Source organism: Bufo gargarizans, chromosome 10, assembly GCF_014858855.1.
Source record: "Bufo gargarizans isolate SCDJY-AF-19 chromosome 10, ASM1485885v1, whole genome shotgun sequence".
Classification (NCBI taxonomy): domain Eukaryota; kingdom Metazoa; phylum Chordata; class Amphibia; order Anura; family Bufonidae; genus Bufo; species Bufo gargarizans.
Genome location: NC_058089.1, coordinates 7,413,232 through 7,514,249, shown reverse-complemented (window position 1 = coordinate 7,514,249; position 101,018 = coordinate 7,413,232). Strand labels below are relative to the sequence as shown.

At 43.3% G+C, this 101,018-nt stretch overlaps 1 protein-coding gene across 1 annotated transcript; it reads right to left on the bottom strand.

Moving 5' to 3' along the window:
• Nucleotides 1-3,860: 3,860 nt before the first annotated feature.
• On the bottom strand, nucleotides 3,861-67,044 carry ALX4 (ALX homeobox 4). Its single transcript, XM_044270460.1, has 4 exons — nucleotides 66,419-67,044; nucleotides 24,570-24,856; nucleotides 15,892-16,020; nucleotides 3,861-6,748 (listed from the first exon to the last, which is right to left on the bottom strand). The coding sequence occupies exons 1-4, from the start codon at nucleotides 66,804-66,806 to the stop codon at nucleotides 6,425-6,427; spliced, it is 1,128 nt and encodes a 375-aa protein (XP_044126395.1). The 5' UTR covers nucleotides 66,807-67,044; the 3' UTR covers nucleotides 3,861-6,424.
• Nucleotides 67,045-101,018: the final 33,974 nt, after the last annotated feature.

Genomic DNA, 101,018 nt, shown 5'->3' with positions numbered 1-101,018 from the left:
GGTGTAGCAGAGCCGGGTTTGTCAATTGGCACACGTGATCGCATCAAAATGTTACTCGACATTTCACATAGGCCTGTTAAGTAAAACTCCTTTCTATTTTCTCTGCATGTCTGAGTGGTGTGACAAATTCTGCTCTGCAACATTGTCCTCTCCTGACATTGTGTTTGCCATACATTTTTTATTTTTTTAACCACTGTGGATGACAACCAATACAGCTTCTGAACGGGATGTCACCCAGCTTTTCCGGATTCCTGACTGGCAGAACTTCCAGAATACAATGGGTGATTGTATAACTAGGTAAACTGGCTGAGACAACTGCCTGACTACTTCTGTGGGAGCTGTAATGGAGGCCATGACTGGTTGTCACCCAGCTTTCCCCGTTCAACAGAGCTGAGGAGTCACATGACTCTTCCTTGAAGCCCCATCTTCTTAGAACCAGATCAAATTTTGTCCTAAGCCTAGGTCCCACTTCTTGCACCCTGATTGTACCCTCTAAGGTGCAAACAAGTCACCTAAGAGGGCATCTCCAGGCCTTTGGTTTTGTCTGGAAACTCTTTATGATGGCCATAACTTGTTGGACCTTTCCAGAACATGAGTATCATTTAGCTTCCCATTTCATCGGGACCATAGAAGATTGGGGCCTGATTGGGTTAGGCCACTTACTTCTTCTTCATTTTTCTGGGGGACCACAACTCTAGCAAACAATGGAAGGAGAACAGGGTGAGGAGGAGTAAAAGTAGAGTAGTTTTTCTTGAATAGTGGGATGAAAACTGAACCCACATTTTGAAAATAATTTCAAACCTCATTCAGGATCTATTTGCATAAGTCATGTTAATTTGAGGTCAACTTTGTGGGACAATCTTGGAGAATTCAGATGGTTGGGAGGCTTGCTGTTAGTAAAGGAGCTCACATTTTGTTATGGCGTCTGAGATGTAAAGGGACACTCAAGGCAAAGCTGATACATTGTATTATTACTAACGCAGGGCCTAAGAGGGCGGAGCATGGCTCAAGGATTCAAAGAGCTTCCTGTGTTATGCTCCGCCCCCGAGGAGCCACACTAGGCACTGCTCTTTATCAGTGTCGTATGGTGTTCCCTTAACAAGAGGAACTGGTCAAAGGCTCATGCTATTCATGATGGGATATTGTAGAGAAGGGTCTGGGGCCGATCAGGATTGGGCCACCTTTATATTATACAGATAAACCTTGTATGTATGCCACAGTACAGGGGTCCCTGAGCTGTGACTCTTGTCAAAGGCTGTCAGAGCATGCTGAGAGTTGTAGTTTGGAGACCTCTGTTTCAGGAAAGGACACGCTGAGAATTGTTTTAGGAACCGCCATTTTTAATGGGTCATTGGCATAATACATAGAGATGGCCACGGAGCCTATATACAACTCACTTTTATTAATATCTTAATGTTACACTGTCTTCATCCCAGTCTTGTTAGGCAAAAGCAAAATAGTTACACAAGCAAAAACTTTATACCGAGGAACAGCAACGACACAGAGGGGTCGCCCCCCCTCTCTCTCTCTCTCTCGCTCGCTTAGCCGCCTGGCCGCATTCACCCCTTGCTTCCCAATCAAGCAGATTTGGGCTTTGCAGTGAGGACCCGCTCTTCAGAATCAGTAGTATTTAAAGGGGCTGGAGCTCTGACATTCTGCAAAAGTGTTCATCGACAACTGTAGTTGTCAGACCCGCTGCTTTGCTTTCTGTACAGGACATCAGTCATCAGCATTTTCCTGTAGGCGTCCATAAGTACAATAGATTGAAGGATACAGAGTGGCTACAAATGTTGCAAATTTTTAAACATTGTGTCTAGAAATAGAAATCTAGCCATTTGACCCCCCCCCTTCCTCCTTCATGGCCCTTTAAACTCCATTCACTTCAATCTGTCTATGGAAAAAGCTAGATGACAACCAATACAGCCACTAATTTTAGATCCCACTCAGCTTTTTTGGGCCCCTGCACAGCACATCTGGAAAAGCTGGATAACAACCTCTGAAGACCATCCCCCAGCTTTTCCAGGGGTAGAAATGTGGACAACTGCAATTGCAGTTCTATGGGGGGTGCCGGCCGGGTGTATTGCGGATTCGCAATACACTACGGACGTGTGAATGGACCCTTATATTAACATTTACTGTAGGAGGAAAGTGATACGCTCCCTTTAAATGGCCCTCCAAAAAATTATCTCCAACCCTACCCTGGCTCCATACAGGACCGGGATCTGACCGCTGCTTATAGAAAGGCCGCTTGTTTTTGCCGTGTGTGACTTGTTTACTGGATAAAGTGCGCGGCTTTGTATTATTCCAATGAAACAAGCAGATCTTTCCTGGAAAAACTAAAAAGCTTGTCTGTGCAAGCGCCCAGCGCCATAAATCCCCGGATCCCGCGTAAACCATCTATTTCTGATCTGCTCCGTTTTTGAGAGGGTAAGTAGGAATGTCTCAAAAACCTCAGCTGACCCAGGAGAGGACGAGTGTCACCACGCTGCGCGGGGAGGAGATTTACAAGCCGAGTTCTGTCTTTTTGCACTGAAACAAGGAGAGCAGAAATGGTTTGTCTGGAGGATTTCCAAAATAGCTGGAAACACAAGAGAACCTTTAACGCCGAAGCCGTTGTGAACACTTAATCCACTGGAAATAGGGGAACCTCCGGCGCTAAATCTGCGGGGTCATCATGTAGACACATAGTGTTAGGCTACCAGCGGTTTTGCTGGATCCGGCAGGGTTCAGCAAAAACGCTTCCGTTACTGATAATACAACCGCCTGCATCCGTTATTAACGGATCCGGTTGTATTATCTTTAAAATAGCCAAAACGGATCCGTCATGAACTCCATTGAAAGTCAATGGAGGACGGAGCCGTTTCTATTGTCTTAGATTGCGTCAGAGAAAATGGATCCGTTCCCGTTAACTTGCATTGTGGGTCATGATGGATCCGTCTTGCTCCGCATCCCAGGATGGCTCTCCGGTATGAGGACAGAACGGAATGCATTTTGGAGCTTTCCGTTCTGTTCACTTACTTTTTGTCCCCATTGACAATGAATGGGGACAAAAGGGAAGTGTTTTTTTTTTTTCCGGTATTGAGACCCTATGACGGATCTCAATACCCGAAAATATTAACCCTAGTGTGAAAGCAGTCTTAAGGGGACATAATTAAACTGCTGCCCCTAAAAAAAACGATTGGGGTTGGTGAGGTGGGCCAATATATATGGTGGTGTCAGAGTTGAAGCTGAGATATGATGATGGTGGGAAGGTTTTTATCTACGCACAGTAGACGTTCTGTCCACTAATCGGATGCCTCTTGATGCAGTGAACAATGGGTTGCACTGCAGTTTTTGTGCAGTATATGGGATATTTTTGATCCTATATGTGGGCCTCCTCTTGTCCCCTACACCCAGTGCACTTTCTTGGCCACCAGTGACAGGATCATCAAGTCAAAGGTGGCACCACATTAGTAAATTGGGCATGCTGAGAGTTGCAGTTCCATGACTGCCGGTGTGCAACGGGTTAGAGACCTCTTTGTTATAGATTATCATTTTTATTACCACACAATTTTTTTTTTTATGATCATCTCCAAATATTCAATATATGCACCGTACTGGAACACTCAATATATCCATTACACATCCAGAAAATACGAGTAAGCTTATGTTCCTTTAATAATGAATCAAATTTTATTGAACATGATTAGATTATGGCAATAAAGTGCTCATCTGAATGACGTACCAAAGTGCTGCTGTGCGTGTGGCAAGCTTCCTCAACGCGCGTTTCGCGGTTTGTCATCACTCTTCCTGATGAAGCCGAACCGCGAAACGCGCATTGAGGAAGCTTGCCACACGCACAGCAGCACTTTGGTACGTCATTCAGATGAGCACTTTATTTAGTTCTCTTCTGGGAATGTTTTCAATTGCTATATAGCGTAGGGTGAAGGTGACTATTGCACCAGTTTATAGGTGGTCTTTACTCTTTATGTGGTTGTGTTCATGCAGTATTCATCGATCCTGAGGCGTACCTTCATGTGAGATAGCTAATGGGGCATTTCGTTATGGCATTAATCATATATTTTGGATATTTAATCATGATGCATTGATATGTGGCATATTACTTTGATTCCCTGTAGTTATTAGTGTATATTAATCATGTTCAATAAAATTGGATTTATTTTTAAAGGAACCTAGTTTACTCAAATTTTCTGGTTGTGTAAAAAAAATAAATATGTATGGCTATATTAGTATTTACAAATAAATAGGCAAATGTTACAGGAACTGGATACATATAAGATGCGCACCCCTCTGGTTACATTGTATCCGCCCGGCATGTGTAATTCATATGTTCCAGTTCTAAATGGCCGATTTGGCAGCCCTATTAGTACATCTATTGAGAGGCGCAGCGGGGAGCCCCTCAGAGAAAAGGATTCAGCGACGCTACAAAGCAACCATGACAAATTAATTTAATATTCTCATGTGTGTGCAATAATTACAATATGTTGGATCGTTTTTGGTGGGACAGGACCCTCCTGTGACCCTCCGGCCTGTGCTGCTTCAGACATTCATGGGAATTCAAGTGACTATTATAACTTTAAGCACCTTATGCCTTTCAAATTGTGACTAATCCTGGCTCCAGGGGTCGTCTGACTTCAACAAACTGCATTTATCGTATAGAGAAAGTGAATACCAGGCACTTACTAATGTATTGTGATTGTCCATATTGCCTCCTTTCCCGACTTGCTTCATTTGTCCATCACATTATACACTTCTCGTTTCCAGAGGTTGTGGCCACTGCTGCAGCGCAGATACGAGGAGACGGGACGAGAGCTGCTGCGCATGCGAGCCTATGCCCGCTCCAACAGAGCCCAGCCACCTGGTGCTTCTTCCTATCGCGTGCAAGCACAACCACCACTGCTGGTTGGAACCATGGAAACGAACGAGCCGTCTATAATGTGATGGAAAAATGAATCCGGCCAGCAAAGGAGGCAATATTGAGAATCACAATACATTAGTAAGTGCCTCGTATTAACATTCTCTACATGATAAATGACATTTGCGGAAGTGAGACAATCGCTTTAACTTGGGAATCTTCTATGGTTCACTACCACCAACAGCATAGGTAGTATAGAGGCAGCTCATTGATAAGGGGGCCCCATGCCCATTGGACACTGTAGAGGAGAGATGTGGAGAGGAGCGCTGGACCCTCCATAGTTTACCATGGAATAATACGGGGTGTGGTAGTTGCAACCAATGGCACGTTAGCAAAGATGAAGCTACTATGGCGCCCATAAATTAAGAGGCCCCAGTATAGGGTGGGGTGGCCTTCCTATACACTTCTCATGGACGGTGTACCTTTTATTCAGGGCCCCCTCTTTAGAGAAAGGTTTCTAGAGGGAAACTGGCCCAAGGGTCGTAAAAGAACAAGGGCGGAGGGCTGCCAGTCGCGCCATGGTTCACCATATGTGCTAGTTGCGACAGGTAGCATAGGGACACATCCTGTAGCTAGCATAGGACCCATGCATTAAGGGGCCCCAGTAGGTTATCCCATTCCCCATGGGCAGTGTAGGGGACACTGCTAACAAGGGCAAGTGGAACTGGACCAAGACTTTGAATGAAGAGGAATTTTTAGCCCCTCTTTGTTTTTTAGGCCCCTCCACGGTAAAAAATAAAAATAAAAAAGTTTAGCAAAGCCTAATCGAATCCCTCGACTCTGGCCCTCTTCCATGTCTGTAGCAGCTGCTATGCATCCTGTAGTTATAGTGGCCCCAAACTCTTCAGGATGACCCCCTCCCCATGGACAATGGCCAACCTACATAGGATATAGAAGAGCGCTGGGCCCTCCTTTGTGATCTGCATTAGGAAGGGGGTCCTCTTTTGCATTTGGCTGGGAGAGCCCTGCCCCCCATGTACACACCTAACCCACTCATGGCTAAGAAATACAACGAAAAAAAAGGAGCTAAAAGTAAAAATAAACTCAGCAAAGCAATCTGATATCCAATTGTTCTAACCCGAAATCACCATAAGCTTCTGTGTAAATTGGCAGCTAAACCTTTTTCATTAGGTTCCTCAGGACATTATAAAACCTTAAGGCACCAGGCAGCTCTGCCTGAACATCATAGCGGCCCAGGCAGAGTCCAAGCACCCCCCCCACACACACACACACACACACACACACACGCGCCCTGGCAGAAGGCTCCACCATAGAAGGGGACGGGCGCAGTCTTGACAGGTATCGGAAGCCGCGATGCTTTGCTGGGTCAATCCCCCATGAAGGTAAAATATCCCTGAATTGTAGAGCTCCCGGCATTTCCTCTGAAGTCGGCGCCTCGTAGATGGTGAGCGTTTAGTCCATGGGAAGGTAATTTGCAGGCATCCCCATTATAGAGCGTGGGTCTGCGCCACAGGGCGGCTGGAGCGTCAGTATGTTTTGGCTGCGCTGTCATGTGGCCCACGACATTGCCGCGCTGTGTTCTTTGGCTTTCATCCTGAGTGCTGCGATGCTGGAACTCTTACGGTCGGGTTCAACGTTCAAGTCGTAACCATTTATTCCGGGTCCCATGCCCGCGCTGCTGAAGAGCCCGCTCGTGTGCGCTTGACCCACGTGAGAGCCGGGGCCCGGAACGCTGAGGAACTCTGACACTCCCCCGGCGGAGTGTGGATGGGTGTGGGGGGACATGCAGGAGGAGATGGTGTCGCATGGCACCACGCAGGCCGGTACCGGAGAACCACCATTGTTATTCCCAATCCAAGACGGGTTCTGGATCTGCAGGAGAACAAGAGATGGAGCAGTGGTTAGTGCAGCACGGCAATGGACTGAGCCATGATTTATCACAGTGATACCAATGGGACCCCACAGAGGGCAGATTTACCATTCAGCAGAGTGGGAAAGCTGGGTACTGCCTGGAGTATCACACAGCAGGGATTATTAAAGGTGTTTTTTTTTTTTTGTTAAAGGGGTTGAAACCGGACAACCCCCTTTAAACCTCATTCACACATCAGTGTTTTTAGCACGGATGCACGCTCTATTTTGTCCGTGTTCACGGATCCATCACTATCCATTATAGTCTATGGGTCCGTGAAAACCATGGATGCCATCTGTGTTGCATTCGTGTTTCACGGATCATTAGGAAGAGATGCTTTCAAATTTTTTTTTTTAGCTGTGCAGGGTCCGTGAAACACGGTTGCCACACGAACAGCGAAAAACGGACACACAGACCCAACACGGATCCTTTACTGACCACTTTGTCACGGATTCGAGCACTGACGTGTGAATGAGGCTTCAGTCGTTGCACAGTGAGAAGCTCTGCAACTTTCTAATAGACTTTATCATTTGTGTATCAATTACTCAGAATTCTCATTTTCTCTGCTTGCTGTCAGTGAAGGAGAACATGCTTATTCACCTGCAGGGTCCGAAATCCTCCTGTGCTAGTCTAATACTTCTCACAGCTGAGGGTTTGCTACAATTACATCTGGTCTAGACAATCCTTTCTGGACTCCAGACTGATACATTTTCCGTGCACTGATACATTGTAACAACCTAATCTTACTTTTCACAGGCAAAGGCTACTTTCACGCTTGGGTTGTTGTTTTTACCGTATTGAGATCCGGCAGAGGATCTCAATACCAGAAAAAAAGTTTCCGTTTTGTCCTCATGCATTTTGAATGAAAACCGACCTGTTCAGGATGTCTTGCGTTCCGACATTTTTCTGACCGGACACAAAACCGCTGCAAGCTGTGGTTTTGTGTCCGGTCATAGAAACATGGGAAAAACATGGATCCGACTCTGAAAACAATGTAAGTCAATGGTGACGGATCCGTTTTCTTACGAGCCTAAAAAAAATGGATCAGTTTTTTTTCTGTTTTGATTTCACACAACTGCATCGTAACGGAATGGATGCATTTTTACGTGCAAAATCCGTTTAATTCTAGTATTGAGATCTCCAAACCGGAATTAACAACGCAAGTGTGAAAGTAGCCTAAACAATCCGCTATCAGGTAAGCTCTAATATCTCTCCTGACCTGATGGTTTGTTACAATGTATCAGTTTGGAGGTTCAGTTGACAGATGATTATATAATTCTATCAAACCCTGTGGGAAGTATTAGACCAGCACAGGGTTTCAGCCTCCCGGTGTAAATGGGAATGTTCTCCTTGACTGACAGCAAACAGAGATATTAAAAATCATGAGAAATTGATATGCAAAGTCCTATTAGGAAGTTGCACAACTTCTCATTATACAATCATTGAAACGGGTTTTCTTCTCTCATACATTGATGGCATTTTTGCGCTCAGCTATTTTTTGATACTCCCAAAACGGTGACCGGAGGGTGACCGGAGGGTGGCAGCGCCCGCACGGCTGTCCATGGCTGTTCACTTCGGGTCCCCGTTCTGGAGATAGCAGCAGGTCCTCGCCATCAATGTACGGGATGAGACAACCCTTTAATAATCCTACTACCCAGATTGTCCCTAAAAGTAAATCAGTTTTCACTGCATCGTGAATCCCCCAAAATCCTACAAACCTCCGGAGTGAGTGGAGGAAACATCCCATGTAAATTTATGAGCGACTATAATTCAGAGTTCATGGTGCAGCGTCTACTGTATTTGATTGAATCCAAATTCGTCTTTATCTCCGCTTTCAGAGCTGCCACAAAATATCTAAAAGCCAATAGACTTTTATTTCGGCTCTTTTTGATGGTAGAATGCATTAAGAATTGTAACTGGAGACCCCGCTTCCCTCCAAAAACCGCTCAATTAAAATAAAGCCCCATATGACCTGAAGGCACCCCTGCTACACCGCGCCTGCACTTAACGGTTAATGCCTGTGTGACAAACTCACATGAAGGAGACTGCAGTGTCAATCTGAGATATGGTAATATATAATGCTATAATGCGCTGCTATAATGTGCTGCTATAATGTGCTGCTATAATGCACTGCTATAATGTGCTGCTATAATGCGCTGCTATAATGCGCTGCTATAATGCGCTGCTATAATACGCTTCTATAATGTGCTGCTATAATACGCTTCTATAATGTGCTGCTATAATGCGCTTCTATAATGTGCTGCTATAATGCGCTTCTATAATGTGCTGCTATAATGCGCTGCTATAATGCGCTGCTATAATGCGCTGCTATAATGTGCTGCTATAATACGCTTCTATAATGCGCTGCTATAATGCGCTGCTATAATACGCTTCTATAATGTGCTGCTATAATACGCTTCTATAATGTGCTGCTATAATACGCTTCTATAATGTGCTGCTATAATGCGCTTCTATAATGTGCTGCTATAATGCGCTGCTATAATGCGCTGCTATAATGTGCTGCTATAATACGCTTCTATAATGCGCTGCTATAATGCGCTGCTATAATGCACTGCTATAATGCACTGCTATAATGCACTGCTATAATGCGCTGCTATAATTTACTGCTATAATGCGCTTCTATAATGTGCTGCTATAATGCGCTGCTATAATGCGCTGCTATAATGTGCTGCTATAATACGCTTCTATAATGCGCTGCTATAATGCGCTGCTATAATGCACTGCTATAATGCGCTGCTATAATTTACTGCTATAATGTGCTGCTATAATGTGGTGAAGCAGCTGAATCGAATTTTTGTAAATTTCGCTCATCTCTAATCATCACCATCACTGAAACCATGTAACATATCATCATCACATCACTGAAACCATGTAACATATCATCATCACATCACTGATACATGTAACATATCATCGTCCCATCACAGATACATGTAACATATCATCGTCCCATCACTGATACGTGTAACATATCATCATCACATCACTGATACATATAACATATCACCATCACATCACTGATACATGTAACATATCACCATCACATCACTGATACATGTAACATATCATCGTCCCATCACTGATATGTGTAACATATCATCATCACATCACTGATACATGTAACATTTCATCGTCCCATCACAGATACATGTAACATATCATCGTCCCATCACTGATACGTGTAACATATCACCATCACATCACTGATACATGTAACATATCATCATCACATCACTGATACATGTAACATATCATCATCACATCACAGATACATGTAACATATCATCCCATCACTGATACATGTAACATATCATCGTCCCATCACTGATACATGTAACATATCATCATCCCATCACTGATACATGTAACATATCATCATCCCATCACAGATACATGTAACATATCATCCCATCACTGATACATGTAACATATCATCGTCCCATCACAGATACATGTAACATATCATCATCCCATCACTGATACATGTAACATATCATCATCCCATCACAGATACATGTAACATATCATCATCACATCACGGATACATGTAACATATCATCATCACATCACTGATACATGTAACATATCATCGTCCCATCACAGATACATGTAACATATCATCATCACATCACTGATACATGTAACATATCATCATCCCATCACTGATACATGTAACATATCATCGTCCCATCACTGATACATGTAACATATTATCGTCCCATCACAGATACATGTAACATATCATCATCACATCACTGATACATGTAACATATTATCGTCCCATCACAGATACATGTAACATATCATCGTCACATCACTGATACCATGTAGCATATCATCACCATTATGCGTCTGAGTAGTAATGCTCTGATTTACTGATACTCAGTACCCCAGGGCTGATACCCCCACCCTCAAAGCATTAAGGTTATTGCTATGATGATGATGGGGGTTATTGTTATAATGACATGGGCAGGCACCAGGTCGTCTTAGCACGGATGCCCCCTATGTCCACCGAAGCAATGGTTCATATTTCCGACCCCCCCATATCATCCCCAAGGAGTAAGGGCAGAGGAGTAATCTGGGAAGGAATGCAGAAGAAAAGCCTCCAGATGTGGCCGGGAGAGCCCAGATTCCAGCAGTCTCCCTGCAGTTCTCCTGCTCATCAAACGTTTGACCTCTGCCTGGTGCAGCTCATTCCTCCCTCTCCCTCATCTTCTCTGCTCAGTGATGAAATGCAAAATGACTGGGGAGTCAGAAGTGTCAGGGGGGCTGCCATCCCACCTCATCAGTCTCTGCAGACCCCCTGTCTGCCTGCTGCATGGTGCAAGGGTCTGCTGAAGGCACATTGCTCCAATGCAGAAGGCTGCAGGCCCAAGCAAAGCCAGTTATATCACAGATAATACCTGCAGTCCTATGTATAATCACAGCATATTGTCATATGAAAGAGCTGTGTCAAATGACAAACTTAGCTCTGCTACATCTGTTTAAATGATTTTATACACCGATCAGCCAACATTTAAAACCAGATATTGTGTAGGTCTCCCGGATGTCACCAAAACAGCACAGACCATTGAGGCCTGGACCCCACAAGACCTCTCAGGTGTCCTGGGCTGACTCCTGTGAATTGCTCGGTGCGGCCTCCATGGATCTCATCGGTGACAATTAGTATTGGGCAAGCATGCGCGGCAGAATATCGCGTGTGCTCGAGTCAGTGTATTTAAATCTAATTTAGCCTCTATTTCTGAAAAAGTTTATGGCGGGATTCGGACTAACAACCTTCTACATTACAGCCAAATGTTAGCCACTAAACCATAGAGCCACATGGTCAGTTACTTTAAAAAAAAAAAAAGTAGTAAACTAGTAGTAAGTATTCCTATACAGCAGAAGTCTCATATATTTGTATTTTTTTAATTTTTTTAAGTAGCTGGTCATGCGGCTCTATGGTGTAGTGGTTAACATTTGGGGCTGTAATGTAGAAGGTTGTGAGAGTTTGAATCCTTTCAGAAAGAGAGGCTAACTAAATAAATGTATATATTTTTTTATTTTTTTTGTAATTGTAAAAAATGTGTAAATACTAAAAAAATATATATATAAAATCATACTGGCTGATATATATGAATGCAAAATATGTGGGAATCTACTACTGATGTTTTAGCCATAATATATTTACATACAGACGTGGACAAAATTGTTGGTACCCTTTGGTCAATGAAAGAAAAAGTCACAATGGTCACAGAAATAACTTTAATCTGACAAAAGTAATAATAAATTAAAATTCTATAAATGTTAACCAATGAAAGTCAGACATTGTTTTTCAACCATGCTTCAACAGAATTATGTAAAAAAATAAACTCATGAAACAGGCATGGACAAAAATGATGGTACCCCTAGAAAACACAGAACATAATGTGACCAAAGGGACATGTTAATTCAAGGTGTGTCCACTAATTAGCATCACAGGTGTCTACAACCTTGTAATCAGCCATTGGGCCTATATATATGGCTCCAGGTAATCACTGTGTTGTTTGGTGATATGGTGTGTACCACACTCGACATGGACCAGAGGAAGCAAAGGAAAGAGCTGTCTCAAGAGATCAGAAAGAAAATTATAGACAAGCATGTTAAAGGTAAAGGCTATAAGACCATCTCCAAGCAACTAGATGTTCCTGTGAGTACAGTTGCACATATTATTCATAAGTTTAAGATCCATGGGACTGTAGCCAACCTCCCTGGACGTGGCCGCAGGAGGAAAATTGATGACAAATCTAAGAGACGGATAATCCGAATGGTAACAAAAGAGCCTAGAAAGACTTCTAAAGAGATTCAAGGTGAACTTCATGCTCAAGGAACATCAGTGTCAGATCGCACCATCCGTCGTTGTTTGAGCCAAAGTGGACTACATGGGAGACGACCAAGGAGGACACCATTGTTGAAAACGAATCATAAAAAAGCAAGACTGGAATATGCCAAACTACATGTTGACAAGCCACAAAGCTTCTGGGAGAATGTCCTGTGGACAGATGAGACAAAAATCGAAGTTTTTGCCAAGGCACATCAGCTGTATGTTCACAGACGAAAAAATGAAGCATATCAAGAAAAGAACACTGTCCCTACTGTGAAACATGGAGGAGGCTCTGTTATGTTCTGGGGCTGCTTTGCTGCGTCTGGCACAGGGTGTCTTGAATCTGTGCAGGGTACAATGAAATCTCAAGACTATCAAGGAATTCTAGAGAGAAATGTACTAGCCAGTGTCAGAAAGCTTGGTCTCAGTCGCAGGTCATGGGTCTTGCAACAGGACAATGACCCAAAACACACCGCTAAAAACACCCAAGAATGGCTAAGAGGAAAAAATTGGACTATTCTAAAGTGGCCTTCTATGAGCCCTGACCTCAATCCTATTGAGCATCTTTGGAAGGAGCTGAAACATGCAGTCTGGAAAAGGCACCCTTCAAACCGGACACAACTGGAGCAGTTTGCTCATGAGGAGTGGGCCAAAATACCTGCTGAGAGGTGCAGATGTCTCATTGACAGTTACAGGAAGCGTTTGATTGCAGTGATTGCCTCAAAAGGTTGCGCAACAAAATATTAAGTTAGGGGTACCATCATTTTTGTCCATGCCTGTTTCATGAGTTTATTTTTTTACATAATTCTGTTGAAGCATGGTTGAAAAACAATGTCTGACTTTCATTGGTTAACATTTATAGAATTTTAATTTATTATTACTTTTGTCAGATTAAAGTTATTTCTGTGACCATTGTGACTTTTTCTTTCATTGACCAAAGGGTACCAACAATTTTGTCCACGTCTGTATATTATAATATATTATATATTCTAAATATATAATAATATACAGTATAAAAATATATTATGGCTAAAAACGTATATATATTTAAATTATATTTAGCCTCTATTTCTGACGGGATTTGAACTCACAACTTTCTACATTACACCCAAGAATGTTAACCACTACACTTTAGAGCTGCATGGCCAGTTACAATTTTTTTTTTAAATATGAGACTTTTGCTGTATATGAGTACTTACTACTAGGAGTTTTCCTATACAGCAGAAATTTCATATTTTTTTTTTATATTTATTTATTAAGTAACTGGCCATGCAGCTCTGTAGTGTAGTGCAGGCATTCTCAAACTGCAGCCCTCCAGCTGTTGCAAAACTACAACTCCCAGCATGCCCGAATAGCCTACAGGTATCAGCCTACAGCAGGACATTGTGAGAGTTGTAGTTTTACAACAGCTGGAGGGCTGCAGTTTGAGGATGCCTGGTGTAGTGGTTAAGATTCTTGGCTTTAATGTAGAAGGTTGTGAATTCAAATCCCGCCAGAATCTTTTCAGAAATAAAGGCTAAATTAGATTTAAATACACTGGGGTGTCCCCAAGCACTGACCCTATATATGGAGTCAGAGCAGGGACTCCTAAGCCGAACTAGAGTCCTGACACCCTCCCCTCTTCAGAGCAGGGGTGGGAGTTGTAGACAGGTCACCATCTAGACCTCTTTGGCATGTTCCTTATTCCTGGACAGTTTTTGCAGTGTGGTCTGGGCATTATTCTACTGAAAGTGGGCACTGCCATTAGGGGGCACCAGTGCCATGAAGGGGTAGGTACTTGTCTGTACAGTGGTACCTGTGTCATCCACATGATGCAAGGACCCAACATTTCCAGCGGAACATTAGCCAGAGCATCACACTGCCTCCACCGACTTGTCTTCTACCCATAATGCACCTGGTGCCATCTCTTCCCCAGGTAGGTGATGCACCCGGCTGTCCACATGATGTAACCTGATTCCTCAGTCCAGACCGCCTTCTTCCACTGCTATATGGTCCAATTCTGATTTTCATGTGTCCACTGTATGCAGTTTCAGAGGTGGACATGGGTCAGCATGGGCACTCTGACCAGTCTGCAGGTACAGTACACACTGCTCCATACACAGCCCGCTGCAATGTCCTGTGTGTCCTGACAACTTTCTATTGTCACCAGCAGGAAGGTTGTCTTTCAATGGGTTTAGACCGGATGGGCTAGCCTTCAGTCCCCATACACATCTGTGAGCCTTGAGCATCCATGGCCCTGTCCTTGGTTCACCAGTTTCTCCTTCCTTGGAGCACTTCTGGTAGGTTCTATCCACTGCATACCGTGGACACCCCACCAGGCCGGACGTTTTGGAGATGTTCTCTCCCAGTCATCAGACATCACAATTGAGCCCTTGTCCCAGTCGCTAAGATCTTCACGCCTGCTCATGTTTCCTGCTTATAGTTCGCCAGCTTCGAGGACCCACCGATCACTCGCTATTGATTACATCAACCCTCAGGCGCCATGTTCACTTCACCTCTAGGTGGTTTTAATCTTATAGCTGATTGGTGTATATATCTGCCAATAAACAACACAGACTTCATGCTGTACTTGGCTCAGTGGGTAAGTGTGCTGGCGTTAAGCTGTTAGTGCAAGAGGCCTAGTGAGAAGAGGATCCCTTGAGTTATAAACCTTGTGCTGTCTGTGTGACTGGCTCAGTCAGCAGGCGATAATTTCATGCTGTGTCTTTACTTGGTGGCTCAGTGAGTAACTAATGCATACAGTATATGTTGGTATACAGTCCTGCATTCACTGCATACTGTATTTGCAGTGGCTCACTGGGCAGGTTTTGCATGTGGACTTCTTTCCATGCCCTATGCCTGGTTCAGTGCTCAGACGTTGGTTTTATGTTGTATGGATGTATATATGTTCATTTCAGGTGTCACCTTCCTGCTGACTGTGTAAATGGCTCTTTGGGCACATTTACCTTTCATGCTTTATGTTGACTTGGCTTAGTGAGCATTTTGCGTGAGGTATTGAATTTTTGCCATGTGCCTGGCTCATTGAGTAAGCGTTGATTGCGTATTTTCTGTGTGCATGTGCATAGCTTTTGATTTCAAAATGTCTTAACATGTCTCTGTGTGGCTCAGTGGGCAATATCCGATGTATAGATCTGGCTTAGTGGATTTCTAGGCATTCTTTATCTGGATGTAGGTTGGATTTTCTGCCCTATTGGTGGTGTTCTTGTGACACCTGGATCAGTGGGAAAGTTTCATGTTGCTTACCTGGGCATAGTTTTCGGCTCTTGTCAGTAGTGGCAGCTCATAGGCTGAGGAGAAGTGAGTTCGCACTTGCTGCATTTGTCCGAACCTCTCTCTTTTCCTCCACTTCGCCCTCCGGTTCTGGAACCAAACCTAGAACATGAGAAAAGGTCAGTGAGCTGCACATAATCTACTGTTAGAATCAGAACCGCTTCATGGTCCGGAATCTTCTGTGTCACATTGGGTTACCGTGGCTGCTGAATAAAGCATGGTGGCTCAGTGGTTAAGGAGCGCTCCTTGGCTTGTGTGGGTCTCCTCCAGCCTAAACCTACAGGCCTCCAGTGTATGAGATTAGAGTGTGAGCTTCTGGAGCCAGGGGCTGAGGGGAGGGTTTACAATCTATGTGCAGCGCTGCACTATATGTTGGTGCTTTACTATTCAAGGGTCCAGTCATATATATATATAAGGCTCTATTTTATGTCCGCAACATCTTCAAGATGTCTGCATACTTGAAAACCGATACAGACCTAAAACTTCTCCAAGCTGAGGGTTTGTTACAGTCGTATCCAGTCTAGACAATCCTCCCTCCTGTCCGGTGTTACAATGTATCAGTGCGGGTAAAACGTATTCATCCTGTGCCTGGATGCAAATCCTCAGCTGTGAAAAGTGAAGTCTGGGTGACTATAAACAGGAGTGATCCCATTCACAGCGCTGCTTACTGCATTTGATCTGTTACAATGTATCAGTGTGAATAATCCATCAGCAGCACTGACTTCTCTCCTGTCCTAATAGTTCGTTACAATGTATCAGTGCAGGTGAAAGTGTATCAGTCTGTTTAACTCACAGAGGATTGTCTAAGGCTACTTTCACACTCGCGTTTTGTGCGGATCCATCTTGTATCTGCACAGGCGGATCCGCACGAATAACGCAAACGCTTGTATCCGTTCAGAAAACGGATCCGTCCCCCATCGACTTTCAATGTAAGTCAAGACGGATCCGTTTTCAATTGCACCATATTGTGTCAGTGAAAAACGGATCCGTCCCCATTGACTTACATTGTAAGTATAGACGGATCCGTTTGACTCTGCATAGTCACCAAAACGCTGCAAGCTGCTAAAAAACGTAACGGAGACCGAACGCAGCCAAACTGATGCATTCTGAACGGATCCTTATCCATTCAGAATGCATTGGGGCTGAACTGATCCATTTTGGGCCGCTTGTGAGAGCCCTGAAACAGATCCGACAGGCGGACCCAGAAACGGCAGTGTGAAAGTAGCCTAAACTGGATACAAATTTAACAGTCCCTTGGCTGTAACAAGCATTAGTTCTTGGGATCTCTGGATGGATTGTTTCCATTCAGTGGCAGCAAGGAGAGATCTTAAAAAAAAACAAAAACGCAAAGCGTATTAGAAAGTTGCATTAAGCTATATTCACGTGATGTTTCCTCCAGAATGGCGCAGATACCGGTGGGCGAAGCTAAGATTTTGCATATCGCAGCAGAGCATAAAGTAAAGTTTGACCCCCCCAGCGAAGACTTTTTCTTGTTTCCCGTTTGATGTCTGTCCACCCCTTATGTGGAGGGGGAGGGGGTGCATGTACTTGCCATCTAACGCGCAGTCAGCATTTTTTGGGTGATGGATGTTACAATGTTCTGAGGCCGGTGATAAATGTATCTCACATATGGTAGAGCGATAACACAGCTCTGCTACACGCTGCGGGTGTCCGGCCTCTGCTTATCTCACTGGAATAAAAAAAAAAAACTAAACATTTTTTTTTAACATTGCTGGGACACGAGTGACAACCTATACGGCCGCCATTACTGCTGTCTGATGACAAATCCACTGGAACATGGAACATTCTACGCACTGAAAATGCTCGGACTTCAGAGCCATTGAATTAAACAGAGAAGCAGTTTTAAAAAACCCACGTCAAAACCGCACTAAAAAACGGTGTGAAAATTCCGAAGTGAATTCCGCTCCTGTTTTTTATTCTGCACAGAAAGTTGTCTGTGTGAACATAGCCTCAGCGTAGAGAAGCCCGGAAAAGCTGAAGATCACTTGTCACCCGTCCTTCCGGGTAAGACCTACAGAGGGGAGACTGATCCGAGGGTGGTGCCACGTGCTGCGCATTATATTTAGGGCTCGTTCCCACGACCGTGTAAAGCCCGTGTCCGTGCTGTAGACCGCAAATTGCGGTCCGCAATGTGCGGGCACCGTCTGTGGGGCAGCTGCATGGGGATCGCAGACCCATTCACTTGAATGGGTCCGCGATCCGTCCGTTCCGCAAAAAGATAGAACTTGCTCTATCTTTTTGCGGGGCGGAGGCACGGAACGGCACCCCGGGAAGCATTCCGTAGTGTTCCGTTCCGCACCTCCGGATTTGCGGACCCATTGAAGTGAATGGGTCCACATCCGTAATGCGGAATGCACACGGAACGGTGCCCATGTATTACGGATCCGCAATACGGCAACGGGCAGCACAGGTTAATGTGAACGAGCCCTTATGTGTCTTGATGTTATGTTAAAGAAGTTGAGTAAAAAAAAATTTTTACGTATCCATATCCACAGGAAGGAGGTTAAGTATCTGATCAGTGGTGGTCTGAACACAGCCCCCCCCACTGATTATGAGAACAGAAGTCCCATTAATAGGTGGAGCCATCGCGATGTGGGTGTGGCCATGGGCGCAAATAATGACTGAAATCGCAGGCAGCTCGGAGCCGCCAAAGATTTCAGACTGGTGCACGGACTGCCAGAAGAGGCAGCGCAGGCCCTAACAACACCGCTGCAGCCGGCGCTGGTCTCGATTTGTGGTGAAGAAACACCACAAATCGAGCATGCTGCCATGTAAAAAACAGGAGCGAAAATCGCCAGGAAGCTAAAAATACCACTGCAAAAACAAACCAAAAACCCCTGTGTTTTATTTGTTTGTTTATTTTTATTTTAGATTTAATACTTTCCTATTGGTCAACATGTAACATCTTTGTAACAATTTTTTCCAAAAAAACTAAACCTAAATGTGATAAGAAAAGCAAAAACTGCCCCAGATTTATCCCACTGGCTCACGCTGCGTTATGATTTTGGCGCCTCTTGTAGATGTGATATTCTGAGTGACATAATGGCGAATGCAATCCATTCATCGGGACACTTCCAGAACTCTCCAGCGAGGCGTAAGAAGTATCTAAAACAATAAATTTGGCGCAAGGATATTTTTGGGGCAATTTGAGTCAGAATTCTGATGCTACAAGAAGAGGTTTTCGTGCATCCATTTCTCCTACCTTTTTCGTGTCCTATAAGCCTCCTGCACACGAACGTGTGCCGCCCGTTGCCGTATTGCGACTCGGGCGCCGTTCCGTGGGCATTCCGCATCACGTATGCGGACCCATTCACTTCAATGGGTCCGCAATTCCGGAGATGCAGAATGGTGCGGAACGGAAGCACGGAACCCGAACCACTACGGAGTGCTTTCGTGGGGTTTCGTCCCTACTTCCGTTCCGCAAAAAGATAGAACGTGTCCTATCTTTTTGCGGAACGGGCGGATCGCGGACCCATTAAAGTGAATGGGTCCGCGATCCTCTGCGGCTTCCCCACGGTCGATGTTTGTGCATTGCGGCCCGCAGCACGGCCATGGGGCGCACGCGTTCGTGTGCAGGAGGCCATAGAGAAGCCTCGGGGGGAAAATGCCTCCAAAAAGTCGTACCCTTCCAACACAAATCCCAGACCTTTACAATCCCCTTCTGACATTGGCTTCCAAAACTGCATCAAAATAGCACATACAAGTTCACGGCAGACATTGCACAAGCGAGGTGACCCTGATGCATAAGTATTGATGCCCCCTCCTCATCCATTCCCGGAGTCTATTCATCACCTATGGCAGACACTGGGATTCCAGCGCAGAATCACGTTCCTATGTCCCAGCACATGAGGTTGGTCCGGGGGCTTGTGGAGACCGCTTGGAACATCATGGGGAGAGTCATCAATCAGAGGTGAGGTATAGGGGCGGCTAATGGTGTCAGGTACCAGGAGGGTCCTCCCGGCCTCTGCTTCCCATTTGACATGGTGGATGAATAGTGATTACCAGGGGCCAGCGGTGTCAGATTGGTGACAGGCGTCACACTCGGCAGCTGAAGGAGTCTGTGGGGAATATGTGGGTTCAGGGTCCCTGAAATTAATCCTCCAGACCAAGGAGGGGGCCGAAGATGTCTTGTCCTTCAGTGTACTGCCCCTTTAAGCCAATATTTGTAATTCCTAGATCAAGTGGCCTTTTATGGGTTAATAGGATCTATCGGCAACACAATTCTCTCTCCTGTCCTAATAGTTTGCTACAATGTATCAGTCGGGAGTCCGGGCTGTTTAGCTCACAGAGGATTGTCCAGATGGGATACAATTGTACCAAAGCCTCAGCTGTGAGCAGCATTAGCTCAGGATGGAAAGGAGCAGGTATACATTTACAGAAAGCAAGTGGGGATACAGCAGCTAAAGGGATTGTGCCATGAAAAATATTCTACATTTTTCAAACCAACACCTGGATCTGAATACTTTTGTAATTGCATGTATTAAACATTTTTGCATAGCCAGTGAGTTATTAACTAAAATGTATCTGTATAGCGCCACCTGCTGTTTGTTCCTTCCTTTATTGCTTGTCCACCTCACTGAGCTGGTCGAACGCGCTCAGTTGAAATCTTCAACCGTCACCAGCCATATGTTCTGTTAGAAGCTGTGGCAGTTAGGCCCCTTTCACACGGGCGAGTTTTCCGCGCGGATGCGATGCGCGAGGTGAACGCATTGCACCCGCACTGAATCCGGACCCATTCACTTCTATGGGGCTGTTCACATGAGCGGTGATTTTCACGCATCACTTGTGCGTTGTGTGAAAATCGCAGCATGCTCCTCTTTGTGTGTTTTTCACGCAACGCAGGCCCCATAGAAGTGAATGGGGTTGCGTGAAAATCGCAAGCATCCGCAAGCAAGTGCGGATGCGGTGCGATTTTCACGCACGGTTGCTAGGAGACGATCGGGATGGAGACCCGATCATTATTATTTTCCCTTATAACATGGTTATAAGGGAAAATAATAGCATTCTGAATACACAATGCATAGTACAATAGCGATGGAGGGGTTAAAATAAATAAATATTTAACTCACCTTAGTCCACTTGATCGCGCAGCCGGCATCTCGTCTGTCTCCTTTGCTGAACAGGACCTGTGATGACGTCACTCTGGTAATCACATGATCTTTTACCATGGTGATGGATCATGTGATGACCGGAGTGACGTCACCACAGGTCCTGTTCAGCAAAGGAGACAGACGAGATGCCGGCTGCGCGATCAAGTGGACTAAGGTGAGTTAAATATTTATTTATTTTAACCCCTCCAGTGCTATTTTACTATGCATTGTGTATTCAGAATGCTATTATTTTCCCTTATAACCATGTTATAAGGGAAAATAATGCAATCTACAGAACATGCGCGATTTTTCTCACGCGAGTGCAAAACGCATTACAATGTTTTGCACTCACGCGGAAAAATCGTGGGTGTTCCCGTAATGCACCCGCACATTTTCCCGCAACGCCTGTCTGAAAGAGGCCTTACAGGGGAAGAACTGCAGCAGAAAGGACACGCCCCTTGAGCTGCAACAGAAAGGACGCACCCCTGGGCTGCAGCAGAAAGGACACCCCCCCCCCCCCGAGTTGCAGCAGAAAGGACATGCCCCCTTGAGCTGCCAGCCTGAAATAACACTAGCAGAGCAATTAAACAAATGAAAGGGGAGATCTCTGGATCCATGTGAGGTACAGGGCTGGTTCTAGCTTTGGTAGAAAGAGATGGTCATGTCCTGTATGATGTCTGATTTTCAGTTTTCACACCAATTATGGTGTAACCCTTTGGGTAGAACTCGAAAATCCCTCTAATTTCTTAACCACCTGGGGATTTTTTTTTTCACCCCACATTTCAATAGCCAAATCTTTTTTTTTTTTTTTTTTCATCTGACGCAGCGGTATGGGGTCTTGTTCTTTGTGGGACAGGTGGTATTTTTTTATGGTTCTATTTTAGGTAACATATAATGCACTGAAAATCTTGTATTATTTTTTTATTCTGGCAGAATGGAAAAGAATGCAATTTCGCAATGCTTTTTTTTTGGGGGGGGGGGGGGGGGGTTGTGCTTCGCCATAGAAATGACACGTTCTATTCATCCTGCGGCTCAGTACAATTACGGTGATACCAAATTTATATTGTTCTTATATATTTTTCTATTTTACGCGAGGAAATTCCATCTTTAAAAAAATAGATTTTCATGCCTCCTTATTCTGAGAGCAATAACTTTTTTATCTTTCTGTGGACGGAGATGTTCTGCAATCAGTTTTTTAAATGTTTTTTATTCCAGTTTACGATGAGTAAAAAAAAACTGCAATCCTGGCTTTGTTGTTTGTTTTCGGTGTTTTTTTTTTGTTTTTTTAACTTTTTCTACGAATTTCACTGTGCCGATTAAATATGATAACTTCATGGCTCGGGTTGTTACAGATACAGAACTTTATTTTACTCAATAAATAAAGAAAAACATTTTGGTGGATTTTTTATTTTATTTTTAGTAACATTTTTAAATATTTTATTTAACTTTTTTTTAAATATATTTTTAGTCCCATGCGATTGCTCCTTCACTCCTTGATTTAGTTATTTTGACGTTGGGATCTATCACCAAGCAGGATTCTGGGAAAGCTGGGTGACAACCCCTGTGGGAGCAGTCAGCCATGTTGGCTCGTATACATCATGTGACATGATGACATCATTAGTCAGGGGGCGCTGCTCCAGGTATGGGGTGTTGGAGGGGGTCTCTCTCTCCATTAGACTTGCATCTGTAACTTTGCCCTGAGTGAAGGAAAGCCTTGCTATGACTCTACGTCGCCCCCTCTTCCTATCAGGATAACAAGTGCAGTGCAGGGCATCTGATGGGATGACCCCATATTCTTAAGTATTAGAATTAAGCTGGATTTACGATGCCTTCCCTTAAAGGAGACTTTTATTGCAGTCAATGAGATCTCATCATTGTAGAATCATGGCCCCCGGGGGTCATCTTATAAATAGGCCAGGGGGATCCTCAGTGGGTCAGACATGGGTGAACATGAGGCAGGTTTTATACTGGGATATTTATCTGATGTCCTCTATTTCGAGGGGAATCTCAGAGCACACTGTCAGCATTGTATCCTGGGAAAACAGCTTGGGATGAGGGGGTCAGATGACTTGTGCTTGTTTTCATTACATCTTTAATTTCCTGTAGCCTGTCGCTTTCCCTAACACCACCCCCCATGGATTGTGGGGGGGGGGGAGGATAAGAGGGGGGGGGGGGTAGACATCACCAGGCAGAGAATACGAGAGGTAGAAATATGAATTACATGAGGAAAACCAGTCTAAGCTTCATGGTGGGATTATAGCTGTGGAACTACAAGTCACAGCACGACCTAGACATTGCTTCTTAGACAACTGATAGGACAGAACTGTGAGAGAGACATCTACAATAGCAGGTACTGCTGCAGAACCTCTTTTTATAGGGATGACTATATTCAGAATAGACTAGAATATTACTGGGATGGAACCTGCACGGATACATTGTAACAAGATATATCTGCGCTGTCGATTTATTTAGTTCACAGACAACTGTTCAGATGCAAAGGTAACGAACCCTCAACTGTGAGATGTGTTAAAGGGGAAGTCTCATGAAGACAATCCTACGTCCTGATGGAGTGTGTGAGCCTTAGGGCTCATGTACATGAACGTTGTTTGGTTCCGCATCCGTTGCTCAGTTTTTTAGTTTTTTTTGCGCGGGGCCGCAAAAAAAATGAAATAAAAATACAACATGTCCTATTCTTGTCCGTTTTTATTCTATTATGGGCGACCCGTTCTGTTCCGCAAATTGCGGACTGCAAAACACGGCTCGGTCGAGTGCATGAGCCCTTAAAGGGGGCCCCCACTTACGCCTCTGACTATGATCCAGATTGTTCTCAGCAAGGTCAGCTGATCAGTCTGCACAAGCTTTCAGCCTTTGGATGTTTCTATTCAGTGACAGAAACCAAAGATCTTGAAAATGGTTGAGAAGATGAATCACAAATGATATTAGAAAGTTGCAGTATATCAGCCCGATCTCAGCTTTAGAGCCGCCCCAACTACAATGTGTGTAAGGTCCGAAGCGATTTCAGCAGGTCTAGGACCGGATAGAAGGGGGCAAAAGAGGACATTTCTCCATGGCCTCCACCGTCTAGAGGCGTCCGCTACTCCTCTGCTAAGCCCCATCTTACAGGCGTTCCAAGTTTTAAAATTTTTTAAAATAACCTCTTCCTGCCATATAGCCAGACAATATGTCTTTATAGGCCCTATAATATAGGGTTTCAGCTCTATTTTTCTGATACAGAGCTCCAAATCCCCTGCTTAGATACGGAGTTGCATGATAACATTCTACCTTTCTGCAGCCACCACAAGGGGGAGCTCACTGCGTAGTTTTACTCCCATGGTAGTGAATGGAGGCTAGAATAGAGATAGGCGCTTGTCCCAGAGGTGGGATCCATATGCCATCAGAGTCTGAGATGGGCCCGCCCCGTTAAATAGATCTGATGCAGTGAGCTCCCCCTAGTGGTGACTGCAGAGCAGATCTATATGAAATAATATTAGACCATGGCGCGCACACTGGCACAGGGTCTATGCTGTGCAATCACTGTACCTGCACTCTGGCTTCAGTTAAGTCAGTCCTCATGGCCAGCTGTTCCCGGGCGTAAACATCTGGATAGTGCGTCTTCTGGAAGACTTTCTCCAGCTCCTCCAGCTGGTAACTTGTAAACGTGGTCCTGTTCCTCCTCTTCTTTCCTTTGTTGCTCTCCGATTCGCCTTTATCCATAGGAAGGTCATTGCTTCCTCGGTCCTGGGAGCCCTTTCCTGAACCTTCCTTATTCAGATATCCACCGTCCATTCCTGGGGGTTCACTATTTGGCGTTAGAGAAGTCTCTTTTCCTACAAAGAGAAAATAAAATAAAAATGCTGTTTTCTATATCAATGCCAAATAGCGTAAAACACAGATCTGCTAATTCTTATTGGAAACAGTCAGAAAGCTTGTTACCAGTCACAATGCAATGCAATGGGGCCGGTGCAAAGATGACGCTTCTGTAAATGCACCAGAGGAAAAAGAAATCCCTATGCAGACACTAAACACCCAAGGACATAAACAGCGATTTCAGCTCTGAAGCCAGCATGGTTGTGAATGCAGTAACTCTCATATGCACTGTAAAGGAAGACATTTTAACAATTTACTGACCTGGTTCAATAGATCTGGGATTGGTGGACTAAGTCTGTCCACAGAGGTGTATCAGATTGTGGGTTTGCTACTCCTGGGGACCTGCTGGTGAAAGCAACCCCCACTCAGCTGCAATGGATGTAATGGAACCGTTATTGAAATCAATGGGAATCAGAAGTGACGCCAACAGTCATCAAGAGCAGCGCTCCTGTGTAACGTGCACTATTACAGTCCCAGAACTGCTTTCCTACAGGGTTAACCCTGTTCTTTACTAAATCTTATATTATGGTTTATGAGATTATTAGTAAACATTTTGTTCCCACTTTGGCCACTGAGTGTCTGTTTATGTGGTCGAGAGGTTTATCTCATGGTTTCTCATGTATTATCCAGGACACGTCCCCAGATACTGAATCTGCAATTATGTAACAGGAGGAATCCGAGAATAAATAATATTACAGCATCAGTCTATTATAATCTGTAATCAGAACACCGACCCCTGGACATGATCAAAACACACTGCTATTATATTATTATCTGTACATAGAAGACTACAACCCCCAACATGATCTTCCCACTGGACACGATCAAAACACACTGCTATTATATTATTATCTGTACATAGAAGACTACAACCCCCAACATGATCTTCCCACTGGACACGATCAAAACACACTGCTATTATATTATCTGTACATAGAACACTACAACCCCCAACATGATCTGCCCACTGGACATGATCAAAATACAATCCTAATATTATCTATACATAGAAGACTACAACCCCCAACATGAACTGCCCATTGGACATGACCAAAATACAATCCTCATACTCTCTCAGTAGAACACTACAATCCCCGACATGACCATAATATAATCCAATTATAGACTACTACAACTCTCAACATGACCCGACCACTGGACATGACCATAATATAATCCTAATATAATCTACACATAGACCACTACGACCCCCAACATGACCTGACCACTGGACATGACCATAATACTGTTCTGTTATACTCTGTACATAGAACACTACAACCCCCAACATGATCAGCTCCCTCAATATAACCCTAATAGACTGATATTATACTCTATACATAGAACACTACAATCCCCCAACATGATCAGCCCCCTCAATATAAGGCCTTTTTCACTCGAACGTGTGCGCTCCGTGGCCGTATTGCAGACCGCATTTGCGGATCCGAAATACACAGGCACCGTTCCGTCTGCATTCCGCATGACGGATGCGGACCCATTCACTTCAATGGTTCCGAAAATCCGGAGATGCAGAACGGAACCCTACGGAAGCACTACGGAGTGCTTCCGTGGGGTTTCGTCCCGTACTTCCGTTCCGCAAAAAGATAGTTGATGTCCTACCTTTTTGTGGAACCGCCGCGGATCCATTAAAATGAATGGGTCCGCGATCTGCTGCTGCTGCCCCATGGCGGGTGTTCGTGCATGGCGGCCCGCGTGTGCAAGAGGCCTAACCCTAACCCTGGGTTCACACCCGAGCGTTTTACAGCGCGTTCCTACGCGCTGTAAAACGCTCAACAAGGAGAAACCAATGATTCCCTATGGGAATGGTTCTCACCTGGGCGTTTTACAGCGCGTACGATCGCGCTGTAAAACGCCCGACGCTCAAACAAGTTCTTGAGCTTTTTTGGGCGTTTGTCGCGCGTTCCCGCACATAGATATTCGGGAACGCGCGACAATGTGTGCACGCCTGTCTCTGTATGCGCGATTGTAAACGCCCGTACAATCGCGCATACAGAGCGCTCGTTTCAGAACGCTCAGGTCTGAACCCCCTGTAATAGACTGATATTATACTCTATACATTGAACACTACAACTCCCAACATGACCACAATACAATCTTATTATACTATATACTACAACTCCCACACTTCTTCCTAGATTTAATGGGGAAATACTTCTTAAATAGAGATGAGCGAACTTCTGTTTTAAGTTCGGCGTCTAAAGTTCGGGGGCGGGTTAGCGGAGAATCCCGATCTGGAACCGGATATGGATTCCGACTTCCGTTGTGGTCCGTGGTAGCGGAATCAATAATGGCCGATTATTGATTCCGCTACCACGGACCACAACGGAAGTCGGAATCCATATCCGGTTCCAGATCGGGATTCTCCGCTAACCCGCCCCCGAACTTTAGACGCCGAACTTAAAACAGAAGTTCGCTCATCTCTATTCTTAAAGGGAAAGTCCATAAGCCGTTCTGTAGCAGTTGCTCGCGTTTCCGGTGATGTCCGCACGGAGGGAGGAGGCAGATTATTCGTTTCCTTACACACTTTTGTTTTATCTATAGAATTATGAATCTTCCGAGACCCCAGATCTGTGATGAGTGAGATTCCTGGGGTTTTGGCGCTTCCTTCGGGGACACTTGAAGGACTCTTCGCTCCCGGTCCTGTCAGATATCAGGATCCACTCAACCTTTTGCTGGATGAGCCGGGGGCCAGAGTTCATAGGAATCAGATGCTCCCTCAGCTCCAGGATTTAGAAGGGAGATTTCACAACTCAACTTTATGTGACCCCTGAAAGTCATCTTATCTTCCTACACCCACAGCCGCACATTAGATTGTCAGCTCATATGGTGGTACTGATTCATTACAGCCACATGGATCACCACGTAGTCAGATGTATGGCCGCCCAGAGCCTGGAAGGATTTGTCTAATCCCCTAGTGCTGGGGGACCTGCCTTCACTTATCTCTCCCAGTTTATGATGTTTCTGCTGATGGCAAAGTCCTGGTTCAATTTTAGGCTCCATCCAAAGGGAGCAGCTCGAGGGGTCCGGGTCTCTGGGGGGGTCCTAATGTCACCTCTGCTGCATAAGAAGACACCACCATTATAAATGGTACATTGTAGCCTGCGGCTGTTACAGATTTTCCATTTGGACCCAGGAGCTTCATCTCATGCTTATTTACACCCTACTCCAGTCACATCCAGAGCTGCATTCAAAAATTCACTGGTTGTGTAACGGGTCTCACCACATTCTACATTCTTGTAAGAAGAAACACCTTAAACTGCAACATTTAGCAAATTGTATCAAATTGCTTCCTTACTGCAACAATGTTTCCCAAATAAAAACCTCCTACCGTTTTGTGTGCGCAGCTCTTACGCAGATCCATGTGTCTGATCCGGGCCCTCCTGTTGCTTTCTGCTGCCTGTAGGTTAGAGGCGGAGGGGATCTGGGGCCTGAAAGGATCGGATGTGTTCACGCGCGGCTGGAGAGAGATCACTCAGCTTCATTTCCGTTTACTAGAGCTAGCCTCAGGGCTCATGCACACGAACGTATTTTCTTTCCGTGTCCGTTCCGTTTTTTTAGTTTTTTTGCTGACCGTATGCAAAACCATTAATTTCAATGGGTCCACAAATGTGCATTCCGTTTTCATATGTCCGTATTTCCGCTGTGCAAAAAAATAGAACACGTCCTATTATTGTCCGCATTACAGACAAGGATAAGACTGTTCTATCAGGAGCCAGCTGTTCTGTTCCACAAAATATAGAATGCACACGGACGTCATCTGTATTTTTTGAGGATCCGTTTTTTTTCGGTCTGCAAAATACATACGTCGTGTGCATGAGCCCTTATGTTGGCTAAGAATACGGCTCGGATATGGTCAAGTTGCAGCCGTGCTGCGGTCAAGAACCACACGGCCAATTAGCCGCAGCTGACTTACATTTAACTAATGAAGACCGCAGTGTATAGTCCAGGCCTGGCCAACCTGCGGATCTCCAGCTGTTGTAAAACTACAACTTCCACCATGCCCTGCTGTAGGCTGATAGCTGTAGTTAGTCTGGGCATGCTAGGAGTTGTAGTTTTGCAACCCCTGGAGAGCCTCAGGTTGGCCATCCCTGGTATAGTCCTTCTTGATTGTTAATGGTCGCGAGGTCCTCCGCAGCAGGATATGTTGGCTAATCTCTCAATCTTAACATCAGTTTGAGGGTTTAGTAAGACCGCAGAGCGCACCTGTCTTTGCTATTATTATATTGTTATAATGGTCGCAAGATACCTTCAAGGCAGCTGCAGCTGATTGGCCACGTGGTTCTTGACTGCAGCACGGCCGCAACCTGACCGCAGCACGGCCGCTCTGTGTGTCCGTTCCCTAATGCTCTGTGCCTGTTGTCACCTCCCTCGTATAATGTACCAGACCATTTATTGCCTAATTATAACTGCCATACCGCTATACAGACCACCATAGATCTCACAAATATTATACTGTACAGCATGGATGTCAAACTCATGGCCCTCCAGCTGTTGCAAAACTACAACTCCCATCATTCCCTGATAGCTGCAGTATGCCCAGGCATGATGGGAGTTGTAGTTTTGCAACAGCTGGAGGGCCACGAGTTTGACATCCATGCTGTACAGTCACTATGTAGCAGCGCCACACACTGCTCAAATAATACTGACATACAGTAGCAGCTCCAGACATAACAACTCTATACAATGTCCATACAATGCTGCGGACATTCATGTTGGACACAAGCCTTGGGTGCCCCCTTCTGTGTGGGGGGAGAAATTCATCAGTAGCTCCACTTATCTCCCCCTGAACCTTGAAGTCACCAGGGGGCAGCGGTTTGGCCCTGACATCAGGAGCATCCACAGACCATGCAATCAATGACCGGGGAGGGGGCTTCCAATAAATGTGTTGCCCAGGAAGCTTCCAACGTCCAGAGGACCCCTTTAAGTTGCATTGTTTCGGATGTATGTGGGGGCTTATTTGCTCCGCTTCGTTGTTACACTGTTAGACACTGGCACATCCAGGGTTAATCTCCGCTTAGTCTCATTAGTGCCCCAGATGTGGGTGAAAATATGGACCTTTCTTTTTGAGATTTATACCTTCTAGATAGTGAAATCTGCCCATTGCACAGCGTGTGTCGGGGTCACATATGGAATGATAACTGGGAGCTTTTATTCCTCCAGGTGAAGATCCCCTTTAAGGACCCGCGGAGCAGCTGTAAATAAGGAGGCATTAAACCTCAAAGGCCTGAGTGACAGTGCTGAGCTGAAGCAGGGGCTCCGGCCTGTGATAACCTGCTAACTAGGCCATAACTCTGCTCCCTGGCCGATAGCAGAGAGACAGACAGGCGGCAGAGGTAGTGGCCCCTCTAATAAAACAGCCCAGTGCAGAAGGCATCTCCTGGCTGATAAGACCCATGTGCTGACAGATCCTCACCTCCTGACTGCAGCTCAGTATAAAGGTGCAGGACCTCAAGGGGCCCAATCTGGGTCTCTGGCTTGCATCATGGGAGCCGTGGGTCTCACCCACATGTGGAGCGCTTGTAATCAGAGGCCTAACCTGAAGCTCCTGGGCCCCAACCTACCATGTGCCATTTATAACACTGGTGTCTTCTGATGAGGCAGCGGGGACCACTGCACTGCTTACACTATGGAGGCGATATCCTGCAGGATGTGCCTGGAAATAGATGTGCTGCAGTCTCTGCAGACTGTTTCAAGCCTCTGGCAACCTGGACGAGGACTAGTTCTGACCTCAGTGGTTGTCAGGAGACCCTTGGAGCAGAGCTGAGCGCTGTCTGCATAAGGGACTTTCACGCTCGCGTTGTTAGAATCCGGCAGCGGATCCTCCGGTGGACCCAGGATCTGATACTATAGTGGGCCCCAAAGGTCTAGAGACAATAACTTACCACGAGGGTCTATGGGGGTCATTCATCCATCAGAAATATGCCTAAATCAGCTGTATTTCTGGCGCAGATAATATTACATGATGGGGGTTGTAGTGCTGTGTGCTTCTCTGATATAATGTCACACGTGAGAGGCTTAGATAACCAGGCTCGCATAAGGTATCAAACATGATGGGCTTGGATACACAGCTCAGCAAACAGTATCGCACAAGATAGGTTTAGGGCCCCAAAATCTATAACAGGGCCCCACTTGCTGGTGACCCCCTCAGTCCCCACCAGGACCGGTGTGCCCCTTCCCACTTTCCATATAGCTATGTCATATGGGTGAGTATCACACAAGACAGACTAAAGGCTCTTTCACACGAGCGGATGCCGTGCGGGTAATCTGCTGCGTAAAAGAGAGCCAAGCCCCGCTCCGGACAGCAGAGACACGGAGCAGTAACATGACTGATGACGCTCCGCGCCTCTCTGTGACCTTTTTACTACAAAATCACGGTGACAACTTTATCTCGCTGTGATTTTGTAGTAAAAAGGTCACAGAGAGGAACGGAGCATCAATCATGTTAATGCTCCGTGCCTCTGCAGTCTGCATCGGGTCTTGGCTCTCTTTCACGGAGCGGATGCCACGCACGGCATCCGCTCGTGTGAAACAGCCCTTAGGGTACGAATCTCTGTGTCTTCCTTTATTTTTGGAGGACCACCAGACATAAAGGAAGGTAAAAAAAAGTCTAAGACCGGTTTGCCATGCAAATGATAGGAATAAAACGGACGCGGATGACAATCTTGTGTGCCTCCGCGTTTTTTAGCGGTCCCATTGACTTGAATGGGTCCGCGGACTGTTTTCCGCGGACAAGAATAGGACAGGTTATATTTTTTTGACAGACTGGAACCACGGATCACGGACGCGGATGGCAAACGGTGCACTATCCGCATTTTCAACAGGTCCATAGAAATGAATGGGTCCGCACCTGAAACGCTAAAATCGGCGGAACGGACGCGGAAGCAAACAACGGTCGTGTGCATGAGGCCTTAGGCTACATGCACACGAACGTTGTTTTTTTCCGTGTACATTCCGGTTTTTTTTTTGCGGATAGGATGCGGACCTATTAATTTCAATGGGTCCGCAAAAAAAGCAGACAGCACACCGTGTATGTCCGTTCCATAGCCCCGCAAAAAAAATAGAACATGTCCTATTCTTGTCCGTTTTAGGCATTGTTACAATGGAACCAGAAAAAAAAACGGATGGCCTATAGATAGCATCCGTTATTTTTTGTGGACCGCAAAACACATACGGCCGTGTGCATGTAGCCTTACATCACAGTATCACATAGGTTCAGCTCAGCAGTCAGTATCACGCATGATTAGCTTTGATACACCTCTCAGCAGACAGTATCAAATATGTTAGACTTAGATACACATCTCTACAGAGTATCACCCCATCATAGGCTTAGATACAGCTGCTCAGCATGCTGTATCACACATGCCAGGCTTAGAGATACATGATACGCTTACATACAGCGGCTTAGCAGGCAGAATCACACATACTGGGCTTAGATACAGAGCTAGGCAAACAGTATCACACATGCCAGGATTAGAGACACACCTCAGTAGACTGTATCACACATGCTAGGATTAGATACACACCTCAGTAGACTGTATCACACATGCTAGGATTAGATACACACCTCAGTAGACTGTATCACACATGCTAGGATTAGAGACACACCTCAGTAGACTGTATCACACATGCTAGGATTAGAGACACACCTCAGTAGACTGTATCACACATGCCAGGATTAGAGACACACCTCAGTAGACTGTATCACACATGCTAGGATTAGAGACACACCTCAGTAGACTGTATCACACATGCTAGGATTAGAGACACACCTCAGTAGACTGTATCACACATGCCAGGATTAGAGACACACCTCAGTAGACTGTATCACACATGCTAGGATTAGAGACACACCTCAGTAGACTGTATCACACATGCCAGGATTAGAGACACACCTCAGTAGACTGTATCACACATGCTAGGCTTAGAGACACACCTCAGTAGACTGTATCACACATGCTAGGCTTAGAGACACACCTCAGTAGACTGTATCACACATGCTAGGCTTAGAGACACACCTCAGTAGACTGTATCACACATGCTAGGCTTAGAGACACACCTCAGTAGACTGTATCACACATGCCAGGCTTAGATACACACCTCAGTAGACTGTATCACACATGCTAGGCTTAGATACATGATACGCTTACATACAGCGGCTTAGCAGGCAGAATCACACATACTGGGCTTAGATACAGAGCTAGGCAAACAGTATCACACATGCCAGGATTAGAGACACACCTCAGTAGACTGTATCACACATGCTAGGATTAGATACACACCTCAGTAGACTGTATCACACATGCTAGGATTAGATACACACCTCAGTAGACTGTATCACACATGCTAGGATTAGAGACACACCTCAGTAGACTGTATCACACATGCCAGGATTAGAGACACACCTCAGTAGACTGTATCACACATGCTAGGATTAGAGACACACCTCAGTAGACTGTATCACACATGCCAGGATTAGAGACACACCTCAGTAGACTGTATCACACATGCTAGGCTTAGAGACACACCTCAGTAGACTGTATCACACATGCTAGGCTTAGAGACACACCTCAGTAGACTGTATCACACATGCTAGGCTTAGAGACACACCTCAGTAGACTGTATCACACATGCTAGGCTTAGAGACACACCTCAGTAGACTGTATCACACATGCCAGGCTTAGATACACACCTCAGTAGACTGTATCACACATGCTAGGATTAGAGACACACCTCAGTAGACAGTATCACACATGCTAGGATTAGAGACACACCTCAGTAGACAGTATCACACATGCTAGGATTAGAGACACACCTCAGTAGACAGTATCACACATGCCAGGCTTAGATACATGATGACCACGATGCAGCCACGACATCACATTCACCTTGCTGTCAGGAATGGCGGTATTAACAAGGTATAAAGTGGCTGATTTGTCAGATTAGTTTTATTATCGCAGCCGTTTCCCGGTGGAGGAGGTGATGATGGGACTACTGTGCGGACAACGTGTGGGCTGCAGAAATCCAGCTTCGTGTGTATTAGAAGTGACAGCAAAATCCCTTTTATCTCCGGCAAAATAAAAATTCATGATATTTTCTTTGGCAGCGTCGGGCGGTTTGGGGTAACGCAGCAGTCGGGGTTTATAAAGCCGCACTTCAGTGCATTTCAGTTTTATCAGCGCTCTCCTTGCTTGGCTTCTAGGTGTCAAAGTGCCTCTGTGTGTGCCAGCTGCCGTGCCACCCGCCCCAGACCTTGGTTTCCTGTTTGATTTCAGCCCCAAGAGCGAAAAGCACTTAATGCATCCATCCAGACGCAGCCTGAAAGCACGGACTCATGGGAGAAATATGCTGCACGAGGAAATTGGTGCTTACTAGTTATGAGTGTACTATAAGTCCCAGCATGCAGATCATAGTCTAACCACCACACCATACATGTCAGCTATAAAGCAGCCCCTGTAACTGCTATGGGCTCTAAGGGGCCCTTCCTCCTGGGCAGAATGAACTTGCATAGAGCTTCCCTTCCCTATTACAGCAATGAAATAAAAGGGAAAGTGACTCAGACCCTTGACTCTGCAGATCGGTATGTTCCCGGTGATCGGACACCCACCGAACACTGTCTATCCATGCTAATGTTAAAGGGGCAGCTCAGGATTAGAAAAACACGGCTGATACTGTCTTCCAAAAACAGCGCCACACCTGTCCACAGGCTGTGTATGATATTGCAGCTCATCCCCATTCTCTTCCATGGAGCTGAACTGCAAGACCAGATGCAACCCCTGCACAGGTCTAGAAGAAAGCTGCTATGTTCTTCTAGTCCTGCACAACCCCTTTAAGAATTAAATAAAAAAATAAAAAAATTGCATTGGCCCCTTATTGTTTGCACTGCTGAGTAGCTCACTGTAGTTTAAAGGGGTATTCCAGGATTTTACTATTGATGTCCTATCCGCACTGATTAGCTGCCTCTGAGTAGCTCTGGTGCCGGTGTTCCTTGAAATTTCCCTACCCCTGTTGTGTCGCAGCCGCACCGGACATGAAGTTCCCAGCTTTGGAAGGAGCTGTGCCGCGCTGCGCAGACCCACAACGACAGGGTAGCAAAATTACACACCAGAGTTGGGGAGAAGGGGCCACTTAATGCGCTTGTGCCTTACCTCTCAGGTGGACACCGTCCGACACTGCGCATGCGCCGGGAGCCTCAGCAGCGAATAGAGCAGGCATCCTCAAACTGCGGCCCTCCAGCTGTTGAAAAACTACAACTCCCAGCATGCCTGAACAGCCTACAGGTATCAGCCAACAGCAGGGCATTGTGGGAGTTGTAGTTTTACAACAGCTGGAGGGCCGCAGTTTAAGGATGCCTGGGTTAGAGGGTAGGGAAAAATTACGGGCCAGTGCGCAAGCACGGCTAACTACTCCCATCGGGATGCACCGCGTGTGCGCACAAGCGGACAGGGGGATCTCTTAAACCCAACATCCATCCGATCACCGCCCCTGCACAGTGTGGGGGTAGGGAGATCTGATAGCCATTTCCTCTCTTAAATCTCCCTACCACTTACTGCGCACGCGTGGTGTCTGATCATCTGGAGCCAGCTGAGAGGTAAGGCGCAAGCGCATTAGGTGGCCCCTTCTCCCCAACTCTGTTGTGGAATTTTCCTACCACGTCGTTGTGCGCCTGCGCAGCGCGACACACCTCCTTCCAAAGCTGGGAATGTCATGTCCGGTGCGGCCGCGTCACAACAGGAAGTGACGAGGGTAGAGAAATTTCTAATTTCACGGAACACCGGAAGTAACTTCTGTCCATCCACTACATAATGGCAGCTCCAGCACTGAGGCTTCTGCAGAACAACGGATCGGGGGGGTGCGCCGGACCGCCACTGATCAGATATTGATTGCCTATGCATTTCCTTCCCCAAAATTACTGCATAAAAACAGCGCCTCCTACCTGAGCAGCTCCAGAGAGAAGGAACACTGCAGATCTGGAACACAATGTAACAACTTTATGTTTATTTATTACTTTTGTAACACTAATTGCAATCTTGTAGCAAGTCACTTTCCAGAATCTGCAGAATCCCCCCTCACACAGAACCCAGTCCCCCATCTACAGCCCTTCATCCCTCAGACAGGCCCATAATCACACCTAGTATTATTCTAGCTTTGCAGAGGTCCTGACTTCTTGCTGATGGGAGGATAGGTCGCTTATTTTTCTTTACTGACTGTTAATAAATTTACTGACAGTTGGCACCCTGCAGCAGCACAGTGACATGTGTTAGTTTTTGTGGAAGTGAGTGACGCTCCGAGCTCCTGGAAGCATCCTTTGTTTTAACATGAATTCCTAGAGATGTTCCAGACCTATCTCTTCTCTGGACATATGGACTCCTGGAAGCGCTCCGTCTGCAGCTCAGAGCGTCTCTGTGGAACGGGCAGCGCCTTAAAATTATACATCAGCACCTGAATTTTACTCTGGAATTACAGGAAACTAGGAAAGTGTCAGCATCTACAATTCCAGGAAAGTAACTATAAGAAGTGAATAGAAGTCACACCCGGGCACTGGGGCCTCCAGTGTTATAAATGGCACTTGGTAGGTGGAGGTCTGCTTAAAGGTTTTGCACTGGGGCCTAACTTTGTATATGTGCAATTCTGAACCTGATGGAAAGGCCTGGAATGTCCATAAACATTACTGTGTGGAGATGACTAAAAAGAGGTCCTCCTCTAATGACCACTTTACATCTCCTGTCCAAATAATAAATTCATTCAATGTATTTACTGCATACATTACTTATCCTATACTGATCCTGAGTTACATCCTGTATTATACTCCAGAGCTGCACTCACTATTCTGCTGGTGGAGTCACTGTGTACATACATTACGTATCCTGTACTGATCCTGAGTTACATCCTGTATTATACTCCAGAGCTGCACTCACTATTCTGCTGGTGAAGTCACTGTGTACATACATTACTTATCCTGTACTGATCCTGAGTTACATCCTGTATTATACTCCAGAGCTGCACTCACTATTCTGCTGGTGGAGTCACTGTGTGCATACATTACTTATCCTGTACTGATCCTGAGTTACATCCTGTATTATACTCCAGAGCTGCACTCACTATTCTGCTGGTGCAGTCACTGTGTACATACATTACTTATCCTGTACTGATCCTGAGTTACATCCTGTATTATACTGCAGAGCTGCACTCACTATTCTGCTGGTGCAGTCACTGTGTACATATATTACTTATCCTGTACTGACCCTGAGTTACATCCTGTATTATACTCCAGAGCTGCACTCACTATTCTGCTGGTGCAGTCACTGTGTACATACATTACATTACTTATCCTGTACTGATCCTGAGTTATATCCTGTATTATACCCCAGAGCTGCACTCACTATTCTGCTGGTGCAGTCACTGTGTACATTACATTACTTATCCTGTACTGATCCTGAGTTGCATCCTGTATTATACTCCAGAGCTGCACTCACTATTCTGCTGGTGCAGTCACTGTGTGCATACATTACTTATCCTGTACTGATCCTGAGTTACATCCTGTATTATACTCCAGAGCTGTACTCACTATTCTGCTGGTGCAGTCACTGTGTACATACATTACGTATCCTGTACTGATCCTGAGTTACATCCTGTATTATACTCCAGAGCTGCACTCACTATTCTGCTGGTGCAGTCACTGTGTACATACATTACGTATCCTGTACTGATCCTGAGTTATATCCTGTATTATACTCCAGAGCTGCACTCACTATTCTGCTGGTGCAGTCACCGTGTACATACATTACTTATCCTGTACTGATCCTGAGTTGCATCCTGTATTATACTCCAGAGCTGCACTCACTATTCTGCTGGTGCAGTCACTGTGTACATTACATTACTTATCCTGTACTGATCCTGAGTTACATCCTGTATTATACTCCAGAGCTGCACTCACTATTCTGCTGGTGGAGTCACTGTGAACATACATTACTTATCCTGTACTGATCCTGAGTTATATCCTGTATTATACTCCAGAGCTGCACTCACTATTCTGCTGGTGCAGTCACTGTGTACATTACATTACTTATCCTGTACTGATCCTGAGTTGCATCCTGTATTATACTCCAGAGCTGCACTCACTATTCTGCTGGTGCAGTCACTGTGTACATTACATTACTTATCCTGTACTGATCCTGAGTTACATCCTGTATAATACTCCAGAGCTGCACTCACTATTCTGCTGGTGGAGTCACTGTGTGCATACATTACTTATCCTGTACTGATCCTGAGTTACATCCTGTATTATACTCCAGAGCTGTACTCACTATTCTGCTGGTGCAGTCACTGTGTACATACATTACTTATCCTGTACTGATCCTGAGTTACAGCCTGTATTATACTCCAGAGCTGCACTCACTATTCTGCTGGTGCAGTCACTGTGTACATACATTACTTACTCTGATACGGAACCTGTTTATACTCCAGAGCTCCATTCAGGATTATGCTGGTCAGATACACGCCCCTCAATTGAGCTCTTACAATGCAGGATGCAGTTACTGTTGTCACTGATCCTAATGATCAACTGTTTAAGTTTCCTGCAGCGCCACCACTGGAGAAATAAAGTATTATACAGTTTTATTATTGAAATCAGTGGGATGTCCCTGTAATAAGTTAGCATGCTGGGTCTTCTACACTGAAAGACTCTCTTAGTAGCTGCTTGCAAGTCTGACAAGTAGATGAGGGTCTAAAATGAGGGACCCCCAGTGGTTGAGGGGTTTTGCTACTTCAGCAAATGGTATTTATTATGTACAGAAAGTTAATACAAGGCACTTACTAATGTATTGTGATTCTCCATATTGCTTCCTTTGCTTGCTGGATTCATTTTTCCATCACATTATACACGGCTCATTTCCATGGTTTTGACCACCCTGCAATCCATCAGTGGTGTTTGTGCTTGCGCACGATAGACAAAAGCACCAGCCTATGTGCGCTCCCACGATCCCGGCCACCAGAGAAGCCAGCACCCTTTCCTATAGTGTGCAAGCACGGCCACTGCTGATGGATTGGAGGGAGGTCATAACCGTGGAAACAATCAGTGTACAATGTGATGGAAAAATGAATCCAGCCAGCTAAGGAAGCAATATGGAGAATCACAATACATTAGTAAGGGCCTGGTATAAACCCTTTTCTACATAATAAATGCCACTTGCTGAAGTGACACAACCCCTTTAACTCTAAATTCGACGACCAGATGACCCCTTTTAAAGTGGCTTTAACTTTAATAGGCTTTCTCTGTCTCTGTTTCATTCCTTCTCCTTTTAACTAACCCATAAAACAGTGGGAATGCTGGGAAAGTAGATACTTCGAGGTTCCTTCGCCAGTATCAACGTTTCCCCCAGTGTCTTATATTTGCCAATTTAGATATGACTCTAAGGCTGGGGTCAGTGCACCTTTAAATGGCCCCATACAAAACACATAGTGACACATTAACTATAGGAGTGCCAGGGAATTTCTGGCAAACAAGAGGTTAAACCAAAGCGTATCAGTCACGTGCCCCTCCGTGCAGATGTTGTACATGGCCGGGACCCAGGAATAATAGACATGATTCCTCGTATCAGGGCAAACATAAGTAGCTTTGAATGGTATTGAAGCATTTTATGGTCAGTAAACATTTATGGGAGAGCACACCACCATCCGGAGAGCATTCCGATGATTTAAAGACATATGGCGGTTTTTATTTAAAGGGGCCTCCTGTTCACTGTGTGCCTCTGCAGAAGTAAATCTGGTCGAAATTTAAAACAAGGCTCTACCTTTGACTGAAATTGGCTTCATTGCAATTTGGTTCTACCTGGAAACCATCAGCAAGTAGGTCATAGGGATTCAGAGATTTGGGGAATACAATATCTTCTTGTGGAGAGCGAGTGTTGCTTCCCTCATTAGGATCTGCATTTGGCACAAAACACATGAGATATTGTAAATTGTGCCAAAATTTGGCACACGTTGACACAATTTGTGCATATAGCTGTAGAGAATTCCAAAGCACCTAGCTCTCCAGGGGGCGTGGCTTAGCAGAACTTGGGCGTGGCCTAAGATGCAACATTTTGCAACAAAATTACTCCAGCATAAAATTTTGCCCCGATATAAGCCAGCCGATAGATGCATTAAAGGGAACCTGTCACCGGGATTTTGTGTATAGAGCGGAGGACATAGGTTTCTAGATCACCGCTAGCACATCCGCAATATCCAGTCCCCATAGCTCTGTGTGCTTTTATTGTGTAAAAAAAAACGATTTGATACATATGCAAATTAACCTGAGATGAGTCCTGTACATGACTCATCTCAGGGACAGGACTAATCTCAGATTAATTTGCATATGTATCAAATCGGATTTTTTTACACAATAAAAGCACACAGAGCTATGGGGACTGGGTATTGCGGATGTGCTAGCAGCCATCTAGCAACCCATGTCCTCAGCTCTATACACAAAATCCCAGTGACAGGTTCCCTTTAAGTCAGTCCATCCACAGCAGGGCACCATTAGGCACACACTAGGAATCATATATCTCTCAATGGCTGCTTGCTGACAGTTTCCATGTACAATATAATGATTTTTTAAATATCAAATACATTTTAAAAAAAGATGTTAAATAAAAAAAAATGGCGATGATATACAGTATTGTAAACTCTCTTTTGATCATAGTTGAGTGCTGTAACATGATGCTGATCGCCCGCCATGCTTTGCTCCCCCATGCTTTACACTGCAGCTTCACTTTTTCAGATTTGCCTAGGTTTATAAGTACAAGCTCAGAGAGAAGTCAGTACATGCAGAGTGTATTACCATTACATCAAGCACAGAATGATTATAAACTGCCGGTGATTAGGTGAAGATTACCGTGTCTGTGGCCAGGTGAGAATGTAGAGCGGAGGGGGCGCTGCGTGACTATTAGACCGCCGGGAGCGGTTCATACACCGCAGCTCTGATGTAATGAGGGTCGTCTCCTCGCTCTTCCAGCTCATGTCACAGATATTGGAGGTGACGCCTAATCAGGCCGAAGTAGGGATAAAACAAACTGTTTGTGTTACAGTCTGACATATGGAGACCACAGCGTATCGCCAGGAGGACGGGGAGGAAATTCTTCTCTGCACCAAAGATATATCCCTCTAACAAACGGAAAGAAATCAACAACCTAAACAACTCTATCATTATTTATTGTACTTATATAGCGCTACTATATTCCCATGCGCCTTACAGACATTAGCATCAAGCTGTCCCCAATGGGCTCACAAGGTCCCTATCAGTAGGACTTCGGAGTGTGGGGGCAAAGCAGAGGAAACCTAGGACCCTGCAAAGCCACTGTGCTGCTTTATCTATCTCATATCTATCTATCTATCTATCTATCTATCTATCTATAGCATTATCTATCATCTATCTATTTACTATCTATCTATATAATTATCTATCTATCTATATCTATCTATCTGTTACATATCTATCTATTTACTATCTATCTATCATCTATCTATCTGTTACATATCTATCTATCTATCTATCTATCTGTTACATATCTATCTATCTATCTATCTATCTATCTATCTATCTATCCATCTATCTGTTACATATCTATCTATCTATCTATCTATCTATCTATCTATCTGTTACATATCTATCTATTTACTATCTATCTATCTCATATCTATCTATCCATTATCTATCTATATATCTATATCTATCTATCTATCTATTTACTATCTATCTATCTATCTATATCCATCTATTATCTATCTCATATCTATCTATATATCTATATCTATCTATCTATCTATCTATCTATCTATTTACTATCTATCTATCTATATATCTCATATCTATCTATCTATCTATATAATTATCTATCTATCTATCTATCTATATAATTATCTATCTATCTATCTATCTATCTATCTATCTATCTATCTATCTATTTACTATCTATCTATATCATTATCTATCTATCTATCTATCTATCTATCTACTATCTATTTTCTATCTAGCCAGAACACCGGGTCCTTTTGTTACTGAGGGGCCAATTGAAATGTTTGCTATGGAGTTCCCCTCTAATATCTTCCCCAGTGATGGCGTGAAACATTCGGGGTGTACGGCACGTACTGCTTGTATTATATAGTGTCGGACTGGCCTATCAGAACACCAGAGGATCCGCCGGTGGACCCAAGCTAGGACGTCATAATGAACCCCGGCTAAAACAGGGCCCAAAGGGTCACCTTCATCTGCCTGGATATGTGCAGGAGGGGCAGCTGCACAGAGACCCAAAGGAGGAGAAAGAAAAAGTGCCGTAGGATCAGACTACGCAGGGTTTCTTTGTAGTCTGTAACCATGGAGACACATCAGTCTGCAGAGCGGCTGCATACACAGTATTAGAGGTTTACTATGTTCATACTATGTGCACCCAGTGCAATCAAAATTGGGTCCATGAGAAATGTTCAATGACTAGGAAGTCAGGGGGATATCATTACTGTGTGGGGGGGTAACCGAGGGGGCAGTACTACAGCTCGTCCGTTCTAGCCATGTGGAGCTGTGCCTACGCCATCCACAGCAGGTGCCAATTGTAATATACAGTAGAGCCGACAATTTATTGCAGAGGCCGGGATCAGAGAGAAGGCCGGTCCTAGTCGTTTAACCCATTAGGCGCTGCAGTCAATACCAACCGTGGCATCTAGTAGTGGGGGACCCGTTCAACAGTCTACTATGAGGCCTGGATTTATGCCTCAGCTTCATTGACGGACAGTACACCCAGCCACCCCACAGCCTGAACAGAGAACATAGACTGCATGTAACAGAGAAAGGACACAGTCTATGTCTCTATCCGCCTATCCTGGAGCCTAGTCCGGGGCACGGAGTGCATGCAAGGACCTCGCTTATTTGTGACTGTAATCAGACCTCCATTGTCTTCCGGCTCCTTATTGACAAAATATGTGAACCACACAAATGGATTGTGACCGTGTGTGATACCCCCGAGCATCACCCGGAGCGCCCCCCCCCCAGCCAGCACTGCTTCATATATATATATCTCCTTGGTTTGAAGTGTTGGAGGGAGTTCAGGCTGACAGATACAGAGAGGACTGGAAACCACATGTTAAAAGGTTCCGATTTCTGCTCCCCCCCAGCGCCCCCACCCGATCCCTCGCCAGATGTGACAGGGAAAAGTTTTTCCTTTAAAGTCAATCACACATGGAAAGCAAATGGAAGGCAAATAAGAGTCCATGACTCCAGAGCTGAACTCTCAGAGATTCAATAAAATAGTACAAACAGTCTAGGAAAAAGCTTAAGCGCTCATTTGTGCCTCTTTGTACAGCTGATCGGCGGGGGGTCCCGGGAGTCAGACCTCCACCGTTCTGATATTAGGCCATCAATATGTAAATCCCGGAAAACCCCTTAGGGTCCATTCACACGTCCGTTGTTTGTTTCCTGATCTGTTCAGTTTTTTGCTGAACAGATCTGGACCAGATCTGGACCCATTCATTTTCAATGGGTCCTGAAAAAAAAACGGACAGCACAATGTCAGATTTTTTTTCAGGACCCATTGAAAATTAATGGGTCCAGATCTGTTCAGCAAAAAACGGAACAGATCAGGAAAGAAACAACGGACGTGTGAATGGACCCTTAAGTGCGCCATTTGTCGAATTCTTAAGGTGTGGGTCGGCATCACCTGGGGATAATTCAACAGCAGAAATTGCCCCTCCCCCACCTTTTAGAGGAGAGCTGCAGGGGCGATCAGCTGATTGCTGGAGGTCTGACTGCGAGGAGGACACATTTCCTACAGCGGCCACTGCAGGTGAAATGCGGTATTACATGGCGGACCTCCATTCAATGAAACCCAGTACTGACCTAATACTTCTCACATCTGAAGGTTTCTTATCAGGACAGAGATTGTGTTCTAACAAACTATTAACTCTGTACAAGTTTTCAGCCTTGGAATGTAAACGGCAAGGTTCAAATTTACTGACAGCAAGCAGAGTGCTTGAAAATGGTGATAATTGAGGGACAAAGTTGCAAAGTTAGAAAGTTGCAGAATGTTTCAATAAACAGCGATGACGCGCATATTTCTCATACGGGTGATGAACATTTATCACCTATCCACAGGATAAATAACTGATCACTCGGGGCCCCACAGATCAGGGGTCCCGGGTCCCTGATTACAGTGAGGAGCGGAGCGGGGGCCAAGCATATGTACTGCGCAGCGTTCTATTCCGCGTCCGTAGGACTGATGGAGACAACTGTGTACGGTGTTGGTGTAGTGAGGAAAAATGGAGGCTTGGGACCCCTGTTCTAGTGACCTGCGGGGCCCCCAGCGATCAGATATCCATCCTGCGGATGTGGGAGAACTCCTTTAAAAATAATCATCAGTGTAAGATCTTCCCTCCCAGTGGATACGGCGTATCTCTCCCGCCTGCAGATCTGATGTAGCAGTGTTTAGTCTGTGGATCCGGCACTGCTGTCTGTTTGTCATTATAGAGAAAGCAACAACTGCCAAAATGCTGACTAGCGCCTCATAACACCTGTCTGTGACGTCGTACCCTTAAAGGGAATGTATCACTTATATAACCCTTAGATTGTGAGCGCCATTGGGGACAGCGTGATGCTGATGTCTGTAAAGCGCCGCGGAATATAGTAGCGCTACATAAGTGCATAAAATAAATAAATATACATATTTACAAACACACACTTTTTTTCTAATCAGATACTGACACACAGTCTGCCACTTTAATCTGTAGATTGGATATGTGCATTGACTTCTATGGGGCAGTGTTGTGGGCATGCTCTGTGACCCGTGCAGAGGTTATTGTGCAGGGAGGGGGAGGAGGTGAGCTGTGACATCACCTCTTGTGAATGGAGGCTCCTGGGTTATCTATATACAGTGTAACGGGCAGTGGGTGTGGACCGACTGTGCCAACTAACCAGTCTGACTTTGGGCTAAACCTAAGGGCATTGTCCTGGCGGTTCCCTGGTATTCGGCCTTTAACCCCTGCACAGGGATCAGGACCGCAGCAGGGAACCAACCAGGCAGCTACAGCAAAACATGGATCCCGGCCAACGGCATGCCACCATTTAGTTTTAAACTTCTGTAGAAATGTCCTATCCTTGTCCGCAAAATGGACAAGACAAGGACATGTTAATATTTTAATTTTTTGCGTGGCGGAATGGGCACGTGGATCCATAGCCCCATTGAAATGAATGGGTCTAGATCTGATCCACAAAAATGCGGATCGTATGCGAACAGAAACTATGGACGTGTGCATGAGCCCTAAGGCTAGGTCTACACGACGGCAATGTCGCGCGGAAATTTTTTAATGATAGTCTACGGTGTCGCACTGCGACATGCTGCGACTGCGACATTTGCAAAAAAATTCATTTGAAATGGATTTTTCTGCGACTGTTGCATCGCAGTCGCAGCATGTCGCATGTCGCAGTGCGACGCCATAGACTATCATAAAAATTGTTCCGCGACATTACATTGGTGCTACAAAATGTCGTGCAACAAATGTTGCAGTGCAGTTGTGCCCCATGTATCGCGCGACTTATTGTCGTTGTGTAGACCTAGCCTTAAAGGGGAGGCTGATCAGCACCTTACTCAGCAGCTGTCCAAGGAGCAAGAAAGGGTTAACCCTATCAGTGCTGTAAGGCAGTTCACTGGACACTAGCCCCAATTCACACAGGGTCAGTGGAGCGACGCCTGCTCGGGAAAGCAGGACACGTGCCACCAGTGTAACATGTAGGTGTCATCTGTGACCCAGATTACAGCTCCTGCAAGCATAATGTGGCATTTGGTTATTTGTGGACACGTTTGACATGCACGGGGTGGGGGCAGCCATTTTGTCCATGAAATTGATGACATCACTGCGACATCAGCTACAAGTTATAAACCTCCTGTAGGCTGAGGCTGTAAATACAGGAATACTTCAGCGTCACGTTGTATCCATGTGTCAAATATCACAGAACATTAGGAGGAAATCGTAAAAACGTTTGCAGAACATTCCCTCGCTGTTGTATGGATCCGACCTGCAGTCTCACAAAGTAGCGCCTGGGCACCATGGTTTTATCAGTTTTGTCTCATTATTTCAAAACCCCTGGGTGGTGAAAGGGTTAATTGTACATTGCTTGGTGGGCATAAGGTAGTGAAGGGGTTAACATGACATTCCCTGGTGGTCTAGGACATTGAAAGGGCCAATGATGCAATTACACGTATCGCTCTTTAGTACTGAAAGGTCCACCGACAGCACCGACGCCTGCACTCCTGTGTCTACGCTCGATACTCCCGTGCAGCTCCATGTCCTAGTTATGTAAACTGGCAGTGTTTTTGAGCACCCTATGGCAATGTTATTGGGATACCCTATAGCACAGCAATTTGGGCGACTTATGCCAATGTTATTTGTGCACCCTATGGCGACATTATTTGTGCACCCTATGGCGACATTATTTGTGCACCCTATGGCGACATTATTTGTGCACCCTATGGCGACATTATTTGTTCACCCTATGGCAATATGATTTGGGCACCCTATGGCGACATTATTTGTGCACCCTATGGCGACATTATTTGTGCACCCTATGGCGACATTATTTGTTCACCCTATGGCAATATGATTTGGGCACCCTATGGCGACATTATTTGTGCACCCTATGGCGACATTATTTGTTCACCCTATGGCAATATGATTTGGGCACCCTATGGCGACATTATTTGTGCACCCTATGGCGACATTATTTGTGCACCCTATGGCGACATTATTTGTTCACCCTATGGCAATATGATTTGGGCACCCTATGGCGACATTATTTGTGCACCCTATGGCAACATTATTTGTGCACCCTATGGCGACATTATTTGTTCACCCAATGACAATCTTTGGCACAATAAATAGTGCAGCTCGAAGGGGGCCATCAATAGAATGTACCGCAGAATGTTCCAGCCAATTTAAGGCATTTTCTTCATACAGGCTTATGCACACTTCAGTATGTATTTTGCGGTCCACAAAACACGGATCTGCAAAAAATAAGGATGACGTCCGTGTGCATTCCGTATTTTGTGGCTCCTAATAGAACAGTCCTATCCTTGTCTGTAATTTGGACAATAATAGGACATGTCCTTTTTTTTCTCAGAATGGACATGCGGAAACGGAATGCACACGGAGTAAGGCCTATTGCACACGACCGTATGGCTTTTTCAGTGTTTTGCGGTCCGTTTTTCATGGATCCGCTGTTCCGTTTTTTGTTTCCGTTGTGTTTCCGTTTCTGTTCCGTTTTTCCGTTCCGTTTTTCCGTATGGCATATACAGTATACAGTAATTACATAGATAAAATTGGGCTGGGCATAACATTTTCAATAGATGGTTCAGGAAAAAACGGAACGGAAACGGAAGACATACGGATGCATTTCCGTATGTGTTCCGTTTTTTTTGCGGATCCATTGACTTGAATGGAGCCACGGACTGTGATTTGCGGGCAATAATAGGACATGTTCTATGTTAAAACGGAACGGAAAAACGGAAACGGAATGCATACGGAGTACATTCCCTTTTTTTTTTGCGGAACCATTGAAATGAATGGTTCCGTATACGGACCATATAAGGAATGCAAAAAACGGCCAGTAAACGGGAAAAAAAAAACGGCCGTGTGCAATAGGCCTAACTTCCCTTTTTTTGTGGACCCATTGAAATGAATGGTGCCGCATACGGTCCGCAAAAAAAACCAGAACGGACACGGAAATAAAATACGTTTGTGTGCATGAGCCCTAAAGAAGAGTCCATGGACATTAGCCACATAGCAGTGCCTGTTCAGTAATGTCATAGTACAGACACCATAGTAGGACCTCTTACCAATGAGCCATCCACATGTCAATACCAAGACATAAGTGCATGCCACAATATAGTGTCCGTACTGTAATGCCAGTCATATAGGTGCCCATAGATACTGCCAGGAGTGATGTGTATTACTGGCCTGGTCTAACTGCCATCATATCAACCTGTTGGTGACAAACATCGCCATTGCATCGACTGTGTCTGTATTCCTTTTAAAGGTATTCTCACCTTCCCTTTAATAGGACAACTGCAAAACCAGACACATCCCAGACCTCCCAAGTGTCCCTCTTTTGAAGGGACAGTCCCTACTTTTGACCCAAGTCCCTCTGTCCCTCTTTGCACCTTAAGTGTCCCTCTTCATCATCTAAGGCAGGCATGTCCAAACTGCGCCCTCCAGCTGTTGCAAAACTACAACTCCCAGCATGCCCTAATAGCTGTAAGTTATCCAGGCATGCTGGGAGTTGTAGTTTTGCAACAGCTGGAGGGCCGCACTTTGGACATGCCTGATCTAAGGTAAAGATTTGCATTATTACATTTATAATATTGATCCACAGTTTCTGAGAAAAAGCATGATCAAAGAGTAATATGCCGTCAGGGCATACTGGGAGTCGTAGTTTTGCAACAGCTGGAGATTCACTGGTTGGACATCACCAGTGGTTGAGGTTGGAGGACGGGCGTCACCACACATTGTAGGTCTAATCACTGTGTATAAACTGAATGGGAGTAAGAGGGTCCTAACACCCGGACAATGATCAGATGCTTCCTTCATAGCCTGAGTAGGACTGAAAAACTGCTCCAGGTAAAATAACACTTTATATATCAATGGATGAAGAGGAAAAATAGAGACTTTTGCAGCGCTGCTGAGAGAAGGCGACTCCAGGGTGTGAAGTATGAAGAGATGTTTATTGGTGCTAAAAGCAAAGCATTTCAGATTCGTTAATATGATCTACCTAAAAAAGTTGAACCACTTTCTATATACTTTACATTTCTTCTACTGGACCTTTATTATACCCTGTATTATACTCCAGAGCTGCACTCACTATTCTGCTGGTGCAGTCACTGTGTACATTACATTACTTATCCTGTACTGATCCTGAGTTACATCCTGTATTATACTCCAGAGCTGCACTCACTATTCTGCTGGTGCAGTCACTGTGTACATACATTACTTATCCTGTACTGATCCTGAGTTACATCCTGTATTATACTCCAGAGCTGCACTCGCTATTCTGCTGGTGCAGTCACTGTGTACATTACATTACTTATCCTGTACTGATCCTGAGTTACATCCTGTATTATACTCCAGAGCTGCACTCGCTATTCTGCTGGTGCAGTCACTGTGTACATTACATTACTTATCCTGTACTGATCCTGAGTTACATCCTGTATTATACTCCAGAGCTGCACTCACTATTCTGCTGGTGCAGTCACTGTATACATACATTACTTATCCTGTACTGATCCTGAGTTACATCCTGTATTCTACTCCAGAGCTGCACTCACTATTCTGCTGGTGCAGTCACTGTGTACATACATTACTTATCCTGTACTGATCCTGAGTTACATCCTGTATTATACTCCAGAGCTGCACTCGCTATTCTGCTGGTGCAGTCACTGTGTACATTACATTACTTATCCTGTACTGATCCTGAGTTACATCCTGTATTATACTCCAGAGCTGCACTCGCTATTCTGCTTGTGCAGTCACTGTGTACATTACATTACTTATCCTGTACTGATCCTGAGTTACATCCTGTATTATACTCCAGAGCTGCACTCACTATTCTGCTGGTGCAGTCACTGTATACATACATTACTTATCCTGTACTGATCCTGAGTTACATCCTGTATTCTACTCCAGAGCTGCACTCACTATTCTGCTGGTGCAGTCACTGTGTACATACATTACTTATCCTGTACTGATCCTGAGTTACATCCTGTATTATACTCCAGAGCTGCACTCACTATTCTGCTGGTGCAGTCACTGTGTACATACAGTACTTATCCTTTACTGATCCTCAGAGACATCCTGTATTATACTCCAGAGCTGCACTCACTATTCTGCTGGTGCAGTCACTGTGTACATACATTATGTATCCTGTACTGATCCTGAGTTACATCCTGTATTATACTCCAGAGCTGCACTCACTATTCTGCTGGTGCAGTCACTGTGTACATACAGTACTTATCCTTTACTGATCCTCAGAGACATCCTGTATTATACTAATGAACTGGCCCTTTAAGATATAATATGGCCATACCCTGTTCCTGAGGACGGAGTAGCAGTAAATCAGTTTGTTGTCTATTTATGTCCTAATCAAAGCAAAAATGCTCATGTGTTTTTGCCAAATGTGTGTACAAGGAGCTCTATGGAAAACACAAGTAAAACACTGAGGTCTTTTAATCCATAAAAAGAAATCCAGCGGAGAGACTCCGCGCCCCGGGAAACTTTCCTCCTGTCCCCTCCACAACAGGAGCATTTTATACGTAAAAGTGGTTTTATAGAAATATAGATGAAGTACGGAATTTTTTAAAATATGCTTTGTGTTTCAGTTCCTTACCAATTTTCAAGACCTCTGCTTGCTGTCAGTGAATTGGAGCATACAGCGGCTAGTGGTTTCCTACAGTTGTATCTAGATAATCATCTGACTATAGCAGCAGGTAGTTTGCTGCAATGTATCAGTGTAGATAACATGTCTCAGCCTGGAGGTGTTCAGCCCACAGATGATTGTCCAGGCTGAGTAATACATTTTCAGCTTCTGTTTGTAAACAACAAAGCTTCAGTTTACTGGCAGCAAGCAGAGATATTGAAAATGCAGATGAATCTAAATGCAAAGTATTTTAGAAAATTGCAGAATTTACATTTACAATCACAATCCGGCCCCGGAGACTGGCTCTTTGGATAACAGGAAATCAATATAAGTCTTCTGATTAATTCTACCAAGTGACGTTATGCCCCCTGTTGGCTCCAAATGTACATTTCCACTGTATATAGTGTCCATGGGGAAGTCATTACTATAGAAATGTCTTTATGTGCCTCAGGAGAATAGCCCCTCACCTTCTCACAAACCTCGGTATGGCTGTAAGGCAACTGGCTGTTGCATGAGCCCTCCCCGACTGCTCTGTCTGCAATAACTGAGAACCTTGCCCTTTAATTAAGCTCCACCCACAGGGGAGGTTCTAATAGAGCCTCCTCCACTGCTCAGCCTGTAATAGGAGACCAAGAAGCCCCTCCCCTTTACCAAGCCCCACCCACAGGGAAAATCTGCCTTCTGCAGAGCATGCAGAAACTTTATTCATTCATCTCTAGGTGGAGTATCCCTTTAATTTCAAATGGATCATGTTATGTAAGTTGTCAGGAAACTTTGCCATTTAGGAGTCTGGTAAAGCGGAGTTCAAACCCTGTGGAGCTGTAAGGATAGCCATATGGGCGGTCACCCAGCTTTCCCAGGACCAGATATGCTGTACCTCAGTGGCAATAGACCAGGGCTGGCCAACCTGCGGCTCTCCAGCTGTTGTAAAACTACAACTCCCACCATGCCCTGCTGTAGGCTGATAGCTGTAGGTAGACTGGGCATGCTGGGAGTTGTAGTTTGGCAACAGCTGGAGAGCCAAAGGTTGGCCATCCCTGCAATAGACTAAGGGCCCATGTGCACAAACGTATTTTCTTTCCTTGTCTGTTCTGTTTCTTTTTGGCGGACCATATGCAAAACCATTCATTTCAACGGGTCCGCAAAAAAAAAGGTTACTTTGTATCCACTCCGTTTTTGTATGTCCGTATTTCCCGCAAACAATTAGAACATGTCCTATTTTTGTCCGCATTACAGACAAGGAGAGGACTGTTCTATTAGGGGCCGGATGTTCTGTGCCGGTCGTGTGCATGAGCCCTAAATGTAAAGCAGGAAGATTTTAACAGATGCGCAACCTATGGGGGATTCATGAATCATGATGTTACTTGTTACAGAATCCGGCACCATCCATGCCAGATTAAAGGAATTTTATGGTACAGACTGATTCATTTAACCCCATGTTTTCTGAAACCATTCAGGCGGTATTGTGCATGTTCTGCCCCATTTGTGGTACTGACGGGTTTTCCATCTGTATAAATACGTGACCGGTATTGGCAGATATTATGTTGTAAACCGAGCATACTGGCTGCGGAGTGGAGTCTGTGCGAGCGAGCGAGCGCCCCGCAGGGAGGATTTCCTGTGTAAAGAGGTTCAGCTCAGACAGATCTGGAACTGTGGACCATGAAGAGAGAATGACGGCTGCAGGGGCAATAATGCAAGAAAAAGCAGCCTGTGCCTCCAGAGCAGCGCTCATAGGACACCGCAGGGTCAGCTGGGAGTTGTAGTATCACAACAGCTGAAATGAAATCCCAATGGTGTGGGATGAGGAAAAACTGGAAGGATAGACAGACAGACAGATATATCAGAGAGAGATAGGAGAGAGAAAGGAAAGAAAAGAAGGACATAAATAGGTACATTTAAGATAGATAGATAGATACGAGATAGATGATATTAGATAGATAGATAGATAATAGATAGATAGATAGATAGATAGATAGATAGATAGATATGAGATAGATGATATTAGATAGATAGATAGATAGATAGATAGGAGATAGATGATATTAGATAGATAGACAGATAGATAATAGATAGATAGATATGAGATAGAGAATAGATAGATAGATAGATAGATATGAGATAGATAATAGATAGATATGAGATAGATAGATAGATAAATGATATTAAAGAGATAGATAGACTGATATGATATAGAGAGATAATAGATAGATACAAAAAAGAAAATCCACGGCGCTTCCAAAAAATAATAAATGTGCTTATTACACCAGGTGCGACTTTTCAGTCCTTTCAATGGAACCTTTTTCAAGCAACCATTGAGAGGACAGAAACGTCGCACCCGGTGTAATAAACACATTTATTATTTTTTGGAAGTGCCGTGGATTTTCTTTTTTGGATCTGATTTGGATGTTGGATCGCTTCCTCGGCCGCTGTTTGTCTGCAGTGCTGCCCAACACCTTATTTATTGCCTAGATAGATAAATAATGCAATAAAACCTCTGTATGCCCCCCCCCCCTCCAATGACTTGGGCACAGAGATTTCTATGGGTGCCATCTTGCTTGCTCTGCACGGCTCAGACCTTGGCTCTATTCACATCATGTAAGAAGCGTCAAAGAGAAGGGTCCCATAGTAAAAAAATAAAGTCTACCCAGGTATTTTTCAGGATGTCTCTGCATGGAGTAGCGTCGTCCATACACTGTTCCATACAGTAAAAGATGGAGAAAGACATTTACTCTGGTTAATTCAGTTCATTTCTATCTGTATTATTATCATACTTTTTACTCTTCATTTTTGTTACTATTATTATTTTTATGATTGCTTCAATATCATTACTATTTGTATTTTATTGTTTTCGTTACGATGTTATTAATAAAATGATTTTATCATTACTCTATTATTTGTATCATTGCCCCTATTCATGTATTTTGTAATTATCAACAACATTGTTATTTTTAATCACATTCATTTATTTGTATTGTTATTTTGAACATTATTTTATCATTTGTAATTTTAATCTTATCATTCATTTATTTTACGATCATCTTGCCGTTATTACTAAGATTCTTTTATGTGCATTTTGAATTATTTGTATTATTTTATTTCATTATTCATTTTAGTTTCTCATTATTTATTTATTACTTTTTTTCTGCTCAAGATTTTTTACTGATCTATTGTAATTAATGACTGATTATTGTTTTTAATTATTTTTTCCTGGCTGGTAGGATGTGGAATATGGATAATACTTCAACTTACTGTCATATTATACATATGTTTTTCTTCCTATACAAACAGCAATTTCCTGTTATTCAAATTTAAGAAAATGTTATTTTCTATTTTCTTTCTTAACAGGAAAGAACAGCCGGATCCATTATTTTGTTTTTTATAAAGGTCCTAAAAACACGAGGCCGTCCCCGGGATCAGGAAGACCAAGGAATTAGAGAAACTCTATATCCAAACCCGATCACCCCCCTAATAAAAACAAGTTTGCGGGTAACCAGATTTCATCAGGCTTCATGCCAAACCAGAAGGGGTAAGAGAAGTGACAGCAGACGCCGGTGGAGGTAACGGGATATACGTATCGACCTTCCCCGTACGCACACGACACCTCTCTGAAAACAAGCCCAACTCTATGGAGGTCACAACACTGCGGCGGCTCGCTACAAGGGATTTACATTCTAACAGTTAAACTTTTTTCTACCTCTTCAGGCAACTTTTTGAAATAATTTCCAGGCTGACAAGCAGGTGCATAGAAAGCCGCAATGTGCGGGTTTATGGGCAATGGACGGGACGACCAATACACGTGTCGAGGCCAGTGACAGAAGAAACACCAAAAACCGAAAGATAGCGTCATATAATTCACTACGAAGAACGATAAATAACAAAATGATGGCATCTTAAAGGGGTCTTCTGACGGTTTTATACTGATCAGTATTTGATTAGTGGGGGTCCGACACCCGGCCGATCAGCTGACTCTCACAGCTTACCCTAGGACAGGGACGTCACATTTATCGATCGCAACTCAGTCTCCCTGAAGTGAATTTGGCTGAGCTGCGATACGGAGCACAGACGCTGTATAAGGCCTCCTGCACACGACCGTATGGTTTTTTCAGTGTTTTGCGGTCCGTTTTTCACGGATCCGTTGTTCAGTATTTTGCTTCCGTTGTCTTTTCGTTTCCGTTCCGTTTTTTATTGGGCATAACATTTTCAAAAAATGGTTCTGCAAAAACGGAAAGGATACGGAAGACATACGGAGTAAATTTTTTGTTTGCGGACCCATTGACTTGAATGGAGTCACAGAACGTAATTTGCGGACAATAATAGGACATGTTCTATCTTTCAACGGAACGGAAAAACAGAAATACGGAAACGGAATACATACGGAGTACATTCAGGTTTTTTTTTGCGGACCCATTGAAATGAATGGTTCTGTATACGGACCGCATGCGGAACACAGAAAACGTTTGTGTGAGCGAGCCCTAACGCACAGCGCTGAGCTTGGTAGGTTGTGAGGAGGTCACAGCGCCCATCACACAGCTGATCAGCAGGGGTCCTGGGTGTCAGACCCCCACCGATCAGATACTGATGACCAGAGGATAGGTCACCAAAAACAGTCAGAAAACCTCTTTAAAGGGGTATTCCCATCTTTTACAATGGGGGCATATCGCTAGGATTGTCTGATAGGTGCGGGTCCCGCACCTACAAGGAGAACGGAGCCGGGGAGAGTTGTGGCTAGAGGACCCCGGGTTTCCTGGGGTCCATCCACCACCAGGCGCAGCTCCTCCCATTGAAGTGAATGGGAGCGCACCGAACATGCGCAGCCACCGCTCCTATTCATTTCTATGGGGCCGACGGAAATAGCTTGTGGGTGCGGGTCCCAGCGGTGGGACCTGCACCTATCAGACAATGGGGGCCTATCCTAGCGATAGGCCCCTATTGTCTAAGATGGGATAACCCCTTTAATATTACGCCTCCATCTGATGCGCCAATGACCACATTATTTTGAAAATATATCTCTCTATATTAAATCATATCTTTATATTCTTTATTTCTTATCTATCTCTCTATCTATCTAAAATGTATCTACCTCTATATAGCCATCAGTATCACCTATGGAAGATTCAAGTCCTTGAGATGGATAGTTGCCCTTTGCAGCAGCTCTCTATTTTGGCTGATAGATTGGGGTCTGCGCAGCGCCCTCCTCCTATATTAGATCCATATGACCTTGCAGGAAATATGAAAGGGGTTGTCTAAATCAGATAAGCCATTTAAGGCCCAGGGGCTGAGGCCGGTTGCCAGATCTTGTGAAGGTGGAGAGACTATTCCTCAGTGTATTCAGTGCTCCGTCAGTATTATTTAATACAATATTTAAAGGGGTTGGCCAGGACTAAAAGGGATCTCCTGTCTTTCCAGGAACAGTGCTATGGTTCTCCTTAGGGCTTGTTCACATGACCGTATGAAGCCTGTGCCCATGCTGTGGACCGCAAATTGTGGTCCGCAATGCACGGGCACCGACCGTGGCCCAGCCGCATGGGGATCGCAGACCCATTAACTTGAATGTGTCCGTCCTTTCTGGATAACGATAGAGCATGTTTTATCTTATTGCGGTGCGGAGGCACGGAACGGAACCTCATCCGTGATACGGAATGCGCACGGAACAGTGCCCGTGTATTGCGGATCCGCAAATGTGGGCCGCAATACAGCAACGGGCAGCACACGTTCATGTGAATGAGCCCTCAGGCTGTGTCTGTCTGGTATTACAGGTAGGCCCATATCGGACACAGCCCATGTGCAGCTTCTGTAGCAGCTGTGTTGTGTATTTTGGTTTTGCAGCATTGAAGGTGAGTATTATGAAGTTCTGCAGCAGCTAAGGTGTATAGTTTGATGGTATGTGTATTATCATGTGAAGCAGCTGAGGTGTGTATTTTTTTTTTATGTTCTGCAGCAGCTGAGGCATGTACAGTGATCTTCTGCAAAAGCTGCAGTGTATATCATAATGTTCTGCAGCAGCTGAGGTGTGTATTATAATGTCCTGCAGCAGCTGAGGTGTGTATTATGAGGTTCTGCAGCAGCTGAGGTGTGTATTATGATGTTCTGCAGCAGCTGAGGTGTGTATTATAATGTTCTGCAGCAGCTGAGGTGTGTATTATGATGTTCTGCAGCAGCTGAGGTGTGTATTATAATGTTCTGCAGCAGCTGAGGTGTGTATCATAATGTTCTGCAGCCACTTTGGAGCCAATTACTAGCCTCCAGGTTTTAGACTTCATTTGTTATATGGGGGTTGGACCCAAGTAACCCCAGTCCATCACTGGACACAGTGTAGTAGCATGTGATATGTAGGATATGTTACAATGTAATGATATAGGATCCAAAAATAATACCATATAATAATATATTTGACACAATGTAATAGGATGCATATATTATATATGGTGCAATATAACGATATGCAATACATATATGATACAGTGGAATGACATATGATATGTAGAATCTGATACAATGCAATGAGATATTATTCATATGTGATATAATATATGTGATACATTGTAACATGATGCAATATAATGGTATATTATATATCTACTTTTAACAGGTGGAACCCAGTTTTAGGAAACACTTTTTAAAACATATCGATTGGATATTTTTTATTTTCTTCACCAAAGAGCCACACACTTTCTGCTTCCCCTCTGCTGTCTGTCCCTGTGCCTTTCCTTGTTCTTTCTCTCTCCGGCTTCCCTGGAACTTTTATTTTCATTTTTCAATCTTTTTTTTTACTGTTTTATTATTTTAAATTTTACTGAAATGTTGACTTTGAAAACTGTGTCTCTGTTTTCTGTTGCCTTGATTGTTTTTGATATTTAAATCGTTTCCCCTACTGAGCACCTCAGGGGGGCAGAAATCATCTTATGCACTTTGACATTAAGGCTCACAATATGCTCGGCTCGTATGGTGCATGAAGGGTCCTAATGTCATCTTTATGTTTACCTTGTGTGCGCGCATATGGAATACATATCTCCTGCTCGGAGTCACATTCAGTGCGCTTTGGCCAGTGAATGAGCACAGGTGGTTTGCAATGCAAAAAGTGAGATTAATGTTTATGATCTTCAAATCCTTCTGTTTGATGCAATTACAATTACAGTGATGGAGTAAAGACCCCACATGATCCACACTGGAAAGGCGCACTTACTGACTACAGTAGTTACCTATCATTGATAATAAGCAGGAAATATAGATGGTCTGAGAAAGAGATCAAGTGTAACTGTAGTCCTGAAAAATGAGTGCAAGCTCTTCTGCCAGGAATTGTACATTATTGCTAAATTATAATTTTTAGGGTGGGTTCACATCATGTTTTATGCCATCCGCTTGGCATATACCTTAGAAAAAAAAAGGATACAAAAACGCAGCACACCACGTTCTTGTATCCGGCACATTTTAGTAAAAAAAACAACAACTTGGATTTATTTTCACAATGGAACTCTATGGTGAACGGATGCCACTGTTTGGCATCAGTCTGAGGCATCCGTTTAATGTATCTGGTTTTTTTATACGTTAAACAGATGGGAAAAACGTTATAGGAATCCAGCCTTAATGACGTAAAATGTTTATATTTTAGCTAAATTACAGTAACTTATTATAATGCTTTAAATGTGTATTTATTTTATTTTATACTATATTTCACAGCTGTGGATGGCGGTACTTTATTAATAATAGTTATATTAGTAATAGATAGTTAGATAAATAGATAGATATGAGATAGATAGATACTGTAGATAGATAGATAGATAGATAGATAGAGAGGTAGCAGGTACAGACTAAGCACCCACAGCCTGCTCATCGAATCTGGGCTCCACTGACAGAACTATAAGCCCAGGAAGAGCAGACTCTGTCAGCAGTGAGACTGTGGAGGATGAGGCCCCAAATACTTAGCAGTGAGGGACACTCACTTCAGGAGACTGTCTGATCTCTTCCCAGACCTCACCTCCATCAAGGAGGAAGACAGACTCTCAATACTGCAGGGGAAGAGAGAGAGAGAGAGAGAGACTCTCCATACTGCTGGGGAAGGAGAGACTCTCCATACTGCTGGGGTTAGAGAGACTCTCCATACTCCTGGGGGAAAAGAGACTCTTCATACTCCTGGGGGAAGAGAGACTCTTTATACTACTAGGGGAAGAGAGACTCTCCATACTGCTGGGGGAAGAGAGACACCGTGGCCATAGCAGCACAATATATTACTGCCTGCCACAGACAGAGAAGAGCCTGATATTCCATGGACTCCTATACGCCCACCATCGATGTGTCCCTGTCCCCATCCTCCATCCCCACCCATTTATCTCCTACTTGCTTTGGCAAAGCTAATATGTATTTAGCCCTGTCAATGAAGCTTTTTTGAAGTTGATGATAGAGATAGATAGATAGATAGATAGATATGTAGATAGATAGCTGGCCAGGTGTGCATTTATCAGTTGTGTCCAGCCAGTCGCTTTTTGTTGGACCTGGACACAACTCATGTATCTGCACCTTAGTACATGGTTTGGCATTCGTAGCCTGAAAGCAATGGACAGAAATGCTGCAGAAGTTCTATCCAGCACTAGAAGAAATGCATTGTGAAAACTGACGACTTAGATGACATGAACGATGTCATAACAAACTATGGGATTAGAACTGGCATTTCTGTACTACAACAGATGGAAACTGAAATGGATGGCAACAGATAGATATGAGAGAGATAGAATTGGATAGAATTAAATACAGATAGATAGATAGATAGACAATCATGAGATAGATGATAGATGCAGGGATGCAGTATGGACATATTCATACATTATTATCCTATTGAATATCTTTGAAAGCCGAGATAATTTTCCTCTTGCTGCCGAACAGAAATGCCGTCTATACGAAACTTAATACTCAATAGCAACATGAGCATCTTTACCACCTTTTGGTTTTGAGATATTTCTCATCATCTCATTCTCATATTTCTCTTTTCTGTTCATAGTTTTAATTTAAAAATAATTTACAAAACATAAACCAAAAACTAAGCTTTTGACCTTGCACATTATGAATTGAAAAATGTATAAAGAAATGTATACTTCATGTGATAGACGCGTTCCCCAGAATGAATGAAGAGAATAAGATGTAAGTGGGGTTACATAAAATAGTGGCTTCCAAACTGTGGCTCTCCAGATGTTGCAAAACTACAACTCTCAACATGACCCCACGGCCACAAGCTCTTATAGCTTCTTAGCGGATGGAAAGCCACACATTGGAGACCACTAGGATACATTTTAACATCACCTCAACCAAAGCAAACCCAAAAATGTCAAAAAGCAATTTGTCAGCATCAGTTCTGTTCAGTTCCAGCAGAAAGGTTCTACGATAACTTTATGATAGGAATAAAGCAAAAGATAAATCAGTTTGCAGTGTTTATTAATTCAATCTAAATCCACTTTTTTACAGGATTTTTTTTACAGCATTCAGGAGTTGTCTTTTCCCCCAAATATTAATGATTTGTTTTATAGTTAAAAAGGGGGTATTGACAACATATACAATTTATTTCTATATGACTGAATCTGGTGCCAAACTGCCATCAAAAACACCAGTGTGTATAGGATTCTTACTACTTTTTTGGGTCCTGTAAATATAACCAGGTCCAAAAAAAACTAATTAAAAAACCTTGATATTTTCAAAGTTCATGTAAATGGCCCCTTAGGGAATAATCACACAGTATTTTTGGTGTGGGCTCCACACAAAAAAAAAGTGGTAAAACCCCATGCAGATCTAAAAGGGAAAATCTATATAGTGCTTCTATTTTTCCATTTGCAGTTTTAAAAACCTCACGGAATCCACATCCATAGTTCCTATTTAAACAAACCCTTAGGGCTCATGCGCATGAACGTATTTTCTTTCCGTGTCCGTACCGGTTTTATTGCAGACCGTATACGGAACCATTCATTTCAATAAGTCCTTTAAAAAAATGGAAGTTACTCCGTGTGCATTCCGTTTCGGTATGTCCGTATTTCTGTTCCGCAGAAATATAGAACATGTCCTATTATTGTCCACATTATAGACAAGGATAGGACTGTTCTTTTAGGGGCCAGCTGTTCCGTTCCGCAAAATACGGAATGCACATGAACGTCGTCCATATTTTTTGCAGATCCATTTTTTGCAGACTGCAAAATCCATACAGTCGTGTGCACGAGGCCAATGACTGAGTGTGAATTGGTACGTGTCAGTTTGCATCAGTTTTTGGACCTAGTTGTATGAGGCTGGAATTACACAGTTCTGCTGCCTTTTTAATGAATTTTTGGTGCAGTGTTTTAGCATAAGCCAAGAGTGGATTAGAAAAGAAAGCACAAAAAAAGAGCTTGACATTTTTCATTTTTTCTGATATTTGCTGAAAAAAGGACCAAAAACTGCATGTGCGAATACTGCCTCAAATATCCAGCACAGATCTGTCTACACTGGTAAATAACAGTATGAACAAAGTATTTCCTAAATATCTGGATCATGTTAAATATATATAACATACAATTCAAATAAATGACCCCTGACTGAGCCAATATAAGCAGATATATGGTTTAGCCATAAAAACAGTATACAAAACAACATAACGTAAAGACAGAGAGTAGAGCAAAGCAAACCTAATGCATCAGGCTTTCTGCTGTCTTGGTGCTGGACATAATTATAACAATATTTCATGTGATACGGCAGCAGTGAAGGTAATTTATGATCCTTGACATGAGTTTGGTCTATAAACTATTAGATGCAATCCATTGAAATCCCTTGAATTTTTCATCCTTGAATTTTTATATCTATCTTATAATTTAGTAATTTATTTATTTATTTATTTTTACCTGTTTACATTCAGCTTATTTTCTATTAATTAAAATATTTTATCATTTCAAAAACTATTTAAAAAAAAATGATTTTAGGGCATGGCCACAGAGGCATTTTTTGGCAGTATGTCTTTCAGTTACTACAAACTGACACATTTTGGCAGCTGTTGTTACCAAAAGATCTATCAGTTGTGCCTGGCCAATGGTTTTATGCTAGAGCCGGACACAACTGATATATGTGAACACGTCTGTACACTGATAGCGTCGGACAGAAGAACTGGGCATGCAGCGATTTTCTGTCTAGTGCTATTTGACATCTGGCATCACAACTATAAGTGCACGATCCTATAGAAAACTATGGGGTCAGTTCTGGCTCAGTTTCCCTCAGGCATTTTTTGCTTCACGCCGGAGGGGAACTGTGCCGGATAGCCGGACATATGGGGGGGGGGACACCTAAGACTGATTTGTCATTCATGGTCTCAAAGATGCGTTGTGGAAGTGCCTTTGCTTTAATTATTATTATTTATTATTAAAGCGCCATTCATTCCCTGGCGCTGTACATATGATAAGGGGTCACATACATAATACAGACAATTGCGCTGAGCATAAACGAGACGAGCTACAGACTGGTACAGAGAGAGGGCCCTGCCCGTGAGGCTTACAATCTACATGATTATGGGGAGATTTAAGTTCCTATCTGCCGCACATAAGATCCAAGCTCAATAGTAAATTGTTATTGTTCGTAATAAATGAGATCTAGAAAAAGAAGCCAAAAATTTAAACATTTCCTGAACTATGGGCCAGTACCGACCAGGTAAAGAGAGAAAAGTGGAAGTTTGGTGGGTGTCTGAAGTCAACATATACTGATCTAGTACAGATGTAGCAGAGCTAAACTTGACTCTGATAACACAGGACGCGGTGTTATCTCGTGACAAAAGCTATTGAAATCTATTGAAAAGTCCGCTATCTTTTTCTTGCCATTCTTTACTTAACGCGTTAACCATCAAGTTCAGCTCGGCTGCATCTGTAGATCTGTCTCTGATAAATCCACCCCTAGGTAAGGGCTCGTGCACACGGCCGTATGTATTTTGCAGTCCGCAAAAAACGGATCTGCAAAAAATATGGATGACGTCCGTGTGCATTCCGTATTTTGCGGAACGGAACAGCTGGCCCCTAATAGAACAGTCCTATCCTTGTCCGTAATGCAGACAATAATAGTACATGTTATACTTTTTTTGCAGAACGGAAATACGGAAACAGAATGCACACGGAGTAACTATTTGCGGACCCATTAAAATAAATGGTTCCGCATACGGTCCGCAAAAAAAAAACAGGAATGGACACAGAAAGAAAATACGTTTGTGTGCACGAGCCCTAAATCTGATTTGAAGCAATTTTATAAATAATTTTTTTAAATTTGGATACTTTAGCAGATTCTATTTCTGAGATTCCAAAAAATGCTTCTTTTTGCATCAATTTTTCAAGGACTTTAATGGGAAAATGGATTCTCAGCATATTTTAACATCAGACTGAAATACAATAATGATGATGTGTGCTGATGTCCTATTCATCACTTGTCCTATCAGTTTAGTCATAAAACCAAAAAGAAAATTCTCTCCCCCCCTTCCCCACAGACACCATCGGGGGCTATGCACTGAATGTTAGTATAGAATCATCAGTATCATGAGCCTGTTTCCCCTCCACAACAGAAGCGTGAATATGAAAATGGATAGTATGAAAGAGAATGTTCTAAACTTATCTGATTTATTATATCAATGGCCCCAAATTGTAATAGTAAAGTGACACATTAATGTCCCTGCTTTTCACAGTGGTGCACATTGGTAAGGCTGTGTTCACACTTCAGTTATGTGATCAGTTATTTCCATCAGTTATTGTGAGCCAAAACCAAGTGTGGGTGAAAAACACAGAACAGGTGCAGATCAAATAATTATACCTGATCTCTGTGGAGGCTTCACTACTGGTTTTGGCTCACAATAACTGATCGAAATAACTGAAGTGTGAACGCAGCCTAATCAGTCCCATCAAAAAGGATGGTGTGCCAATTTTTGTAAAAGAAATTAAAAATACAAATGAAATAGGTAGGGGTTATGATATTGATGTTCATGAATATGAATTCAATTTATGCCTAATAAAAGGTGTAAAAACTCACATAGTAAAGAAGGGTCAAGCAGAGATATTTTACCTCTTATGGTCATGGCTAATGATGATTCATTTTGTTTGAATGGAGAACTTGGTATTTGAATATTTTTGATCAAGATATTGTTTAGATAACTTTTTATAGAATGGATAGAATTTTATATGTTAATAAGAGGTGTTATTATTGTAGGCATATTTTTTCTAATTCTTTGCATTTAAGTTTCTCTCCAGTTGTCTAACAAGGATAGTATTGTAATAATATATATATATATAAAAAATGCATTACAAATCAAATAATTCCACCAGGAATAATAATAATTATTATACTAATAATAATGACAAATGTTAAAAAGTGCTACCATAAAAAAAATAATGCATGTCAACAAGATCATCACCATAATGGCCACCAATCAGAAATACATACCTTTATTACTACAATTTTTTTTGTTCTTTGTAAATTTTCTAATCTTAGGGTGACTTCGCACACTGTGGATTTTGTTAAAGAATTTTCTGCAACTAAAAATCGATTCCATTAATTTGAATAGGGGGGGGCAAGGTCATGGATTTCTGCAAGCCTCATTCAGGTGACTAAAACTGATTTTCAGTTACGGAAAATTCTACAACAAAATCCGCAGCGTGTGAAGGCGCCCTTCTACTCTTTCATTTACAGAAAATATCTCACAATACTTTGTTTTGAGCTGCCAATATCTTTATTTATTTTTAATTTTTTTATAAAAAATTTTGAAAACTTTCTTGGTCCATCATTCTTATTTAGGTTCAAAGTCTATCAGTAGCAGAAAAAAATAGTAAAGTAAAATATAAACGATATATAATATAATTGATACAAAAAATGCTAAAAAATAAATAAATGCAAAGATAAATAATATATAATATAATAATATATAATACAATATGAATACAAAAAATTATACATTAAAATGCTAATAAAAAATACTAAAATAATACCTAAACATTATAAATATTGAAAAATTGTTCAATAATAAAACATCACTTTCATGTGTGTTACATGTGTGCTGCATGTTGATGTGTGTTACATGTGTGCTGCATGTTGATGTGTGTTACATGTGTGCTGCATGTTGATGTGTGTTACATGTGTGCTGCATTTCCACCCCATTCTGCAGCAGACTTTCCCCAATGAACCTGTCAATGTCTTCTAGGACTTCTTTGTAATCTATAAGACGCTTTCTGCAAGGACTGGAGCACATTTAGCTCTGTAAAAACTGTCTGATCCAAATCCAGAGGGAAATATATATATATTTTTTAGTCAAATGGGAAGCAGTTTTCTTGCCCCAATAAATAATCTGAGGGAAGGTCAGATTTGAGGCTGGAGCCCTCTTTTTTTTTTTTTTGGGATGATATGAGTTTGTTTTATGGGTTTATAGTCGCAGAGGGCAGGGGAGGCACTAAACACATAGGAATAAACTGAACAGTATTGTGTCCATATCAATCAGTACTGCTGCCGTTTCGTTACAATGTGATTGTCTGCAGCTCCTTTCAGACCTGCGGTGGATCCTCAGGGTCTTCAGTCGATTTCACCTCTGGCCCCCTCTGAGATACTCTGCGCTATAGTACAAACCCGGCGCACTGTGGAAATTGTATTTGCATGGGTTTTGTATTGTCGCAAACAATTGGCGCTAAAAGTCAACCAAAGTATTCACTATTATACCTCTTATTCGGGTCCTCATTTGTATCTTAAATAGGCAAGTGAGAAATTAATCGAGTCAAGTTATTTATGTTCTATTTTTTTTTGTCTTGCGCCATTTTTGCACTGCACAGAGCACACTGCGCCCAAATCACCAATGCCACCAAGTCCACAAATTCAGCCATTGCTCTGTAAATGACAATGCTGCATATAAGATTATGGCTACTAAATGATTGAGGACAGGGGCAGAGGGGTCTCTGTACCCCCCAGGCCAACAGAAATGCACCCCCAGAGAATAATACTGGATCTGATGGGAATTTAAGACATAAAACTTTACATTTGTCTTATCTGCAGCCTGAGGCTCTGTAGCAGTAACTACAACACTCAGCAGGCGAGGACAGGCTGAGAGTTGTACTTTTGCAACAGCTGAGCAGCCGCAGGGCGATGACCACTCGTCCAGAAGACCCCCTGCACAATGTACAATATCTCCTTGTCTGTTTTTTACCTTGTTGACGGATTATGTTGACGGATAATCACCTGAATATTGGATGTATGGATGGTTTTCCCCAGTATATTCATACAGGTCTGTGGCCCAAAAACTCGTCCTCCAGTTTACCAGGGGAACGGATGACATTTGCAACATTGTTGCAAATTAACTACACAGGGTCTAATGCCCCCCAGTCCTGTTCCTGCCAGACCTCTGCAGCCGGTGACCTCCTCCACACACGACAGGGGTCTTTCTGCTCCTTGAATTACATTTAATCCTCATTAATTTTAAGGGACTCTGTAAATGCGTCTAATCCAGGATAAAAGGTCCGTAAAAAGAAAGCTGCTGTAAAGTTAGTACCCGGGGTAACTGGAGAAAATTACAAGGGGATTAAACTGATATAATTAGAGTGAATAAATAATATCTAGAAATAAGCCTCAGGTGTGACGTCACCACTGGTGATTATAACCCTATTATAAGGAGGGCATCACATTAATCTGTATAGATTGATACAAACCACCCACCTCCCCGAATACAGATTTCAATTTGAACTCTCGTCTTCCATAATAGTCCTTTTCTGTTACTCGTGGTTGGGGCAGAATTTATGGGCTTCAGAGCTGAATTCAAGCTAAAATGACACGTTCATTGAAAAGTGTATTCTAGATGCTCAATACAACTCAGAAAAAAACCTCTGGATACAGAAATCTCCCTGAAATAGCCACATTGTTACAGTAATGAATAATGTTGTTCTTTTTGTTTTTATTTTATTTATTTATTTACATTTTATAACCATGGCTACATTCTATCTCTATCTTCGATCTATATCCAGTTCTATTTATCTATCTATCTATCTATCTATCTATCTATCTAATTTCTATGTATCTGTCTGCGATCTATCCATATGTAATGAGATATCTACCAGCAGTGTCGATCTCTTACCGTAGCAAGGAATGAGGGGGTCTCCAGGACTGTCTTGCAGCTTCAGGCTGTCTGCAGGAGACTTGCAGGAGCTGTTCTGCATGTAGATGTGAGGCTGCTGTTGGGGCTGACTGTGGTGAGACTGGTACTTGGTGAAGGAGCCCTGCTGCTGCTGCTGCTGCTGCTGCTCGCTGGTGCTGCCATCCATAGACTGGCAGTCCTGTTGGAAGGAGCCCCGGGACTTGTCTCCAAAGCCTTGTCCTTTGCTGGCCAGGAAAGCAGGACTAAACTTATCACTGGGCTGGAATGCCCTAAAAGGAGAACTCTGCGGCTCCCTGCCTGTGGTCGGGCTGTAGTAACAATCCATGGCAGTGGCTTCACAATAAGACAAACATGGATCAGCATTCATTCCTAAAATAAAAGGCCCGATGTGTCCTTAATTTTTGGAGGGGCACCAGCTCACTGGGATTTTCTTCTCTAACTCCCTCCCCCTCTACCTCTCCTCTGGTCTCTGGTTTCTTCTCTCACAAGTTCTTCTGCTTGGAGTAAATCTCCTTCCTTCGCCTCGGTCTTACTCTCTCCCCCCTCCCTCTCTGTCTTGTCTTCTTCTCCTCTGTCTCCTTCTCACTCTCTCTGCTCTTTCTCTTCCCCTCTCTCTGTCTTGTCTTCTTCTCCTCTTCCCCTCTTTCTGTCTTCTCCTCTGCTCTTCCTCTTCCCCTCTCTGTGTCTTGTCTTCTCCTCTGCTCTTCCTCTTCCCCTCTCTCTGTCTTGTCTTCTCCTCTGCTCTTCCTCTTCCCCTCTCTCTGTGTCTTGTCTTCTCCTCTGCTCTTCCTCTTCCCCTCTCTCGGTCTTGTCTTCTCCTCTTCCTCTTCCCCCTCTTTCTCTGAGATCTCTTGAGATTTGCACTTGGTACCTTTCTCCTTCTCTAGATACAAGATGCTCCTGCTGTCTCTTCCCAGTCCCAGTCCAGTTAATAAGAGGGTGGTGATACAGGGGGAGGTGGGGGTATATGGACCATTAAACTTTCTCCATAAAAAAGCCTTTTAGATAAAACCAGGGGGGAGGACACATGACATTAATGTAATTAGGAGGTGAATGTGGAGCTGTGTGAGCGGTACAAGGGCTGGGGTCTGGATACACTTCATTTGCTATGGTTTCCCTCTGTCTAGAAGGAGCTTTGTATATCTGGCTGGACGAAGAGGTTAATATATCTCTAAATTAAACCCCCCCCCCCCCTATCATTTTACAAAATAATAAAAATGTTACAAAACTGTAAGGATGGATTCACAACTATTTTATCTAAGAAAGGGGCTTATGTAACCCCATCCCCACTGCTATATACATTAGTAGAGGTCCCTGGCTGTGTGTAGTGTATACTGTATGTGTGTTTATGATATAAGTGTATACTGTATATGTGTGTATGATATAAGTGTATACTGTATATGTGTGGATTGTGTATCCAGGACTCATAAGCCACGTGTTATACATTATTATATTATAGTCATATCTCTATTATGTATATTGGATCAGTACAGTTATCTGTGCGAAAAACACATTTTTATTTATATTAGCCAAGTGGAATCCTATCCAGGGGATTAAATGAGCAACAACTGGTTACTATATATTGTATCCTTCTCTGCGGATCAGTCCATAGCTAAATATGAGCTAGATAGATAAATAGATAAAATCGAATTAGATATGATAGATAGAATATAGATAGATATTATATATATATATATATATATATATATATATTATGATTTATAATTTTATTTATTTTTAAAAGATAACAAAGTATTTTAGTACATATTAGGTTATTATAAAAATGTGTATTTTTATGCCCCAAAATCTGCAGTAGTAAATTGTATTCAGTCACTTGCCCCCAGTACCCCCAGCACTGACCAGCACCCCAGCACCACTGACCAGCACCCCCAGCACCGACCAATATCCCCAGCACCACTGACCAGCACCCCAGCACCACTGACCAGCACTAACAAGCTCCCCCAGCACTGACCAGCACCCAGCAGCACTGACCAGCACCCAGCAGCACTGACCAGAACTAACAAGCTCCCCCAGCACTGACCAGCACCACTGACAAGCACTGACCAGCACCCCAGCACCACTGACCAGCACCCCAGCACCACTGACCACCATCCCCAGCACTGACCAGCACCCCAGCACCACTGACAAGCTCTCCCAGCACTGACCAGTACCCCCAGCAGCACTGACCAGCACCCCCAGCACCACTGACCAGGTGATGTCATTGTCATTGTGGATTCGTTTGTTCAGATTATCTATAGATTGTTCCATGTTCGCTGTCAGTCTTGAGATCTCGCTGAGACTTGTAGTTCTGCAGGAGCTCCAGCGCCCCCTAGCTGCTATAAGTCAAAAGTGTTCACTTCCAAGGTTCTAAAAAGTAGCACCATGATTAACCCTTCCTTCCCCTTCGGCATTTAAATCTCTGAGATTTACTAATAGTCAGCACCCCCTCCCTAATTTCCGATCACTTTATTAGGTGTCCACTTCAAACAAGCCATCCTCGGATGTTTTACTAGCCGACAGGAGCTTCATGCAGTGAATTGTCCTCTCCCCAAGAGCTGGCACTTAATTTATGGGGATATCCCAGAGATTTGGCCAGGAGCTCAGCCAAAGAACGCTTTCACCAGGCACCATGTCTTCTCCTCTGTGCTGGCCGCTTAATTCAATCCTCATTTCTCCCAAGGTTCTCATAAAAACCGCATCAGATGGGATTTCCTTGTTCCCAGGCTGCTGTCAGAGGGAGAGGAGGCGGCAGCACCCTCCTGTGGGGTGTCACCTACCTTCTACCAGCACCCACCCTCCTGTGGGGTATCACCTACCTTCTACCAGCACCCACCCTCCTCTGGGGTATCACTTACCAGCACCCTCCTCTGGGGTATCACCTACCTTCTACCAGCACCCACCCTCCTCTGGGGTATCACTTACCTTCTACCAGCACCCTCCTCTGGGGTATCACCTACCTTCTACCAGCACCCTCCTCTGGGGTATCACCTACCTTCTACCAGCACTCACCCTCCTCTGGGGTATCACCTACCTTCTACCAGCACCCACCCTCCTCTGGGGTATCACTTACCTTCTACCAGCACCCTCCTCTGGGGTATCACCTACCTTCTACCAGCACCCACCCTCCTCTGGGGTATCACCTACCTTCTACCAGCACCCACCCTCCTGTGGGGTATCACCTACCTTCTACCAGCACCCACCCTCCTCTGGGGTATCACTTACCTTCTACCAGCACCCTCCTCTGGGGTATCACCTACCTTCTACCAGCACCCACCCTCCTCTGGGGGATCACCTACCTTCTACCAGCACCCTCCTCTGGGGTATCACCTACCTTCTACCAGCACCCTCCTCTGGGGTATCACCTAACTTCTACCAGCACCCTCCTCTGGGGGTATCACCTACCTTCTACCAGCACCCTCCTCTGGGGTATATCACCTACCTTCCACCAGCACCCTCCTCTGGGGTATATCACCTACCTTCCACCAGCACCCTCCTCTGGGGTATATCACCTACCTTCCACCAGCACCCTCCTCTGGGGTATATCACCTACCTTCCACCAGCACCCTCCTCTGGGGTATCACCTACCTTCCACCAGCACCCTCCTCTGGGGTATCACCTACCTTCTACCAGCACCCTCCCCCAAGTTACCCCATCAATCATATATCCCTGAGATCCTATATCGTATCAGCTGTGATGCTGGACTGAAGAGCTTGCAGTCTAATTGCACTTGTCAGTCTGCATAAGACCTGCACAACTGGCCTTCAAGCTGTGATGTAACTACGACCCCCAGCATCCTGTGACAGCTGGACATTGATATTCCCCGGTCATTGATATTTACTGTCATAGTTTGTATAATCGTCTTCAGAGGACAGAAATGGCGCAGAGGACGAGACATTTACTGCAGAATAAGGAGATGTAGGCGCAGAGGAAAAGCTGAAGCGCGACCTGGAGGGAGAACTGGTCAGTGAGGCTCCTGTGCGACTAATTGTATCTGTGCGACCGACACCTGAGCAAAATGTCACCCGTTCTATGGAGTTTATAGACCGGAGTCTGGTCCAGGATGAGACTCAAAAAATGACAAGATCGAATGCAAGAGGAGGAAAGTCCCATTATATCTATCTATCTATCTATCTATCTATCTATCAATCTAGTATCTATCTCTCTTTCTGTCTATCTGTATAATATATATCTATCTATATTTCTTTATTTTTCTTTCTTTCTTCTATCTATCTCTCTAAAAAAAAAGGGAAGAGCAGCAGACAGTCAATGTGAGTGCAAAAAAATCCTCCAAAAGACAGAAGACCAAGGTCCTATTAATTATCCCAGGTAAAAAGGAAGGCAGCGCCAGAAGTTCAGGAAAAAAGTGGGTGATTTATTAACCCCTGTGACAGCAACGTTTCAGCTCTCTCTATGGAGCGTTTGTCAATCCATAGTGACATGTGCAAACAACTGTGCTCTCATAGCACTTCTGGAGTGCTGCCTTCCTTTTTACCTAGGATATCTATCTATCTATCTATCTATCTATCTAATATCTATCTATCTATCTATCTATCTATCTATCTATCTAATATCTATCTATCTATCTATCTATCTATCTATCTAATATCTATCTATCTATCTATCTATCTATCTATCTATCTATTATCTATCTATCTATCTATCTATCTATCTATCTAGAAGTGAAAAATAGCCAGCAGCACTCCAAATCAATTCAAAAGTAGATGGTTTATTGGACCCAAAATCAGGCGACGTTTCAACAGCTTGTTGCTGTCTTTATCAAGCACACTGTGTCACACTGTTTATCACTGTGCTTGATAAAGACAGCAACAAGCTGTTGAAACGTCGCCTGATTTTGGGTCCAATAAACCATCTACTTTTGAATTGATTTGGAGTGCTGCTGGCTATTTTTCACTTCTAGTACATTGGACCAAGGTGCTGGTCCACACTGGCCGGACGTGCACCCCCTGCTTATACAGTGTGCTGCTTCCTCACTTTCTTCAAATTATCTATCTATCTATCTATATATCTATCTATCTCATATCTATCTATCTATCTATCTCATATCTATCTATCTATCTATCTATCTATATATCTATCTCCTATCTATCTATCTATCTATCTATCTATCTATCTCATATCTATATATCTATCTATCAAATCAAATCAGCTTTATTAGCAGAACTAAATACATTTTAGCATTGCCAAAGCAAGTAGGAAATAATTGTGTAGTGTTGGGGGATGGGGACACGTCCAGGGTGGGGAGTCCATGGTATATCAGGCTCCTCTCAGTCCATGGCAGGCAGTTGTGTTCTCCTCTTCTATCTATCTATTTATCTATCTATCTCCTATCTATCTATCTATCTATCTATCTATCTATCTATCTATCTATCTATCTATTGTTCTTTCTTTCTTTCTTTCTTTCTTCTGTCTATCTCTATCTTTAGGGCACAGGTTCTATATTCGGCTGGGTTCACATTTGCTCTAATATTTCTGGTTTTCTCTTCTATTATAGGATCAGATAACCGGTGGATATTACGGACCCCGCTGACTATAATGGGTCTGTTGGGTTTTCAGCATGCTGTTCATTATTTTACATTTTTGCATTCTGTGTTCTCTTTCCCAGCTTTTCTAATGGGATCTGCAATGGATTGTTTGATGGGATCTATTACACAGATGTAAACCTAGTCTTACCATACACACGGTATACAGTATACACCTGCCATATAGCAGTACACCCTACATACAGTATATAAGACACACGCCTTTCTGACAGGATGACAGGCAGCTATATAACTAATAATATCTAACCTCTAGGATATTTACTATGAGATCCAATTCATTTTACTGTTTTCATTTTTTTCATGACATTGACCCTCACAAATATATGTTCATGTATTAGGGCACTTTCACACTTGCGTTGCTGGATTCCGGCAATCTGTATGCAAACGGATGCGGATCTGTCTCACAAATGCATTGCAATACCGGATCCGTCTCTCCGGTTGTCATCTGGAGAAACTGATCCGGTATTTATCTTTTTCACATATTTAAAGGTCTGCGCATGCGCAGACCGCAAAACCGGATCAGTTTTTCTGGAACACTTGGGGCCGTATCCGGCATTAATGCATTTAATGGAAAATAATGCCGGATCCAGCATTCCGGAAAGTGTTCCGGAATTGTGGACGGAGAAAATACCACAGTATTTTCTCCGTCCAAAAAACGTACAGTGACTGAACTGAAGACATCCTGATGCATCCTGTACAGATTTCTCTCCATTCAGAATGCATTAGGATAAAACTCAGTTCTTTTCCAGTATTGAGCCCCTAGGACGGAACTCAGCGCCGGAAAAGAATAACGCAAATGTGAAAGTAGCCTTAGTTTGTCACATGACGTGTGCTGAACTAAACACCTATGGAAAGGATACAATGTATCAGTAGATGTGGGCACATATATTCCATTATAAAGTACACACATCTTCAATGTATCATTAGAAGATGTACATGCAGCACATCTTTATGTCCGCCAATCCGGTTCACATCCCGTCTGGGTTGAAGTAGAAAACTGAGTGGAGGGCAACTGACCCCATGGATTTCTATGGAATATTTCATATTCATTATGTGCATCAGTTGTGATACCGGATGCCAAATAACGCCAGACAGAAAAACGCGGCATGCTCAGTTTTTCCATCCGGCACTGTTAGCAGATAGATGTCGGATCTGTGCACTGACGTGCAGTACACACACAGTATATCAGTTGTGCCTATATGTGAAGTGCCCCTTAAGTACTAATATACAGTGTATCATTAGATGTACACAGAGAGAATAATAAATCTCTGTCTTTAGGGCACATGTTCTATATTCGGCTGGGTTCACATTTGCTCTAATATTTCTGGTTTTCTCTTCTATTATAGGATAGAAGAATTCTAATTGTGTAACATTCACTACAATCAAACTTTTACAATGTGGATCTTAAATAAAAAGGTTACAATACAAAACAATGCAGCACCATGTGGTATGGTCCAGTGCTTTGTAACAAGGAGGAAAAGCAATGGGAACTGGTATAAAAGGATGGCGGTCCCAGTGCTTTATAGGTTAACAGCAGGGAATATTAGTGTATAGTCCTGTAGGTGAGAAGACAGGACCAGTCCCTGTATGGTATAAGGAGTGGGAACAGCAATGGGACCATTAGTGTACACCCCTGTATAAAGGGGGATGACAATACCAGGTCCTGTGCTTTACACCATGTGTGCACTGGTTCTGTATAAGTAGGAATAATATAACCAGGTCCATGACCTTACAACATGTAGGGACAATAGTAGGGACACTAATGTGCTGGAACACCCAACTAATCCCAAATATAACCATCCCCTTTGGCTTCTTTTATCGCTCATAGACTGTAGTGCCACCTGAAAAGCCCCAATTGTAGGATTCAAAAATATCATGCAAAATATAATCTAAAAAAAAATAAAAAATGTGCAAAAATGAGATGTTCTTATTATAGACTTAGGAGTTAATTTTTTTTTAATTCATTTTCTAAACCACTTATCTATTCATATATATATATATTTTATGTATTTTATTTATTATATATTTGGCATTTTTTATTTCATATCATGATTGTATTCATTCATTTTTAGAAGCAAGTTTTTTTAAATAAAAATTATTATTAATTTATAATTTATGGATATTTCAAATTATTATTTTATTTATGAAATTCAATAGTTTTCATTTTCTGCCATATCGTTATTATTTGTTTATTATTTTACTTATTAATTTTAGAAATAATTGTCATATTAAGCGTTATTATTATTTCATATTGTATAATATTTCATTTCATAAAATACACGTGGTGATGTCACATTTGCAGAATATGTCTAATAATCTTGAGGCCATCGCTCAATAGTTTTTAATCCAGACAGCAAGTTTGCTTCACACCTGGTACTTGGAGGACATCTTAAGTGCCTGGTGTTTTCCTATAATGTCGACAGAAAACGAGTCAGTTTTATCCATTGCCAAAACATATAGGAGCTTATGGCTGTGATTTCACATGGAATTCCGTCTGCGGAGAAGTCAGGATATGAATGTAAGCGGGGGCTTGTGTTACGGCCATTTATATGAGTCAAATCACAGTCATTTAGGGTCTCATAAGACACGGGGGCCCTGGGGGAATCTACCAAATGTATTCTAAATATTAGGCCAAGGCTTTAACTAAATAAAAGAGTCCTCTGACAATATAAGCCCTTTAGTTAGTTATATCTGGTCCTGGGAAAGCTGGATGGCTGATAACATGTCCGTCATTAGATTTCCCATATGGGTTTAAAGATAGTAATTATAATTTAGAAGTAAATAAGAATCTTTAGAATTTTGTTAATTATTTGGTCAATTTTATACAAATGATATGATTTTATGGGTAAAACAACTGATACATTTGCCATTATAGCTTCTATCTAGGTTGTAATTCAGCTTTCCCAGACTCCTGAATGGCAAACCTGGCTTATAATGTAGCGATACAGGAATGACTGATGTATCTCTAGTCAGATTGGTCCTGATATAGACAGTCCATATTGATTTGTCAGACAACTTTATTAAATAGAAATAGCTGAACAGAATATTTAAATATTTAAAAAGATAAGGATTTTTTTTAATGTGGCACAGAGTTCCAAATTTCTTGCATTACCCTAAAGTAGCATAATAAAATTCTGCAGCCACCACTAGGGGGAGCTCAGTAGTTTACTGCATACTGTGTTATTATAGAGGTCAATGTATAAACAGTACGCAGCGAGCTCCCTCTAGTGGTGGCTTTATGTAGACAGAATTTTATCATGTCACTCTCTGCAGGGAATTTGGAGCTGTGTATCAGAAAAATAAATTTGACATATTTTTCCATGAAGAGCTGACAACATATTTACTAGTGTGTCATGCTATGGGTGCTATTTTTTTTTTTAAAAAGGTTTTGTAATTTCTATATTTAAAGAGGACCTTTCACTACAATAAAAAATCTAAACTAAGTATGCTGACATGGAGAGCGGCACCCAGGGATCTCCCTGCACTTACTATTATCCCTGGGCGCCACTCTGTTCTCCCGGTATAGGCTCCGGTATCTTCAGATTTTTGGCTCAACTGGGAGGAGCCTGCTCTTGTTCTCCTGGGCGTCTCCTTCTCCCAGGCTGGAGTGCTGGCCAATCGCAGCGCTCAGCTCATAGCCTGAGAGGTTTTTTTCGCGGACCCATTGACTTGAATGGAGCCACGGAACATGATTTGCGGGCAATAATAGGACATGTTCTATCTTTCAACAGAACGGGAAAACGAAAATACAAAAACGGAATGCATACGGGATACATTCCGATTTTTTTGCGGAACCATTGAAATGAATGGTTCCGTATACAGACCGTATACGGAACGCAAAAAACGGCCTGTACACGGAAAAAAAACCCGGTTGTGTTAAAGAGGCCTAAGATTCACAATACCAGACACAACCTGTGGACAGGAGTGGCGCTGTTTCTGGGAACAAAGCAGACCCTGGATCTGTAAATCTCAATCCCTGAGCTGCAAATCTGAGCCATATGTGCACCTGGGAAAGCTGGGTGACAAGCAATGTGGCTGTTACCAACCTTATCCAGACTCCTGAATGGTGAGGCCATACAGTGACCTGCTAACTCACTGAAATAGTGGCCATATTGGCAGTCACCCAGCTTTCCTGGGTGCAGATAAATGCATGTTAGGGAACATGCTGTGATGTCTGCGGGGAGCTTATTCCCATCTGGTGTCCGTTGTGTTCTGCCAATATTACCCATCAGCAATCATCCAGCAAAAGCTGGAGAGATGTTATCCTGGGAAACACGTAGCAGTGATGTGCCGGGCGCTGGACTGCAGCCTCTCTACATTTTCCAGAACAATCCGTATTTATCCAGATCAATCAGCATCGCCTTGTCTGTTTTCTTTCCAATATCTTCACTGACAAAACCAGAGGAGGAGACTGGACAGAGCTCACCAGCAGGGGGAGACACTGGTGAACTGCAGGTGTCCAGGCTGAGAACACCCCATCACTGTGCGGGCGTGCCAACATCTACACTGCTGGTCATGGGTATGAACTGCCTCAGTGCCAGCCTCATACTAATGCCTATAATACCAGCTTCTCAGCAGTACCTATGTATCGTATGTGCCAAATGTTACTTTCTCATTATGAGAGAAAGCTCTGATACATTGTAACAGCTGCAGCTGATTGACATGATCAATGGGTACATACAAGAATGTTTCTATTCACTGACAGCAAGTGGAAATCCTGAAAATGGTAAGCAACTGAAACTCTAAGTATTCGAAAGTTTAAAAACATGTTGTTAATAAAATAAATAAATAAATAAGTAATTAAGACTAATCTGTGTAAAAGCAAGGTCGAGGATGGGTGGGATTCGGTCCATTTCCCAGTCTTCCCAGTTATCCCAGTTTGTAGCCTCATAAAGCCTGACAGCTGCAGTGACACAGAGGAGCAGCACTCTTGTGTTAACAGAGGCAATGGCTGCAGGTGGGTCACTCACAGGTAAAGGGAAGGTGCCCATTTATAAAAGCTCCTGTAGGGGCTTTAGGCCTCCTGCACACGACCGTAGGTGTCCCGTTGCCGTATTACGGACCGCATATGCGGTTCCGCAATACACGGGCAACGTTCCATGTGCATTCCGCATCACGGATGCGAACCCATTGACTCGAATGGGTCCGCAAATCCGGAGATGCGGAACGGAAACACGGAACGGAAGCACGGAACTGAACACTACAGAAGCACTACGGAGAGCTTCCGTGGGGTTCCGTTACGTACTTCCGTTCCCCAAAAAGATAGAACTTGCTCTATCTTTTTGCGGAACAGACGGATGTTAACCTATTCAAGTTGAATGGGTCTGGATCCGTCCCGGCGGCCGCACGGAGGTTGCCCGTGCATTGGGGACCACATGGAACGGAATGAATACGTTCGTGTCCAGGAGGCCTTACAATGTATTACACAGCTTCTAAAAATGTCCGAAAATCTTCAGTCATAACAAATCAGACAACTGCGGAAGAGTCCGCTCACCTCCAAAGAGAACAGGTGCAAGAACTGATGGAAAATTATACTGAAGGTCCAGCTCTCTTCGAATGTAAAATGTCCTTATTAAATATTCGGACAGTAGAAAAAATGTTTAAAACAAGTGAAACACGGAAGGGATTTTTTTCTATTGTCCGAATATTTAATAAAGATTTTATATTCTGAGAGAGCTGGACCTTCCGTATAATTTTCACCCATAGACTGTCTCTTCAGTACCAACCTCTGAAACAAGATGTTAGATACGAGTGCCGCTGATCACCCACCTGTAACGCCACACTGGAGGAGAGCAGGAGAATGGAGGGGTAACAGTGATATATTATAAAGGGGCGCAGTGACTGGCACTCTGATAGAGGACCTGTGGTTGGTCTTTATAGAACTATGGCTGTCTCTGTTTCTGATGAATATAATATAATGCAACTAAGGCCGCCCGGGGGACTAGTCTCCCGCACTCAGAAAATAATATGAGTGCGGAACTATTATAGCCCCGCGGGCGGCCCGACGTGCACAGCATCATTGTAATCTATGATGCTGTGCGCTCTCGTGCGCACTATCAATGCCGCTCCGGGACACATGGCCCGCTCACAGACTGTATGTCTCGGAATGCATATGGTCGTGTGCAAGGGCCCTAATACTGTTATAGAGGCACTGTGTCTGGTACTGTTATAGAGGCACTGTGTCTGGTACTGTTATAGAGGCACTGTGTCTGGTACTGTTATAGAGGCATTGTGATTGGTACTGTTATAGAGGCATTGTGATTGGTACTGTTATAGAGGCACTGTGTCTGGTACTGTTATAGAGGCACTGTGTCTGGTACTGTTATAGAGGCACTGTGTCTGGTACTGTTATAGAGGCACTGTGTCTGGTACTGTTATAGAGGCACTGTGTCTGGTACTGTTATAGAGGCACTGTGTCTGGTACTGTTATAGAGGCACTGTGATTGGTACTGTTATAGAGGCTCTGTGTCTGGTACTGTTATAGAGGCACTGTGTCTGGTACTGTTATAGAGGCACTGTGTCTGGTACTGTTATAGAGGCACTGTGTCTGGTACTGTTATAGAGGCACTGTGTCTGGTACTGTTATAGAGGCACTGTGATTGGTACTGTTATAGAGGCACTGTGTCTGGTACTGTTATAGAGGCACTGTGATTGGTACTGTTATAGAGGCACTGTGTCTGGTACTGTTATAGAGGCACTGTGTCTGGTACTGTTATAGAGGCACTGTGTCTGGTACTGTTATAGAGGCACTGTGATTGGTACTGTTATAGAGGCACTGTGATTGGTACTGTTATAGAGGCACTGTGTCTGGTACTGTTATAGAGGCACTGTGTCTGGTACTGTTATAGAGGCACTGTGGCTGGTACTGTTATAGAGGCACTGTGATTGGTACTGTTATAGAGGCACTGTGTCTGGTACTGTTATAGAGGCACTGTGATTGGTACTGTTATAGAGGCACTGTGTCTGGTACTGTTATAGAGGCACTGTGTCTGGTACTGTTATGGAGGCACTGTGTCTGGTACTGTTATAGAGGCACTGTGTCTGGTACTGTTATAGAGGCACTGTGTCTGGTACTGTTATAGAGGCAGTGTGGCTGGTACTGTTATAGAGGCACTGTGGCTGGTACTGTTATAGAGGCACTGTGTCTGGTACTGTTATAGAGGCACTGTGTCTGGTACTGTGATAGAGGCACTGTGTGTGGTACTGTGATAGAGGCACTGTGTCTGGTACTGTGATAGAGGCACTGTGATTGGTACTGTGATAGAGGCACTGTGATTGGTACTGTGATAGAGGCACTGTGTCTGGTACTGTGATAGAGGCACTGTGATTGGTACTGTGATAGAGGCACTGTGTCTGGTACTGTGATAGAGGCACTGTGATTGGTACTGTTATAGAGGCACTGTGTCTGGTACTGTTATAGAGGCACTGTGTCTGGTACTGTGATAGAGGCACTGTGTCTGGTACTGTGATAGAGGCACTGTGTCTGGTACTGTTATAGAGGCACTGTGGCTGGTACTGTTATAGAGGCACTGTGTCTGGTACTGTGATAGAGGCACTGTGTCTGGTACTGTTATAGAGGCACTGTGATTGGTACTGTTATAGAGGCACTGTGTCTGGTACTGTGATAGAGGCACTGTGTGTGGTACTGTGATAGAGGCACTGTGTCTGGTACTGTTATAGAGGCTGCTAACCGGTCCGTGCGGCACAGTCTGCACAGTTCAGTCTGCAGTGTGAACAAGCTCTTACTCTCAAGTCTGTTTCCTACAAATATCATTATCTTACTTTTTCAATTTTTCCATTCTGTTTTGCATTTTAATTAAATCAAATAAGACGACAAAAACGCTGCGTACAAGAATGGGAGGAGTTCTGCTCCGTACTTGCTGCACCTCTTAATTATACACATTTTATTTTATATGTATTTATTCTTTTATATTACTGTCCTTATACATTTTTGAAATATTCCAGTTTTCGCACTCTCCAATAGGGCAGACACAAATTACATTTCCTGTTGTCTTCAGCTCACTTGTCAGCTTTACTGTGTAGACCGGGACAGAGTCAGCAGAGTCATCTCGTTATCATTAGATGGGAGGGGATTTAATTACAGACGAACACTCGATTGTACTGCTGAAGACCTATATAAGGCTCCATATGCAGCTCCTCAGCCATTTCCCGTTCTCTGGGGGAGGGACAGTTCTCCATATTCTCCTGGGGGCTGCATTAGTCTATGGACGCTTTCGTATCCATTAACTCCCATCCATTTCAGCTGCCATAAAGCGCGCACACCCTGCTGTATCATCTACACAGGACCGAATGGAGTCCTGACCAACTTGACGACGAATCCAGCAAATACATAGTCAACAAAGTGGCCTGAGGGTGGAGAACCCTTTGAATGAAGGCTGCGATCGTCCAACCTTATACCGCTGGCGACGCATTTTTGGGTCACAACGCTCTACGTGAAAAACAGTTGCGCTAATGTTACTGTTAATGAGGCAAATCCGGGACACAAAGTCTTTCTGTTCATTGACTAAAGTGAAATCTCTTCAGCTCAGTGCAGATCTTACCTCCTGCAACCTCGCTGGAATCTTGCAGGTCATGGATGCTGGCCGCCCGTCATCTGCTCGCTGCCACATCAGCGTTATTAAAGTAACCCCCTGGTAAGAATACGTCGTCCGACAGAACAATGTGTGTTTGGGTTTCTTTTCTCTTTTTTGCCTTGGGCACTTGGAAGTCAGCCTGGTACTTCAGATTTCCTGGCCCTCACCTCAGCTATGCCCTCCTGTAAGAGATGATCTGCGGATCGAGTTTCTGAAAAGCCAGCGGAATCCAAAAGAGCCAAATAAGTTGCAAATTATCACTTCTCTCCTTCATTTGGGTCATAAGGTTCTTATCTCGGCTGAAATTGGGTAATTGGACCCATATCATAGAAAATATGGTCCCATAATAAGCCCTAAGCCTAATAGGATTGGTTTAAAGTCATAACAATTCGGGATCGCAGTAACACAGCGGCAGTGTTGTAGGGCGTTATGGCTGGCACCATTATAGGGGTAGAATTATGGGCACTGCTCAACGGGCATTGCTTCAGTGTAAAACTGTGGCGCTGCTATACAGGCCTGGTAATATACGGATGATGACTGGCACTGTTATAAGGGCAGTATAGTCTGCACTGCTATGAAACACAGTGGCACTGTTGTAGAGCATTAAGGCTGTTACCATTATAGGCATAGTATGGCACTGCTAAAAGGGTAATGTGACTGGCGCTGAAATTCAAAACTGTGGTACCGATAGAGGCCTGGTAATAAAAAGATGATGACTGGCACTGTTATAGAGGCAGTATGGATTGCAAGACTATACTCTGACTGGTACTGCTATTAAACACTATGGCACTGTTCTTGGACACTGGTGTATTAGCATTGTGGCTGGTATCATTATAGGCATAGTATGACAGTGCACCTCAACACGGTGGCACTGTTATAGAGGACTGGTAATACATGGATGGTAACTGGCACTGGTATAAGGACAATATTACACTGCAACAACGGTTATATAATTGTCAATACTGTGAAACACTGTGACACTGTTATAGTGGCTTGTGGCTAGTACCATAATAGGTTTGGTATAATGGGCATTACTATAAGATTAGTGTGATTGGCACTATGCCTCAACACAGTGGCACTGTTATAAAAACAATTCTTGTTGTTTGCATTACTGTGAAGCACTGTGGTATTGTGATACAAGCCCAGGTATGAAAGTGCTGTGATCTGCACTTATCAGCTTTACTGTGTAGACTGGGAGAGAACCAGCAGAGTCATCGCATCATTATTAAAGGGTAGGGGATTTATTTACAGCTCTTGCACTGTTGCAGGCCAGTGGTACTGTTATATAAGCTTTTGTGTAGATTCATAAATATTTCAAAAAAGATTGGAGAAATAAAAATAAAAAATGCATTTATAAAACAAAATGAGCTGACTCATGCTCCTCATCCCAGGACCCCTTAGTGGGTTTTGGATACTCTTCTTTACCCTTTTTGTAGCCTATAGATTGGATCCCTCCATGCATTTCAATCCCAGTATGAAGCAAGAAAAGCTCCAGGATTTTTTTGTAGTAATCATCTGCCCTACGAGGCGCGAGTCCGGGGCTCAGCTCATTGGCCGCGCAGTAAGCCCAGGCTGGCAAGGTGTTGATTATAGAAGCTCGTTTTAATATGGCCGTGCTAATACTGATTTGGGGACGAGCTTCCGAGGTTCTGTAAAATGACAGCCCTGTCATCCAGTGATTACGATCACCTGTCCCTCGCCGCGGCCTCAGATTTATGGACTGCCACATTTTAATAAAAAACACACACCTCCCCACTGGCTGCATTAGGAGATTTCAGGCAAAACAGGCTGGCCGCGCCATAAATTTCCCTCTCAAGTAATAACTCAGGTCTAAGCCCCGCAGTCTCTGCCTTTTTTTGTCGATGGCAAAAGACCAAATGAGGCTACGGACCCCGCACCCCCGCAGGAAAACTCGGGCGAGAAGTATTAACTCTTGTATCGTCAGAGATTGCGCACCGCCGGACCCTTTATAATCTATGGCCCATGTCCGGCTCTAGATTATATCGTAGGGGCCGTTGTCTGATAGCTTAACTACTTAGGAGCCTCCACTGCTCATCCCCTAAACATTCTCCCAGGTGGGCCAGCCCAAGCCTACGGTATATCATGGTACCAGCTGTGGTATTACCGTTTAGGCACCGTATGTCCCATTTGTATGTTCACTGCCTGGCAGTATTATTTAGGCACTGTATGGCAATCTTATGTTTTGACTGTCTGGAGTTATTATATAGGTACTCTATAGTACTATTATATGTTCATTGTCTGGCACTACAATAGAGGAACTATCTGATTGTATTACATGTTGACTGTTTGGTGCTTTTATATAGGCACCGTATAACACTATTTTGTATTCACTGCACGGCACTATTATATAGACCAGGGATGGGCAACCTGCGGCTCTCCAGCTGTTGTAAAACTACAATTCCCACCATGCCCTGCTGTAGGCAGTCTGGGCATGCTGGGAGTTGTAGTTTTGCAACAGCTGGAGAGCCTCACATTGGCCATCCCTGATATAGACACTGTATGCCGCTATTATGTGTTGACTGGCACTATTACATAGGCACAGTGTGCTACTATTATATGCTGACTGCATGTAAGCACTGTACGGTCTGTTTATGTGTTGTGTGGTACTGTTATATAGGCATTGTATGCCACATTTAAAGGGATTGTCTGGGTTCAGAGCTGATCCCGGACATATCCCCATTTTCACCCAGGTAGCCCCCTGACTTGAGCATCGGAGCAGCTCTCCTTTGCCCCGCGCTAAATCGTGCAGGGCAAAGGCATTTTCAGGAGTTCCGGTGACGTACTGGGCTCTCCATGGGGCTGCCAGGAAGCCCGGTGACGTCACCGGCACTGATGGGCAGGCTTTAGTAAAACGGCTAGGGCAGCGCTAAAGCCCGCCCATCAGAGCAGGTGACGTCACCGAACACACTGCTGGGCAGAAGCCTCCGCCCGGCAGTGTGTTATTGCAAACAAAAGAGCCTGTGCGCTGCGCGATCTAGCACAGGGCAAGGGAGTGCAGCGGAGCATGAGATGCCCCAATGCTAACATCAGGGGGGCTGCCTGGGTGAAAATATGGGTATGTCCGGGTTCAGCTCTGAACCCGGACAACCCCTTTGAGTGTTGACTGTCTGGCATTATTATATAGGCATTGTATAATACTATGCTATTATGTGCTGACTGCATGGCACTATTATATAGGTTCTGTATCGCATTTGTACATGTTTACTAGCGCTATTATATAGGCATTGTATGGCACCCTTATGTGTTGCCTGCCTTACATGGTGAGTGGCCTTCTGCTATTATGTAGGCACTGTATGATATGGTTATGCTCTGACTGCATGGCACTATTATATGGGAACTGTGTGCCTCTTTTGTATGCTGAGTGCGTGGCACTCTTATGTAGGCGCTGTATGGTACCCTTATGTGTCGAAATTTCATGACATTGATGGTATAATTTGCCTTCAAGGGAGACCTGGCCCTAGGAGATGACACCTGCCCCAGTAGTAAAAGTAGAGATGTCTTGGGTGCAGAAGGCAGAATCTTCATGTGACCAAGGTAAGTACTTCCAAGACTGTGATCAGGACGGCAGCAGATGTTGTCCATGGCAGCCAGCACATGTCCTACAAGTGATCTGACAAGAGTTGGAAACGTTTCTCAGAAGAGCATGCCTAGGAATGACTCTGAGACCGCCATCCAGACTTCTCATCAGTCACACCTCTCTACTCTCATGTGGTGGAGAAGGGTTCATACATTACAGATGAAGAGGCTGAGGAACATTGCAGTAAAATCTTTGATAAACCTGGTGGATTTTGTGGGCTGATTTGTTGTCCCCTCTGACGTCGCGGCCTCCTTTGGTCTACCTTCACCCTTGTTTGATGCAGCAGACCTGGCCGAGACATCATCAAAGACGAACTCTAGAGGGAGAGGACTTACTAAGTAGTAATAACTATAGAAGACGTCCCCTGCAGGCTCATAAATCATGGCAATGGCTTCCTTAACCCTTCTAATTAACCTCTCCCTCTGACGGCTAAGAGGTGTGACACGCCGCTGCTATGGATTAGGCCTCTATGAATTTATGGGCTTCAGGAAGAAGTCGAGGAACTTGCAGGTTTTGTAGAACAAGATTTGAGGTTCAGGACATTCGTTGATGTTGAAAAGCATTCACCCCTAAAATCAAAGCCTTTACTGTAACTGTTTAAGTCCTGTCTCTGTTTGAATGGGGCTGAGCTGCAATACCATGCACAACCTGTGGACAGGTGTGGCGCTGTTTCTAAAACAAAACTGACATGTTTTTTAAATCCCTATTGTGTAGTTGGCCTCATTCTTATCATAGAGTAGTGGTCTCTCTAACCTTTGGCATATCAGTTGTGGCAAAACTACAATTCCCAGCATTCCCCAATAGCTTAGGAGCTCCTCTATAGGCATGGTAGGTCATCTGCCTGTTAAGGACCTCCCAAACCTGAAGAAGACCTCTCACACTTGTAGATAACCTTCTATGCATTTAGAGGGCATGCTTTGGATGTAGAGGACCTCCTATGCCTATAGAAGACCCCCATGAATGTAGAAGACCTCTTTTCTTTTTTGCAGAGGTCATTATATGATTGTAGAAAACTTCTCAGACCTTTCATGACTTTAGAATATCTCTCATGGCTGTAGAAGACCTCCAACACCTGTAGAGGACCCCAGACCTTAAGAAGACATTTAATAACTATAAAGGGAAAATCAGGGAGCTCATTATTGTTATTTTATATTTGATTGGTTAATGTACACTTTCTTCAATGATTATCTATCTATCTATCTATCTATCTATCTAATATCTATGTTAAATGTATCTATTTCTCTTTCTTTATTTCTTTATATATTTCATTCATTTTTCTCTCAAATCTATCTCTGATGTATCTATCTAGCTATCTGTCTATCTATCATCTATCTATCTATCTATCTATCATCTATCTATCATCTATCTATCTATCTATCTATCTATCTATCTATCTATCTATCTGGCTATCTATCTATCTCATATCTATCTATCTATCTATCTATCTATCATCTATCTATCATCTATCTATCTATCTATCTGGCTATCTATCTATCTCATATCTATCTATCTATCTATCTATCTATCTATCTATCTATCTATCTATCATCATCTATCTTTACTTATATTATCTAGAATAACCACTCAGATTCTGCAAAGTATCTAAAGTTATCTATACAGTCAGGCCAATATTTATATAATACTTTATGAATTCTTTATTTTTTCTTTTATGAAAAATATAAAAAAATTAATCTTTTTAAAATATAAACAATGTCAGTTTCTCGGAAATACAAAACAGTAAAAAAAAAAAGGTCTGAATGAACATAAGTGAAATTGATATTTTTCTTCTGTACAATAATATTTATTCACAATATGCAACCAATTAGGAAAGTGCGGATATCATACGTCATGACCTTAGGCATCGTTCACATGGATGAATTCAATGTTTTATAGAAACTGTACAAAAAATAACGGAAGTGTTATGATTGTTTGTTTCTTCCATTTTGAAAGGAGTTTAAAGACCCTAATTTTTTCAAGAAAATCTATCTATTACTTTTTACAAGTTGTATTATTTTCAGAATGTTTAGAAATTTACATTTTCGTTTTAACTAATCTAAGTTTCTTAATTATTCTTGTATTTACATATGTTCCTATATAAGTATTTCTTCTGGTTTTGTTAATACGTACAAAGTTGTTAAAAAGAGAGAGTGATCAAATCCAGAGTCTAAAATCTACTATTAGCACGATACAATTTTCCATGTCACTTAGAGAAAATCACTTGAATGGGCTCCTCAACCATCGCAGTAGCAGAGCCGCTCAGTTTGTAACTTTTTTTTAAATCCTTTGATTGAGAAGGAAATAATAACGAAAAACTAACAAATTGAAGTAAAATAAGCAAAAAAATAACACAAAACCCCCCAAAACAAAAAAAAACAACAACACAAAATTGTACTTCTGAATAAAACAAATTGATAACAACGGGATAGAGCCGAAAGAAGAATTACATATCTAAAATTAAATTATCTTTGGGGGGAAAACCAGATTCTAACTCAATCTACTTAAATTTTCTGTAATCCATGTTGCTGCAGCATTAACATCATGTCATATGTGATAGATAGATAGATACAAGATATATATATATATATATATATATAAAATTATATATATGATATAGATATGAGATAGATAGATAGCTGATGAATATGAGATATAAGACATGAGACAGATATTAGATATATACATTTTATTTATGATGTTTTAGGTTCAGAAGTAAATTTTGTTTAAAAAGGAAATAGAAAAAAATTTGAAAGTTGTTTTTTAAATATTGGACTGATTATATAGAAACATTTCAGATACTTTACAGAATCTGATTGATTGATATTAGATAGATAGATATGAGATAGATAGATATGAGATAGATAGATAGATAGATAGAAGGATAGATAGATATGAGATAGATAGATATGAGATAGATAGATAGATAGATAGATAGATACTGTAGATACTTCTACCTTATCATAAAAAAAATGCATTCTCTTTCTGTTCATATAAAATTGGTGAAATATGTCTGTGAGGCAGGAATTAAGGGGATTCTTATTTTTCTGGCCCACTCCCAGCCCGGCTGCAGCATCCCCCCCTCCCCCCCCACCACCGCCATAGCCAGGGACAGGACATCTCAGCCTACCTTTCTCAGAGGAACCAGTGGCCAGGTTTGCCGGTCTCCGAGCTCTGACCTGTGTTGCCTTCTTGGGGCCTTCACCTAAAACTCAGAGATTTCTGAACAAAAACAGCTTGGAGCAATTCGCATAAAACAGATCCAAATGGAGAATATCAGGTTTCCCTGCGGGGAGAGGGTGCAGCGGGAGCGCAGGACGGGTGTCTGCCGAGGGGACTCGTCTCCACAAACCCATTTATATTACACTAAAGGAAAAAAAAAATCATCTTTATTCGTTTAACCTCAGTGAATGGATGTGTGAGCGCCCCCGCGGCCATTAGCCTGATGGGAACTCACTGGTAGTGCGCACAGTATTTAAGTATAAGTCCCCTTTAAATATCTTTCTTTTCTGTTTCAGCTATTTTATTTTTCGTTATCTGGGTGACAACCAGTAGGACTTCCAGTACAGTACCAATGAAGAGGACCTGTCACCTCCCCTGACATGTCAGTTTTAGTAGATACTTGCATCCCCCTAGTAATAACATCTATTCTTATGACTCTGTTGTGCCATTCCTGTATTATTCCTGCTAGAAGTTTACACATAAATTGCCAGCAGTCTGCAGCAAAGGTCCTGCTGGGTGTTATGAGGAGCAGGTTTGTATGACTGTCCATTCAGTGCTGCTCTTGTCAGACTGTGCAGGGTAACACCCATCTGTACCTTTACTGCAGGCTGCTGGCAATGCATTTATAATACATGAATGTCATACCTTAGAGTCATAAGAATAGATGCTCCAAAATTGTTTTTACATGGGGAATGCTAGTATCTACTACAGCAGACCTGTCAGGAGAGGTGACTGCTCCTCTTTAAATTCTGTGAAATTCTTGGAGAACTTGCTGACAACCAATATGGCTGCCATTGTAGCCTCATGGAGGTTGTCACCTAGATCTCCCCTTTTATGTCAAATTGTTATATTACATCTGTTCCTGGGAAAACTGGGTGACAACCATTATTCCAAGACTGGAGGCTGCCTCAGGTAAAGGGTGGTCCGAGGCGACAATCCCTTTAAGAAGTTTAAAGGGGACTTGTCAGGTTGAAGCTGCAGTTCTATCTGTGGGCAGCATGTTAGAGAACAGGAGGAGCTGAGCAGGTTGATATATTTTGTGGGTAAAATTGTAGAAGTTGTAACTTTTTATTTATTTTTTCATTTTGGAGTCCAGTGGGCGGTCCTACAGCGACTGACTGGACTCCTAAGTAGGAATCAAAAATGACAAGTTATACTGAACCTAAACCCATAAAAGTATATATCTATCTGCTCAGCTCTTCCTGCTCTGCCCACAGATAGAACTGCAGGTTCAATGTGTTGGGCTCCCTTTAAGTCAAGTTTTTTAAAAATTCTATTGGTTGATATTAAGTTATATGTGTTTCTGGGAATACAGGGTGATAACCAAATATCTATCACAGTATCTGCCACATGTGTGTCCCCAAAATTCCTAAATTAACTTGTAAATCTGCTGTTCGGGAGTCAGGGAAAGCTGGGTGACAACCTCTGTGGGAGCCATATTGGTTGTCACCCACATTCCTAGACAAAAATTTTAGAAACTCCAGGACTTTTTTGGGGTGATTTTTAAAGGGGAAGGAGATATTATTCCATTTAGGGTTTGTGGAAAGCTGGGTGTCCCCTGACATTATAACAGAAAAGGATTGAACGGAATCTTAGTGTCATAGTAAACTGATTTGACATGGGGTTTCTGCTGGTATTAGGGGCACTGTCGCAGTGTTTCATGGCTGTAAAGCATCTCGCTCTTTCACCGCGCCGCATCAGACTGCATTAATGAACTGCAGGCTCCATGAAATTGTCCCCTCTCCCTGCATGAAATGAGTCAGTGGCATTGATCTCGGACTCTGCTCCTCTATGCTTTGTCTCTGCCCAGATTAGATTTCAAAGGCGGGTATTATGAATCACATGTGAGAAGGGGTCAGCAAATCTTATTTGCGACCCTAATTTTGCAGAAAAATGTTCTTATTCTTTAATTATTTGTGTAACTTTTTGTGCAAAGCTTTAAAGGGCTTATCTGCTGTAGAAAACTGATTTTCATACACCCTGTTAGTGAATTCTGAGTTAATAAGGAAGGGTGGGTGGGGGGGGGGGGGTAGTCCCATTCAGGACCCTATTCAGAGTAGAGCATGGCTGCAAAGAGCGCCTCCCGTTCTGGAGGACCCGGCATATCTGTACATTACACAGACAGCCCAATGATGGGTCCCTTAAAGAGCAACGGTCTGCAGGATCAACCCTATCAAACTAGATATTCCGTCTGGTGGTGGCGATCCTGCTGATTTTCAGTGCCTTGAAAAAATATTAACTCCACATTTTTTCATGTTACACCCACAAACAAATGTATTTTATTGGGATTTTATGTGACGGACCAACACAAAGTAGCAAGTATGTGTGACGGGAAAAGAAAATGATACATGGTTTTCAATATTTTTAATAAATAAAAATATGGTAAGTGCGGCATGCATTTTTATTCAGTCAATACTTTGTAGGACCACCTTTCTCTGCAATTACAGCTGCACATCTTTTGGGGTCTGTCTATACCAGCTTTGGACATCTAGAGGCCGACATTTTTGCTCTTTCTTCTTGGCAGAAGGGCTTGCGCTCAGTCAGAGTGGATGGAGAGCATCTGTGAACAGCGATTTTCAAGTCTTGTCACAAATTCTCGATGGGATTTAGGTCTGGACTGTGACTGGGCCGTTTTAACACATGAATCTGCTTTGATCTAAACCCTTCCATTAAAGCTCTGGCTGGATGTTGAGGGTTGTTGTCCTGCTGAAAGGTGAATCTCCGCCCAGTCTCAAGGTTTTTGCAGGTTTTCCCCCAGTATCGCCCTGTATTTAGCTCCATCCATCTTCCCATCAACTCTGACCAGCTTCCCTGTTCCAGCTGAAGAAAAGCCTCCCCGCAGCATGATACTGCCACCGCCATGTTTCTCGGTGTCCTGTGGATTCTCTGTGGATCTCTGCAGCTTCTCCAGGGCGACCGTGGGCCTCTTGGCCGCTCCTCTAATTAGTGCATTTAAGTTTGTGGGTGTAACGTGAAAAAATGTGGAAAGGTTCAAGGGGTGTGAATACTTTTTTAAGATACTGTATATGATACCTGTCTTTCAAAAATAGTTTGTGACATTACTGAGAAAAAAATATATACTTTATTCTTTATACAAATGAGATCCTCAATTTTAAACCCCCACGATTTCCAGCTCCTCATTGCACTGAAGCCTTCAATTTCATCAGGAGCACCACAACTGATTTTTGCAAAACAAGTATAAGTTTAATCAGCAGGATCAACCTTACTAGGCAGCATGTCTGCTTTAGCAGAGTTGATCCTGCTGACAGGTGCACTTTATGTGGTGCTGTTCTACTTCTTCTGCCCTAATGGCTGGAATCAGAGTAACTTCTAATCCCATTTTTGTAAGAGTGACCCCAGCATGATTAAAGGGAACTTGAGTAAGTTTAAAATAAACAATAGTTGCTTAAAGGGGTTGCCCGGCCAGTTAGATATGCCCTCACACAGTACATATGCCCCCTGATTGCCCTCACACAGTATATATACCCCTTAGTGCCCCTGCACAGTATTTATGCCCCATTAATGCCTCCACACAGTATATATGCACTCTGATTGCCCCCACGCAGTACATATGCCCCCTGATTGCCCACACGCAGTACATATGCCCCCTGATTGCCCTCACACAGTATATATACCCCTGTAGTGCCCCTACGCAGTACATATGCCCCCTGATTACCCCCACACAGCACATATGCCCCCTGATTCTCCCCACACAGTACGTATGCCCCCTGATTGCCCCCACACAGTACGTATGCCCCCTGATTGCCCCCACACAATACATATACCACCTGATTGCCCCCACACAGTACATATTCCCCCTGATTGCCCCCACACAATACATATGCCACCTGATTGCCCCCACACAGTATATATGCCCCATTAGTGCCCCCACACAGTACATATGCCCTCTGATTGCCCCCACACAGTACATATGCCCCCTGATTGCCCCCACGCAGTACATATGCCCCCTGATTGCCCCAACGCAGTACATATGCCCCCTGATTGCCCCAACGCAGTACATATGCCCCCTGATTGCCCCCACACAGTATATATACCCCTTAGTGCCCCAGCACAGTATTTATGCCCCATTAGTGGCCCCCACGCAGTATTTATGCCCTCTTAGTGCTCACTTCACAGTAGATATGCCCTCTGATTGCCCCCATAAAATAAAATAAATAACCCTCACCTAGCCCCATTCCCCCAGTGAATGGAGGAAATCCTGCTCTCCTCAGCAGCAGACTCATCGCCATTCCGCCTGCTGCACTGCACAAGAGATGGTCCAAAGTGGAGCACCCCTTTAACAGAAGGTCTCAAAGACAAATCAAAGCACATTTTTAGAAAGTTTATTTCTATATTTATTGCTGATTTATGTTATTTGCAGGTCTATGATGTGTATCTGCTACTCTCCTCCTCACGGTCCAGTGCTCCTCACCCGAGCCCTGATATCTGCATATGTTTTCACCATAACTGGGTTCCTTGGAAGGTCCTGGTTCACCCAACAGCGTTGGATTATGGGGTTGATGTTCTAAATTATTGTAACTTTACAGTTGGGATGAGATCTGGATCATATTAATAAACAGTAATAGCAGCATCGGGGCCGTGACAACCTGACACTTCTGGTCATGAAGAAGAGACGGGTGGTCACACCTGGGACTGGGAGATATAACTTTGCTGACCTTCTCTGCATGTCTCTTTCTCTTCGATAGATTTCAGGTGCCTCTTCCTTTTGGAGGAGACCTAATTTGCATATTGTTACCCATGAAGCTAAGTCTAGTAATAGAGATGTATGGGTAGTGTAGTCTAGCAATGTATAGGAGGGATGGACATCTCTCAAGAAGCACCTGTCGTCGATCCTAAATTATTGTATTCAACATTTCCAGGAGGAATAGGAGAGGGGTGATACAACTCAGTTCTAAGAAAAGATGTTATACAGAAGTATATACTACAACAGACATGTCGGGACAGGTGACGGGTCCTCTTTAATTGGGTTGTCCCACCTGGACAAGCTCTCTTCGTGATCAATTGATATTGCTCGGTAGATGCAGGGGCCACACATGTTCAGAAGTAATACATGGGCCAAACCACATGAAGAAGGCCCTCCAGAGTGGGAACTGCTCTTTAATATGGTTAATAGAGGAGGTACCCAAGTGGAACCCCCCCTCCCATGATGATAATATCTCTGGGACCTAATAGGACGATCCCTTTAGTCGTATTCTTGTAGCTTCTTTGGTGGCCACCAGATGACTTGATAAGAAGTCAAGATTTCATATTTTCCTCCTCCAAAGTCAAATAACCACAAACATGTTGTAGTTTATGATACACGACGCGGATCTCCCCGATAATTCCTTCCGTGCACAGGCAGGAGCCGCATTGTTTTGAACAGAGGGAACCCGGTTGCATTAGTTGATGGAGCGGCGCGCTAGTCGGACATGACAGCTTCCTGTTTCTGATGTTCTGCTTAATACATGATAGATATTTCCATAGATTGTGCTGAGATTTCTGGGATATAATCAAACGCAGAAACGGAGGGAGCGCATTATTTGGCCTGGAAACAAGTTATTCGATGCATCGTGAAGAAGGTCCCTATGAATGGAGGACATCAGCAATTCACTACAAATACTTTCTTCATGGCCTGGAGGTGGAACTAGGATGGAAATCAAGGAAAAGAAAGAATTAAAGGGGTCGTCCAAGATCTGGAAAATGTTTTTTTTTTTTTCTTTTTTCCAAAACAGCGCCACTTCTGTCTATAGGTTGTGCTTGGTATTGCAGCCCAGCTCCATTCCCTTGAACAATACCAGACACAGCTCAGGATCTCACTTCCACATTACTTGTGTGTAGAGGAAGGGACAACTCATCTAAAGACCCCAAAATGGGGCCTAGTGCAGTTGACACACAAGGCTAGAGCAAGAATGGCAAACTCGCAGCTCTCCAGCTGTTGCAAAACTACAACTCCCAGCATGCCCAGACTGTCTACAGCTCTCAGCCTACAGCAGGGCATGGTGGGAGTTGTAGTATTACAACAGATGGAGAGCCACAGGTTGGCATTCCCTGGGCTAGAGCCAAAATGGCGACTTGTAGCCATGAATCAAACATGCAGAAAGCTAGTGCAAGCTGAGAAGTGGATACAATTGTATCCAGACTAGACAATGCTCCAGACTGATACATTGTAGCAAACCAAAGACATTTGTGAAGCTGCCGCTGATGCATTTGGCTCCCAGAGCGTTGTCTGCAGCTGAAAGTAAGTGAGATGCTCTCCTGTACGGACAGCAAGCAGAGATCTTGAAAATAGTAAGGAATTGAAACACAAAGTACATGAACAAATTTGTCAAACTTTTAATGTATCCACTGATGAAGCAATATTTACATGCACCTCTCGGACCCCTTTAATTATGCACACCCATATATAAACCTGTGGTAAAGCTCGAAAGAGGGTCCCATTATTTTTAAAGGATGTTTAAGCAGCTTTTTATTTCATTTTGGCCCTTTAAATAAACATCTAGCAAATGAAATTTAAAAGTTGGATATTTGGGATGGGCATCACGACCAGTTCCTGCATGAACGCTGGTGGGGACTTGGCCGTATTCCATTTCCTGTGCTTTGTATATTCACTGTTCGCAGGAGAAAGGGAAGATGAATCAAAAAAATCTTATAATTTGATTTAAAATGTAATGTCCGTATCCAGGCCACATGATGGCCTCTTTAACGCTTATCTCCATTTTGGACACAATATGTCCCATTACCTCCATCTTACTACAGGGAGTCCATACAATTTACGATGTCTTGCTCATATTCATCTCCTTCTATCTTGTCTGAATGGAAAGAGCTGAAAACAGATTTGTGCAGCACGGAGAGGCAGTGTATTGTATAGCAGATACACCTTCTTCTCCATCCCCTTTACTTCCTTCTTCTCTTTCATCTTCTTGTTGCTCTTCTAATCCTCTTTCTTACTACAGGGATCTGTCTTGTTCACGCTCTTTTTCCTCCAGGTCGTTAAATGAAAGGACCTGAAAACAAGTCTGTGCTTCATGGAGAGGCAGTGTTGTGTATAGCAGATCGGAACTTTGTGACTACTTTAATACATATGCTACATGTACTCATATAGTGGTCGCCAGCCAGTAAGATAAGTGGTTGCTAGGCAACATAATGCAACACATCTTTCCTCTTCTCCTTCCCATCTCCTTTCCTTTTATTTCTTCTCCTTCACCTCCATCCCTTTACTTTCTTCTTCTCTTTCATCTTCTTGTTGCTCTTCTAATCCTCCTTCTTACTACAGGGATCTGTCTTGTTCGCGCTCTTTTTCCCCCTGGTCGTTACATGAAAGGACCTGAAAACAAGTCTGTGCAGCATGGAGAGGCAGTGTAGTGTAAAGCAGAGAGAACTGTCTGAATACTTCTATACAAATTGCTGCATGTACCCAAACAGTAGTCACCAGACAGTAAGATGAGTGGTTGCTAAGCAACATAACATAGCACATCGTGTAGATGTGACAGATGTTCCTAAGGGAATGGCTTCTGGAAATGGACCCCATTGACTTCTACAGGGTCTGTTGGGTTCTGTCATGGTGTCCATCGGTTTGACTGCACGATGGAGCCTTCGATGCAAGTGTGAAGACATTGGAGGACCTTGTAGGTTTCCAGGCTTCTGTTAGAAGTGGTGTCCATTCTGTAGACATCAGACTACTAGGAGGACCTGGAGGCCTCCTTCTGTACCATATCTGGAATTTGTCCCCTGGCTTCCAAATCTAAAGTTTCCCCTAAATATTGTGTCAGTGAAGTTCTAACCTGTTAGATTTTTATCACAAAAAGTCTAATGAAGGTCGAGCAACCAATGAATATCTGTTGTATCATGTTTCATACAAAGTGCCCACTAGGGGCGCTGTTCTATGGGAGTCTATGACACTTTGCTCGAATGACTATTATGTGTAGGAGTTTACCGGAAAGGCCTTGTCATGTAGCGGAGGTTAATGCAGTTTACAGTGATCGCCGTCCTGCTGACTTGACAGCCTGAAAAAAATCCATTTGTTCTGACGCAATATACAATATCACATGTAATTGCTCAAGTACAGATTGATCTGCTCTTAACCTCAGGTCCTCAGCTAAGAAATTAGATGACTGTCAGGGTATTTGGTTCCGCCATTCTGGACATAATGAGGTCCCCTCCTGCGTGAAATACCTACCTGTCTCTCTGATTGCCTACAGCAAAGGGGAAACATGGAAAAGTGGTCAGGACAACCGCTGATATGATAGGCCTTGAATGATGACAATTTCAGACATTTCCTTTTTATGGGTTGATTTTCCATAGTTTTTCATGTGCATAACATTGAGTATTGAGCTGTTATATACAAGGCAAGGGTGTTGTCCACATCTGTCCTCTTAAAGGGCCACTACACCTAAAATTGTATAAGGTACAGCAACGTTAGAAGGAGCCGCTGAAATCAGCCATAAATGGGGATGTAAATGTATCTGGAAGTTCTCAGCACTAGAGATATGAGACAAAAAGTCATGGTTTTAATATTTGTTATTGTTTTTTTTCTTTTGTTCTTTTATTTTTCATGTTGTTGGAAATTCATTGCATAGATAGATAGATGTGGCGGATTACTCTGATATAAACCACTATATTGAATGGAAATGCTGATCTAGGATTTTGCATAGATTTGAATTAGCTGGAAAATCAACAGTAACAATACTTTCCATACTGTATTACTATTAGCAGTACTAGTGAAAGTATCTTACATCATTCCGTGTATCATTGTTTTTAATATTTACTGTTTTCTATGATAAGTTCTATATTTCATATTCTCCTGTGATGGGGACATTATACACTCTATAGCTTTATGATATTATTGTTTGTACTGTTCATCTTCTCTCCTTCTCCTCTTTTCCTTCACCTTCTCATTTTCCTTCTTCTTCTCCTTTACTTCACCTTCATCTCCCACACAGTCTCCTTTCCCTTCCTCCTTTCCTTCTTCATTTTCCTCTCCATCTTTGTCACCGTCTCATTTTCCCCACTTCTTTTCCTTTATTTTCACTGTACCCTTTTCCTTCATTTCTTCTTCCATTTTTCTTCTCCTTCTGCTTCTCCTTTACTATCTCATGTTCTTCCTTCTTCTTTTTTTTCTTTTTTCTCCTTGTTTCCTTTTCCTTGATTATTTTCTTCTCTTTCACCTTCTTCTCCTTCTTTTTATCATCTTCCTTACTTCGTCTCCTTTATCTACTTCTAATTTTTCTCCTTCATCTTCAATTCATTTTTTTTTTCTCCCTTTCCTTAAGGGCTCGTTCCCACGACCGTGTGAAGCCCGAGCTGTGGACCGCAAATTGCGGTCCGCTAAGCACGGGCACCTGCTGTGTGGCAGCCACATAGGGATTGTGGCCCCATTCACTTGAAGGGTCCGCGATCCCTTCGTTCCACAAAAAGATAGAGCAAGCTCTATCTATTTGCGGTGCGGAAGCACGGAATGGAACCTAAGAAAGCACTCCGTAGTGTTCCGTAGTGTTCCGTTCCGCACCATTCCGCATCTCCGGATTTGCAGACCCATTGAAATGAATGGGTCCGCATCCGTGATGCAGAATGGCCGACGGAACGGGACCCGTGTATTGCGGATCCGCAAATGCGGTCCGCAATACGGGCATGGGCTTCACACGGTCGTGTGAACGAGCCCTAACTGTCATTTTCTAATTTTCTCTTTGTTCTACTCCTCCTTTTCCCTCTTCAGCTTCACTCATTTCTTTACTTATTCTCTTCCACTGTCTACACCTTTACCTTCTTCATTTAACCTTCTTCTCTGTTTTCTTCACCTTTGTCTATTGCTTCACCTGCTTTTCCATCTCCTTTGTCTCCTTCATCTTTTAATTCTTCTCCTTCCCCTTCTTCTTCATCACTTTCTGCTTCATGTCATCTCCTTCACCTTCACCTTTCCCTTCACCTTTGTCTTCTAGTTCTTATTTATTTTCTCCTTATTCTTAAACCCTAAGCAATCAGCTATTTTTCAGTGTGTGTGGCAATAAATTTCCTTTCTTCTTCATTTTATCTTCTTCCCCTTCTTCTAGTTCATGTTCTTCACCTTCATCATTCACTATTCCTGCTTCTTCTCCTTCACTTTATTGCCTTAACATCTCCTTCACCTTTGCTTCTCGCGCACCCATAACATTGTTCACACCTTTGACACTTTAACAAGCAGAGGCAGAGCAGTAAGAGAATTAGACAGTGGACACATATGGACAGTACTGTGCAAAAGTTTTAGGCAGGTGTGGGGAGAAATGCTGCAAAGTAAGAATACTTTAAAAAATAGAATTGTCGATCGTTTATCTTCATCGATTAACAAAATGCAAAGTGAAAGAACTGCTGTGACCGCCCTCAGGCTCGGACTGGCCCACAGGGGTACAGGGGAATCCCCCGGTGCAAGGTGGGCCCCTAGTCTCCCACCCCCTGCACAAGTGGCACATAACACATTAGATTTACTGCACTACATACATATATTCAATGTACAGCACCTCAACCAGCCTGTGTTCATATAAAAAACTTGTTAAATTATGTATTATATTTGAATGTATCCATACGGTGGGCCCCCTAAATACATTTTACTGCTGGGCCCTAGGTACCCCAGTCCGACACTGACCGCCCTTTGCCTTCAGCATCAGTTCTTCTAGCTACACTTGCACACAGTTTTTGAAGGAACTTAGCTGGGATGAACTAACCTTCTGATTTCAAAGGAAGTTTTCTTGGCCAACCACTGCATCTATAGTCCTTAATGTTGCCCTTTTCTTTGTGCTTCTTTAAAGGAGCTTGGACAGGGCATCTTGAAACCCCTGTCTTCTTTGAAATCTTTGCCATGGAAAGACCTTGCTGATGCAGTGTAACTACCTTGTGCCTTTTTGCTCATTGTGCCATTGTGTATGATCTGTGACATGACTTCCACAACCTCACCTTTGTAGCAGAGTCTGGCTGTTCCTCACCGAGTTTTAAAGAAGAGCGGTCACCTCTCCTGGCAGGTCTGTTGTAGTAACTACTTGCATTCCCCAAGTAATAACATTTCTGGAGCATCTATTCTTATGACTTTATGAAGTGCCATTCCTTAATTATTACTACTAGAAGTTATAAATGAATAGTCCCCAGCTTGCAGTAAAGGTGCAGATGGGTGTTACCATTTGGGGAGTGTGTCCCTGCACAGTCTGAGACTAGTAGCACTGATTGGACACAGACACACTTGCTACTGGTAACACCAAGCAATACCTTGACTGCAGACTGCTGGCAATTCACTTGTAAACTTATAGCAGGAATAATACAGGAACGGCACAACACAGAGTCATAAGAATAGATGCTCCAGAATTGGTATTACATGGGGAATACAAGTAGTTACTACAACAGACATCTCAGGAAAGGGGACAGGTCCTATTTAAGCCTCCTTTAGAGCTGTTTCAGTTAAAGGGGTTTTACGAGATTTTTTTCATCAGTATCTGATTGGAGACATCCTGGACCCCCACCGATCAGCTGTTTGAGAAGGCAGGGGCGCTCCTGTGAGCGCTGAGGTCTTCTCTCTGCTTTTCCTAGGCCAATGACAACACCTTCATTGATCATGGGGCCTGAGATACCAAGCACAGCCACGATACAATGCTTGGAGCTGTGCTTGGTGAGCTGAGGAGCACCACTGCCTTCTCAAAACAGCTGATTGGCGGGGGTGTCGGATCCCAACAATCAGATACGGATGAGGACAGGTCATCGGTATCAGAATCATGGAAGACTCCTGTAATGACTGCGCTTCAAGCTACATATGGAAATTAGTATAATTGGCTATTCATGCACCTGACTATATTCATACAAAGATTCTGACTTTGCAAGTGTGCCTAGAAGAACTGATGCTGTTTTGAACACAAAGGTTGGACAGAACTAATATTTATTGGATCTAGTTTTGTCTTCTGTTCATTTACTTTGCACTTTAATTGATAAATATAAACTATAAACACTTCTAAAACTTTTTCATAGTACTATATATATACTGCAAAGAAATAAATGGGGGTTAGTTTGCACATCCCAGTGCGCAGGTGCATGTCGCAATGGCTGAAAGCGCGAAAGCACAAGCAAACAAAATGCAGCAGCACTCTACAAATACAAATAATTAAAGGGGTTGTCTCACTTCAGCAAATAGCATTTAGTATGTAGAGAAAGTTAATACCAGGCACTTGTGTATTGTGATTGTCCATGTTGCCACCTTTGCTGGCTGGATTAATTTTTCCATCACATTATACACTGATCGTTTCCATGGTTTTGACCACCCTGCAATCCACCACTGGTGGTCGTGCTCTCACACTATAGGAAAAAACACTATCCTATGTGCACTCCCATGGTCTCAGCCACTAGAAGGGCTGGCACTTTCCCCTATAGTGTATAAGCATGGCCACCACAAATTGCAGGGTGGTTGTAACCATGGAAACAAGCAGTGTATATTGTGATGGAAAAATGAATCCAGCTAGCAAAGGAAGCAATATGGACAATCACAATACATTAGTAAGTGCCTTGTATTGACTTTTTTTTTACATGATAAATGCTATTTGCTTAAGTGACACAAACCCTTTAAGTAAATGCAATCGTGCCATACTCACTATAGAAAATGTACTAATGCTACATTATAAATGTGAGATTCTTGACAAATACATTTTGTACAAAATTATTTGTGCCTGTCTGCCAGCGTCAAGGTGATCTCTTTAGGACAGGAACCTACGCTAAATACTATCTCCTGCGGTGCAATACTGGCCTCCAATAAATTCAGGGAATGCATTTTCCACATGCATGCTGAGCCCACTCTGTATTTTACCTCTCCTAGTGCCAAATGGCTTCCAATAAATGCAGGGAGAGCAGTCTACAGCTTTATACTTGCACTAATTAAAATCAGCCTGTGGGACAGACAGGTTAATCAGGAGTGCACGACCAATGGAGCCAGCCACACCTCTAATGCAGACTGCAAAGAAAGAAATGGGGTTTAGCACATCCCAGTGCGCAGGTGCACGTCGCCATGGCTAAATGCTCAAAAGCAAACGCAATGTAACAGCGCTCTGCAAACAAAAAATAATCAAGTCAATACAATAGTGCCATACTCACTATAGAAAATAGTGAACCTGCATTCCATACATTTATTGGAGGCCATTGTGGCACCAAAAGAGGGATAATATAGTGTGGAACTTGCATTCCCTGAATTTAATGGAGGCCGGTATGGCACCAGCGGAGGTAGTATTTAGTGTAGGTTCCTGCCCTAAAGAGATCGCCTTGACGCTGGCAGACAGGCACAAATAATTTTGTACAAAAAGTATTTGCCAAGAATCTCACATTTATAATGTAGCATTAGCATTAGTAAATTTTCTATAGTGAGTACGGCCCTATTATATATATGTAGCTCGTATATGTTCATCGCATATCCGTTCAGTTTTTGAAGGTAGGTGCTTTTTAAGTTTGCAGTGTGTATTATTCTTTGCTGCTGTCTGTAACTTTTCTTGCACTATTTTAATACTTACAACCAAATTCCAGATTTGCACTGCTTTGCTTTTTTTTTTCTTAGCCTGGGGCAAGTACCTAAATGTAATGTTGGTGAACGGGGCCAGATGTCACTTTTTACATGTGCT

Bases quoted from the DNA above. Each gene is read 5' to 3' on its own strand.
- ALX4 (XM_044270460.1), bottom strand. From the start codon at position 66,806: ATGAATGCTGATCCATGTTTGTCTTATTGTGAAGCCACTGCCATGGAT. The intron at 16,021-24,569 runs GTACAGTGATTG...CTCATGTTCTAG, and splicing joins TAACTGAAGCCAGAGTGCAG to GTTTGGTTCCAGAACCGGAG. The intron at 6,749-15,891 runs GTAAGCAACATG...GTTCTCCTGCAG, and splicing joins GAGCCGAAAACTATGCCCAG to ATCCAGAACCCGTCTTGGAT.